Raw genomic sequence first — 144,179 nt, 5'->3', positions numbered from 1 at the left:
ATGAAATTCTCGATATCCATTTCTTTACATTTTCGTGCACATTAGGTCTTTCCTAGATATCTTGCCAAATTTCAATTTTTTACGAACATTAAAATTCGTGGTTTTTGGACCTTAATTTCCGAGAATTTACGGCCGCCATTAATTTTCCTTGTTCCAAGTCTTGGTTGAAAATTTGAGAAAATGACGTCATTTTCTCAAAAATACCGCACGGGTTGAAATTATGATAACAATTAATGTAAAATGTTGCACGAATATATGAGCCAAAGTTTTTGTTACTCTTTATGCGAATTGCTGTGCTAATTGTTATTATAATTTCAACCCGAGTGGTATTTTTGAGAAAATGACGTCATTTTCTCAAATTCTCAACCAAGACTTAAAACAAGGAAAATTAATGGCGGACGTAAATTCTCGGAAATAAAGGTCCAAACGACATGAGTTCTAATGTTCGTAATAGAATGAAATTTGGCAAAAAATCTAGCAAAGATCTATTGTGTGCGAAAATGCAAAAAAATGGGTATGGAGAATTTGATCATAGTGGCACTTTGAAAAATTGGTCATTTTCCTTAAAATTTTTTCCAGTAACATTTTAACAAACTGTACTCAACAAATGTACCCAAGATTGTAGAAATTACCTACGCAATATAAAACGGACTTCCGAAGAGACGATTTTAATAACAATAATAATAATAATAGTAATGATTATGATAATAATAATAATACATTTAGAGACACTGTATAATAAGAAAAAAAATAATAATTAACCAAGAAAATAAATTTTACGATAACTGCAGAAATTCTCGCGTGCTCATTGGCTAATTTAATAAGCGGACAGACACATCAAAATATTTATAATTTATGCGATGCGTCAACGAGCGAGAACAGACAATTTGACAATTTGTTACCGTGAAAAACAAATTGATGTCAGTTTTTCATGCGTCTGTCCTGTTATTGATAATGAATTTCGTCATACCATTGTCAAAGTAGTCTGCGGATCCCGATCCACAGCTACTTTGACGATGAAATGTCGAAATTCATTATCAATAACAGGATAGACGCATGAAAAACTGGCGTCAATTCGTTAAATCAGGAGCCATAATCGGGGACGGAGACCGTAAGTCTTGGGATCCGCGCGCACCTATGATATGGGACAATTTTTCTATTTTTAGAACAAATTGCGCCATCCTGACGTCATATATCCGCGCGGATCCACGCACATGTCGGGGGCTCTTGTGTGGATGTTGTCACGTTGCGTGATCAAATGGTGAGAGTTGCGAGAATCTCTTGCAGATTTTTCACAGCGATGGCAGGGAATAAGTGAAGGAATAAGAGCAAGGGTTCTATATGTCGTTTTATGCTCTGAGCTGATGGAAAAGGTGAAACTTCAATTTCGCGCTGTGAATGAATATTTCTACCCGCGCTAGTTGAACGCGTAAGCTTTTGCGTTTGCTCTGTGAAGAAAAGTTATGAAAGAAAACTCTTTACTCTGGTATCGAGTTAATTTGAGAGTTTCCCAAACAATGCTTAATCATAACCAAAACCTGTTTTTGATAGTTTCTTATCGTTTCTGTTTGTTTGGCGAGTTTGCAAAAGTTTTTGAGTAGCTCATTTGCATAATGCAGCGCGTGCACTTTTAAGTCCGAGTCGGTGTTTTAAATTGTCAATCTTGACAAAGATTTCTTCCGTTGTCTTTTGTGCTGAGATGCTGCAACAATTTTCACCAACGCCAAAAGGCTACTAACATCATGTGTGTTTCTTTAACACAGTAAAATTTTAAACTGCGAAAATAAAATAGACAAGGAGTTTTGATAGCTCAACCAACAAAATCAGATCGAAATCGTTGTTCGAGATGATTAAAGAAATCGTCATCGTAACTTTGCCGTTTATTTCTGCTGTATTCACATATTTTCAGCTAAGCTTTTAATATGTTCCCAAACATTTATCAACCTTAAACATATTTAAAAACTAGAGATGTTATCTGAGTTCGATGTACGTTTCCACACGAACGTGCGAGAGTCCAGTTTGCCATGTTTTACTGACTGCACAAAACACACATCGGCGGGCGCTCTTCTTCATCGACAACAGACAATTGATTGGATTTTTACATAACCGAAACTGAGCAGCATCTACAGACATAAACTTAATTGCCACTTATTGGGCCTTGATAAAATATCAAGCGTTGCTTACAATTCAGGCGAAACTCGAACTTGCAATTATTTTTTTTTTTTTTTTTTTTTACTTTTCGGTTGCGGTAGACTCTGGCGAAATCCTCGCAAGCGTGTGGCAAGAGGAGGGAAACTTTGAAGTCCTGCAACGGTGCTATATCCAAATATATCCAACTAGTTTTTTGCTGTGTTATGGAAAAGCTGTTAATCTTCAACGTATGTGAAACTTAGAGGGGAGAAATGTGGAGCTCTTGTGAAAGAAGTCAAAGAAGCAGCGGAACACAACTTAGTCAGTGATATAAAGCGGGACATAACTAAATTCGACACTGTCTTACTTCAAGGAAACTGGAGCAGCTTACGACGAAAATACTGAAGTAAAATTCCAACAGACATGAACGTATTGAGTTGTGGGCCAAAAGCGTCAAACATTTCGGGAATTTCGGAAGCCATTTCCCCACGCTACATTCGCAAATCCTCGCAGAATGTACGCGCGTGTGCCGCAGATGATGGCGCAATTTGTTTTAAAAATAGAAAAATTGTCCCATATCATAGGGACAGCCCCAATACTAGAAATGGCGCGCGCTTACGGTCTCCGTCCCTGATTATGGCTCCCGCGGAATAATCGCAGAACGAAACAGTGTACTATGAAATGTTAAACTCCTGAGAGCTGAGAGTCACTCTGCCAAAATTCTACTGTTCATCAGGTAAAATAATTAATCACAATAATACTGCAATTGAAGAAAGGGAATTCGATACACTGTTCATTAACAATTCCACAAGTTTAGATGCGGAAATTAATTTAATTAATAATAATAACAATAATAATATTAATAATAATAATAATAATAATAATAATAATAATAATAAAACAAACGGGTAGTTGGGGCTCGCTAGGCTTGGTAGCCAGCCCAACTAGGAGAAGGTCACTCTGAACAAAAACCAACACAATAAATTGTTAAAACATGACAAGTAATAATGACAATTTTTCATACCGCATCGGTCGTCGCGCGGGTAAACAAGGGCCGCGTCCCTCAGTAGGGAACCAGGCTGGGGTCGAAAAATATGCTACTGGAACAAACTCCGCCCAACAAGCAGATGAGGATTACCACGCCGAGGATATTCCTCACAGGGGCCCTCAAAATGCACCAACTGTAAATCGCCAAAGAGAAACAAGAAGTAAATGGACCAGGAAGGAGTATATGGAAGTGATGGAAGCATACTTTAAAGCTCTAGCTAAGCCCAATGCATCAGTCACAACAGATGCATACAATATCTGGCGAATTCAAAATCCAACCAAAAGACCAAACATGGATGCTAATAAACTGGCAAACACCAGACGGGACATCATGAACAAGAAAAGACTGACAGACATGGAAATTCAAGCCATCAAGGACAAAGTGACTGACAAGACAGACTGTACCGAGAACAATAGCCTTCATGAAGGCAATCCCTCTGCAGTAGCTGTGGAAGATAATGCCCCCGAGGCGAGTGATGAGGTAGCTGTCCACAATGATAAAGAACAACTAAATGATCCCAACGTGCCGGAGACCCCTCAACACACCAATGATGGAGATGAAGCTGCAATGATGGAAGAAATTTTGAGGAAGTGGGAGATTGTGAAAAAGACAAACATAACTGAACGACCACCTATACGAAAAATCAAACATACAAGACAGGCAAAGGAAGTCTTAGAAACAGCAAATAAGGCCATAAACCTAATTAAGGCCAAAAAGGGGCAGAAACTGTCTCTTACCGAAGTGAATGAACTATTCTACACTTCTGCCTCAGTAGTCTGTGACACCCTAGGCATCAAAGTAAGATCAAAAGTGCCTATGTGGAAAATACGAATCGAGAAAGACATTCAAAGAATACGTAGAGAGATCTCAATCCTAGCTGAAATCCTCCAAGGAAGACGTGTTAAAGAGAAGAAAAGAAGAGCTCTCATGAGAAAATATAAGTTCAAATCCAACGACGACATCCCACCTGTCACGGAAAAACTGAAACAACAGCTATTAGCTAATTATAAATTCCAGAGAATAAGGCGCTTTGAGAAAAGACGAAAGTTTTACTCCCAGAACAAAATGTTCAAAGAAAACACCAAAAGATTCTATCGTGAACTTGGGAAAAAGACCATCGAAATCTCCGAGCCACCCGGGAAAGAAGCTCTTGAGAGCTTCTGAACTAATATCTGGGAGAAAGAAAAGCGTCACAATGAGAGAGCAGAGTGGATAAAACAAACAGAGAATGAAAACCAACAAACGCCCACTCAGGAATGGCTGGAAATATCCATTGCTGAAACAACATCTGCTATCAAAAAATCTAGCAACTGGAAAGTTCCTGGATTGATGGAATAGCAAACTTCTGGATTAGCCTTACATGAAGATCTGACTAATGCCTACAACATCTGCATCGAAAACCCAGAGGAATGCCCAAACTGGCTAACAACTGGTATCACTTACTTCCTTCCAAAAACTGAGGACACGGCAAACCCCAAAAACTACAGGCCCATCACTTGTCTTCCTACAATGTACAAGATCTTAACATCAATCTTGTCAGCTAGATGTTATAGCCATCTTGTGAGTTACAACTTACTACCATCCGAACAAAAAGGTTGCAGAAAAGGGAGCTACGGCTGTAAGGACCAACTCCTCATCAACAAAGCTATATTGGAAGATATGGGTGGATTACAAGAAAGCTTTTGACTCCGTTCCCCACAGCTGGATATTAAAATGTCTTGAAATCTACAAGATATCACCAAAAATGAAAGATTTCATCAAAGCAAGTATGACCAAATGGAAAACAACCGTCACGCTTAATTATAATAAGGGAACAATATCTTCTCGTGAAATAAAAATAAACAGCGGTATCTTTCAAGGAGATTCCCTCTCACCTCCTCTTTTCTGCATAGCTTTAGCACCTTTATCCTCTCTCTTGAATGAGAGTAACTACGGATACAAAATAAGCAACGCAAACATCACTCACCTGTTTTACATGGACGATCTGAAAACCTATGCCAAGTCTGATGAAGATCAGAAAGGCCTACTTAAAATTGTCAAAGGCTTCAGTGATGATATAAGAATGGATCTTGGGCTTGACAAGTGCGCCAAAGCTACATTCAAACGAGGCAAACTGGCTAAAACCGAAAACATCGAAATCGATGTTGGCATGCACCACCATACAAGACCTCGAGCAGGAAGGCACCCACAAATACCTTGGTGTGAATGAAGGAGATGGGATCCAACATGCAAAGATGAAAGAGAAAATTCGGAAGGAGTATTACCGTAGAATTCGCCTGGTGCTCAAATCCGAACTTAATGCTGCCAACAGAATTGACGCAATCAACACTCTTGCCGTCCCAGTCGTCACTTATGAAGTTAGACAGAAAAACAAGGAAGTTCTTGACAATGGCAAAAATGCACCACCCAAAAGCTGACGTGGACAGGCTATATATCCCTAGAAAGGCAGGTGGAAGGGGTCTTGTACAATTAGAAATTACCTACAAAACAACTACAATTGGCCTAAACACATATCTCAACAACAAAGATGATTACCTCCTCAAAATTGCGAGGGATCATGACCGCGGCAAGAAAACAATGTCCATACACCATCAAGCCGCAAAATACGGGCGAGAGCTCAGTTTACCAGAAGCTGAAGTGGCAGAGAATGAGCCAGCCACGACCTATGCCCGAAGGGTCAAGCTGAAAGCCAAACACCAAGCTTTAGAACAACTCAAGAGCAAATGGGAAGAAAAGCCTTCGTATGGTCAGTACCCAAAAAGAACAAAAGAGAAGGATGTAGACAGAGACAAAACCCACAATTGGCTGAGTACACCTGGCCTCAAATCAGAAACAGAAGGTTTCATTATTGCTGCCCAAGATCAATGCATTAAGACCAACTATTACCGAAATAAGATCCTGAAAGATGGCACCGACCCAATGTGCAGAATCTGTGGGCAATTTCAAGAAACAATTGACCACCTTGTCTCCGGATGCCCTGAACTTGCCAAGACAGAGTACATACAAAGACACAATAAAGCTGCAGCATATCTCCACTGGACAATATGCAAACACCATAACATCAAAGCACAAGATAAACACTACGACCATGAACCAGCTACTGTGACAGAAAACCAAACAGCGACTATACTTTGGGACATGCCAATCCAAACCGACAAAGAGATAAAAGCAAACAGACCAGACATAGTGGTGAAAGACAGAAAGGAACACCTCCTTGAAAACAATGGAAAAACTCGCAAAGTACCAAGATCTTGAGATTGAAATTGAGAAAACGTGGGGAATGAAAACAACAACTGTCCCAGTGATCATTGGAGCTTTCGGACTTGTCAAGAAGGGAACAGAAAACTACATCGGCAAGATCCCAGGCAATATTAGGATAACAGAGCTACAAAGGACCGTCCTCCTTGGAACTGCTCACATACTTAGGAGGACTCTATCCATCAAGTAATCCAGCAGACTTATGACTGCCCTAGGCTCATGGATTGAACTCGGCACCATAAGTTAAAAGCAGCAAGACTTTAAGGACTTAAAATAATAGTAATAATAATACATAATAATAAAAAGAAAAAATTATTATCCTAAAAGTAAAATACATCAATGCGGAATATTCACAGAACGAAACAATAGTTATGAATAATAATAATAATAATAATAATAATAATAATATCGCTTTGATGAACCACACGGTGTTTTTGAAGTTTATTTTTTAATGAAGAATATACATGTTTCGGATGAGACATCATCCATCGTCAGTTGTACAGTGAGAAATAAAATGAAAATATGTAATAAATGGTTTAACAAGTGAGATATTAACAAGAATAATTAGGGATGAAGGCGCGAACCAAAAAAAGGTAAAACTATTTAAGCTAAGAAGGAGATTAATTAGTATGAAAGGGATAAATTAAGATGTTTGACTTGGGAATTTAAAGACGGTTGCTCCCAAAGGATGTGCACGGCTTCCTTGATTTTCAATTGGAAGCTTGCGGAAGCAGAGTCGAGAATTTTGAAGCAATCTTTTGAACAAAGGGAGCGACAATTTTCAGAACTTCTCAGGTGTTTAAAGATGTGGGAATGTTTGTCAGAGGAGAGATGTTCGCGGATGCAAGTGGCGAAGTGACTGTTGCTTTCATCAACATAACAGGCACTACAGCCTGCACATGAAAACTTATAAACAACTCGCAATCGTAAATCCGGAATAGGATCCTTGACCCCAAACCAACACCTGATTTTAAACGGGGCGAACAACAACTTAATGTCTAGGTCAGTGCTCCCGTAACACCAGTTGGGCCATGTTCGATTTACCACCCACGTACTGGATCATTATGCGATGTTTGAGTGCCGCGTTTAACGCAGAAGCCCAAAGTTAAAACAACCACAAGAAAAGGATAAGATAAGATGGCTCTATTTCTTCTCAGTTTATGACATATGAAATAAATATTTCACTGCCAAACAATTTAAACAGTCCACAGCATGTCAAGAGGGACGGCGGCCTCATGGTTAGTGCGCTCGTCTCCGGATCGAGCAGTCCGGGTTCAAGCCCTGGCTTGGGACATTGAGTTGTGTTCTTGGGCAAGAAACTTTACTCTCACAGTGCTTCTCTCCACCCAGGTGTATAAATGGCTACTGGCGAGCATAACGTTAGGGGTAACCCTGTGATGGACTAGCATCCCATCCAGGGGGGAGTAGAAATACTCCTAGTCGCTCCATGCCACAGACACCCGGATAAGCTCCGGCCTGATGGGCCACTAGGCTCGTATGCAGGCTTACAGCATGTTTAGAACATAACAATTTTTATACGATGTTGTGGAAGACAGGAAGGCGATAAATACACGCGGTGGACAAGCATGAAGACAAGGACAAATCTCCAAAGTCGCCATAAGACTCACGAGCGACAAGCATGCATGAGAGTTTTTGCATAATTCCAACAATAGACCTTTTTCGACTGGGCGGTTTGTTGCCCCATTTCAGACCATGTGATGATACTCTTGAGAATTCTTCCTTTCAAATTTTCAAATAGTTGCGTGTATATGAATAAATAATTTTTAGATGGAAAAAATAAACCTTCTCTAGAGAATATCACGTGGTCTGTAATGGGACAACAAACCGCCCAAGCGAAAAAGGTCTATCCTTTATCAAGATTAACTCTCTTCAATAAGGATTCAACGAGAATTTCAACGAGAATTTTACTTTGTAATACAAAGACTGATTCAAAAATCGTTCCTAAAATAGTAGCCCTACCCTACTGGTAATTCATTTCAGATAAATTCGCTAGGAAAGTACTGTTTGAACATTTCCTTGTCCGATTCTCCCCTAAATAAGCTCAATATATTTAATCGAAATTGCTTTAATCTTAAAAGGAAACTTGATAAAAAGTTGTGAGTTTAAAATAGAGCGTAATGCGTTTACGAGATTAATTAGGTTTGGAAAGGGCTCGAGAAGTCACATTCTTTAACATTAAGGTAGATCAAGGCTGTTCCAAATGTCAAGAAATAATTTAAAAGCGGAAAGGTAATATTGCTGGAGCACGTATATTATCAGGACGTTAATGCATATCAAGTTAGACTCGCATGGATGTTTACCTCAGTGACCTAACATTTTCAACGTTTCTGAACCGTTATCAGTTGCTTCTTAAATAGTGGCGGTCTTTTATCAGTAAACACGTGACCCTCCGATATGTTTTCACTCATCTTCCCAGCGCCGGTTCCCTAGTTACGTTAACCCAAGCGCGTGCATTCTGGAAAGGCTTATTTCCCGGATGTTCAAGATATAGAAGCGTGGTTGGGTAAAGCCTATAACTAGGACACGCTTAATATTCTCCCAAAATTATAAATGCAGGAATTGATATTAGGCCGACCCCTCTGTCGTTGAAAGTATAATCTTAGAAATCTAAACGCTTTTGTTAGATATTAAGACAGCGTCTATCTTGACAGGCTGTAGTCGATGAGTTTGCTCTTATTTACACCTCTTGAAATTGGCATTTTAAAAGCGTGTTTCCTGCTATAAAACAGAATTTTACTAGTATCAACGTTGTTAAAAACCTGTAAATTAATTCCGCGAATAACAGTAAACACTATTCAAGTAAACATTTAATTCTAAGGTGACATGTAACGAAAATAATTAAAATCTATTAGCGTGTTATTGAAGAAAATTTGGCCGCAGGGCTGGCATTAATCTTTTGAGCTGATAATATTCAATAGTCCAAGGTATAACAAAAATATCACAGAGGTGGCTATAGAACAACGAGTAACTGATGTTTTGACTGCCTGCATGTTATTGCAGCGATATAGCGAAGTTATTTTAAAAATATGAACGTGTTTGAATATGCAAACCTGGTAAATTTATGTTAGTTAGAAAATGTAGGGAAAGGATATTGCTTGGGATCTGCACTTTACGTTTCCAGCCATATTTCGCTCTTCATTAAGTCACATGCAAAACTGTTAACTCTCCACAGAGTATGATTTCAAAACGTAGCAGATGACAGGCATGTAAAAGAAGTGTAAAACGGACTTAAGATTCTCAGGATTTGTTCGATTGCAAGCCATTAACAATTAGAAATCCCTCATTTCAATAATAACAGCACAGTGCGTCATTTAATTAATCCTTTACACACGGTTGGACGAGTTGTCGCCCTTTGCGTAATTAGGCAAAATTAGTTGGTTGTAACTCAAACACAGTTTATGCTCCTTTATTTTTTATGTTCATTTCAAAAAAGCGTTTTGTTGAGTGAAAACTGTGGCAGAGTCACATTTGAGAAGAAATTGACAAATAATTTTGAACACGTCTTTGAAGTCGTTTATTCTCTTACACCTTATATTCATGTGGCGGAAACATGAGTTCAAGTGCTCAGATAAAGGATCCTTGTCATGCGCGGTAAGTGCGAACTTTACTACTTCGACTTCGCCGTCGGAGTTATCAACGGACACAAACATTGCCCCTCGAATTCGCCGTCAGAGTTATCAAAGACACAAACATTGTCCAACTTAGAAGCTGGGAACCTTGGTACTACTCTCGCAGAATGGAGCCTGAGATTAAAGATGCACCTACGTGGATAAAAGCCATTTTAACTGTGATCTATAGCCTTGTGATAATTTCCACTATTTTTGGAAATTATCTTGTGGTCAGAACATTTTATAGATTTTCAAGTCTGCAGAGTGCTTCTAACGCCATTCTGGTGAGTTTGTCAGTGGCGGACGTTTTGTTGACCGTTGGTTCCATTTTACATATTGCCTGCATCATTGTCGACAAGACACCACCGCCGCGTGTATTATGCAGCTTCGCGTCAACGGTCAGCTTTACTTTCAACGCCATCATCATTCTGCATCTCGCTTTAATCAGTGTGGAACGCTTCATCGCCATCAAGTTCGCCTTGAGGTATCACACGATAGTAACTAATCGCCGAGCAACGATTGCCTTCGTCGTAGTTTGGCTTTGGGGAATTGCTGTTGCATCGATCTTTCCCGAAGTGTTGAAGACAGATGGGCTGCAAGTTTTTAAGGAGTTTTTACAGGCGTTGTTCTCCGTGCGTCGATCGTCATCACGAGACCTTCAGTTTACAGTCAGCATCCGCCAGATCATACCTTGTTTTCTTGGTGGTATCATTACTGGTCGTTCCCATTGTGGTTATCATGACATCGTACATCGATCGTTACATTTTTATAATTGCTTGGAAACAGCGAAGAGAAATTCAGGAGGAAGACAGCTTGCATGGAAAACTCGCCATGAAGCGTGAAATAAAAGGAGCCCGGACCGTGGTCATTGTGGTAGGGGTCTGTCTTGTAAGTTTCATCCCATTGTTGGTTGTCGTGTGCCTCCGCTTTCTGACCTCAGCACAGATCACCATGCACGAGATGTACGCAGTTTATTTGGTTGCAAATTTGAACCCCTGTTGGAATCCTCTGATCTACTGTTGGAGAAATGAGAACTTTCGAAGTAGCTTTAAAAGACTTTTGAAGTGCTGTACATAAGCGATCAAAGACTGAGAATGTATTCAAGACCTCAAAGACTTAATAATAATAATAATAATAATAATAATAATAATAACAATAATAATAAATAAATATTTATACTTACTTTGAGTACCTCATAATATCATTATTATCATCTTTATTAACAGAAGGTAATTTATTAATTTCGAGCAAACATCTAAAAGGGGGGCCATCGTGAAAACGACTTCGAATTTTCGAAAGCAAATAGAAATTTTACATCAATATATAGAGATCTAAAATAGTGATCTTTTATGGTTACCAATTACTATGGTACTATACTAAAGCTATTAAAGTTGAGTGATGCATGCATGTAACAGGTTTTGATCTCAAATTGAAAACGGTGGGCAGATTTTATCAAATTCTGCCTTTTTGCCTTGGAAACGTCACTGGTTACAATTTGCTTTCCTTAAGACAACTCAGTTGACGTCTATAAGCGTATTTAGTGTATGAGAAAATGTGCTAATGTATTTAGCATCGCTTTGGCCAAAAATGCGCAAAATCTCCGTGACGGTGTAGTACCCATTTATGAATTATTTAAGCAATAGACCACTCTTTCTATGGGTTTACTGGCGCAGTAAACCACGCGGGATGTTGGCAGAACACGAGAAAAGCTTGTAAATCACGAGCCGTCAGGCGAGTGATTTACAGGCTTTTAGAGTGTTCTCCCAACATCCCAAGTGATTTATTGCGTCGGTAAACCCATAGAAAGAGTGGTCTATAGATCGTTTTCACGTGACGTCATCACTTTGTAAAATCCAAAACTAAAGAGCCACCAAAGTTTTTATCCTAATCAGGCATAAGAGGCGGTATATTTATATCTGTTTACAATTTTACAGCTCAATAGCGTGCTTCGTTTGGAATCCAGAGTATTTTGAATTTCAGGGTTATGGAGGTGCGTGACACAAGGCTACGATCGAGTTTGTCGAAAAATATATACTTATCTCATGATTTTGAGCCTTTTTAGAAGTTAGAGCATTAGGAAAAGTGCTTATGTAAATGCTTGTTTGATCACTACTGATAATCAGCCGCCTAGATAGCCAAAGTAAGTTCCAGATGTTTACACTATTTTCCGGCCGCCATATTGGTGTACCACGGAGGTACACCAACATGGCGTTTTCATACTGGTCTCTGTAAATATCTGCGAAACATTTCGACGAATATCTGAAGTTTGGGGGAACCCACAGGCCTAAAACTTGGAGAAGTGTCTTATTTAGTTATCTTCTATAACATCATAATTTCTTAGCTTTTTCCACTGGATGGTTTTTGATTTATTTTTTTATTGCGTGACAGTGAAAACGATCTATTGCTTTTATGAAATAACTATAGAAAACGTCTGTCAATGAGAGGAAAATTTATTGTACTTTCGTGATCAAGTTACTTATCCTCATCAAATTCATGAGATGACGCGACAAACCAATCATAGCGACTGAAAGAATGAAAGCACAGACTCGGCGCCGGACACGAAATCTGTAGAGCAAAGCGACGAAATAATTTCGCTTTAGTGTATCTGTAGTCTCTCGTCGTGACTGTTGTTAATTATTATTTGTAATATCGTTAGTTTATTAGTTGTCTTTAGTCATCGTTGTCAATTCTAGTCTCTTTAGTTCTCTTGTCACCTTCAGTTGTATTTAGTTGCACCTAGTTGTTGCGTTCGACGAAGTGGAACGCAAACCTAATTTTGACCTGTGGCTTTTCAGAGTTGGTTACCCTGTGCACGGTTCTAGGCTGAAAAAAACCACATTCCTGTAAGGACACCAAAATGGCCACCCTGCTTGATTTTTATAGGGGCATGTCACTGCCAGTAAACTGGTACCGTTTAATGCTAAGACATGTGATAAAACATGTGGCGAACATGTGAGTATGTGAGCAGGCCATGTGAACTCGTCTTTCCGATGGATCTTTTTTTGACTTCTTTCCATTCAGTCGCCGTACGCCTCACTATTATGTGCTCTCAGCGTTAGATTTTGGCGAATTTGAACGCTTCGACGGCAGCATTTATCGCAATCTGAGGGAATTGTCCTTGTTTATTAGCACGACTTGTCTTTGGGATGATAACCGTGGGAACAGCTACATTTTGATTGCATTTGCTGATTAGTTCCAGTCGCCACAGATAGCTCAGTTTTTATCCGGTCGAAATTTTATTGTTTGGAATCGGTGGAAAAGTACTCTGAAGGCAAGATCCATAAGACTACTTTCTTCATCAGGGGAAATACTCGAACTAGTCGCGAAACGAGCACGCGACTGCAAATGCTAGCTTAGAATAATGTACGTAATTTAAATATTCTATGAAACTTGAGAAACTACAGAAACTGGCAGCGTCACGCAACGTATCAACAAATCGTGACCGCTTGCATGGACTTTCACACTATGCATATCTGACTGTAAAACCTCGGTTGCTGCTGAAAAATGTTGATTTTAGCAATAGACAAAGGTTGAAAATCAGCTAGTGAAATCATTTATTTACGATATATAATTATATATTAAAGTGAGAGCGTCGAACGCACTCTCAAATCTCTGATTACTACTAGTATATTAATAACTCGTCCAAACATGACCCACCTAGATTAGCTCAGCTATCCGCGGGCATGTTACAATTGTAATTTTAATTTGATAACAAATAAAATGTATGTATGTATGTATGTATGTATGTATGTATGTATGTATGTATGTATGTATGTATGTATGTATGTATGAAAACATTTCACGTTAAGAAAGTTTTAAGAAAGGAAAGGAAACGGTTATCGGTGAAAGACAAGTAGTGTATTAATTAACTCAAAAGTATTCTGACGGGGAAATGCAGGTGGAATCGGTCATCAGGAAAGTAAAAGGCTGTACCAAACGTGTGCAAGTAATCCAATCTTCATGTGCTTGGCCAAGTGATTCAACGCAGTGTTTGACAGATAGATAGATAGATAGATGGATGGATGGATGGATGGATGGATGGATGGATGGATGGATGGATGGATAGATAGATAGATAGAGAGATAGATAAACTTAATTTAACCACGATAATAATTAAAGCTAAAAGCTTGTGGGGTGGTGTATTTAAATTTAACTTTGCTAAAAATTTAAAATTACGATTAAAATGTTTAGATTAAAATTCCTAGATTTACAATAAAATTAATTATTTAATTAATTGCTAACTAGAACTATTACTAAGTTAATCTATTATATGATTACAATAAACTAACTAAAACTAATTGAATATAAAGTCACTATGTCTGTGGCGGGTTGTCGAAGCCGACAGGGCGTTAAAGTTAAAATCTTTAAAATAGGCTCTATTTACAACCTGCTTTCTAAGGTCGAAAAAGCTTGAAAAACTTTTATGTTGTTCGTGGTATAAAACTATGTTCCAAAGGACAGATCCCTTATATCTAAGTGAGTCTTTCATAAATCGCGAGTTAAATCGTGGTATAGAAGAAAGTACTTTCCCTCGGAGCGAATAGCCGTGGCTGGAGTTTTCAAGTATCGATTTCATCAGGGGCTCGGGCAGGCTGTCGTTGTTTGCCTTATAATTTTCTAAAGTTTTGAGAATGGAATGAAGGTTAATTACAGAAACGCTGCTTCCGAAATTTATTCAGAATTTATTTATTTATGCTGAAGGCTATAAAGTCCATGTTTCTCTGTATTTTAATAGATGAAAACTATTGTGTCAAAGCTAAGCTTATGAAAACCAAATTCATTTATCGTGTTATGCGTGCATGCGTGGAGTTTAAACTCAAAATTTCTGATGGAAAGAAATCTTTTCCGTGCTTTTTCGACAACCCAAATTGATCAGTCAGGCCCAGCTGCCTTTGTCCTCCACAGACCGTGGAAAGCACCGAAAAAAGGGTTTAAAACTTCTTTAATTTTAACCTCAAGCGTAACCGGATCGGAGTCGGCGTAAATTTTTTGCCGTGGAAGAAAAGATAAACTTAAAGCTTTATATGACGACCAACTTCTGATCCTTTTTTTCCTTGCAAATTTCCATGTGTATGTTGAATGAAAAGATATTCGTGTTATTGATATCTCAGCCGGTGAAAGGCAAAACTGTTCATTACATTTGTTATCGCTAGAGTTCCGAGTTCTCTAGTTCCCGCGTAGAGCTGCCATAGATCGGGAACCGTGGTTTACCGGTACAATAGAACACCGGTTTAGCAACTCCATTGACCAATCAGAGCGTGCGTAGTATCTCGGTTATTTTATAAATTGGCATAGTAGTGACAACGAGGAAAAATGGAAATTGAAAAATAAAACTAAAGGGATGAAAAATTTTAGTTTCTTTTTACTTGAGCTAGCCGCAGAAAGCAGAGCCATATGCTGTGCTCTCAATTATTATCTTGAAAACTATTTGCAGACGGACGACACAAATATATTCTTGAGTTATAATGACATAGACGCTCTCTACAAAACTATGGAACTAATTGGGGACACAGATAAAATACAATTTTCATAAACAATTATTTCAAAAATTAAGTCGCAGTCCCACTAAAAGCGGTCTACTGGAATCGGGACCAAAATAAGTTTTCCTTCATTTTATTTTTGTTTTGCTACGAGCCTCTAATCAATTATATGGAACCAGGAACCATAATCGGGGACGGAGACCGTAAGTCTCGGGATTCGCGCGCACCTATGATATGGGACAATTTTTCTATTTTTAGAACAAATTGCGCCATCCTGACGTCATATATCCACGCGGATTCACGCACATGTCAGGGGCTCTCGCGTGGATGTTGTCACGTTGCGTGATCAAATGGTGAGAGTTAGAGATTCTCTTGGGTATTTTTCACAGCGATGGCAGGGAATAAGGCAGGGAATACGAACCAGGGTGCTTATATGTAGTTTAATGCTCTGAGCTAACAGAAAAGGTGGGTTTTTCAGGGTCGAAAACAAGACTTCAATCTCGCGCTGGGAATGAATAATAAGATCTGCTCTCGCTAGTTGTAAGCTCACGCGTATGCTTAAGAATATAGCAAGAAAACTCTCTACTCTGGTATCGAGTTAATTTGTGAGTTTCTCAGACATGTTTAATCATAACCAAAACCTGTTTTGATGGTTTCTTATTGTCTCTGCCTGTTTGGTGAGTTTGCAAAGGTTTTTGAAAGGAAAGTCTGACGCGTACAATTAGCTCATTTGCATAGTGCAGCTCGTACACTTTCAAGTCCGAGTCGGTGTTTTCAATTGTCAACAAATCTTGACAAAGATTTCTTTCGTTATCTTTTGTGTTGAGATGCTGCAACAAATTTCACGAATGTAAAAAAGGCTACTAACATCATGTGTGTTTCTTCAACATAAGCATAGTGAAGTTTTACACTGCGAAAATGAAAACAGACAAGGAGTTTTTATAACTCGATCAACAAAATCGAAATCGTTATTCCAAGTTGATTAAAGAAAGCGTCATCGTAACTTTGCTGATTGTTTCTGCTTTATTCACATATTTCAGCTTAGCTTTTAATATGTTCTCAAACATTTATCAATCTTAAACATATTTAAAAACTATAGAGCTATTGTTTGAGTTCGATGTACGCTTTCACACGAAAGTGCGGCGGAAGTACAATTTGTCATGTTTACTGACTGTACAAAACACGCATCGGCGGGCGCTCTCATTCATCGACAACACAGAATTTACTGGATTTTTACACGAATAAAACCGAGCAGTATCTACGGACGTAAAGTTATTAAGCCTCGATGAAACATCAAGCGTTGCTTACAATTCAAGCGAAACTCAAACTAGCAATTATTTTGTTTTACTTTTCGGTCGCGATAGACTGACAAGCGTGTGGCAAGAGGAGCTATGAAACTATGAAGTCCTGAAGCTCTGCTATATCTAAATATATCCAGCTAGTTTTTTGCTGTGTAATGGAAAAGCTGTTAATCTTCAACATATGTGAAATTTAAAGTGGAGTAATGTACAGCTCATGTAAAAGAAGCATCAGTCGGAACACAACTTGGTCAGCGATATATATAAGCTTACAGCGGAACATACCTAAATTCGACACTGTCTTACTTCACTCAAACTGGAGTAGCTTACGACGAAAATACTTAAGCAAAACTCCAACAGACGTAAACGCGTTGAGTTGTGGGGCAAAAACATGAAACATTTCGGGAATTTCGGACGCCATTTCACCCGCGCGATATCCGCAAAAATCCTCGCAGCATGCACGCGCGTGTGCCGCAGGTGATGGCGCAATCTGTTCTAAAAATAGAATTATTGTCCCATATCATGGGGACAACCCCAATACTTGAAATGGCGCGCGCTTACGGTCTCCGTCCCCGATTATGGCCCCTGATGGAACGGAGTAAAATTAGCTCTTTACTATAGACTTTGGGAGCTAGCTTGAAACTTTCCTTCCATGAGTTTGTATTCCACAGAATGTAAACAGATGTAAGCTTAATCAGAGAAACAAAAGCCACTAAAAGAGGTATCGCGCTGTAAATCACAAAACAAAATACACCAACAGGGATAGTAAGGAAGGCCAAATCACGGCAACAGAAGACCGGAAAAAGAAAAACCTGAATTTGATTTTTTTTTTTTTTTTTTTTTTTTTTTTTTTTTCTCTGATATTTCACAGCAGAAATTTATTTCGCATGCATGATTGCACCCGACCTTTTAAAACCTGACACAAATCGCATCATTCATGTAATGCTTATAGTGTTGGGAATGTCACGTTTTTGTTAATATGAAATCTTTTTTTGGTTCAAAAAGCAGTTTTCCTTTTTAAGAAAAAAGTTAATAATTATCGTCCCGGTTTGCTAGAGATTCGTGTTACAGCTTTGGTTAAATATCGATACTTTAAAAGCAATGAAGAGAACAAAAAGCCAAATAAAGAATTTCATAACGGTAGTAAGTTGTGATATAATAACTCCCTCGTCCCAAAGAGTTCCTCCTTGACTAAAGTGAGGTGCACATCATAATGGGTGCTCATGGTGTTGTGGGCTTACCATATATAGCACTCAAAAGTCAGAACGCAACCTAACCGCTAACCCGTATAGCAAGGCAAGAGCCATTCAGAAGTAGGCTCTTAAATCTCTTTGATTTTCAAATTATCAGCAGATTTGAGATACCACCGGTTTTTGGGTCCTTGTGGCTACATTTTTTTTAATTTTCTACGATTCTTACCGACATTCACTCTTAACAACATATTTTACAAAATTGAAATAACGGTACATCTCTTAATATTTAATGAATTATCTCCAGCTCATAACGATGCTCATTTTTACTTTATTCAGCCAACCAACCACAACAGTAGACAGCTCTTTGTCCATGTTACCAATGAGAATTAAGATATTATTAGCTAACTGATAATTATTGGCCAAAGTAAAACCTACGTAGGTGGAAACCTATTCACGAACGAGTTAAAAGTTGCCACTTATGTTTTACAGTTGTAAACCACAAACATATCGTTTTCTTTGAAACTTGGCAATTTACCGACCTTCCTCGTGTTAGGGATGAATCATGCCTACCGTTTCCTCTCAATGCGCTTTCATCTTGCTGTCCTCTCTGATAACAAGGGCTAATTGTTCTTCAGGTTAGATGCTAGATCTTAACTGAATAATTCTTAATTCTAATGTTTGAAGACATACATGTACAGGGTTCGAAATTACGACTCACTGGTCGCCAATGCGACCAAAAATTGAGCACTGGCGACTAAATTTTCAGAACTGGTCGCCAGCTGGCGACTCGCGATTTGTACGATAAGTAAAGATGACCACAACACAACTTTTGTTTTTAAATCTTTAGATAGGGAAATTATTCAGATCTGGTAGCTAGTAGACAATTCAACTTTCCGTCCCCACTAAAATAATGTCTGAATATTACAAGAAAATCCTAAAAATTACTTGTAATTGTAAAAATTACTTCGACACGTCGAAACTGCGTTTACCAAGCGCCATATTGTTTCAGCGGCCTCTTCAAAAACTGGGATCGCGGGCACACTACAACACAGTGCGCTCTTCAGTCGATGCGAGAACAATGGCGGCAGATGTGATCAGTTGTGTAGGAGCCTTGACCAAGCACAGTGTTGTTTATCAGCGGCGAAAGGCGACGAAAATAAAGAACTGCGTTTTGAAGAAATACGAAAGGACCCGTGTTTGTGTCATTACGAAAACCACGGACGTAAAAGTTTTTGTGCTTCGCTCCATTTAAAATAACTTAGAAGAAAACCATCACCTGCGAACCAGAGACATCATCTGAGAACAACGGTAGCTTTATAACAGTTTATAAGTCTTACTCCTGCTGTTTTTAAAAGTTTAGCTCTTCATTTGTGACTTTCTTGCATGCAAAGTAACGTACAAAATCTTGTTAGTGTTCTCATGTGAGTTATATATAAAATAAGTTGGCGACCAAAATTTACGATCTGGCGACCAAATTTTTCCCGTTAGTCGCCAGCTGGCTCCCGAACGAAAAAGTTAATTTCGAGCCCTGATGTAGGTGCTTTTTTTTAGGTGCGGTTTAGAGACAAGTTATAAAGAAATGCCAAACGATAATCCCTTACCTACAAGAGAAATGTTTTGTTTTCTGTTAATTTTGACAGGGAAATTATCAATGCTATATACTCAGACAAAAAAATCGGTAGAATCTCTCGGAGCCCCTCGGCGGGCTCTCTTAATACCTGTTTCAATGCATGACGGAGATAAAGTGAATTAGGAAGGTATTGTAAATCCCTTTTTCTAGTTCAAAGAAGCCTGCTACCCACCAACGCATGTATTCTGTATGGTTTCAACTACAAGTGTTTCGCCGTTTCGTTAGTGTGAGAGTCTCTGTGCACGGGTTAGATTCTCGCTAATTGCTTGATAACATTAATATTTAACTTTTAAAACGTCAAACAAATATTTAAAGACAGATGAAGTATTACGAAAAAATATTTCAATCTATTGCTGAAATAATACACTGAAGAAGATTCCCCTTTCGACGAGGTTTGTTTTCTTCTAAAACCTCTTCTCTTAACAAACTCTCAGACAAAAAAATCTTACTTTGTGACATGCATGACGTGCCGGACGCGTCTTTCGAAACATGCAATGCTGACGCTTGATTGAGATCTCCGATGTGTAAGCGACTGTTAATATTTTTATAAAGCGCAATGAGTATTACAGAAACTACCGAGTACCGCTGCAGTTCCGCTGGGAATGACAATATGGAATAAAGTATCCTGCCAAACGAAACAAGAAGGAGGCCACTCTCGCTCAGACTCTTGACTTTCGTTTAAGGAGATAGCCCATATTAAGTATACGCTATCTCGTCGAAAGTATAGCAATCTTATTAGAACAACATCGGTCCTGTGGTAGACCAATTCATCTTCGAACAGCCTATAATCTTTCAACATCACGTAGATACGTTTGGCAGAAGCATGCCACACTTCAATGTTTTGTTTACTCGCAGGCCAGGTGACTTGCCTGTCAACAGCTTTACTCGCAGGCTGCAAACTAACTCTCCTAGTAGAGTTACCGCGAGATAAGTCTAGGACTCATTTTTTTTTTTCTTTCTTTCATAATTCTTTTCTCAGCTTGGAATAAGTAAGTGCTGGTCTGTACTAAAATGCATCCCGGCCGTTCAAAGAAAGAACACTAGCAGAATGTCATGCTTAGAAGCAAATTCGACTATCGACGTTATCAATCGAATTGGAAGTTATCTGTATAAGAAAAAAATCCGTTTACCATTGAAAACTAAATTCAAGAAGCTAAGGATATACTCAAGACTGGAAATTACCGAAAACATTTTTGTTTGCATCTTGATAGACAATAAAATACGGTAAATTCACTTTATTATCGCCTTTGAAAAGACATTGTAAAGAATTTCGTAGAATAATAGAAGCCTTTATTGTAAACTTCTTAAATAACAATTTTGACGCGGAAAATTTTATATAAGGTGAGATGTCTTACTTAGCAGGCTCGAAAGCTAAAGACTTATATGATTACAAGCGATTAAAATACCCAGCTGTATTACACAATGTCTGGCTAAATGCGACTTCTCCGCATGGAAAATTATGAAAGTTCAACACCTTTAAGACTCACAATTGCTTCCTTTGAAAAAGAATGATAACCTGCAAGTTCAAGGTTATCCGCCCGGGCGTTTATGAAATTAATCGGGGAAACCATGAGAACTCACATCGATCGTGGGCGGCGAAACTTTTCGGAGGCTATGGAGCTCTCGCCCGAGAAGAACGTTAAATGTGAGTTGTATTCAGTCGTTGTCAGTTTCGGAGTGTTGTACAAAATCTTGTAAGTAATCTCGCTTTCCCTTTCTATTTTTTGTTACTTTTCGTATTGTTGTATTTTCGGTTTATTTAAGTTTAAGTTTGTATTTATTAATTTCTATATTTGTTATTTTGGTTTTAAGGGAATCGTTAGAATCAAAGACGAATTTCAAAACGTACAGGAGTGTTGTTTACACCATCGGTTTTTTTGTCCTTGTGGCTACATTTTTTTAATTTTCTTCGATTCTTAACGACATTCACTCTTAACAACATATTTTACAAAATTTAAATAACGGTACATCTCTTAATATTTAATGACTTACCTCCAGCTTATAACGATGCTCATTTTTGCTTCATTCAGCCAACCAATCACAACAGTAGACAGCTCTTTGTTTATGTTGCCAATGAGAATTAAGATATTATTAGCTAACTGATAATTACTGGCCAAAGTAAAACCTACGTAGGTGGAAACTAATTCACGAACGAGTTAAAAGTTGTCACTTATGTTTTACAGTTGTAAACCACAAACATATCGTTTTCTTTGAAACTTGGCAATTTACCGACCTTCCTCGTGTTAGGGATGAATCATGCCTACCGTTTCCTCTCAATGCGTTTTCATCTTGCTGTCCTCTCTGATAACAAGGGCTAATTGTTCTTCAGGTTAGATGCTAGATCTTAATTAACTGAATAATTCTTAATTCTAATGTTTGAAGACATACATGTAGGTGCTTTCTTTTAGGTGCGGTTTAGAGACAAGTTATAAAGAAATGCCAAAGGATAATCCCTTACCTACGAGGGAAATGTTTTGTTTTCTGTTAATTTTGACAGGGAAATTATCAATGCTATTTACTCAGACAAACATCGTTAGAATCTCTCGGAGTCCCTCGGCGGGCTCTCTTAATACCCGTTTCAATGCATGACGGAGATTAAGGGAATTAGGAAAGTATTGTAAATCCTTTTTCTAGTTCAAAGAAGCCTGCTACCCACCAAAGCATGTATACTGTACGGTTTCTACTACAAGTGTTTCGCCGTTTCGTTAGTGTGAGAGTCTCTGTATAAAAGAATGCACGGGTTAGATCCTCGCTAACTGCTTGATAACATTAATATTTAACTTTTAAAACGTCAAACAAATATTTAAAGGCAGTTGAACTATTACGAAAAAATATTTCAATATAATACACTGAAGAAGATTCCCTTTTCGACGAGGTTTGTTTTCTTCTAAAATCTCTTCTCTTAGCAAACTCTCAGACAAAAAAATCTTACTTTACATGGCGTGCCGGACGAGTTCTTTTGAAACATGCAATGCTGACGCTTGATTGAGACCTCCGATGTGTAAGCAACTATTAATATCTTTATAAAGCGGAATGAGTATTACAGAAGCTGCCGGGTACCGCTGCAGTTTCGCTTACAAATGATTCACAGTTATAAGGATTGACAATTGGAATAAAGTACTTCTGCCAAACGAAACAAGAAGGAGGCCACTCTCGCTCAGATTCTTGACTTTCGTTTAAGGAGATAGTCCATATTAAGTATAGACTATCTCGTCGAAAGTATAGCAATCTTATTAGAACAACCTTGGTCCTGTGGTAGACCAATTCATCTTTGAGCAGCCTATAATCTTTCAACATCACGTAGATACGTTTAGCAGAAGCATGCCACACTTCAATGTTTTGTTTACTCGCAGGCCAGGTGACTTGCCTGTCAACAGCTTTACTCGCAGGCTGCAAACTAACTCTCCTAGTAGAGTTACCGCGAGAAAAGTCTAGGATTCATTTTTTTTCTTTCTTTCTTAATTCTTTTCTCGGCTTGGAATAAGTAAGTGCTGGTCTGTACTAAAATGCATCCCGGCCGTTCAAAGAAAAAACACTGGAAGAATGTTATGCTTAGAAGCAAATTCGACTATCGACGTTATCAATCGAATTGGAAGTTATCTGTATAAGAAAAAAATCCGTTTACCATTGAAAACTAAATTCAAGAAGCTAAGGATATACTCAAGACTGGAAATTACCGAAAAACATTTTTGTTTGCATCTTGATAGACAATAAAATACGGTAAATTCACTTTATTGTCGCCTTTGAAAAGACATTATAAAGAATTTCGTAGAATAATAGAAGCCTTTATTGTAAACTTCTTAAATAATAATTTTGACGCGGAAAATTTTATATAAGGTGAGATGTCTTACTTGGCAGGCTCGAAAGCTATAGACTTATATGATTACAAGCGATTAAAATACCCAGCCGTATTATACAATGTCTGGCTAAATGCGACTTCTCCGCATGGAAAATTATCAAAGTTCAACACCTTTAAGACTCACAATTGCTTCCTTTGAAAAAGAATGATAACCTGCAAGTTTAAGGTTATCCGCCCGGGCGTTTATGAAATTAATCGGGAAAACCATAAGAACTCACATCGATCGTGGGCGGCGAAACGTTTAAGAGGCTATGGAGCTCTCGCCCGAGAAGAACTTTAAATGCGAATGTGATACTGCTTTCAGAGTTGATTATAAGTTGAGAGAAGACTAAGAACCGACTCTGAACAAATTGTTAAGTCTCACCAAGGGATAACGATAGAAAGAAGCCATACTGAACTATATCGATTTCCGAGAGTGCACTTAAAAGGGCTATAATCTGGCAAATAATGGGTGTAGTACCAGAAAACGGTTTATCGTTTTTTTTAACGCAGTGGGATTGTGAAATTCTAATCATAAGTTTCGTAGGGCCTTGGTTGCCGCTCAGCATAGAATTCAAACCTGTTTGGCCTACATTCCGGCGAAATTTAGGCGAAACACGTGCCACGGTTTGTGTGAAAGCCATCGGGACGACTGACTTTGTAATTTCCTCGAAACTATGAGAGGAACGTTGAATACAAATTTGACAGTGATGAAAGGGTTGATTATAAGTTGAGAGAAGATTAAGAACCCGACTCTGACCAAATTTTAAGGTCGGCGCTGAGGGATAACGCTGAAAATAACCATGGCGGTACATTAGTCTTCACCCCCGATGAGATAAATTGACAAAAAGAAAGTTATTAACATCACCTGTAACACTTGATATTGCTATCACATTGTACCAATTCGTTTTCATGACGTCTCTTGATATTTAATGAATTGTCACCAGTAAAAACATTCATTTTGTTTTATTTAAATTACCGGTCAGAAAACTGGACAGTTCTTTTCTAAACGAGAATTGAAACATTATCAGTGATAATGATTGGCTAAGTTTAACCTACGTAAGTGGGAAAAGTATTTACATACGAACAAGTCTAACTATATGTTTCGCAACTGTAAACCACGAATGCATTTGCTTTTTACATGTCAATTGGAAAAGTGACTATTTTCCGATTTTGCTCGTGTTGCCGGGGCATCGATCATGCCTTCGATTTTCCTATATTGTGTTTTCTTCGCTTTGTCTTCTCTGATAACAAGAGCCAATTGTTCTTCAGGTGAGATTCGAAATCTTCAGTTGGCAAATGCTTGATAATGTTTGAAGACAGTTGTTACGTTCGGCTGAAAACTTTCAGATCACGTAATATAGAAATTAGTAGCACATTTTCGTTGTTATTATTCTTGTCTGTTGAATCCGTGGGGTCTCGGAGTTCCTCTGTGGGCTCATGTAGTTTATACCTGTTTAAGAGCGTGCGGCAGATCAATTGAATTAAGACTAGCATTGTTATCGCTATTTCTAGTTCAAAGAAGTCTGCTACATACCCAAGCATGCGTATTGTATGGTTTCTGTAACACGTAATCCACCGTTTGTATGAGAAAAAAGTATCTTGTGAACCTGATAACATTCAACTTTTAAGAAGTCAAACGAATGTTTAAAGACAGGCCGGGTAAAGTGTTTTACATTGCATTTATTTATAATTCGCTAAAGAAGTCAACCTCAGGATAAGGATATCATATCCTAGCGTCAACCTCAGGATAAGGCTGGTAAGCAAACATGAGCGTGCATTGTGCAGGTTGTTGTTTTTAAATTTAGGTCTTTTTCTGACCAAGGTGATATCCAGCTCCTTTCAATATATCAGAAGTTTATACGTACGAGAACTGGGAGAACATCATAATTTTTGTGAGTAGTTTTTGTCACGGACTGGTGTCAGAAGTGAGCAACGACAAGCTTCGAGCTTGTACGTGTATTATCTAAATTATCCGTTGTTATAATTACGATTAAACAAGAAAAAGAACGATACGAATGTGTTCAGCATTGTGATCAGAACGCGGGTTGTACCACTGATTTTACCAATAGAGTTTGCTTGCAAGTCCAAGGGCGGCTTTGAGGGTGACGGATTGACGTGTGGAGGTATTCGCTGGAACCATTTCCTTCATGATCATGTGTGTTTGAAAATCGAAATGACAAAGTTTACATAATAATTTGTAATGCAGTTAAGGACTTAACATTGCAAGGACTTTGAAACGAATGCAAGCAACCAAATTAAGTAGCAAAGTGGAGCAGACTGGAAAGTTGGGTTGATTTTACTGAGGTCAGCTTCCATATATTTTTACTGTTGGGCGATTCAGCTTTACCGAGGGCCTTGTGGTAATGGGGAATATGTATATTCCATCGGGCTCCAAGCAGTTAAGAGTATGATTAAATCCAACCTGCGAATGCTAACCTTTGGTCTTTTAAGGGCAAAGTTAAAAGTACATGTGTCGTTAAAACTTTAACCGCATACAGTACTGGCGGCCGTCAAGGCTACCAAAATAACACGACGAAAAGGCTTTTTCTTTGAAGATAACAAAAATAAAGGAACTGTTAAGGTTTTTTGGCCTACTTTAATACGTATGCAAAGAATTCTTGGCTTAACTTAACGAAAGAACAAGCTATTTTGTCAAGATTGGCACCACTATCATATCCTGCTCAACGACACGCGGTAAACGTGTAACCAGAAGTAGGAAGTTTGGGCGACATATTTAAAGCTCACCAGGAAAATAAACTGTTACACATTTTTGATTTGTTACTATCTGTTATATTTTCGGCATTTCAAATGTAACCAATGGGTCAAGAGGTCCTACTAAACTGTCCCTACTGTACATAAGACGTCAAGAAAGTAAAGCCGCACAGATCGCCGAATGCTGACTAGCTTAATTAAATTTCTAAAACTCCGGCCGTATGAAATTCTATTCAGAATTTTTGTCTCCTACGTTGCTTTTAAATAGACATCAACGAATGCCAATCTCTAGCAGATGCTTGCCACAAAGATGCGTATTGCAGCAACTATCATGGCGGCTATAACTGTACTTGTGTGTCCGGATACTCTGGTAATGGCACGGTATGTATAGGTAGGTATCATGTGTGGTATAAAGTAAAACAGTAGTTGTGTGCGTTTTCGCCCCAACAATAGGCACACTCATCGTGTGTTGATCTGTAGGCCTAACTAAGCCTAACTAGGTCATTTTTTAGGGGTGAATTCTTCTTCATCCTGTGAACCTGTACATATGCTGTATTCCAATTTTTTTTTCTCAGCTCCAGAGAAATGCCAAGCTCAACTGGACCTCATCTTTTTACTCGACGCATCGGGGAGTGTTGGAGAATACAACTACGTTAAAGAAAAAGAATTCATTAAGATTGTGACAAGCAGGTATGAACTAGGGACAACCAGCCAAGCTGCTGTTATTGCATTTCGTACTAACGCTTGCAACGCAGTCCCGCTGGGCTCGAAGAACACAACGTTATCGTTTGCTTTGGCGGTGGACGATATCCCGTATGACAGAGGGGTCACCCGTATAGACCTCGCACTTCGTCTAGCCTATGATGAGTATTTTTCATCAGAAGACTGGAACGAACCTCAGAAACTAGTGATATTGTTGACTGATGGGATACAAAGTCGATGGCGCAATATGTATCCACGTTACATTCCAATAGAAAATACGGTACAGCTCCTTCGTTCCAAAGGAGTTCGTATCTATGCTGTTACTATTGGGAATAATACTGACATGACAGCGATGAGGAGTGTTACTGAGGAAGACGACGACATATTTCAAGTCACTGAATTCGACGATTTGGTAGCAAAGGCCGACTCAATATCCAAGACATCTTGTGTCGACGCTCGTGAGTTGTTTCCTTTTGTATATATCGATCATGCAAATAATTTACTTTTAAGGTTGTTCAGTTCTTGTGACACGAGAATACGCATAAGCCGAGCATAAGCATTAGAAAAGCAAGAACAGCAGCGATCTAATTATAAGTCCGGCATATGCACATAAAACGTCTGTAAACGCATTAAGTTGCTCGTTTTGTTGTCCTTACTACATCGCGACACAGGTAAGGGCAGAGATTAGAGCAAGAAGAGGATAAAGAGGAAGAAAAGAAGCAGAAGGAGGAGGAGCAGAAGAGGGAGGAGAAGTAGTATTAGCAGGATTAGCAGTAGTAGCAGCAGTAGCAAGAGGAGCAGGAGCTGGAGCACGATGAGAAGCAGTTGCCGGGAAAAGGGCGTGAACAGGAGTGGGAGAATGAGAAAGAGTGGTAGCAGGAATAGGAGAATAAGCGGAAGCTGGGAAACGAATATGAGCAGCATTAGGTGTACGAGAAAAACAGGAGGAGGAAAAAGAACAGGAGCAAGAGTAGGAGAAAGAGTATTTGAAAGGACAGAAACTTAAGCAGGAATAGGAGTGGGATTGTTAGCGGGTGCAGCTGGGAGTGTAGACGCGGTAGTAGAGCAGAAGCAGTGCAAGGAGCAGGAATAAAAGAGAAAATAGGAGCAGGAGCATGGGTAGGATAAAGAGCAGGGGCAGGAGCATACACAGCATCACAAACAGGCAAAAGCTTCTATATTTTTTTAAGTGAGCGATCGGACAACATGACCAACATGAGTGTGTACGTTCTTCTCTTGTCTGTGCTGATATTTGTACTCAGATGTGGGGCTGCTTTCCTCGCTATTCTATGCTTTTCTTTATGCCACTGGCAGCGAATGCCAAACCGTAGGCATTAATCAAATACAAATGGGTTAGGGGTTAACCGGTTTGTTTGATTTTAATAGAATATTATCAATCAATTAATTTAATCAATGAATTTTTAGCAAGCAACAGCAACCACAAAAGTACAGGTAAGTATAACCATATTCTTTTCGGGGACTTTTCCAATTAGACAAAATTATTTGTGCAGTTGTAATGAAAAAGAGAGCGTATTTTCATTAGTCTAAATGAATTATACACATGAGTTTGAGAGAATTTTAATATTGTGTATGGCTTACTTTTCGCTAGTCCAGACCCAAGGAATCGCGTTTTGTAGTATTGATCCAGAAATGACAAATTGTGAATTTCCATCGCATTGCGTCAACACGAGTACCGGTGTTTCGTGTATATGCAGCGATGGCTACGTTGGTGATCCACATCAGTGTGAAGGTGAGTGTTACTGGAATGGAATATACATGTTGTCGAAAGGACTACCAGAAAAACTATTTTGGACACCATCAGTTTGTTATTCGAGATTTCAATTGTCTTTTATGTACCTCCTCAAGCTCTTTTGTCCCCCTCAAGTTTTTGAGGTTTTGTACGAATTTGTTTCCAATTTAATGATAGTTTCAGTTTTTAGTTCCCCTGTCATCGGTTACTCTTCGCCTTATTTCAGACAAATTATATTCTTGTATTTCTTACATTAGCATGGTCTTAGTAGTTAGATTTGTACTGCAGTGAACGAGGCAATGGTGTTACTTTCTTTTGGCAGACATCTGACATTAAGTAAAGAGGGCAACATTTAATTCAGGGGGTGAAACAATATCTCCCGATGCTTTGATTCACGTACTTGAATTTTCTTGAATGGGCCATCCGGCCCCTGCAATTGCTGAATTTGGACTAAATTTTTGAACACCACCTGATGGCATACAAAACTGTTTATTTTATTTTTTTTTTTTATGATGATGAATTGGAAAATGTCGGCACCCTAAACTGAACTAGAACAAATACTTTTTTCTCAAACACTTCTTTTCAATTCCAAGACGTGAATGAATGTACCAATGGTTCACATGACTGCCCCGTCAATGCCTCCTGTGTCAACATCCCAGGCTCGTACAACTGTTCATGTAACCAGTCAGGATACAGTTATAACGGCAGCATGAGTGTAGGTATGTAAAGTCTGTATTTCCAATGCTTGAGCAGCGATACCTTTAACAGTGAAAGGTTTTCAAGGAAAGCAATTGCAAAAAAACAACATATAACTAAACGAAATAGGATAAAACAGCAAGCAGAGAGAGTCGAACTGTTTTAAATTAGTCAGACAAGCCTTGGAAAATGTACTTCTACTTCATTGCATTTCTGGTCTATATAATATGTAATTTAATCCGTCTGCTATAGTTAATAAAAATTTTCAGGTCAATTAAAATTAGTGAAATAATATTTCGGGGATCTTCGGGGTTAAAAAAGCTTATCCGTGCTTGCTGGATCTCCTACATTAATCAAGTATTATCTGATTTGTAATGTACTATAGAAGACGAATACAAAATGTCTCTGTACAAGATGTTTAAAAACCACTTTCTCGATTGCGAGTTGGGCACATCCCGCATTACAATAAGAAACGTATGGATTTGCCAACAAGATCAGCGAAATATTTTGATTCTGATAAGGCAACTTTGATTTAGTGTTGTACGTGTGATGTTGTCGCAATGGTGTGCGTGTTGCTTGGTAATTTATGACTACTTTTAATAATTGCAAACAATGCAATATTATGTCATGACAATCTCAGCAGGGCTAGAAAAAGATTTCTTCTCCTAGAAAAAAAATAAAACTTGCCGGTACATTACTAGCAGATTTAAAGTGAAAAGAAATGTTTGCCCTGACAGAATGCAAGCAATATCAACCCTCTATCCAATAACCGCGAATTCACAATATTATCTAGGTGTAGTCGTGTGGGTTTCCTTCAGATTAGCTTTATGTTCTTATGTTTGTTATGTTCATTCTTCCGCTATAACTAACAATAATTTCATTTACACGCGAATGTAGTGAAAGATCATATATTTGAATTGCGAAGAAAGAGGATCATCGCAGTTATACACACAACTTAAGCAGTTATGAAAGTAAGGCCTGAAAAAAAAAAAACTCACAAAGTCCTCAATTCCCAGTTGGCTTGATAGCTCAGTAGAGTACTGCAACGGTATCGAGAGGTCATGGGTTCGAATCCCATTCAGGCCTGAATTTTTCAGGCTTTAATTTCACAACTGCTTAAGTTGTTTGTATAACTACAATGATCAATCATGTCTTAGTAACTACATTTCTCAATATGAGTATCTCACATATCGGCAGAACTGTTCCTTGCAGTATATTGGATGTTCCTCAGTTTTAAACCTAGCTGCATCTGGTTTTATTCGCACAAGTGTCATGTAGCTCAGTGGAAGAACGTTCACCTATGTATGGAAAGATTTCATGTTGGACTGCTATTGGGAAAGTCAAGTCATTTCACAACCAGCTTGTGCTGACCCTGACTGAATAATCTCATCTCCCTTATATTTTCTACCAAGCTTTACATCCGGCATTTCTTTATGTTTAACATGTGACAGCGTGTCTGGTGGATTTTAGGGGTTTCCAATTTTTACTTAGTATACATAAAGCGCATTAAAAACACATTTACCAATATAGAAATTCCATTTAAACAGTTCCGCAATGAAAAGAGGCGAGTATTGGGGAAAAAAACTTTCGGATCATCAAGTTGTCTCATCTAACTTAACATGTTATTGCTGGTGATCAATTCTTTGAGCGTGTTTTGCATAAAGTGACTGTGATAAATTATTAATGCTAAGAAATAAATTACACGTCAGCGTATTTAACTTTGTGAAAATAGCAAGACTGTGCCTTCCGGAGGTAATCTCCGAACGAAATTCAAGGCTTACTACACCAAACTGAATTACTAAAAAGATTTTTGATAACACGCATACTGTATAACTCTATACAGAATGTAATTCCAAAACTGAGCTCAGTTAAAGCTAAAATTAAGTGATATCCAGACAAACGTCGAGATATTGGCTATTTAGTCATAAAGATAAGTCTTCAAATTAAACTTAAGGGGATTTTATTCGCTAGGTACTTCAGAAAAGCTCAAGCTGAGTTCAGTCTGAGATCTAAAATGTGGATCTTATTGTGTTAACGGAATATGTGTTTGTAACTTAACAGAATGCATGCCGACAGCAGGCACGCCACAGAAACTATTTAATGCTTTTTTTCAAAGGTTTCCTTTGCTCATTTCAAAGTAAAATTGTGTAGATGACATAATACTTTTCAAAAGACTTAGCTTTTTTGCTCACTATCGGGCTCAATATATTAACGTGTTTACAGTTTTTCGCGCCGCGTGGGTTGAGGTAATTTGGTAACCAGGTTCCATTAGGAAAATATCATTAATATTCGATGAACTGTATGACATTTAATTCCCTCGGCACACGCTGCAAAAACTCATCCTAGTTAAAGCCCTGTCCTTTACCACAATTTTATCAAATTTACCACCAAAATGTTTGTCTTCAACTTTTTGGTTCTTCTAACAAGCACAATATCAGGTATTTATTAACCCGTTCATTTTACAAATCGCATGACATCACGATGACATAAACGGAGATAACACAAATGGCAATTTTGCTTAATTTCGCTTCCAGCGTTATCATCAGAACTTTTACCAAGTAACGTTATCAGTTAGATTTACGATCCACTGTGAACTGATAACAAACAGTTTCTTTTGAAAACATTTTGTTGCTCGCATCCGATTGCATGTAGCTTCCGCAGATGTAGCACGGTAGAATTTTAGCATATGTCAAAGTTAAGTCTTAATTTTTAATATTTTTTTTTCATTTTTACAGTTTGCGGCTCTCTCGCTTACAGCCAAAACCAGGTATAATAAATGTGAACCACATACTTATAATAAGAATAGTCTATACTGTTTACAGCTCCTAAACAATATATCATGTGGAAATTCAACACACTAAAACGAAGAAAACCTAACCAGGTCATGAATATTACATTGGTAAATTATTCCGTCTTATAGAGTGATGGAAGAAAACTTGAACAGCAGTTGTTAATTTTTATACCCATTCTCAAGATCCATTCCTCTCCTCTTTGCATTAAGTGTTCTCCCATTCTTAAAAACTATTATTCGTTAAATAAGTATGAAAACAGGTTGACGACATATATCCTAATGTCGATCAAACAATGGACAGAATATTATCATTCTTTAAATCAACATTTGAAATCCTTTTATTAAAGGCGTTTATTCACGAACTTAGTTCGAACACAATTATTATTCGAATTTTAGTTTTGCCAGAAAAGTTAAGGGAAATTTTCTGCAATACGTAAAGGATCATAAGACGAAATAAACAGGGTAACGTTCAGCGAGAAAAGCAGTTTGAGTTATAAGACTTCGAATTAAAATTCTTCTTACGTAGTAGTCGCCTCTTTGTCAGCGTTTTGCAGTTGTTTAAGATGACAGTTGCAATCAGGATTGATTCCGAGTTAAGCTCGCTTTAAGTTTGGTAAGTGTAAGTTCTCGTCAGTTTTGATAGCTACCTACTTTGGTTGCAATGCACGGAACATTTAAAAATAAGACGGAACTATGCGGTCGTTGCAATTTTTCTTTCATCACTCTAATTTAAATGCAACAAATTTTTGTTTGCTATGGTGACGAGTTGTCAAGGCAGTGGTCTCGAACGCATTTTTAGATTACGAGAGTGTTCTTGTATACCATTCCATGACAGGGATCTACCCGTTTTTAGCCTGGTGCTCCTCCAATTCAAATCATGAAAAATTCCATTGAACTGGCCTGCTACATGGTTGTTGTTTTTGATTATAACCTTCGTTTCAACATAATTATTAGCAAGAGACGTAGGCTTACATCCCCAGCCAGAGATATCTGTTCGCACTTGAATTCATGAGCCATTTTTTTTTTATATAGTTCTGGTGCAACTTAACTGGAGTGGAAAGATGCGTTAGCAACGTAACTGAATGCAACTGTTCTTTACCAAACCAGATTTACTGTCCATCTAGCAACTCGTGCCAGGCCTCACAAACTTACAATGAGAGTTTGTGTCGGAGTAACGTAAGCTGCGCTGTAGGTGAGCCTAACATTCTGTTTGGTTTACTTGTCATGGATGACAAATATAACGTCAATTAAAGAATGACGGTAATTTCTACCGCCTTTTATCAGGAGCCATAATATTTATCTGATAAGGATCCCATGTTATTAAGGCAGTGCCACTTTTTCAGCCGCACCGGACTCCGAGCAGAGATTACAAGCTAAGTTGTACTGTCAATATTCCTATCATTTTAGAGCTAAGCTATGCACACCATGTTAATTTGAATGTTTTCTATCTCGTGTTCCCAGAGCCTACTACAGTGACTGTATCTTCTTCTTCATCATCATCATCATCTTCTTCTTCTTCTTCTGTACACGGTTCGACAGCTGCAGGTGGTGCAGGGTCCATAGGTAAGTATAACAACGACAAGAACTGAAGTGTATCGTGTTATATAAGGAAACCTTGATAACCTAAAGGTAGCCCGGGGCTGCGTTACACGTTAGCGCCCTGGCCTCCCCTCTCTGTCACGCAGCTGTGGCAGTCGCACGTGGCACGTTTTCTCGCTATAGGGTATTACATCAGTTGCACAGCTTGACATCAGCCACTACCATACCACACACACTTCCAATTGCCAAGCCTATCAAGGCTGACCAAAGAGGCACCATAAATGAAGAACTACACTTTACACTGTATTGGTTTTTCATCAGTAATTACAAAACAGCACTATACTCAAATAAAAATTGTATTTTCAGTGTCGACAGCTAGCTCTCTGGCGTCTGCGAGCTCGAGTAAAACAACTGATGGTCACGTGTCAATTACACCAGCTTCCACCACTTTCCATTCACTAGACACGGACTACACACCAATCATAATCAGCATTGCTGCTGGATTTGCGTGTTTTATTGTGTATGTCTGCTTTATGTGCATTGTTCATTCATGGTGGCTAAAGAGGAACAAGTTCACCGGGGTAAACAGCACACCTCTGAAGGACATAGAAAAGAGGAAGAGGAAAGAAGAGTTAAGAGAATTGAGACGGCAAAGAATAGGTAACAGTCAAGTTTCAAATTATTCTCTTTCTTGAGTATTTAATTTGCTAATTAGATATTTATCGTATTTTCGTAACAGAAAGAGAAGCAAGGGAGCCGTCAAAATTTGATATGGGATACAGAAAACCTCAAAAAGTGAACGAGCGCGCCTTGGCCAATTACGATTGGGCAAGAACTTCGTATTTACCAGGAATGCTCGAGCCCTCGAGCAGCCAGCCAAATCCCGCGGTAATCACTCCAAAACTCATCTGTGATGATGAAGACACTGATTTGGACAACCCAAATGAATTAGGCGATGAAAACAAGGGTTACGAATCAGGCCAGGAACACGAAGACGACACTCGCAAGTTAACAACACCAGCGTCTTTGTTCTCGCCAATTGAAGTGGAACCAAAAGAGCCAGTTATGGTTGAGCCAGAAATCTTTGAGAGCATGGAAGAGATCCCGCGCCCTCCCCCTGACGGGGATGTTGTAGACCGTGATTCGCATTCGCAGGATTATTTTAATATGATGGGGAGATTTTGAAAGACAATTTATCAGATCTGGTACGGGTCAATGAACCGAACCGGCTCTAAAAACATTGCCAGACAAATTAAATACTTAGAAAATAGTTATAACTTGAAATTTACAACAACTTGTTGTAAATGTGTGTTTTATCCCAGCATGTGCTAATTCAAATCAGTGTGGTTTATATGAAATATCCAAGTCTACAGAAGAGAAATTTTGTTTGAATCACTGAATTTTAATATTGCAACTGTGATTGACCTCAAGTAGACATTTCTTCGATTCAGTCTAAAGTTTTTCAAATAACGAGTATTAGCTGTAAACTAGACCCAAGACGCTCGCAAGATATTGTGAAGCTAAAATTTGGGAGGATACAACTGACAATCAAGTTAACCACGTATGTTTGAGTTTTGGAAGTAGATACAAATAGATAAACAACTGTAAACTTGATCTGTCGTGTTTTAATGAAGGCATGTTGGAAATATTTTCAGTATAGGATCATATAGTAACAGTTGAAATTATACAACTTACAATTAAGCAATACATTTCCCACTTAAGAGCAGCTTCGCCTAAATATCAACTAGACTTGGAAATAGCGAAAAAATCGAATTTCTTCAAACTCGCCCAGAATGAAGCCCTACGGGCACTAGTTACAAAAATATCGTTTTAAGTTTGATAAATCAAAAATTATTTTTTTCCGCAATTTTTTCGTTTCGATGCCCCAAATCGGCCAAAATCCATCGAAAATGAGCGGCATATTCAGACGCTCGTCAACTCAAAAGTAAAAATCTTCATTACAAACTGATTGCACGTCGTATTTGTACTTCCTTTTTTGTCTATTTAGAGCTAAATAGATCGTGATTTGATTAGAACTTAAATATTTGACGAATTTTCTAAATTAACGACCCAAGACAGCTTTACAAGAGGTCTACATTTAGCCTATTTTCAAATGCTAAAAAGGCGTTCTGGTACACGGCTTTTCCCAAAACGACTAGTTTGGTGTGAAAGAGCATTCTTTCTTCTTCAAATTAGTGAAATAAAATTTTTGGGTAAATAAAATCGCGAGCGCTGAGATAGCGAACTAAATGCAGCACTTCTTCCTGAAAACGTGACCTTTGACCCGAGCGTAACGAAACCGATTACTGCAAGAAAACCTGGAAGAAAAGCAAACGCTTCGTTATTTTGAAACAATTTCTAGTGATATCTCTCCGAAACCATGATTGCAAGAAACTATTTCCAGATATGAAATCTTACAGGGTCAAAAAAGGAGCTAAAGGGCGCATTTTGACACAATAACTTTGTTTGCTGAGAATTGAAGTCAATGACCGTTAACGAATTCCAGTGAAATTTGCAAACTTGAAGTATGTTAGCCGATACTTACCTGAATATTTATATTAATAGAAGAGTCGTCTTCTTGGATTAACTTTCAAAAGAAGCAGGATCCAGATTTGAAAACCTCTAAAAGAAGAAATGTTTAATGTTCCATGACCTGCCCGCTGCTATAAATTAGCTTAAATTCCATGCACATGCCGACCGCATGTTTGTCGTAAAACCAACTGAACTCCACTGACAGTTTCCATGGGCAACCCCAAAATAAACAATCCCCAAAAATGTAAAGTGAAATTGGCTGTCTTTATGAACAGTTAGAAGCTAGAGTCAAGTTCCATAAAAGGTTTGCTTTGCCTTTTAATCCTCGGTCGATTTGGCTACCCTGAATTAAAGAAACGATAACAAACAAGCATATTGGAAAGGGATACCCATATATCACCAGGGATTTAAGTATCCCACTTTCCCAGTGTTCAAAGGACGTAGTCTTGTCTACTTTATTTGCATTTTTTATAGAATTGTCTCCGAAGAAAAAAACTGCTTTAATGGCAAAATCTAATAGGAGGGATGGTTAAGGAAAGTGCGAGAAATAAACAAGTCTAAGACTTTCCCTGTATCCAAGGATTAGCCTTGTCTATACTTTATTTACATTTATTTTGGTTTTGTCTCCGAAGCAAAAAACTTATTTCATGGCATAGAGAACTGTTCCCCGGCAAAATCTACGTACACTAGGAGGGATGGTCAAGGAAAGAGCGACAAACAAGTCTAAGCCAGAGTTTATTTCCGACAGGCAACACATACAGAGGTCGGTCACAGCTTGGGACCTGCATATTGCGTGACGGCCGTTCGTTCGCATATTGATTTTAATCGCCGCACTATCGGAGGTTTAGAAAGCGCCTTTCTCGTTTTAAATAACGTGCATTTCAAGGGTTATCGATAGGCACCAAGCGCATGTTCATACAAGGATCTTTGGCGCGTGAATTCGGTTTTATATGTCGTTATAACTGCGGACTCGGATCAGACAGTCTGTTATGAATTGCGACTATTTTCAGAGATGTATTGTGTTTATATCAAGCTAAAGAACGCTTTAATTTATTGAGACAAAGCTTCGTAAGAAGATAAATGGGTTTTGAGCAGAATTGTGGATGATTTCACTTGCATCAGTTTTACGCTTTCAGTGTTTCGGGTACCCAAAACACTAGGGATTTGTGACAGCGTTCGGGGTAGTTCAGGGGTTGGGACGGGGAATTTTGTTGAATGACGATATTTTGAATGTCCGGGAACTTTATTGTTGAATAAAAATAATTGTGGTTGAAGTTGAACAAATATTGTTGTTGAATGAAATTATTTTTGGTTGAAGTTGAACAAATATTTTTGTTGAATGAAAATAATCTGGGTTGAAGTTGAACAAATATTGTTGTTGAATGAAATTATTTTCGGTTGAAGTTGAACAAATATTTTTGTTGAATGAAATTATTTTTGGTTGAAGTTGAACAAATATTTTTGTTGAATGAAAATAATTTGGGTTGAAGTTGAAAGAAAATGCGTATCGTTGAATATAAATATAAAATGTTGAATATAAATATATGTTGTTGAACATAAATATAAGTTGTTGAATATGAAGGTCCAAGTTGTTGAATTTTGCAGCATTTGGCTAACCATAGACGTTTGACCGCTGTGTCACTGCAGACACTTGTTTGGGCTTTTCATTGTGACTCGTTTTTTTGGGTCTAGTTAAAAAATAGTGTTAAATATATCTGAAAGTCTGTCATTTATCCACAGGCTGCACAAGCGCAGAATTGACTTTTGATTCAATAGACAAACGCGTACAAGACTTTGTATGGGAAACTTACTCAGTCTGCACGGTCTGCAGTGTTTTGGCGTGACCGATACTACGCAGTATTCGAACGGGACAGTAACTACTGAGTGAACAAAGTAGAATCAAGCACTTTCAAAAGGTAATGGAACTTGACTCTAGCTTCTAACTGTTCATGAAGACAGCCAATTTCACTTTACATTTTTGGGGATTGTTTATTTTGGGGTTGCCCATGGAAACTGTCAGTGGAGTTCAGTTGGTTTTACGACAAACATGCGGTCGGCATGTGCATGGAATTTAAGCTAATTTATAGCAGCGGGCAGGTCATGGAACATTAAACATTTCTTCTTTTAGAGGTTTTCAAATCTGGATCCTGCTTCTTTTGAAAGTTAATCCAAGAAGACGACTCTTCTATTAATATAAATATTCAGGTAAGTATCGGCTAACATACTTCAAGTTTGCAAATTTCACTGGAATTCGTTAACGGTCATTGACTTCAATTCTCAGCAAACAAAGTTATTGTGTCAAAATGCGCCCTTTAGCTCCTTTTTTGACCCTGTAAGATTTCATATCTGGAAATAGTTTCTTGCAATCATGGTTTCGGAGAGATATCACTAGAAATTGTTTCAAAATAACGAAGCGTTTGCTTTTCTTCCGGGTTTTCTTGCAGTAATCGGTTTCGTTACGCTCGGGTCAAAGGTCACGTTTTCAGGAAGAAGTGCTGCATTTAGTTCGCTATCTCAGCGCTCGCGATTTTATTTACCCAAAAATTTTATTTCACTAATTTGAAGAAGAAAGAATGCTCTTTCACACCAAACTAGTCGTTTTGGGAAAAGCCGTGTACCAGAACGCCTTTTTAGCATTTGAAAATAGGCTAAATGTAGACCTCTTGTAAAGCTGTCTTGGGTCGTTAATTTAGAAAATTCGTCAAATATTTAAGTTCTAATCAAATCACGATCTATTTAGCTCTAAATAGACAAAAAAGGAAGTACAAATACGACGTGCAATCAGTTTGTAATGAAGATTTTTACTTTTGAGTTGACGAGCGTCTGAATATGCCGCTCATTTTCGATGGATTTTGGCCGATTTGGGGCATCGAAACGAAAAAATTGCGGAAAAAAATAATTTTTGATTTATCAAACTTAAAACGATATTTTTGTAACTAGTGCCCGTAGGGCTTCATTCTGGGCGAGTTTGAAGAAATTCGATTTTTTCGCTATTTCCAAGTCTAGTTGATATTTAGGCGAAGCTGCTCTTAAGCCTCCGAGAGATATGATCCATCATTCAGATAACATGAAAAGACTTACGTTTGTAGACTTAAGGGAGTAAAGATCTTTGAAATAAGTAGTTTTCATTTCGTATGGTAAAGTTATTTTTAGGAAAGAATCATGACTAGTTGTGTAAGTAAACAACATAAATAAACTGTGCAAATAAAGTTTCAGGCTGGCAACAAAAGTTATCTCAATTCAGATAAAAATGACAAGGAGAAGCCAAGTATTTAGTGATTTACCTGATGCGTATAGTTTTCCGAGTTTATCAACGGGTAAACACGGCCATTGCTGTTATTAGGACAGGTTTCGGAAGTTCTTGCAGCCTGATTCTCAATGGGGAAAGTTCTAAGACCGGCCTTAACCGTTAATAGCATTTTCAATAAATAAATAAAAGCTGCAAAACTTTTGGAGCATTTATCTGAGATTCGTCTGGGACCAATTGGTTTGATATGATGGTACTTGATATATCACTGATCCCGGAACTTGATGCTTTCTTGTTTTATTGATGGCGTACCCAAGATGGCGGCTGTTCAGACGACGTGATACGGCGTCGCCATCCATGTTGCTTACGTCCATCGATGCATTTTGGGCGTACGAAATACCCTTTGATTGAGTTTAATGTTAATGGATTTAATATGGGCTGAATTGGCCTCCCCCGCCCTGCCCGGTCATAGAAGACCTCCAAAAAGTCCAATCAAAACATGGTTAGACGACTCTTTTAAGTGACGCATAAGAAAAGTTTACGTCTCAGACCACTCCTAGCCTCAGATCACTCCATATTCAAAAATCTCAGGGGGTCTAGAAATAGCTAATCGTGTAAAGTCCTCCACGAAAACATCCACGCACCTTAAAATAGATTACGGAAATTTCTTGAAGTTTCAGGAAAATCTCAAAAAGTGCAAATTTTCGCATTGCGAACCATTCAACGAAACAATCTATAAATTTCGCGATGGAGTGAAAAAGAGGAACAGAAACTCATGGTTAGACGTTTTCTGAAAATTGGGTTTAGCTCGCGAGGTTGTTCTCTTCAGCTATTTCTTGGAAATTGTAGGAAATGCTGTCCATTCGCCACTGGAAATGTCCGAAAAAGAAAACCTTTTTCAGTCTATCAAGAGGAATTATCTTTCCCCGGAGGATTACTGACCTGAAGGGGATTACTTGTATTCTTTTGTATGCTTTACTCGATTACTTTGTTACACATACACTGTGTAAATGTTCGTAAGGCGTAAAACAAAACACAGTTGGCGTTATGACTGACTTTAATAGTTCAAGTATCTTTTCACAGTAACTTGTGATTGTATCACAGAAGAAATAAAACATCTACGACAGAAGCTCGTGTAAGTGTATAAGATAAAGGAGATGGGTCACACTACTCAAGGAAATTCTATTACGTCTATTGCGAATAGACCTATATCATAATTACGTGTGCACATATATCTTAATCACATATCATAATTGACCACTTTCCCAATGGCGGTTTTCAGGGCCAATGGAAACAAACAATGAAACTGTAAATGAACATAACGTGGTTAAAAAACCAACTGGCAGGAACCAGACATATGTTATTTTCCGGCTGGGAGGTCCGTATAGTGAAAAACTGTGACCGAGGACACAGTTTTTCTCTATACGGACCGACCCTAAGCCGGCAAATAACATGTTTATTTTTTTTTTCCTGCGGTAAAGTTGGTTTTACAGATTACAAATGGGTTTGTTTACGCAACTTTGTCATTGAATCGACTTCTGCACCGTCTACTGACGATTTGTAAAAAAACTCTTCGCAACGAGCGAGCAACTCAGATAGTAGACAAAGACAGATGTATTAAAGAACAGATTTTTTTTCGAACTACTTTAAGTTAGTTGCATTTATTTCACCAGTTAAGATCTCCAAAATTGTTTTTGCGTGTGAAATTTCGTGCGAAGTTTGAAGTTTTACTACAAAAACAATTTCTGTCAGTCATTACTTTTAAAATCACTTGAAATCAGACTTTTCTACAGTAAATTGAATAGCAGAAAGCGAGGAAATTCGTTAAGTGTATTCCACAGAAATTCTCCTAAATACAGCAACGATCAGAGAGGCAAACTCGACTGAAATTGACTCAAATTTTACGGCGAGAGAAACCAAGGATTACGCGCCATTACAGCGCCACGCTACAAACAACCAAGCAAACTCTCGCAACTTCAAAACACTCAATTGAATTTACTTACAGTGACTTTCCTTGCCATTTTAAAGTGAACAGAGATAAAATGGCGTTGACTAATCGTCGATGGATGCGTAAAAAAGGCAAAAGATTGACGATTACCCCTAACTTTTAGGAGCGAAATTTAGGCAGCGGGGAAAAAAATCCGGCCCGTGGGCCGTATCGTAAAAAGCTGGACCCGTCACGTGCGTATGATTAGCCAATCAAATTCGAGGATTTAGGATTCCGGCCCGCTCAGTTGCTTGAGAAAAAAAATAAAAGTTGGTTATTTACAAGTGTGGTCGAGGAGTTAAACTCGGGACAATCGAGATCAACACCAGCTAGTAATCAGTACATTAACCGCAAAGTCGGTATTTCACATCCGGCGCCCTAACCACTCGGCCACGCTGCTTTCTTCAAATATTACAGCGAATCAAGATCTATAACATCAAACCCTTATAACTACATTAAAAATCCGTGAAAACGCTTACAATTTAACCAGATCAATCAGATTTATATTCTTTAATTTCTGTCTGCGTAAAAACAGAAATAAATTTTACTGATCAGTAATGATTTTTTTTTTCTCTTTTATATTAATAACTTAAGTTTTTATCGATTAATGAGTTTTTGGTATTTTATGAAAACCCTGCGCCTCGTAAAGGAGGTAGACACTAAGAAAACTCAATCACCGAAGCAAAGATAGCCAACCTCGAGACTTATTATCTATGAAAAAGGTACGAAAACAGAAGCAAATATCATTCTTAAGAGGACCCTAGAACAAAATATTTGCAAATCTACTTCTTAAATAAACATGTAAACCAATGCAATCATGTGCTGACTTTTGTTTATACTGTTAATTAATTATGCGTGATAATAGGTAATGAAATGATCCAATCAGTGTACAGAATCTGCAGGCTGATCCTCCCTCTTCTCTTCACTTCACACTGGCGGGCAGTGTGGAGTCCCTGGCAATGTTACGTCGGCTTGATATGGAGAAATAAAAACGCAACATTACTGATATCGTTAGAACAATTTAGTTCTATCTTTTTTCTCTTTAGTCAGCTGAAATCAGGGAAATAGATACATTTTGGGAGTCATACATCAATTAATTGAGCAAGACCAAGAGTCTATCAAGACCTTTCTCGGAGGAAGTGTCATACAATGTTTTGTTGGGACAAGAAGCGTCGAGCACTCCTATTCTGGCCTTGAAGGACAGTCAGTAACCCAGAGCAGGAGCTGTTAGCTCAATGAATTTTCTTTCTTCCGTGTGCCTAACTTTTAAAACCTAGCTGGTCCTTGCTAAAGCTCTGAACAAATTCGTGGACCTTACGCCCACTGCCAAGTTTTGCTTATGAAAAACAGCTTTAACTCTTGTAACACTAGATGATTTCTACCTGTTCACACCGATTTTGAAAGATCACAATTCTCATTCGATCTACCCGCGCGCGCAGTTTGTAGCGATAGACACGTTGCCCTATACGCTGCAATGAATAATTGTAACTTTACCCTTTTATGTCAAATTCAACTGGACAGGTTGTGAGAATAAAGGACCAGGTCATGTTAATACTAAATTCTCCCAAACAATTACAATAAAAACATACGATCTGTACAGGAGCAATACAAGAGTTTGGATCGTGGACACAATTCAAGAAGCTGTACTCAGATTAAATACCTTTTGCTCTAAAGTTGACCATAGCGTACTGGTTTCTCTGGTGAACTCAACATTGGTCTAGCTCCCAGAAACGTCATACTCAATTTAATCTGCCTTACGTAATTTTAGGATCCATCTTTCTTTCAATAAATCTGATAATTTGTTCAATTTTCGCGGGTGTTCTCAAGACTAAAAGTTGCTATATTTAAACTTACCTTTTTCTTTCTTCACACTTTTATCATGAGCTTACAAGGTAAAGAAGAACGCGCGATTAATGAATGAAAAATTTACAATTTTTGCCTGTTGAGATCAAAAATTGTCGTCGTATCTTACTTTGTTTTAATTTAGCGCGTTAGAAGCCAGAAAAGGGTCCTCTGACTACTTCACAAAACGTTAAGACTTGAAAAGAGATATCATTTTAATGCTTTTTATTTTCAAGTATGGTGTTGGCATCACCATTTCTCGTGGCTCGGTGATGCCAACAATCACATTGCTGTACATCATCAACTGACAAACCACAGCATTGACTGGGACTCTGCTCAGTGCTTAACCTACAGTACAAACTATTTTCAACGACTGACTATGGAAAGTTGGTACACTAACCTAGAACAAACGCCTCTTAACAGATGTCAATAACTACCAGCGCCTTACAAACGACTTCTCCATAACGGAAACGAAACCGACAAACGGACTTCTAACAGACCGACTTAACAATACACGGACCAAAAACCGACCTATTTGACTAACAATAGACGGATCGAACCCACCAATGACTGACGTCAAACTTTACACGAGTCTTTCAGCCAATACCATCATGGCTATACTGAACAATCACGTTCAACGGACCAGACTTATAACATCATCGACTGACAAACACTATTCACTTGACTCTGAAGATGACTTCCGCTCAGGTTGTCGAAACGTCAGTCACCAACAACAGTTCTTTTCAGAACTACACTAACCCGGACGATCACACTATACGAACTACTGATACTCCTGGGTTCAAACCATTCACTATATTAAAAAAAATCCGCATAAATTGAACTTTTCTACGAAATCGTTGACGTTTTCGTACTTGATATGTGCTCTAAACCTATATTTTGCTCAAAAGTTGCTCAGAAAGGCAAACCTTGCTCGAGGTTGCCAGAAAAAAAACTTCGTCAAATGTCAAAATAACAGAGAGAACGACGTCTGAGTCTCCATGACGATAGAATTCAGTGCGCAATATCCTGACGTCCTCTGATGTGAGCAGTCCCAGGCTTTTACTCTGATAAAGGTGGAATCAATAGAGGTAGCCTTTGACCAGAAAGAACCTTTGTTAGGCCTAAAGGAAATACAGTCCTGCGGTTTTAACAGAAGCACCATGCCTTAAGTCAGGTTTATCTCATATCGTGTTCCGCCATTGATCTCAAACTGCCATTTGCCAAAGTTCTGCTTCAGTACCATCACCACAGCTAGCCCAACCTCTGAGTTATCGGGATCTACTACAACAGTCTGTGGAATCAAATCTTCAACTAAGGGATTTTCAGTTGTAATCTTCTTGACTTCTTTGTTTTGTTTTATTAGTTTGTTGATTGCTAAGTTCATTTTAGTTAACTTGCTAACTTGAACGCATTTTGAGTGTGTGTAACTAGCATTCTCTGGAACTGGTGGAAACAGTGGAAACCATGTGTCACGTCACAGTGCAAATGTTGGCCGGTCACTCTCGGGCTTGATCCTCACGTTCAGTTTAGCCACTCCTCGTCCCAGGCTACACTCGCTGTTAAGCGGTCCCACACATATTTTCTTAAAGAAAACAAATCGACGATTATAAACTGGAAGCAGTTCCTTCTCACCTACATATCTGCCAGTGCCATACAGAATCCTTTGATAACCGCAAGGACGTTTTTGTTTCTCGAAAGTATGTCAGTGGAATAGAAACTCTGACCCAGAATAGGACCCAGCAATTTGGTTTAACATCAGTTAGAGCGGAGTAGAAATCAAATGTAAACGGCAGAAAAAATGGCGGACAGTAGAAATATCACAACTGTCTCGTCCCTCCACACATTAGTTGATTTTTATGCGTTCGTTTTCTGGTTCTTTTCTGGTTCTTTTTGGTATTGCTTATCGCTGCGTATTAATTGTTACCTTGTTTTTTTATTAACTGTCTGCCTTCAAGTTCGTCCAACGTAGTTAGATTACCTTTTTATCCGGTACAATGAAAGATCTAGCAAAATTTCTAATTCTTCTCTTCAACTTCAAATCGCCCTCAACGCCCATCCATTCAACAATTTTTCTTATGATATCATCAGTCTTGTCCTTCTTTATCTTAAGCAGGAGTCTCTTGTAGTCTTTAGGAGAAATTCGCAGCCATTTTGGTTTTTCCTAGGATATACAAAAACACAAATAAGCCACCGACTGTGCGGGTCCGTCCCTTGAATAATAATGAACTTATTTTGCAGTTGCTTTAAATTGACTGAAACAACGGTTCATCCGTAGGGGCCGTATGAAATCCATCGCTATGAAGAATGAGAAAATGTCTTTTTTTTTGTTTTCTTTTTAACACCCCTTTAAAACCCGCTCATGAATGGTGAACACAAGTCAAGTTTTGGTAGAAGTTCTGTTTTTGCGGAATGTGTACTTGTCAATTGAACGTGGTGTAAGAAGATGCTCTCATATCCACAACGTCTCCACGTTTAGAGAAAAATTCCCATAGAGAGACTACTACCATTAATAGTTATCAGCAGGAGCCAGTGAAAACTTTTGAACTTACTGCATCCAAGCTGAATGAAGGAGGGGCCGGAATTTTGCAAGCTGGAGCCAACGTAACGGTTACCAAATACATTCTTGGCGGGTTGTACGACACATTTCGCGTTTGAAGTGAAGAACACATTTGGAAATATCTCCTCAGGTCGTTTAGATTTTTCAGAAGAACATTTAAGTTGGACTGTGGAAAAAACGAAATACGTCATAAAAATACCTCATAAAGAAATTTCCATGTCCCGTGTTACCGCTAGATGGAGCGGTGTTGTCTTCACTTACCCTCTCTAATAGGATGAATTTTGGTCATGACTATCCCAGAGAGCTTTTCTTCCATCTGCTTCACTGCTTGATGGTATCGCGAAACAAACTTCTTAGACAATCGGCAGGTCAGTGATTCTTTTAATTTCAACTCACTGCAGCTCATAGGCTGACTTGTAACGTTCACGTAGCTCGAAAACTGAGGGAAAGAAAACCGGAGATCAAGTTTGCTTAAGCCGAGCCAATGTCTACAAAGCTCAAACATAGTGACGTAAGGCTTGGAAATATAATTCACCCTACTGTTACATATATGTATAGGTTTTAGTAAAATGATGCATCTCTTCGGACATGCCGTAAATACATGTACAACTTAATCTAGTACTAAACAAACTTGTACCAGTTGTTTATTCGACGGTCGGTCCTCCATCAGAGGAATGTTTGGACGAATGACCGCGATGTTCGGACCAGCAGCACAATTTGGCAGCAAAAAAACCATGGCCATTGTGTCCCTGTGCCGGAGAGAGTCAGCAGTGTTCACGCACTGTCCATGCGCAGAATTATCCGGTGCAGATAAAATTTCAAACGACAAGAAACCATGTGCACAAGAGGCAAACCTTCACATGAAAACAAAAATTAAAAAACCTTAAATGAAGAACTCGTGAATTAGCAAAAAATACTTCCAGTGACTGATCTACGGGAGCGGCTCGGAGGACCCACCCCCCGCCCCTTATTTTGGACAAAAAAAAGAAAAAAGAAGGAAGGAAGAAAAGCTGATGGGTAAGCAAACAGTTACCCACCCGCCCCATCATTTGTCTATTTTCTTTTTCAGTAGTTACGGAATAATATCACGTTGATGAGTGTCTCATTAAAGACCATAATTATTAGTTTAAATTTGCTTCTACGCCTAATACGGTACACCGTACACTTATCCGAGAAATTCAATTCTCGGATATTCAAGCATAGTATTAGTATCACAGATCTGGACACTTAAGACGAGTGTGGCGATGATTCATAGAAGAAGAAACAACGCAGAAGTATATAGACGTATCTACATTCAGTTGTAAAGGAGAGAAAAAGAATTTAATTATTGATAAGTTTTGCTTAGTTTAAGTATAAACGTAATTTTTTTTCTACGGAAGGTTGTTGGTAATTGTTTTGATAACCGCGTGTGATAATTTCTGCAGCGCAAATCTACTTGGAACAAAAATGCACAAAAGGTGAAAAAAGCGCAAAGGCAACTTTGAAAATTTCTCTAAATTAGATTCATAACTTGAGAACTCAGTCCAAACTGCTTTGAAGCCCTAAACTGATTTCTAATTGTCTCCAAAATTGCAAGTAATATTTGTAATAAAACTGTGCACCTTATCCGTTTCACATTCGGTGATCGGCCTGTCTCTCTTACTGGCAACTCCATCGCAGAATAACAGCACAAATAAACTGATAAATACTGCAAAAGACAAAGAGGACTCGAAATTAGCAACAGGAGCAGGTAACAACATTACGTTACAGTTTCACTGAAAAACGTCTTATGGATCTGTAAGCTGCATTTGTTCGTTCGCCGAAGTCTTCAAGCCGTGGAAACTCGAGGAGTCTAACACATTAAACTTACGAAGTCAACTGACATGTCAACAAAAGCATCCCAAATGTTGTAATCAGAATCAATTTCATCTGCCTTTCGGCCTTTTTTGTATTCGAGTTTAATAATTTAAGACGATATTTGGCTTAATTGTGTAGATTATTTACTGGTTGTCCGGTGAATAATCTTAACACCACTCCTAATCACCTATTGAAAAACTTCTCAGGAAGTTTTAATTAAAATAAAGATTTAAAAGAGAGGCTGCCAAAACGGTTTTCTTAACAACCATAAAGCAATTATTTTCGACTATTATAAATTCAGAAAGTTAACCGGTGCCAATAGAGTAATATTGACAATCCTATTATTTTCGTAAACCTCCATTTCACGCTCATTAGAGTAACGGGTGATGTAAGTAAACTAAAAAAAGTAGCACAGTACAAAATAAATACGAAAACACCTGGGAAAATCTACATGATCTTTAATTTGATTGGTTCGTAAAAATAACACGAGCTGAGAACAGGGGTAGCTTTTTGTTTGCGGAATTGCTCAAAACATCACCTTTCTCAGGATGTCCTACCAGCCAAGCCTCCCTCTATTTGTCAAGAGTAAATAAAAAACAGAAAATTCACAAGCAACGAAGTTTTCATCCACTGTTCTGCAGAGATTGATGCTGCTTTATATCGGCCTCTGTAATTGCTAAAGTTTGTACAGTGTCCATCTATTACCATGGAATTCATATACTTGAGCCGAATATTACGTCCACTGAACATATAGGGCCGAACCCACACACGACCGCTCTCATGTGGCTTTGATAGCTCAGTTGGTAGAGCATTGCACCGGTAACGCAAAGGTCGTGGGTTCGAATCCCGTTCAGAGCCTGGAATTTTTTCAGGTCATTTTTCCAGTAGTGTTATGGCTGCATTCGCATCACTCATTCTTTCAGTGTCCACTGTGTATGTACGTAATACAGTAGCAAGGCCTTGTCAGCCTCGCATGTAATATTATGCTATATGGAGTTGCTATCAATCACATCTTGTTCCTACGTGCATTGGGAACCAAAAGTAATACAGTCGAACCTCTCTACAACGGCCACCTTGGCGACAGAGGAAAGCGGCCTTTGTAGATAGGTGGCGGTCATAGGGAGGTAGTGGTGTACATGCATTATACATTATATTACGTTATTTACCCTCGGATTTCAGAGTAGCTTATGCAGCTAATATCTCCGAGCATTTAACTATCAGATGAGAGATAGACCACCACACCGGGAACTACGTCCCCAACTCTTTTCGATCAGTGTGTGGGTTCTATTACGTCCCACAGAATTAATTATGTAGAGATGTGAGACAGGGCCTACGGTTTATCGTCCTTATCGGAGAAGACCAGAAAGTCTAATCATTTGCAGATGTCATTACAAAGGCAGCACTTTCTCCTCAATTATTTAAAGACCCTGAGTGTTGGCCCGGCCGGGGTTTGAAGCCGCGATCTCCCGCACGGTAGTCCGGTGCTCTACCACGGAGCTAACCGGTCGGCGGTCGGTTTAATATGACAACTGTCATAATTCGGGGTTGCAACACTATTGCTTTCAAAAAAAATCTTTATTGTAGCATATAAGTATGTAACACAATCGAAATTTATCAATTAAACAGAAACAGAGACAAGCGACAGGTGGTAACTGGCTCAAGTTTCATGATCTTTTACAATAAATAGTTGGGTTTTGTATACACCGTTTGTCAGTCGTTGATTAACTGGCAGTTGTTGAGAGGTTATATTGGCAGTTGGCAGGCGTTTTAGTGGCTGTTGTCGTTGCGGAGAGGTGGCCGTTGTAGAGAGAGTAAAATAAGAGTGAATGTAAGGACCGTCCGCCGGGACGAAAAAACAGTGGCCGTTATACATAGGTGGCCGTTATACATAGGTGGCCGTTATACATAGGTGGCCGTTATAGAGAGGTGGCCTTTAGTAAAGGTTCGACTGTAATTCCCAGTACAATAAAGCAATGAAGACTTTTCATGCATCACTGGTGTTTGATTTTGATTTGGCGTTTGTGTGTCACGTGGTACATTCAACTGGCTTCAGACAAATCACTATCCAGTGGCAACACTTACATCTGGCGCTTGGCGTCATCCGCTCTTCAATTTGGGCAACTGCTCCCTGTGCAGGCCAATACAATGCAATGATTTGAAGTAACCATAGTCTTTTCATCCGATATCATATTCTGTTCCAGTACTTCATAAAACTGTCAGTGTCACTGGACAAGACCTGGTTTGTCTCGTATTGGATACTCTGTGTAGTCAGTGTTCAGCCATGACTCCCTTCGGTTACCACCAGTTTACACAGGTAGATAAGGTTTATCAACCTATCTAATATAACCAGACCAACGAGAACGCAGAAAGACTGTATTTCCGTGTTATCATTCCAAAATAATAGACCAGTTTAGTAGTTACTTTCCTTAAGTGAAAATAAAAACTGCAATGCTTCTGTAAATTCCAGTCAGGAATGGGAACGAATTTCCCAGTGAAGATTTTAAGAAAAGAAATTTCAACGCAGAGAAAGGTCTGTGACTTATTCCTGTCATTAGCCACTCGTAGCCGCTACAGGTATAAGCTAGTAAAGCTCCATTTAAATACTGCCAACTCCCGAGAACTCGAACTTTCAAGGGAAATTTCTTGAGAAATAGCTCCAATGAATCCAGTGTTTTGGACTACAGAACTGATTGTTTTGAGTTCTCACGTACGGACAAACATGGTTCGAGTTAAAGAGGTTAAAACCATATATAAAATGACTTGACGGGAAACGAAAATTGGCTCCAGTAAACGGAAGGTTCGTATGACGGTAATTCTGGGAAAATCGATTTCGTGGTTCGAGTTAAGACAATGTACGAGTTAGCAGGGATTCGAGTTATCGGGAGTCGAGGGTAACTTATTGATTGACTGATTTAACAGTCAGAACCACTCGGACCTGTGCAGTGCTACATATACGTGGTAAGAATGGTTTCATTTGAATTTGAGCTCGTTTATCCAGACTCACTGAAAAGCTTCTAGAAGATTGCATTTCTCTGCATTGTGGAAACCATGAAGACAAGAGAACCACAGCCCAGGGTGATAAATAAGTCAACATTAGGGTTTAGATAATACATAGGGCACTACTGTTGTTTACACCTCTGTTGAGTGCAAAATCTTATCCATGAATAATGTAATAATAAAAATATCTTGAGCCAGGAGTCAACCTCACCCTCAGGTGGTTTTCAGGCTGGTCCTGAGTAAAAATTATAAATATACAGTAGCTACAGTGTAAATACCAATGCCATGCACCAATACCAATGCTAAATATCAATGCTATGCACAATTTTATTTCAAGTATGACAAGAATTTGGCACAAAATTTACACTTAATAGCACACCACCTGTACCCCAAGAAAAGTTGACAACATTGCTATTGTATATTGTAGACTTACATTTACATAATTTGTTTTCAAAGAAAAAAAGCCTGAAATGATAATTAGATGATTTTCATTGTTATCTCCCATCACACATTCTAAGATCGGCGTCAAGCAACTGAGTTGACCACCCATAAAGCTAGAGTGGTTCATGACTGAATTTTTAAGTACTCAGAATCCAGTTTTTGTTATTGTTCCACCATTCCTAGCCAATCTGCCCCCAATAATCCTTCCACTCACCCATATTTTGGCGTTTTACACACTATCTGGGAGCGTGTAACAGGATGCAGTATGGTTAGACTTACTGTAACTGAACACCATTGGGTTAAGAAAAAGTTTCGACCTAGGAGAACTATCAACTTAAGAGAGGTTAAAAGATAGAGTTTGTTTATTTGCAGCTACTTTAGACGATTTAACTGTGACCCATCAGTACACAAGAGTTTTTGGCCTGCTCATTAAATGATTAACCTATCTCTGAACATAGATCATGTCACCCGAGGTTTCATCCTTCCATGATCTTTCTCAAAGTCTGTCACAACTGATTCCCAAACTTGATCATTGTACAAGACATCTAAAGCCATCATGGCCAAAACTTTAGCTTGAATAACTGCCCTTGAGTGGGCTTCCTTTGTCGCTGATGCCAAAGTGAATTCATGAGTATGATTAGCAGCAGATGTTTCAATGTCAAAGAAAGGATGAATGGATGGTTTTACATGTGACACATTGCCCATGTCTGTGGACCCAACAGCTGCTTTGGCCTGTTCCTCTCGTGATGGGAAAGTCAAGCCAAGTTCCTCTGCATTCTGTTGGTACAGCTTTGCTAAATGCTCATTAGTTGCCACATTAGAATAAAACACAGAATTCCAGTCTATGTCCACAGTGCAACCTGTAGTTTTGAGGAGATAAAAAAATTGGGCATTAGTAAATGTGGTTTCTTTTGCCGTGATGTGTACATTTTATCTCCAATTTTAATCATTAAAATGATTCCACAGAGCTCCCAGAACATGAATCTCTCGGAAATTAATCTGAATAGTACATTAATTTGTGTTTTTTTTTTTTTGTTTTTTTTTTTTTGTGGCATTCAAAATAATTACATTTATTATATGTACTGTAGCTTCAACTGTTTCAGTTCAACTGTTTCTGTTTTCATTATTCTAGATATTCCAAAACAAAACCTTATCCTGAAATTGCTCATTGTGTAGTTGCAGAAAATATCCATACCTTTCCCACAGAGGGGATTTTTTTTCAAGACCCCCCCCCCCCCCCACTCAACCTCACTGGAAATTCCAATATTAAGCTTGATACATTTCTTTAAATGTTTTAATCTTAGAGAACCCCCACCCCCCAGGATATTCCAATAGATAGATAGAAAACTTTATATACATGTAAACATGGTAACTTTGCCCAATCCCCTCTGTAGGGGGAGTATGGATATTTTCTGGGACTAGCTACACGTAAGACACTGGTGCTTTGTAGTTCTTTAAAATAAGAGTTACCGGTTGCCTGGGCTGCAGACTCAAAACATCTGTGCACTTTCCCACGAAGACTGCCTAGTTCTTTCTCAGTTGGAGCTCTCACATAATATGCTAATGAAGCCTTTTCAGGAATTATGTTAGGCTTTGCTCCTCCATCTGTTATAACACCATGAAGACGCCAGGATGGTTTCAGCTGTTGTCGCAGTACACTCAGAGCATTGTATGCCATAACCGCAGCATCTAATGCATTGACTCCCTCCCATGGAAAGGCACTAGCATGAGATGATACTCCATGGAACAATACTCGAACATCTTGCATCGCTAAGCATGTTGGATAGACACAGTTGAAAGGTTTTGGGTGGGCCATCAAGCAAAAATCCACCTCATCAAAGCAACCATTCTCAATCATTTTAATTTTTCCACCCCCACCTTCTTCTGCTGGAGTGCCCAGAACCACTACTTTACCCAAGTCCTGGTTTGATCCCTCAAGTGCTGCCTTTAAACCTAAAATTCAATTTTAAAAAAATTCAACAAATTGTACCAGATAATGTCACAAAACCTAATATGTACTTGAGCCTCTTTAAGGGGATAAACCCCTAAGAGTGTCACACATGTATGCATAAAGTAAAAAAAAAAAGAATAAAGCCTTCTGTGGAAACGTCAAATATATTTTCAGGAATTGGCCAGACTTCATCTTCGAATTTCTGAAAGAACAAACCCCATCTAGTGACTCAGGGTAAAATGTTGTAACTCTTTCTTCCTGTTGATTATAAACCATCTGCTACATGTAGATACCATTTCGCTGTTGTCCGTATAACAAAATAAGAAACTAAATCATTACTCTTGATTGGGGAGGTCTCTTCGATGGTTCTTTCATTTGCAAGGGGGGCATTGGGGTCTATTAAAAACCATAAAACCATAGAAAAAGATCATCCCAAGCTGCAAAGGCGCAAAAAAATTCGATGAAAAACGAAAACCCCATACAAAACCATCAAAACCAGCAAATTTTCACATCCCAATTATCAAAACACTAATTGATCTGATATATGCAATGGTGACAGGTGGATGTGACTTGGCTGAAGCCTCTCTTGAGCCCGGTCTTTGCATGCTCATTTTTTAAAAGTAGCTGGTAGTGGATCCTAATTAAATTAGGAAAATTCACACAAAAGTGCTGTGTAGAATTGCAATTTTGCAGTTGCAAAAAGCTATAGTTCTGGAAAATTACATTGAAAATCCCTAATCTAACCTTTCCATTTGTGAACTATGAGCTAAAAGTTTGGAGAGGATTGGATTGGAAGGTTGAATCAATCAGTCACATGTGACCTGTACCTTGGTCTAAAATGCGATTGTTCAGAGGAAGCTAAGGGACTGATCAAAAAGTATGCGGGGGGGGGGGGGGGGGGGCCAGAGCATTTGGAAATGTGGTGGATATAAAACACATGGCCCACCCCTTCCTTTTGGCACAAAACTAATTGACCCACCCCTAAATGAAGGTTGAAAATTACATGACCCACCCCCCATATAAAACATAAAAATTCTTTAAAACCTGAAGCCAGCCACCAAGAGAGCAGCAACCGAGACCACTGAAAATGAGGATGCCAGCTCCAGTGAAGATGAAGAGGACAATAAGGAAGAAAGCAACAAGGAAGAGAGTGGGAAGGGAGAGAGTGCAGGTGATCAAAGTAGCAGTGATCAAGACAGCCGAGAAGGGAGCATTGATGAAGTTGAAGAGCAAGAGGAACTGATGACGGTTGAGCAGGCAGAGTTTATGGAACAGTACTGAAATGTCTTTTTTCGGCAATTTTAATAATTATGAAAAGTTCACGACGAGAAATACATAATTTAAGTTGCTTTTACTTGTAGTCTCATAGAAGGAACAATATAGCAGTGAAATGCAAACAAAAAGCAATCCTTTCACATTGTATACAATTTGTACATTTTATATGCTAAAAAATGGCACAAAAGAGACATTTTTATCATTTTAATTTTGGTCAGATGTAAATTTAATACATACAAAAATGAATTACACATCGGCAACGCTGCAACGCTTTACATGTGTGGCCAGCTTTTGCAGCAGAATCAAGCTTTCCATTCTTAAAAACAGTACTTTTAAGTAAGTGCCTATTCCTGTTTTAAAATAGGATGACCCACCCCCATGTGTCGCTGAAAATTGAATGACCCACCCCTTTCTGAGGGCTCAAAAACTGATGACCCACCCCTCTCAGCTATTAGAGTGTTTTATTATTATTATTTATTACTCTCTGCTCCGGCCCACCCACCTCTGCCCCGATACTTTTTGGCCAGTCCCTAGCTGGTTCATCTTTTGCGTTTCATGGCTATTCAAGATCAGTTAAGGCGCAGATAATTGCCACCCAGATCAAAGAAAACCCAGAACCCAAAATAAAGGAAAAACTGAAAACCGCATCAGAAACCAAATCAGAAAACCCACTAGTGCTTTTGAGGAAAACTGAAAACCACATGCTAACACACTGAAATTCCACAAACAGCACAGAACACCAAAACCGAAAAGCCAATCTAAAAAATAGTCAAAACTGCAAAACCAAAAATCCCAGCAACCCCCATTTACATTTTTCTCTGGAAAGGGTTGGGGTAGGCTCAATTTCCAGCTGTTTCGGGAGTCCAGTTGTCTATCCTCCTCCCAACTGGTGTGGGGCAAGGGAGACTGGATCACAAAACGGCTGGAAATCGAGCCTAGGGTTGGGGTAGATCTGATCGCAAAATCATTAGAAGCCTGGCTTGAATCTGTTTAGTTGTTGGACCTTCTCTGATCTGACGGGTGGATCGTTTCACGAAAACGCCCCAGTGTACCCCAGACAGTTGAATTCCTAAGGGCGCCTCTTCTCAATATTCAATATGTCGACCGTGATTTCCGCAAATTTTTGTTCTGGTAATAATTCCTTTTTAACTACACATGTATTTAATGACATTCATTCCTGTCTGTAATCTTACTCGTGATTTTTGCAACAGTCCTGTGAGCTTGCTGTAACAAGCTTCTGATCTATGTTACGGTTTTCATCATAGTTGGGTTTACCACTTACCCAAGGCAGCCCCCACTCCAACCTCAGATATAAGGTTATGTCCACAGGCATGTCCTATACCCGGTAACGCATCATACTCACAAATAAGCCCGACAACTCGCCTTTTACAAAGACCACTCGAGGCGCGGAACGCGGTGTCGAGTGTGTGATGCTTTGTCACCTCGAAGCCTTTTTCACTGAAGAATGTGGTCAGCAGCTCATGCGCGTACTTTTCCTCGTAACCAAGTTCTGGATTTCTCCAAATCTTTTGGTTGAGCTGAAAAAGTTCGGGCGCAAAGTTGTCTATTGCGCGCAGTGCGATTTCTTTTACACTTCTCAGTACAGTCGCCATTCTTTTTAGTCTCTCAAACTTAGCCTCGATTCCACGATTCAGCCGCACGACCTTCCAAGGCGTAGGAGAGGGCTTCCCAATTGGGATGTATTGCATTTTTTTCCCTCCCTTCCCCATTAAAACACTCCGTTGTTCCCTAACATTTATCGCCAAAGTTCCCGTTATTAGTAGAGATATCCCTTGTAACGATTTCTTTCAAGGAAAGCTGATTGATCATATGTTTAGTCCATTGACATCGCCGGCGAGCAGTTGAGTACAGTTAGGATTTTCTTGAAGTATACCCTCGCACCCTCAAGTCCAGAAGGAAGTCCCTCAAATCGTCCTCGCCAAAAACAGGATTTGGGAGGTGGTATACATTAAATTCTGAATTTTTTATCATGTAGTCTTAATTTTACGCAGTGCCCCTTTTGATACCAGTCCATGGCTGATGGGGCTACCCTGCCTAAATAAAGATGACTTGACTTGACTTGACTTGAGGGAAATATGTTTCTACTCAAGAACGGTTTTCTTTTGAGCAATCTGTTAGAAAAGCGATTTGCCGAAAATATTTCCGAGTGGTCCATCTTAGCGGTCCGTAATGCAAAATAATTCGGATAAAAACCTCCACAATCGGGCCATAATCCCCTACCCCCAGAGCGTACAAAGAAATAAAACACAATTCGCAATCGATCACCCGCTTTGAACTTCCGCTGGGATAAAATACGATATTAAACGACTAAATCCGTTTACATTTACCTTCGAACAAACCTTTCAAAGGCCCTGTTCTTCGAACCACAGCATTACATACAAAGAACGTGTGGTCTCTTGACGTCTTCTAACATCACCATGACTGCGAGGCCCACTTATTGAAATCCCCTCACCCCTCTTAAAAGGTTTCAAATGGTCAACCAGAGGCCAAGTTCCTTCCCCACCGGGAACATCAACTAGTCAAATGCCTGGGGTATGCCCGTAAACACGCTCAAAGACACTAGAATGTTGTGTGCCTTAGGTAAGGGAAATAGACGGACTTCGGAGATACAAGGAAGAGTTCACACTTGCCTTCTTTCGTTCTCCTTTTTGTCATTCTTAACTTGGCCCGTGATTGATATAGAGGATCAAGTCTCCGAGGGGGTGCTCCTTATGTGGGCTATATAGGTATGTGCGGCCCCAAAGGTTAGGGTTTTTCAGCCATTTTGGTCATAAATAGGGTATCGAGTTTGGTCATTTTAGTCTTAAATAGGATATGGTTTTAGCATTTTACAAAAAGCTACTTTTTCATCACTACCAATAAGACCGTCAACAAAAGCCCTTAATAACTAATGCTTAGGGCAACTGTGCCAACCGCAACGGTCATAAATAGGGTATCGAAATTTTGGCCAGGTCATAAATAGGGTACAAAAATCGCAGATTTTAGTCGTAAAAAGGGTAAGGGTTTTGGGAAGTGGGCCGCACACCCCCACCCAACTTTTCTGGGAGTAACCCTCCGGGAGTCAAGTCTCTGGTACAATTCATCATCATGCTCGTTCAGGCATGTTACGTAATAATGTCTCCCAGTATATCAGCTGATTATCACAAACATCTTGCATGAAGGGCGATAACGTCACAAGTGGACAATAAACACCGTGTTTTGAAGGGATCACTAAAGAAGGGTCGATTCAAACGCGACACTTTATTATCCACAGGTAATCAGTTTGTTAGTAGCTGATGTTTCTTGCAGCAAATAAACTTAAAAACGCTTTCATTTTGTTATACCTACTCTCTTTAACAATTAAAAAAGTTACGATAAGTTAGGTGCGTTTTAACTGCACCATTCTCCCTTCAGTAATGTACATCTTGACAGTAATTTGAGGTAATTTTGAATCAAAGGGCATTCACCACAATTATTTATATCGGCAATATCATAGAGTATATTAAACTTAACAAGGTTTATTATTACAAGGGCAAGATGTTTGCACAACTAAGTCTAATCTTTTTTTAATGTTCTTGATGCAAAATGCTAGACACCATCCATCTCCTTGTGTGATGAAACAATGATTTCTTGCACTGATTCAAAATTAGCTCACCTGCTATAACATAAAAAAATTCCACAATCATTTTATGCACCTGCATGTACTGCAGTATTTCATTACTGTTTTCAGAAAGGAAGAGTGGTGTGAAACAACTTAAAGCACTGAAATACGACAGAAAAAACACTTCTAATTCTGACATTTCTGCTTAAAAGTATGGACATGTTACTGTACATAATTTAATAAATGTTCTGAGAGGTTGGAGACATTAATTACTATGTCAAGGAATGCTGGCTATGAACAATGCATAACCAACATTACTCGACACATATGCACAAAATAATAATGGTATCAACTGACTACATCTAACTGTCACAACATGTTATATGCCTGCAATGCCCACTAAACAGGTCCATTTGATGTGATACATGCTGTACATTCTAGCTAAACAAAACTGAAAAACTCAGAATAGTGTATCAGAGTTCAGTTGAATGGTGTGGGCAACCTCATAAATGTCTCTCTAATCAGTCAGAAAAATGATCCTGTACAAAGATTTGAGAATGCTTGAATAACTTGCCTCTAACCCAGCCAAAGAGCTCAGAGGAACAAGTTTAAAATGCCACTTAACAAGATGGCTGCTAAAAGAGTTTTTATTCACTGATGCGCACACTGAACACGAGGTCCATGCCCTGCTTCATCGTCACTGCCATCCTCATATGCTTCTCTTCTCTTCTGGTGGTACCTGGGGTCAAGCTCTGTAAGATCCACCTCCTCTGCATCCTCACCCGGTGAAGGCTGCTTAGGCCGACTTGGAAGTAATGACTCAAGTAACTGCAACATAAACAAACATACAGGATTCTCATTGTGATAACAAATGTACAGAACTTTGATCAGATTGAAAATGAAGGATAAATAAATAAACAAATAAATAAATATATAAATAAATAAATAAATAAATACAAAAAGCTAGGGAACATTAAAACATATCACATTTCTAATTATCATATTACACAACACTGGTTCCCAAGGAGGACATCAAAATTTAGCATTCATTAACTGAAATATCTTGACTTCACTGTTAATCACCCAGGATAACTTTTCATGTACTGCTATAGCCCTCAACATTGAGATTTATGCAAGTATTTGTGATTTCATAGTCAGATATTGACTTGTGAATTTGTCCCTGGCAAACAAATATACACAAACATGTGCAATTAATACACTACTTCTCATCACTTTATTGTTAATGCTGACAAAATGTTGTCTGAAAGTTTATCTGCTGTTGTATAAATCATTAATTAAAATGCTGAGTGTAATCAATCTAAATACACAGTCCACAACAAAAATACTCACCGACATTTTGTCGCAGGGGATGAAATTATTGGGTGGAAATTCAATTTCAAATTTGATATAGAGGTTTCCTTTGTCATAAGGTCTTCTGTAACCTGGCATGCCTTCTCCAACCACACCTCTTATACAACCTGGCCAGAATTAAATAATTCATCATTATTATAAAACACAGTCTAAATCCAGCTCTAAAAATACATGTTCCCAGGGTTCTCCATAACCCCTGAAAACATGCAAAAAACACCACTTGATAGCAATGGACTGCCAACCTTGAAATTTCCCACGATGCAAAATGTACTTAAAAAACAACCTTTTCATTACCTCCAAGCTGATGACAATGAAAAACTCTAACAAGGAAGGAGAATATTACGAAGGTAATCTCAATAACGGTCTCTGAGTGAGTGTCAAGAATCTTTGCTCATCAATAATGAATGGTTTATACCTTGTGTAACAATATTAATTTTGATGCCAGTCATTAAAGGGCATCTGACAGCCTTCTGCACATGTGCAGCAATTTCATTTCTTATCCAACCCCACAGTTTTCAAAGTTGATACTTACTAGAAGAATCCCTCTCCATTGACCTTGTGGTGTGTGAAAATAGTAATACTAATATTGAAGAACTGTTTAGTTTTCCATGAAAGATTAAAATGCCAAGTTTGTGTTTTAAATTCAATACTGTCTAGAAATACAATGTCCTCGAGAGGGGTTTTCAAAGCATCTAGAGATGAAAGCTACTTTCAACCCATATCCATCTTGTTTTGAAAGAAAAAGGGAAAAAAAGAGATGGGAGGATGAACTTCAGAAAATTCATATAGCTGCAGATGTACATGCAAGTTGGAAGAAGGTATAGCATGTGTGCTTGTATACAACGGACATAGCCCTCACACAACATAAACACGATAAATATTCTTTATGAACGAAAGATCCAAAGCCAACAGATAAAAGAGATTTTTGAAAGGCAGGTGAAACTCCAAGCTGACACGATTTCTATTGCACAGGTATGCACTTTATTGTGCCAATGGCCCTTTATGTTCTTATTATTCCCTGTAGGGATTACTGCACTAACCTGGCTCTATAACCTGTCCAGCTGGATATTTTACAATTAAATCTCTCTTATCAAGGTGTTTGATCACCATATGAAAGCCACACAGTGCTTCTGCTAGATGAATTTTCTTTGTCATGAACAGATCGTCTCCCTGACGGCTGAACAAATCATGATCCTTCTGCTGCAGGACCAGAATAACATCACCAGGTTCCACACCAGGCTACAAAAACATAACAACATCTAAATGGGAATTGTCCAGTTTGTATGTTTAATTTCACATGATATCCACAAGAAAACAGACAAGCAAAATTTCCTTATGAATAAATATTGAAAACATTTATTAATAAACATTCAAGAAAATGTAATTATTATGTGTTCATTTCAAGACCATGACACTATTTATGCTAGTCAAGATACATGAATGTTATCTTATGCAGGCTTTTAGCCAAATGGGTGTCCAGGCATCCTGTGGACAGTCACTTTGTTAGGAATATTGTTTTATTTTCCATGTTGCCTTACTGTTTATTTGGGCAGACCCTGAAGCACATTTTGGATGCCCTTTTTTCCATTTACTGTCTCTCTCCTCCACAGAGGCTCCCTAGGGGAAGGGGAAGTGAATTGAGAGTGAGAAGGCATGCGGGGGACGATGGCAGAGGCCTCTCTTTTCCCAGTGTTCCCAGCACTTTTCCGTTCTTCCCTCTCCCCAGCCTCCAAACTACCAGCTTACATGGTCAAGGCAGCATGAAAAAGGCCTCTGCAGAGGAGAGAGATTAGCAGTTGTTTCCCATGATTGCTGGACATGAAACCAAAAATTTAGTTTCCATGAAATATAAAATCCTTGGGCTTGTGGATACAAACTATACATTTTTTTTTTTTTTTGGGGGGGGGGGGGGGGGGGAGGAATTTTTTAAGGTTACTCAGCTAGATGGTTAATACTGCCAAAGTTAAGTTGTAATTCCTGTAACAAATTATTGTATAACAGTTGTAGATCTACAACCTCCCTCGCTGTGTGCCACAAGGTTTGGCTTACCTCCTGGTCTCCCTCCCCTCTGAACGTTATCTTTTGACCATCATTCATACCCTTGTCTACATGAACCTGCAGAGAACAATCACAAGAATTACTATACATGTAGCTCTTGTTTCCGTCTGTTCAGAGAAGCACTTGACACCATGTAAGGTATCTGTGTGACTCGCATGTCCTATGGCTTACAGATTTTCATCTACTTTACTTTTCAATGCATGTAGTGGCATATGCTTGTACTTTACCTCTAATATCTTGCTTTCTTTGACAACTTTTTTACCCTGGCATTTCTTACACCTGTCTTTAGGATTGAGTACCTCACCTGAAAAATCACAAAGCACAATAAGTGATATGGCTTGGAATACAAACAATCCTCCTGGTGAAAGAATCTCCCTTTCTATAAGCTTACTTGCAATGATTCACTCAGTTCAACAACTGTTGATTATCTGACATTGTACATGGACCTTGTCTTTCATACAATGTTGACAATACAGTATTTATTTAGTAATTTTCATTTTTATGAAATAACTTTATTTCAAGAGGGTTATACTACCTGGTGCTTAGCACTAATAATCTGCAGCCCTCAATACTAATTAATATAATAATTATCTACAAATTATAATATAAAAACAATAAAAATAATTATGAAACAAACAACTACATAATTAAGCTAAGAATAAAACAAGCCAATTAAAATGAATTATAAATGCTGCATAATTTAACATGACTGCAAACAGCTGACATTAACTAAAGGAGGCAGCTATAATCAGCAAAAGCTACATGTAACACAAAGTGCAGAAAGTTTCAGGAAGGCAACATGTATTCTTTGATATCGAGTTAGTTGATTTTATTGATCATGATTGAAGTGCAATCAGTAGGAAGGCAGCATGGACATTTCGTCAAACAAAATTGTCAGACTACTTCAATCGACCATGGTTCTTCATCATTATGCACATCCTACATGAATGTTCTCTGTACTTGCAGAGAGTGTTTGCATCAATGAACAACTCATAATATATAAAAAAAAATTATTACCTTCACCACTGCATTCATTGCAAGACGTCTGCATTTGCTGCACCATTCCAGGACCAATCGGACGAATGGTCACCTTGATGCCACGCCCTTTACACCCTGGGCAAGTCCGAACAGCTCCAGCTTTTCCACCAGCCCTGCCAAAAATATGCTCATGTTTGTTTTGTTTTTCACAGGACCATCAAGAAAGTTAAATCCAAGCCAAGAAAATGTAATGTACTGTAACAAAACATGCTACAAACAAACTGATTTCCTTGTTTTGTAAAATAGCTAACACTTGCAGCCTGATAACCAGTATGCTCAACTGGAGCACAGAGTCATTGCATTTATTATTTCATAAACAAACATATATGTATTCTGTAAGTTTCACTCAAACGAGGATAAAAAAAACAATCTTTTATTAACTTCTTACAGGTCAACCACCTGAACTATAAGAACTGAAAGCTCTGGGCCTCTTGGAAAGAAGAGTTAATCAATCAGATTGTTACTTTTGAACAAAGGATAGCTACCTTTTTCTTAAATAAACCAATAACATTGAAGAATACAAACTTACAATAGTTCCATAACAAAATTGGAAACCTGATGAAAGTGTGGATTGCCACAGTTTCAATCCTAAGTTTTGTGTGTTTTCCAATGGTTTCAGTTTGGTTGTCGCCAACTAAATTTTCCAAGCGAAATTTATAATTATGATACAAGTAATTCATCATCAAAGACTGAAGCTGTAGTGTGTATATACATGTACAAACTGTAACACAAACGAGTGTGTGTGGATCGTAATCATGCATTCATGTCAAACAGACCCTTATTTACCTTCACAAAAAAAAGCACTCCATTGTTCTCAATTTGATTGGTTACTTTTCTTTCTGGTGGCCTGGTTCAAGTACAATGTAGTCACACTGCAATTATCGCCTTTGTTTAAGACCTGCACCTTTCTTCTGATTAGAGTTTCACTATTATCCTCAATATAAGGCACAAATGTCTTCTTTGTCTTACCCTTTACACACTGTGCAGATCACATTCTTACTGAGTTGCAATTTGGTTGACTTTCCATTGTAAAGATCTTCTAATGTAACTCTGCAAAAACAATAATGATTAAGCTTGCACAAATATGCCACAAATTACATGCACATGCACAATAAATATGCAGGATTTATTCTATTGTACAGGACTGCATGCAGGGTTTCACTAATGACCGGGCACAGGGCAAATTGACTGGCAGATTCATCAACTGTCAAATAATTTGGCTCTTATTCCTGACAGTTTTCATATAATATTATCTTACAAGTACATTTTGACTTCTTTCATTTGAACATCACTTATACAGTACTGTGGCAGTCTTGTGTTATTTTCATGTGTCTAACAGTCTTCTGAAAAATCCAGCTTATTTCAAGCTAAAGAAACAACCTGTAGTTGTGCTGGTTACAGTACATTTTATTTCCCTTCTATCTTCAATTTTTGAAGCAAATTCGCCCAATGATGTAAATAGAGACTGTTCATAAAACTCATATTACAGTAAGCCACCACCTGATTTAGGCAGCAAGAGGTGTTTTTACCCCTATCAAACGGCTACCATGAATACACATAGTTTGACATTGTTTTTAGAAAAACTGATGACAGATAAGACTCCAGAATAGAAGGGGATGGCTGATAAAAACATCTCTCATTGTCCAAAGGCATTTCTTTTATCACCAACATGGTCTTTTGATTTTCCAAGTGTTTGCTTTTTGTGCCCAAAGATGATCATTGAGACCATCCCTATTATATGGAACAGTTGTCACAAGCCACCAAATGAGTTTGTATTCAAAGGAAATTATGTCTGTTCATACACGTACATGTAGTTATATCACACTTTATACTACTTTCTGTCTAACCCCTGTTAAGGAGCCATTTGCCATTACTGAACTGGCCACTTAAAAAGGGTTTGACAGTTCAAGTGTTTGTGTAGCAACAAGTGAATCACATGGAAATAAACATTACTTTAAAGGGTGAAATAGATCTTCTCCTCGCCTTCTTCTCTGTCTGAACCCTCCACCACCTAAAAAATGAGTAAATTGCATTGGATTCACTGTAATGAACAATCTGATGCTTATTATTCCTAAAGTTCACAACATTCAATTTAGACATCTTTTACACTTTAATTAAATTACAGATGTAAGATGTCATCTTCTCATTAGTGATAATGTTTGTCACATGAATGTAAAAAGGGTGAACTTGACATGTCAACTGCACTTGAACCAATCAGATGGTAGATCAAACCACACATTACTAGACTGACAATAGTTATTACTAATTTAATTTCTAATTTAATTTAATCCATTTTCACTGCACAAATTATGAGCCATATGAAAACACAAAAGCAATAAATCATATATCACAAAATAGAAAGAAGAAAAGCAGCAGGGAAGGACTAGAAGGGAACATTATTAACTAAGTGAGAATCTCATAGGATATCTGTCTTTCTGATATATTAAGGCTGGTTTTCATAAGCGGCAGAGTCGAAATCAGAGGCACAGAGTGAAACAATCTAATGAAAATCAAGCTGACAGAGTCAGAAGCAGAATACCAATTGCGCTCATAACTCCCTCGCTTATGATCTATTGAAAACTAAGAATAAAGAAATCATAATACTTGTTTCAGGGCCTTGTGATTAGTTGGTGTTTCTTCTTCTGGTTTCTATTCCTACAATCTAGTTTGCATTGGATCACAAGCAAAGGAGTCGTAAATGAAATCAGAAGAAATGGAAACATTCTGATTCTTCCAATTCCAATTCTGTTGAGTTTATGACTCTGCTATTAATGACTCCAATTTTTTATCTCAATAGGTCATAAGTCCTCCACAAACTCCGCTAGTGAAAACCAGCCTTTATGATGAATCTATTCCAAATCACAGTGTAACAAATAGATGTGACTTAATCATTACATTAAAGCTGTATGTATCATTCTTTTGGCCAAATTAAAACAACGATGTTGTAACATCATTCCTTTACTTTTTAAGGTGGCTCAACGCAGTTTTTGATGCCTGTGTTTCATTCACCTTTTTCTCTAAAACCCTTGATCCCTCGGTCGCCAAAAATGGCAACAAGCAAGTTAACAACACAAACTTTGTTTTTTTGATAATTAAGCTGACGTATGTGCTGTTGCCATGGCAACATGAATAAATATAAACGGGCCTTTAAAATCGCTTTTGTCGATTAGTAGAAAATCTAGTCATTAGGTTTTCTTTATAATTTGCATTCAGCAAGCCTGTAACAATACTCGCAAGTTAACACCATTTTGATAATAATTTAGCAAAGAGATCTTTAATTATCCCTTGTTGAAGGTTCAAAGGAATATCTAGAATTTCCTCTGTTAAAGTTCACTTTTTTTCAATGCTCTAGTTACGTATTTCCTAAAGTATTTTCATGCCAAATTTCATGAAATTCTAATGAGTGGTTCTGGAGAAAAAGGCATATTTTCGAGAAAGCAATTTTTCATTCAGTCACAATTCTTTTACTTACTACGCATGTGCTGCATTTAACTGGGTTCTTTCGGTAACAATGCAAAAGCTAAGAATTGCTGGGTTCTTTGCAACGTTACCTTTTCTAACATATCTTTCATTGTCAATCTCTCTTGAAATTATGTGACGAGTCTCTTCAATGGTTCAATAATTTACAGCCTAAACCGGCTACAATGCTTTCTCAATTTACCAACACCAAATACCAATCTTTCTGATAACCAAACAAAGGATTTGCGTCTTCTTCTGTTATATACAAAGCAATACCACTATGCTTGCAAAACAATGCAAAAGAAACAAGATACTTCTGAATTCATATCTAAATTTATTATCCAGCTTGAAATAGACAGATGACTTGACGTGACCATGTTGCCCTTTCCCCCGGCTATATACATTTGTACAAAGCTAGAGAAACATATTGTTTGTAATATTTACTATCATATACATTATCGACTACTTGTATTTTTCATTAGTATGTTATCAGTTGTAACAACCCTCTTTTTTGTACTACTTTTGTAATTTGTTGCAATATTGTAATATGTTTTTATCAATAACATAAACTATAAAAAAAAATCTTTGTAATAAAAGATTAAAACCATCAATACACTGTGTTCAATTCTAGAGAAAAATAGCACAGATAATGCGGGCATTGGGCAAATAAAGTGATCGCTCTATTGATGGCATGTTTGTTTTTTACAATCCTTGTGCGCACGCTGAATCGCATCGGCAAAAGCGTGTGCGAAAACTGTGTTCGGCCACCTTAAATTCATGGGTATGAAAACCTCTGTTTAAATTTCATTATAAACTGACAATCACAGTGCATCACTTCACATTATTGAATTGCTGAGAGATCAATGTAATTACAGCTAGTCTTAAATTTGAACACCTTTCATACACTTCCATGATTTTTTTTGCCTTTAAATTTTGCCTTCAAAGCATACCTAGAAACTAGTTACTATGTACTATGTCAATAGCTTTTGTTTGCTGTCATTAAACAGTGAATTCGTGATGGATTACAATATTTCAACTGCTTCCTGCAGATCTTCATCAGCTAACAGGGCAAACCAGTTATGTATTACGATTTGTAAGACCATTTATCACAAATGCTAATACACAAATTTATCAGAGAATTTATCTCCTGATGGAGACCAGAATTAAGTAAATGTTGCAGTCCACATTCAAGTATGTAGTGTAATGAAACAAAACACAAGCCACAAAAAAAGGTCACCCTCATAGAAAGTAATGTAAATATAATGACCAGGTGCAAATATAGAATTGATAAACATGATCATCAAATTGAAGTTCTTCACATGATATCAGAAGGTTGGTTTTCCAAGGATGTAGCAAAAACTATCTATTAGTCTGCTGACACTTGTCAAGCTATAACTGTAGAAAAAAATTACAATCAACTTTGCACTTTTTCATCGCAGGTTATGACCTGTATATATACCTAGTATGAAAACACTGTGAAATGACATGTTAGCCAAACACCATTAGTTAAAATGAACCAAGTGGAAAGTCGGACTTCAATACATGACTGACAAAACAACACAGCTATTATATATAACCTTTTTTATATTGTAATATTCCAAATGGTTTATTTTAATGAAGAACTTCTAAACCATTGAATTAAAATGATGTTCTTATGAGAAATTATGACTTCAATATTACTAGAAATTACAGTTTTTTGGTCCAAGATAGTAATAATCAAGAGTTACTTGATTTTATGATCTTGAGCATCTCTCACATCAAGTTAGCACTAGAATAGTTTTAGGTGTGACAGTACAATCAAATAATTTGTGTTTTTGTTTAGCTATAACTTAGCCATAGCATAGCTGAATTGAATAGAAGTACACAATTGTAAAACAAACACAGCAAGAAACCAGCATTCTTTGTAAACTTCACTTTTTTATTGGATGGAAAAGATCTCCTTCTGCATGAACTCTGTACGCTATCTAAATCAAAGGTTAAACATGTTAAAAATCTTTCAGTATTACAATTGCTTTCTGAAACCAAAAAAAGGCAGAAATGTTACTCACAAGTAAAACAAAGGCTGTTAGTTTTCTGTTTCTGGTTTATTTTTTTTACTTAAAGATTGACTCTTCACTAACTGAAGGAAAATGTAATTTCCGCATGCTTAATATTTGCGTGTGAAGGTGATACATGTACATGTATAATAAACGTCATGCTAAATTGTAGTAGGATTTTTTTTTTTTTTTTCATCATGTGTGATCACACTGTACATGTCAAAGGGTGAATGAATATAGCACAAGATAATTGGTTAAAAAAATTGTTGCTAAAAATAAAGCACTTTTTAGATATCACAACAGTTAACCAATTACACTCAAGAAGCGATCATCAGAACACGTTTTATGAAAAAACACAAACTTAATTACAGATCAGCAGTCATTCCTTCTGTTGGTGAAACAATCAATTACAAAGGATAAATTATTTTTTCATCAAAAACAAATATAATTATGGCATGTTAGATTGCATAAGTAAGACTTGAAATTAACATACAGTATATTTCCTGGAATGTACATGTTCCACGTAGAACATGCACTATAAGGTCTATAATATTCCCTCACTGTTCTAAAATATTCCCGTCCTGTTCTATAATATTCTTTTGCTGTTCTTTAATATTAACTTGCTGCTCAAGTTGCGAATGATGTGAAGTACGAATGTCCCCAATTTGCCACTGGTTTCCTTGGTGACAAGATATTTGTAACGCTATGCAAAGAGTTCTATTTTCAGCGAAAATTACCCCGAGATCGAGGGTCATCAATTTTCCACAGTTCGACAACATAATAAAAGTCTAGATTTCTACATGAATTCATTACCAATGGTGACACTTACAGTAATATTACGATTCCACAAAATAGCCACTTATCATGTTATAGTTTAGAGGAAAACGGTTGCACAACGAATTCATCGCATGCCAAAATTTGAATTTCGTGTACATATCTACGCGTAGAATTCAGATGTTAGCTAATGTCAGAGATTTCTGCCTCGCAAAAGGGGTTGAAATTTCCCAAGAACGGGGCATTATAGAAATTCCCCCAGCTAAACAAGATAAAAGGATTATTTTATGACGTAGCTAACCCAAAGGAGCCGCAAATGTGGATGGAATGTTCTTAATACATCACCGATTTTCAGAAGCTGGGCTGATATCGAAGTCTCGACACCAATATCTTCACAAAAGACGACTTACTGTTCCTTTCAGGGCTTTGGCAAGGCATGGTCGCAGTGGAACTCAATAAATACGTTCGTCACTTAAGCATGTTGCCAAATTGTTGCCAATTTGATATTTGCGACTTACCAGAGTCGTGAAAAGACTAAATGATTTGTCAGTTTCTTTGCTTCTTAGCTTAATCCACTTCCGGTTAAGATTCGTTTTTTGGCATTTTCCTCCATTCTAAACATGCTTAGGACAGTAAATGTTCAGGCGCCAACACGATCAAAATATCGACTTACCGAACATTCCACCGCCAAAACCACCAAAAATATGCGACAAGAGATCGTCCATACCTCCACCTGAACAAAAGTATAAGTAAAAAAGGTAAAACTATGAGGAGAAAGTGACAAGATGAAACGTAAACGAAAGAGCAAATCAACTCAACTAAAGCTTCCTTTGAGTCAAACATGGAGGATAATACGTCACATTTAAAGCGGAAAGCAAATTATGGTCAATTTGTAAAGTCTAGGCATAAAAAGGTCGGTACAAATGAAGTTAAAAAGAAGGATTTAAACGGTTTCCAAATGACTTACCCATACCAGCACCTTCGCGAAGTCCTTTCTCTCCATATTTGTCATAAAGTTCTCGTTTTTCAGGGTTCGAAAGAACTTCGTGAGCAAAGCTTATTTCCTTAAACTGAAGACAAAAGGTTAAATTCCAATTTTAGAACCTTACATACCTAAATTATCGGTTTTAAAAATGAATAACTGCAAAGCAACTGACTCACTCTGTCGCCAGCGTCCGGATTTTTGTCGGGATGATACTCTTTCGCGAGCTTCCTGTAAGCCTGACGAATTTGATGATTTTAAAGCAGTGAAAATCACAACAGTCGACAAAGAAACCTCAAAAGATTATTCTACACTTTAAAAATCCACCCAGTTTACCTTTTTTATCTCTACATCACTCGCATTTGGCGTAACACCGAGAATTTCATAGAGCCGCGTGTCCGCCATATTGGGCAATAGAAGGCAACTGTTGTGTGACCGGCGACCGTCAGATGACGTAATAGTGCACGTGCTCGTGTCCAGTCAGTCGCAGACGACAATTAAACATGATGTCTCGTCGGATAAATAAGGAGGAAGTCACGAAAACTAAAATTGCGTTTAACAATGCACAAAAACAAAATAGCAGACACCAAAGACCTTTGCTTTAAGTTTGATACATCGTCGGACTGTTCCGTTTGTTGATTTTTTTACCGTTAATCTTAGTTTTTATTTCGTGCTCATTGCACAGCTTTTAGCGCCATGTTGTCAATTCTGAATACATCATCAGATCTCAATACTACTAAATGTCGGTTTGACCGGAGAAAGCCCATTAAGTGAGGCGCATTCCGTGCCTTGCTCTTATTCTGTTTTACGATAGCTCCGCAAAATACTACATTTTTGCGTTTCTAGTTCAGTCTGTTTGACGCGTGACTTTAATGTACCGCGGCGAAGGGCAGCGAGTCGGTGTAAAAGTGAAATGGTATGAAATGAAGTGGATTTGTCAAAATATTTGCTTATTTAAGTGCTAGAAAAAAGTTTAAAAAAAACCTTAAGCGCGCAGAGTAAATAATGACGACCTATTGTTAGTTTTTTCCTTTAATCGTTGTGGCTTAGGGCAGCTGTGAATAATTCATAGGCGATAGGACTTCTTCCTGAACTGTTCTGCACGCAATGTGGTTGTTTCCTCGCGGATGTCAATGATTTTTCTGAGCTTGAGTTGTCATTTACTACATACATGTATTTGACTTAATACACGAACAGTGATTAAAATCCATTTCAAATAAAACAGTACGGAGCATCTCATTTCGCCCACACAAGCACAGTTCCTACACGAAAGCCGTTACGAGGGAACAGACTGGGCCGGAACGACTGACTAGCTCATGTCGAACGATCGAATAATGAGATGGTTTCCAAGCTGGACAAACCTGGCTGTTGTTAATCTTAATGCATTTATGAGCTCAGTATTTGATCGCTTTTGAAGGGACTGAGAATTCATACGTGCTCGTGAGAATCGCCAGGGTTATTCTAGGGTTATGTACTGGAGCCTAAACCCATTTGTCTATTCCCTATCAAGCCAGAATCTCGTTAGCACAAAGTTCGTGGCATTTGAAAAGAAAATCTGAGGCTTACACAGACAGCCCTGAATCGATGAATGGGCCCTTGAATATATAATTCAGCCACCGCTTAAAATTATCGCTATAGAAAGTCGGAACAATATGTAGCTGTTGCACGAAAAAGAAAACCATTAAGCGACGATTCACGCTAAAATGAAAGAACAAAATAATAGAATAATTAATATCTGATGCAAATCGAAGAAATAGCGCAGACAGTTTTACTCAAAATAGAAAGCATCTGATAACCCGTCAAAATTGGGCCAAGAAATTGAGTGAACCAGTACAAGAATCTATAACAGTGTGTCATTTATGACGTAATGGTTTTGGGGGCGAACCAGCCCTTTAATAGCCAACCCAACGCTAATAGGGCCACTATGGTTTCACCTTGAACTCTCAGCTGAAACAACAACTCAATGCTTGAAGAGATTAATATTTTACTTTACTCAGTTCGGTTCTTGACAGGAGGATTTTACGGCAAATTATTTTGTCGCTTATTCTTCAACGCGTCCTCCTGACTCAGCTTGACATGACAACCATGTGATACTGATATGGAGCAAATTGTTTCCTCTGAACACGCATTTAAATTTCAACTGCTCAAAAGAAATGTGAATATGCCAATAGGCTATCACAGTAATTTTGCGGTCACAGAGAATAATAATCCGGCTTTCAGGGCAGGAAGGAAGAACACCCAACTATCCACCGGCTTATCCAATACCTTTAATATGTACATACAATTAACAATCGATAGTTATATTTCGCATCAGTCACTACTCAAATGCAAACGCTTCGGAATTAGCGTGACACGTTATCATTAAGGTAATATGATACCACTGTGTTTAAGTACACTTTTCCCCAAACTAATTTCCACATGTTGCGCCAAAAGTTGGGAGAATTCCAGTGTATAAAAATACAGCTTCAATCAGTTGACGTGACACTGTATTGAGGGAGGAGTGACATCGTGATTGCTGTACTATTCGCGTTTCCATGCAGAAACCTGAACGAAGCTTGAAAGAATTTTAACAGGTTAGCTTTGGTTGCTGAGTGGGCAGAATTGAATGAATAAAAGTAATTTAGTACGCAAGCGAGATCCAGAGATAAATACTGACAAGACATATTTAATTTCAAAAACCATATAGATAGAAGTTTCGCTTTGAAACCCGTGAAGCATACTTGCTATTGTAGCACGAAAATCATGAGAACATTGTGTTCGGTACGGCTCGTGACTAGTGCTTTGGTTTCTTCCGCCTGTTCATACACACGCACTCTGTAGCCTTATGCGTGATAATAAAAGAATTTTAGCGAAAGTTCTCGACCACTTGTCAACTGAAACGAACAGGGCTGTCAAATTGATTAGAAATGACATGTTTACTTAACAACAGCTGAACAATTTCCTTCCGAGCCAAGTAACAGGTATGTCCAAGGTACGCCAGATATCTGAAACTCAAGTGAAACTGTGGATTACCAGTCGCGACGCTTCTCCTCTCCCCTTTCCACGTTCCACCCCTCTCTTCTCGGAGAGGAACAGAGACCGGACTCGAATGAGCGGTGGAAATCGAGCCTAGAGAAACTGTTTTGCACATATTCTTAGCTCTGATTAAATTCATCAAATTGATAGAGTTATCATAGTGCTCCAAACGAAAACAATTCATGCTCTACCTTAAAAGTACCTTACCTTATTTATTACTCTTTGCCTTTGTTTTATCTAGCCCTCTTCCGCCCCACCCAAGGAGAGACTGAAGTACAGCACAAATCATTAAATAGACTGAATTTGGTCGTTTAATTCTCACTTTGTGATCAGAGATATTTTGGCACTTGGCACACAGTCTTGAGGTGCGACCATATTTCTCCGCCGCTGAGAAAATGGCAAGGGCAAAGTTACTCAAATCCGGGAGACTTAACAAGAAAGAGAAGTGTTTCTGGTGTCGCTGCTAATACTTCATCCATAATGTTTATTGTCATCACTTCAGCAATTTACATAAGATTTGGTTGCTTAGATAATGTAGATCTCAGACAGAGTTTTTGTGGTTCAAACATGATATATAGTTAGTCATAGTTTCTGAAAATACTGTGTGTGGATCCTCATAAACAAAATAGTGTAAATAATATTGTAACACGCAGCCACTGATTGATCAAAGTTTTGGCTTATTTTCTTATCTAAGTGAAAACCGCTACTGAAGTGTTCAGTCGGCTTTACCATCATGATGCATCATAAAGTACCGTAAAAAAAGCACAAAGTAGCCCTTTCTGGTTCATTCTCCGGTTGGTATAATCGAAACGTAAAAGAAATCCTTACATTAGTTCCAGTGAATGGGCTAATATTCCATCATTAAAAACTGTGAGGTTTTCTTGACTTTTTGAAAATTCAAGACGCTTGCAAATCGAATTATTTTGTCGATTAATTCAAAATGGATGTGAGGTAGCCAGGAAAAATTCAAGATAAAAAATAAGTGCTTACTATAAAAAAATACTCTTTGGTTTTATTGTGTTATGAGCTCACCCGCCGTCCAGCCGGTCACTGGGGGTCCTGAACCAAGCCTGAACCTTTTCATGAGAACAGATATGGATTTCTGATTTCAAGACTGTTTTTTTTTTTCCTTGATTAATATATGGCTCTTCCATCTGGCCACTTGAGTTTATTTACCTTAGTAAATAATTCAGATATATTGTTAATGTTCTTAAAAATGTATGCGTTTATGATAAATTATATCAGGAAAGCACATTTCCTCTTGCTGGGTTTTGGTAAGATTTATCGTCAAGATTAGTAAAGTTTGGATTAATTCTACATAGGTTAAAAAGGGGCCTTTTCCGGGCGACCACTGCAAAATTGCCGGACACATGGGCCCGATTGCTCAATATATCAAGTACGATCTGTTATTACGAACAAATTTCACGCAAGTCAAAGCACGGGTCCTACATTTGCTTGTATGAGTAACAATAGTAATTGTTCGGATATTTAAAAGCATGGTCAAAACTTTATGGTCCTTGCGCGTGTAAAATAAAGACACCTTTTCTTATTACAAGAAAATTCCCGTCACCGATGGGAATAAAGAAGCTGGAAATAAAGTTGCGAGTAGTTTCGTGCAATCCGGCTTAAACTCATGTCATTTACACGATTCAGAGTTACTGATCGACTTACAAAAGCACTCAAGGTTGAAAGAGTAATTAAAATTAGGTGGTTTCCGTGGCATCCTTCTCCCAACAGGAACGAAAAACTTTGCTTCAATGCACAACACGCAATCAGAGCAAAACACAAATTAAAACATGCACTATTGTGTGGCAACTAAAGTGTGACTTGATGTGTTCACATTTTCATGATAATAAGACGAGGAAAGACCAGCGATGCCGTACGGAACTACTGAACTGAATTAAAGATGAATGTAATGAAAACTGAAAAAACATTGCGCTTTCAGTGGTTTTATGCAGCGTTAGTTGCATTCTAAAGACGGAAGGTAACGGACGTTCAAGGCAGACAAATTGCTTCACGTACTTAGTAACCAAGTGTCGACAATTATGAAATGTTTAAGCAAGCAACCGGAACGATGATCCTGCTGGTATACGTTGGATCAATAGTGATCTAATCGGCTTCACGTATAAAATGAAGAATACAAAAGCAGAAACCGACACAACGTAGGATGATTATAAACCCTCTCACGGTCAGTCCCACCCCCCACCCCCTCTCACTTTTACCCTGATAACACCTGCACCACTCTCTATGTAAAAATGAACAACCGCTGACAGCGCGTACCCTCCTCCACTGAGTATTTGAGCCGTACATCAACTAGCTAATTTCAGGCTAACTTCTACAGCTGAGTTGCCAATTACCAGGACGACAAAAAGCACCTTTCATCCCCTTTTTTTTCGCGTCAAAGTGAGCCTCCAACGTAATAGCTCTTTGGGCTCGTGTCAATCTCACTGTCGAATTGTCCCTGAGAAAAAAAACTGTGATGAATTTTCATTCAACAGCGATAACTTCATTGCCACTTGGACTGGGTTTACGCTAGAAGAGATTTTTCCTAGACTACGAGTAGTCCCTCTTTCGCTTAGTCCGTCGTGCGTGACGCGAAAGGAAACCGCGAGAAAAAAATGGCCGCGCGAAATCCTGGGGGCGAGAAGAACGGCTGCGCGAGATCCTTCGGGTGAGAAGAACGCGAAAGGAGGATTTCGCGCGGCCATTTTTTTCTCGCGGTTTTCTTTCGCGTCACGCACGACGGACTAAGCGAAAGAGGGACTACTCGTAGTCTAGATTTTTCCGGATTCGTAAATGATTCCGTATTCATCACTTAAGGTCCTTTAGAGTATTGCTGGTTTTCAGTGTCACGCAATTCAAAATAGATCAAAATAAAAATCAAAACCGGTCAATAGATAAAGTCCAGAATCTGGGAAATGAAAGAAGGTAAATATGCAAAGACTCTCGCCAAAATTCTGGACATAGCAATTTTTCTTAAGCGGGATATGCGGAGAAATTTTTTACCCAAATTTATAGAGATTTGTATGGAGACGCCATGCCCGGGACGCCATGCTGGTGCCCATCCGTATGGGCTCCAAAATGGCGGCCGGAAACCAACAGAAACATCTGTCACTGAGTTTTGCTACAAAAGCGTGAATTTATCCCTCGAGGAACTCTAAAACATTAAAATAATACTTTTTCTAGGACATGAACTGTTCAGGTAGCCAAGTTCCCCGAAATAAGTCACTTTTTTAACCATCATGACAGGTCTCTAGGCCGTCATGTAAATGCCGCGTCACGCAAAAGCTTAGAAATTCAAGCGTAGTGTATCACAAAACCAAGAACCCATTCGGAGCGAAGATTTGTATGAATATTAGTTTTCAGCTGCTCTTATACATCATTTAAGTAAAATCTCAGGAAGATCAATAGTTTAGTAGTTCGAATTTTGGTGACGTCATGTGAAAACCAGCTTTAATCTTTAATCTTTAATAAGTATACTCCTTAAACAGTGGAACTATACTAGGAGTTTAAAATAACATAATAAAAGCACGTAATAAATAATTACAATATGTATATATACAATAAAAATTATAAGTTAGTAAAAGATAAGATAAAATAGATTAAGTATAATCTCGTCGAGACAAGTTAGGAGGTCTGGATATACATTATACAAAAAGATTTAATGGCTGCAAGAGCAATAGTCTTAAAATTATTTATATCAACATCTTCATAAATAGGTAAATTGTTCCATGCTACTATTGTCCTTGGATAAAAGGAAAACTTATAGACATCATTTGATACACGGATTTGTTGGAAAGGACGACTGTTCAGTAATCTGGTGGCCCTTGTTATTTCGCGGACTTCAGGAGGAAAGCTAATACCAACATGTCCCATCAAGATCTTGTAGAACATAGTAGTTTGAAAGAGGAGTCGACGATCTTCAAGGGAGTCCCAACCAAGATGTTCGATCATTGGAGTAACATGACTAAATCTTGAATAGTCATTTAATACAAATCTTGCTGCTCGGCGTTGAACCATCTCTATTTGAGTGATGTTCTGTTTGGTGAAAGGATTCCAAGCGCAAAACGCATATTCGAGTTTTGGGCGGTTTTATTCTTACTCCTGGGCGTTTACACTGTAAGGGTATTCGGATTCCTAACCGTTTACACACGACGATTCACGCTGAAATAGTTACCGAACTGATTGTTACCTCGACAACGTACTCAGGGTGAAAAATAATGCCGCCAAAAAAGAAGGCTGGGAGTAGGGGGGGGGACAGTCTGAAGTTGTTGTATTGTCCAACCAGGCATTTGTTCTACGTGGTCTCATCCAAAACCGTTGTGGTCTTCGTCATCATCGTCGTCCGTCCCGTCCGACAAAATGTAGAGAACGTCAACAATTGGCTTGCGTCATTAATTTCGTCTTCTCTCGAATATGGCATTTCCCATTATAAAATTGAGTGCCTGTTCCTGCAACAGAATGAAGCAAACAGCGATCGCCATCGGCAATGGAACTACTGGGTCCATCACTTCGGTTCTACTACAACCTCAAAAGTGGGCAGAAAAAGTAGCAGACGGGAAAAAATGTTCCCACTTTAAAATACGGATTCAAAATCTCCGGGACACGATCGAACCCAGGAGTTTATATTTCTTCGGCCGACTTGTGTGTAAACGACAAAATCAATCCGGTACTAAAACAATCTGGATTCGTCTCGAATCCGAAACAATTTCCGTTTAGTGTAAACCTAGTGTCATTTCACACGATAGCGACTATCATGTAAAAGTAAACTTTCGCTGCGGTTTAACGGACTACAGTCGCAGCTCATTGTAGACAATTTTTTTTTTATAATTTCTATAAGTTATTATATTACGGAATGCTGGTATCAAATATACAAATAAATTGGGTAGAAAATTCTACAGCGAAAAAAAATTAAAGGGTATTTTGAAGAAGCGCAAAATTACAAGTATTGATAGAAGTGTTAAGTTCATCAAATGTGATTTTATGAGAGGATATCAAGAAATCAGAACTTCACACACGTTTTGAATCTTTTGGTTGATTACTTCTTTCTTTTTAGTTTTTAGTCTTTTGGCATTTTTTCCCTCTACTGCAAGATGATGAAGCTAGTTCCCTTGACATAAAGCACTTGGGCTCTGTAACAAACTAATCACAACTAGAATAGAAAACTGAATGATTTAATGAAGGCGACTTTTCTCACGCATCATCAATTCCACACACACCAAAAAAATACACAAAACGGAAAACCGACAATTTAGCCAAAGGCTTTCATGACGATTGACTTAACTCGTGTATTGAAGCAGACATTTTATCAAGACATTAACTGGTGACGAACCTGGATAGAAATGAATAAATTCCATGCAGGGGGGATGGGCGCAGGCAGTATTGGTGACGCGGGCGACATGAAACAGAATGAAAATAAATATAAATAAATAATTAAAAAAAGGTATATTGAGCGATAGACAATTTAAAACTACGCAAACGAAGTAAAATCAAAATAAACAGTAGCTGAGTCTGACAAGCAATAGCAACTTCAAGCAATTTTAGATTGTTGTAAACAGACCAACACAGTCTGTTGTCTCGGTAGTGATTTGCCTAAAAATAAACTTCACGACAGTATAGTGGTTTCTTATACACTTCAACTGATATAGCGCTGATAGGAATAGCGGCTTTCGATGAAAAGTCGCCCAATATCTCTCTGTTCAGTCACGTAGAGTACATAACAGTGCATGTATCTGATGTATTTTGCCTTTGCTTTGCCCCAGTACAGCGACATCATCACTCGGCACAGAAGTGCCATGTCATCAGTTTAGTTTAGCCTTTGCTCTCACTTACTCTCTCCCTAGTATCTTTCCGAACTCAATCGAACACAGCCTAATGGACTGAGTTCGATTGGGTTAGATTTGTTCGCTTTAGCCTGGGAGCATGCTCTCATCATTCGTGGCACGAGAAAAGCCGTCGGCGAGTATCGTTGGTGGCACGAACAAAGCCGTCGACGAACGAAGCGTGAGTCCCCTCACCGGCTTGCTTCGCTCGGTTACTCTTTGCTTATCGCCTTTGTTCTTGCTGCAACGCATAAGAGCCTGCTCGCTGGCTATGTTTGGTTAGGTTCGACTGGTTCGGAAATCGAACTCATACAAAGTTCGGTGTTCGATTTCGTTCTATTGCAGAACTACAATCGTACTCAATCGAACTCAATCCATTGATTGAGTTCGATTTCCGAACGTTCGATTGACCATGCCGAGATGAACATGAAAGCACCCGGAACTTCTTGAGTATCACTGATTGCCCGCTATGCTGTAAAAGGTAATCCGGTTTGAAATGAAATGAGCATTGTCGACTTATTGTGTTGGAAAATTCATTATGCGAAAAACCAAGCTTGAATGGAGCGGAAATGAAAAGATCTGACTCGTGCTGTGAGCGCATCACGAGAAAGTCAATAAGCTAATGGAAGCTCGGAAACTAAAAAAGGATCAAAGTTCTGTGGCCTCGAGAACTGTTCAAGGGTCGTACAAGTTATCAGTTACGTTTGGATGAAGACAAAATGCTGATGATAAGCATTGAAGCTCTCAAAGCTCGAAGGGAAGAGAAGTACTTACTAACTTAACTTGTTCGAGCCATACTGACGGGAATATTATTGGCCCAGCTCGGACGTCGTTTTTGTACGAACCTCGCTGCGCTCGCTCCATACTACGTGTACTGCTGCGACGTACCTCGGGCCAATATTCCCCAGTACAGAGGTTGGTATCAGGTTCATGCACAAGTTATTGTATTTTTCAAGTGTGAACACTTTTGCTAACGACAACAATATTCTCAAGTTTAATAAGTGAGCCTAAACTTGTTGAGATTAAGTCGAGATCGAGATATTCAGGTCTTCGATCCTCGGAAATCTCTGGCTACCTTCAGAAAATCTTCCCTGCAGATGTTTATTATTGTCCACAGAACCACGAGAGGACGGAGCATCTTGACAAAACCAAGCAATGTATAGAGAACTAATTAGCTGTTATATTGTTAATCATGATCATTTTATGGTCGAGAGCTCGTAAAAATAGCCAGTTATGCATCTTGTGCTCTGTAAAGTATTATTAACTTCCATTTCGGCTTGACATCAAAACGAATCCCTTCTTTGTATGAGGGCCTTCCGGAAGACAGAGTTCCAAACTGACTGTAAATCTTTTGCTGATACAAAATTACACCCTTGCCTTTTGCGAACTTGAGCATTATCGTGTAGCGGCGTGATAAAAGTGCATGACTAGAAGGGGTGGCGAATGGTAAATGCGAGACTTTGCGAGACGACGAGATTAGCGTTTTTCCTTGCGATCCCGAGACATTTTAATTTCTTCAATTGCGAGACCGAGACTTTAAAGCTCTTTAAAGTGTTTTAAATGCGAGCTCGAGACGTTCAGGTTCTAAGATGTTGTGATGTCTTTTAACTTTACCAACAAAAATAATTTAAACAAATCGGTACTAAACGACTTTCTTAACCTTGAAAAAAATCGAGACTGCGAGACAGCTTTGTGAGAAAAATCGAGACTGTGAGATGCACATAACCGCTAAAAAACTAGACTGCGAGACCCGTGAAATTCGACGAAAATTTTGCGAGACCATGGGTTTTTAAAGGACCATTCGCCACCCCTACTAGACAAGGATTTCATCTCGGGATAAACCGTCAATCAGGCCAAATCCTGAACTGAACGGCTTCCCAGGGTAATAAAACTGTGGAACGTTGGTGGCGTGCTGGTTATTGAGCATTTTATTTCACCGGGGATTATATATATATATAAGAAATAAGACAAATAAGATGAGTTGGTCGAAGATCATACTCCCTTTGCACTTTGAATCTTTATAAAACTGGGCGGGAAGGATCAGGGTGTTTCTCTAATTTTAGAATTTTTCAAAATGGTACTTTTAATTTTTAAATTGTCGTTAGCTCATATTAACCAAGCTGGAGAATCTTGACCGAGGCCGTGAATAGAGATCGGACGAAAAATTCTTCACGTGAGACACTCGAGTCAGTCGAGTGTGAATCTTCGTCCCCCATTTTGAATTTTCTTTAAAAAATCGCTTATCTAGCAGCCCGGCTGTCTGGAGCTGGAATCAATGATCTGCTCCAAGGAGGAGGGGGATCTGGCTCGTTTTCCACAGAAAATGCATAAATTGTCTACTAAGACGTTGTTAAATATGGAAGCAAGGCCAATTTGAGCATCAAGCTGCTCCGATTTCTCAGAATTGGTAGAAAACTAGAAATTGCTCAGAATGCAAAAGGTTGCTCGAAAGGAAAAACGTTGCTCGAAATACGAGAAGTTGCTAAAAAGTTGCCGAGCAACTTGTGGAAAGCCCTAGCTCCTATGGATACCACCCTAGTTGCTGAATGGGCTACCCTGGTAAAATAAAGTTGCTTACTTACTTACTCGTCCCGCCGAATTCCGATTCCCCCGGGGGCATCATGTTTCTTGGTGACTGTTCTAAGCCTTTTTCTAATGCCAACTATCTCGATCTCTATCGTTTTTTCTCTTTCTTCCGGCATACCCCGGCAATGGGAATCCCACCTCCCGTCTTCTCTTTTCTTTTCCCCCTTTTCCCATCTTCCGTAGGGTTCTAGCAACCTCCCTATCTGCCTACCTAATCAGATCAATTGGATCTACACATCGTCATAACGTTCATTTTAAATTAGAAAATTAGTTCACTTTCATATCCATCATTTTCTCTTGTATCCATACATTGTAATAGTTTTAGTAAACGTATTTTAGTATTTTGATATTTTAGTATCTAGATTAGTTTGAGTAGATAGGTGTCCCCAATTAGCTTACTGTATAGCTAAATACATCATGGACATGGAAATGAATGTTTATTATTATTAATAAGCCCAATAAAATTACTATTATTTTTATTGATTGTTTTATTAATATTTTATTTTTATCGAAACTGTAGTATATGAATAGTGTTTTTTCCCTCATTATTTTTATTATTATCATCATCATCATCATTAAACGCTAACCGGGCGTGTGTCCACTAATTTTAGAAAGTCGATAATGGCATGAGCTTGTCAATTAGTATTTTAGGATCTCATGATATTTTTATTTTCATCAAAATTTTAGTCTACGTTAGTGGAATGTGCGAAGATTTGTTAAATAGGTTTTCTGAGGAGATTTTCACAAAGTTTTTATTATTATTTTTATTACAACTATTATTATTATTATTATTGTTGTTGTTAGTATGGAAAAGTGCTCAATAAAGTTTGCTATTATTAAATGTTGTTATTATTATTATTATTATTATTATTATTATAAATGAGGTCAAATGAGTTTTTCATACTTGAGGGACAAAGGAAAAGAAGGGCTGCTCGTAGTCCGTATGCCTTCTATAGTTGCGTCTGTATGACGTCTTTACCTTAATTACCTTGAAATTGCCGAATAAAATTTCAATGCTACATTGACTGGCAAGGTGCGGAAAATCAGTTGTAATAAACGGGCGGTTTAATCCCGGGAAGGGTATTCCCAGAACCCGGGGATTTATTTCAGAAATACTGATCGACTCCTGATCGTGTAAAGAAAACAGTGCTTCTCATAAACTAAGCAGAGGTCTATTTTTTACAATTTTCACTTCTAGTCACAGACAACATAACCGAAGAAGAGGCCAGACACTTCTCACGCATCCGGTTTTGTGGAAACACCGTTTGAAGCGTTTGCCCGATTCCAAACGAAAAAGGAAAATTGGAAGCTACCGTAACATGGTGCATAATTTTTTCGTGATAACGTACGAGACAAGTTTACTAGCGGTACAACATGTTTGCCATGCCTGCGCTGAGGCTCATGCCGGGGGCTCATGTAAGGATACGAAGTAAATCTCCAAAACGCACCACGACAATTTGATTTATATTTTATAATTTGTTTTGTTAAGGCTGGGCGTGGTCGGGTGTAGTTTCCTGTAGAGTGACCAGACACTTCTCACGCATCCGGTTTTGTGGACACACCGTTTGGACCGTTTACCCGGAACGATTCCAAACGAAAAAGGAAAATTGGAAGCTGCCGTAACATGGTGCATAATTTTTTCGTGATAATGTACGAGACAAGTTTACTAGAGGTACAAGAATTCTTTTTCCCGGATTTGAACCATGTGTTAAAAGCAATCACGGGACAGCAATACGATCTGCTGTTGGTATTGTTATTGACAAAAGCTTGACAGCCAAAATAATTTGCATTCTTTCAACCCATATATTCTCCAACGAATGGTATCACTTTTCATATCATGTACATGGGTCGTCTCAGGGCAAAGAATTGATCTCAGGTTCTCTTTTATTTTGGACCTTGCGTGAGATATAAACTGAATAATATTTCTATGGCGACTTCAACAGTCGAGGCGGTTTATGTACCAAACAACATCGATGGAAAGGACTACTTGGATAACCAACGTTGGCGTCTTCGAATTTGGATTTGTTCTGGCATATCCACGTTGATTGTGTTATCAACAGCCCTAGCACTCATTATTCTCATTTTGAACTTCTCAACGTTTCTCTCACAGACTTATGATCTTGCTGAAGGCGACATGAGGCTGATTTCGGTATCAACAGCTTTCTGTGAAGAAATTTCTCTCGGCAAGGACTCTTCCAAACGAAAGCTCTGGATTGTACCGTCTTCCCACGTAAGTCCCCAACCGCGACAAACAAATATGTCGACCGAAGTGTTTGTATCTAAATTTAAATATTGGTACAAGGGTTTCTATTTACTTGAGGGATCTTCTGTTATCATAGATGCCAAGTCTGAGAGCTCTTTAAAGCTCTTTATTTTCAAAGACAGAAAGCGTTTGGACGAATGGCTTGATCGCAACAGTGATTCAACTGAGACCATCAGTAGCGATACAGAGTATTCCTCGCAGCCTTCGAAAATATCTTACACTCTCAACGTTCATGAAACAGGCAACTACTTCATTCTCTTTAGTTACGCCGGAGGAAAGAAAGACTTCACAAGGATGAAACTAGATTTGATTTTGAACCGTAAGGTGTACGATCTAGAATCTTCAATTTTCAGTTGTAACGCGGCATCCAGAGAAACGTGTTCGGCGCGGTTATTGTTTGGGTCATCTGAAGTTGGCGTGCTCGAGGTCACGAACGAGCCTTCTTATCTCAGTAATGAGCTTATTTCCACTTGGCGATGTGAGCCACGCATCTGGTTTTACGTGGCGGTCTTTGTAGGGCCCATCTTGTTAGCTATCGTCGCCAGCTTCGTGTTCTATTTTGTTTTCGTCAACCGCACGAGAGACAGACATTTACAGAGGCTTGCGATCCAAAGGCAACAAGTGCTAAGACGCACAAGTAGCACTTGTTGTGAACGAAGTAACCCCTTTGGTAATAATAGGAGTTTGAACGGTTCATTGAGGAGACCTCCCAGTCGAACACCAAGCACACGTAGCTTTGGTAACCAGAACGACATGTCACACGCCACGTGTCTGCAGCCTTTCGTGACAACCATGTATACGGGAAACTCAATAAGCGAAGACAGCGGGCACGACACAGACGAGGATGATAAAAGAACGAGCAACTCGGTCCGCCCTCAAAAGCGAACATCCTCTGTTGATGGAGCCTCTTTGGCCTCAGGAGACAGTGTCTCTAGAAGACCAAGTTTCAGTACATTCCAAGGGAGCGAGGATGAAAATTCGAGTGTCACAAAGATTGAAGCTGTTTCGTCACACAACAGAAGTGGACGAGTCCGTGACAAAAGCCGCGAAAGACGGTCTGCTGATGAAAGAGCAAACAAAGCTTCATTTAAGATAAGATCTGATCGCGATGAAATGCGTGATAAAATTCCCAATGGTAGTCTTTCCAGAAACTATCCTACTAGGAGATATTCCAGTGATGAGTTACATGACCGAAGAATTAAAACACTGCCTCGAAATCGTGGCAACACAGCACCTGCTATCCATCCCAGCAGTCAACGTGCCCCCAAAGCGCAGCTTCTGCCCAGTAGACCAGCCTCTCTTCCATGTTTGCAGCAACCTGACGGGGCATGGGGACTACCTTCAGATTTAGTACTCGACTGCCGACCGAAAGTCAGTGGTTCTATAAGTAAAGACGATTTTCGCCCAGCTCGAGAGGAAAGCACAATTGAACCTCAGGAAATTAAATTACGGACGCATTCCGGGAGACGGCGAGAGATGGGCTGGTCTCCAAGACTTTCTATGGTATCCGAGGTGTAAAAAAGTTTTGATCAAATTACGACTTTCTTAAAAAGCAAATATTTGTGTCGTCTAAGTCAAACATAAAGCTATTCAAGTTTTGTTAACACCTTGCGCTTGTCTGCACGTGATCCAAGTCTTGTTGTTGGCATGTTGCAGGTGACAGTAATGTTAGTTGTTCATGTTATTGCATTTATTGTAATTTCCTTCGCACCCGTGATTGAGTGATCGAGAGGAAAGCGTTGCTTGAAAAGATTAAGTCAGTTTCCCGATAAAAGTAAAACTAGTACAGCCTATTCAAGCCGAATTCGCGTCCGTGGCTACAAGTGGCCGGTTCACATACAGCGAAAATGCTAGCCTCTTCCTGGCGTTCAGTTAGTTGGGACGCAGTGCGAAAAAGAGGTGAGAAGGGGCTTGGTACGAGAAGCGAACGAACGCTTCCTCTCGCATTCCCGCGCCGCGTTTCTCCACTTTTCTTTCGCGCGCCATTTGTCCCGCTGCACACCAAGTAACTCCACGCCTGCTGGAAGAGACTACGAGAATGTGAATTCTCGTGGTGCTAAAAGCACTGCTTTGACTGAACATTAATTGACAATTCTAACTCTACCTATCGTTTTCATTCGGCGTTCATCTATGTATATTTCTTTGATTGTATTTTGTTACTGTCCTAACCGGTCTCGCCAAGTTCAAGTTAAAATAAACATTTTGTTCACTCTGGAAAATATTTTTAAGTGAGCAATTGTAAGCTCAAAGTTTCGCGCAAATGACCTACTAAACTAAGAAAAGCATAATTTAGTGGCTGTTCAATTAAACTGGAATAAGGCATTTTTTATGTTTTTGTTCAATAGTGAGTTTTTTCTGGCAATAATTTAGTAACAAGCACGCACAAGTTGGCAGAGGCAAATACTATAACCACCTGTTCTGGTCATTTGCCAGTAATTAGATTGCTAACCAGTCTTTTTCCCTGTCGTAATTGTTCGGTTTTTCCCATCACACGGTCTCTTATAATGTAAACGTTCCCCATCCTCCCCTCCTTTGTGCTTGCTTGACACTTGGCCATATTTGGGAAGGAAATATCTTTTTATTTATCAGTACCCCTGCCGGGTTGTTCAAAGCCCGATTAAGCTAACCCAGGATTAACCAGAATTTTGATTTTAGTTCTATAACTATTCGGCGAGGTTTTCTGTTGATAGTGTACGTCCTCTAGCGTAATAACATAAGCAGTAACAAGCATTTAAAAGAAAAAGAGAATACTTTGGTTAACTTTTAATCCTGGTTTAGCGTTAATGAACAACCCGGCACAGTTAATTGTGGTTGTCACAAGAATATGATCAGAAGATGTCAGACTGAAATGGGGAAACAAGATGCGTTGTTTAGACTTCGGCCGTAATCTCAATAAACCATTGTACGGGAACGCTTGATTTCGTTTGGGGCAATCAGGTACCCACTACCCCACTCGTTTTATGGAGCCTTTATGACAGTCACTCCATGGAAAAAAAAAAATGGATATTGATCGAACCAAGCTTGTTACTACGGATCGAATGAACAAGTGACAAGTTAATTCATTCACTACACGCTTTATTTAACAAAAAACGTTTGTGCCACTCACAACGGAGAAAAATAAGAAAAGATAAAAATTGCACCTCAAACATACAATCCATCGAGCACTTTAAAAACACACCAATATTATACAAGAATACTAGTGTACTGGCATACACGGTATGTGATTGTTACAGATGTTCCACGAATCATGCAATCAATTTTTTAGTGATTAACATACAATTCATGTGTATTATCATCAACTCCAACAGCCGTTGGGGACAGGGAGTGACTTCTTTTGTCACACGGGGCTAACTCGTGTTTTTAGCCTCGTCCATAGAATACGAACATTATGCATTAGATACTCACAGATAATATCATTTATTTGACCAAGAAGAATACTCGAGGGGCAAACCATTTGTCTAAAGAACACAGTTGGTATGGGACTGAATGATGGTATTTTTCTCGCGAACCTTAGCATTCTGGAGAACCAAGAAGTTTTCCAGATCTTCTGTTGTTCTGTTTCTTTGTAAAATGATTTTTTTTTTAATTTGAACTTCCGCATTCTTCCCTATTCAAGTGCGAGTCTTGCCTATTGTAAGCCCTCTGCCTCTAGTCGGACCAGCCTTTAGTTCAAAAAGCAGCGTTCGGCGGATTCTTAGTAGATTACACTGAAGAAATCGTTTTCATGCAACGAACTGTTCTGAGATTCTAGAGTAGACCACTTGTCAGTGACTGATGACAACATCTACGCGTCAGGATCTACAGCCATGTTGTTATTGGCACCTGCAACAAAAGAGACCCGTTAAATATTTGGACATTAGCAAACAATAAAGTTAGTTGCATGTAGCACAGGGACGCCTTACATCAGTGTTGCAATCAAGATACTAAGTTTTAGCTTCTTAAGCTTATCATAAAATCTAGCTGTCTGCGGAAAGCGAAAAACATTGCTCGAAAAATGAGCCATTGAGGCTGGAAGCTGAGTTCAACGGGCTTTACTCCTCTTAAATAGGAAAGTCGGATTTAGCAACTTAACGACCCTTATAAAAAGAGCCGAAGTGAACGTTGACTAAAAAAAACTCGAGTTGAATGTACGCATGTAAATTATTTCAGTTGATAATTCAATGTTTATAATATTAAGCTAATTTAAAATAACGGGATGAATAACTACTTACTACGATGATCCTTGCTGGGCTTAGTAACGAAACGCCCGCGTTCATTCATTTCCAGGTCTTCCTGTGCTTCAGGTGTGGCTGCTGGTGAGATCTTTCCCTCGCCTGTCTTTTTCTTGAAGCAATACACAGCGACGGCGATGATGACGATCAATGCCACTCCGCCACACACACAGGCAATGATGATTACATTTGTTTCACTCAAGCCGCTTGATTCAGTTGCAGTGCCCGCTACAGTGGGGGCAGCAGTAGTAGTAGCAGTGGCCACAGTTGATGGCGTGAACGCTACAGACGCGAACGATGATGGGTCCGCAGAGAGAACTATCCCTCCCGGTACGGTCACGTTTAAGTCACCAGACTTGATTTTGGTCTCGAGTTGGGAGACCGCAGTTTCAAGGCTGGCAGTACTCTGATCTTTTGCGGGAACCACAACAAATGACACCACGATGCTGCCTTCTTTTAGGTCCAAGTCCTGTACGCTGCATTCGTCCATACCAAGTGCGCTTGATATCTCTTGTAGAAGAGACTTTGTGACGGCAGCCTTTTGGCTGTCGTTTGAAATAACGCTGCTGTAGGACTGATTGAAGGTAAAGGTAACATTAATGCCTTTGCTTATTGGTTCAAGGTCGCAGGCTTGGGTTGGAGCTTCAGTTGCCGCAGTAGTAGGAGGAGGTTCGGTGGTAGCTGGACCAATAAACACGGTGAGATATCCCAGCTGCGCACAGTTACATTCCACATAAGTCACATTACCAGACTCCAACGCGCTTTGAGTTGATACACATCCGGTATTCGTCCAGTTTGCTTCACCTGAGCTCCATAGTTTGCACTGGAGAGAAGCACAAAAAAATATCCTTTTAGGTTTTTCTTTAATATGCACACCTCGAGAGGTTGAGCAGTTGAAACCGTCAATAGATCTATGCATTTAGGATCATGAGATCTTTAGTTAGCTCTGAGAAATCTCATGCATTCAGTGATCAATTAGAAGGTAGATCTTTTAATCAGATAGGTGATTTGATTCCCACCACATTTCCCGAGGGTTTTCCAGCTCTGACTAGTTAATCAAACCGTATGTAGCAGGAGTGATAAGTCGTGAGAACGTGGTACACATTGGGAACACGCACAAGCAGTTCAATAAAATGCGCCCTCTCAATTTGGAATCACCGTTCTTCGCGCTCGTTTGTCTGGAGAAGCTCGTGAAAGAGGATGTCGGTTCAAAACCCACCTCAACGTAACTCTCATTCGGGAATGTCTTGCCTGACTTCAGCGGTATCAAGAAGTTGACGGGACTTTCCAAGGTTCCTGTGTTAATCAGTCGCTTGGTTACCGGGTTATACAGCTTGATATCCACGATGTCAGTCAGACGGCTGGAGTCACTCTCGTTCAGTAACAGGTCGTTAGGGAACTGACAGAGAAAAACAACAGATGTAATTGTCTAAGATGTAAGATTTTGTAAAATGGGACGAGGAAGGAAACACTTTGGCCAGATTATCGATGACTGCCCTACATTTTTCTTTGAAAAGATAGCTTCGGCGCGTTAGCTTTCGCGAACCTTAAACGGCTCGGTAAAATACACAAAATATAATCTTCGCGAAAATAAGGCCATTGAACAATACTTGTTCGTGACTGTAGCGAAATCAGCGGATTTTCTGCCATTAGCAGAAGCTCACAACACTGATCAGCAAATTATTCACCTGAGTTGATAGAAGGCAGGCTCCACTACAAGTTTCTCCTGTCGCGCAGAGCCACTCTTTGTAATCATCCTGCAGAGACTCTCCTAGCGTCATCTTAGCAGTATGAGCCACGACTGAAGGGCAATCGGAACATGCCATATCGATTGTAGTACTAGCTATGCCATCAAAGTTCGTTGTAACTGCACGCATCGCCATCTGGGATGCCACGGCGAACACAGCAGGGGCGCCAACGCCTCGGCCAGCGCACACCTGAAGTCCGATTGAGTCGACAAGATATAAGAAGTCTTTCTTGCGGGTAGATTCTGATTCAGTGTAGACAGCTGGGGATATCAGATTTGACACAGGTATCAAACTTTTTTCAGCCTGTAAAGAAACGAGACGGTAAGGAAAATCAGTTAAGAAAGGATGGAGATAAAACTCATTATATTACTGTTTGAAGTAAAAGCCATCTATGGTCTTACATCCTGAAATCGGAACCTGGTTGATCCGTGAATGATCAGCCTTGCACAGTTACAAAGTGGTGTATTTGTTGTGGTTCACATTTGTTATTAGTGAAAATACTTTCATATCAGTTTTGACTTTGTTTAGAACACAATTTGCAACAAAGACAAATAACCAAAAACCTGGTTTGAAGATTTTCACCCAAAACATGAATACACACGAACACTACGGACACCTCTACACCTAATCAACAATTAAATATGATCCTTACATCAGTAGCAAGTAATGGCTCGACGACTAAAATTTCAGGTTCAACAGCTCTACGCCTCCTGCGAGGTTGTCGGGGAAGCTTTCGAAGCTTGAGAACAGCCTTAATTATGTTGTTTTTGGTTCCGTCTTCGAACGAATCGGCGCCGCCATTTGTAGTTGTACCCATTGTAATCAAGGCATTCCTTTCACCATCTCTATTACCTTCCACTGCCTCCAGTAAGCTGACCGCCTGGCAAGAGAAATCACTAGATATCAGTTCTAAACTGCTACAAAGAGGAAGGAAAGCTTCAGATCTAGACCTTAAGCTGGCTACATACTGCAACCAAACACTAAGCACGTGACCGACTGACACGATATTAGCTTTATTGGGTTGGTTCAAGAAAGCTGCAGAAGTTTCCTACGTTGGCAAAAAGCGTGTCTTTTTTTCTTCTGTCTCATTCTTTGTTTAGGGTCAAAGTATGAAAGCCAACAGAGTTTTGAAGGAGGAATATTTCTAGTCATTAGCAGGGAACTGGCATGATAGAGCTTCTAGCTAAACAAAGAAAACATGGAAACTTTTTGTAATTCGTCAAAAATATAATGTAGTTTTCAGTCCTTAGTTTTAGCGAAGCTCCGGAGCCCCATACTCATATAGGAAAGAAAAGGAAACCCACGAGTTGATTTTCTCATGGTTATCATGGCTAGCGGTATTGCTCGTGGGCGCGTACGCACGACGGCGACGACGGAGTCGCACAACATGGCGGCCATACTTCAAATAATCATAACAATTACAATTTCCTCAAATGTGATTGGTGCATAAACTGGTGTATTTTGCTTTAATTAGTCTGCAAAGCTGTAATCGGACAGTGTAATCGGACAGTTGGCTGTAATCGGACACCTGTAAGCGGACAGTTACATGAGCCAATCATTTTAAGTCCTCTCCACTAAATCCATCAATAACAACATTGATTACAATCACTATAGTAACCAATTCAAGAGACTGACTTTGTGAAGGTTTAGTTTCCAGTGACTGTTTTGAAAGAAACTTAACAGCCATTTTCCAAGCCATTCCCATATTCTTAATTATGATATTTAAAAATGACTATTAAACGCTATTTTTTCAAATAGTGGGAAATTGTAATATTTATGATTAATTGGTAACAGGAGATCGGGTCTTTCAATTCAGTCTGTAATCATACTCATGATTAACAAATCGGACTCCCGCTTCGCGGTCGTCCGATTTTGTTCATCACTCGTATGATTACAGACTGAATTGGACTGTACTCAGTCCTATGACCATTATTAATGGGATTGACAGAGACATGCAGCCTTGGTTTACCGTGTACTTCTTTGATATTACCGCAAAGTTACAAAACTCAAATCAAAATTCTACCTTTTCCTGGGTTAGCTTACAACCCGGCCCAGGAGCTACGCTTTTAGGCTAGCCTGAATCTATTTATTATGTCAATATACTGTAATCTGGGACGTTTTGGGGAACTGTACATATGGTAGTTTTTAGTCTTAGTTGTAATGCAAATATATTGTAATCCTAATAGTAAAGAAGAGTAATTCTAGTTACTGTTAAGTGTTACCCTGGGGTGGGGGTATGCGGTTCACTTCCCAAAACTCTTACCCTACCTTATTTATGGCCTAACCAAAAATTCGATACACTATGTATGACCTGACCCTTAAATCGATACCCTGTTTCAGACCTGCCTTACAATTAGTTCCCTAGTTCAGACCAATGTTAAATTGCCGCAAACATAATTTGTGAAGGGCTTTTGTTGATGGTCTTATATCGATATTGATGAAAAGTAGCTTGAAAAACATACCTAATTCAAGACTAGAGTGCAAAAACATACCCTATTAATGACCACTAAGGCCAAAATCGCTACCCTATTTCTAATCAAAACGTCTGAAAACCATACCCTTTGGGGCCACATACCTATATAGCCCATTAAGGGAGCACCCCCCAGCAAGTGTTACCCACTGTAAATAGTGTTTACCTTACTTTACGTCAATGATCAGACACAGTAGCAAATAAGAGACAGTGCTCTTTTTGCAGACGACACGAGGTCTACGTAAAAGCTTACCATGGAAGCAAGGGACTCTTTAAGTTGGTTGACGGCTTCTTTCTCATCATCCCTTCCACCGGTTTCCCTGACAGCTTCCCAGATGATGTTTATTTGGCCTACAACAAAAACGTCACCGCTCACCATTTTTTGTCATTCCCGTTTTAATTCTGCATAACTTGGCTGCCTTAGGATTCATAACTTTTATGTTCGTTATAAAATTTCAGATTCACAGCCCAAGCTGCAAACTAGCTGTAAACAAATTGTACATTTTCCAACTCCCAAGATTTCATCACAACTGTCGAGGGGGACGGACACCTGTCTATTTCCGACAATGAACCAAGCGCGCAGTTTATGCCACCAAAGTTGCTAAGCAACACGGCTTATCCTCAATGTATTCCATCGTGCTCAGTTGACATGAGGATATTCGGAAGACTAAGAGTTCGTTTTAGTTTTTGATTGGATGACAAGAATCGGGAACTCTTCGAGGAATTTACGACGATTTGCCAAACATGGCACCGGTGCCTAGCGATTGAATCAATGACTGCGAAATTATTCATACTGCATGATGATGCGAAATCTCATTGTTTTATTGTAAGTTGTGGTCCTGGAAGTACGTGTAATTATCTTTAGTAGTTTCACAGTGATATCCTTTGTTTTGACATTGCTCCGAATAAAATATAATAGCCAAACTCTCGCATGTAAACAAAAACAACGGTGTGGCTGACTAGGACCCTTTAAGACTGACAGAAACCGTGATGTAGCACTAGACTGAAGTGATATCACAGAGAAGCCACATACCTAACTGCTCATCCACGTCCCCGCCCTCTTGAAGTGCCTCTACGGACGCTTTTAAGTCTTGCAGATCGGACAGACTGAACACTTTAGGGTTAACAGTCACGGTCTCCTCCACCGTTACGAAAGCACCCCACTTATCGAAAGCTTCTACAAAAACGCGAATTGTGTTGTTCTTTGCACTATCGCCTGTCGTCCCAAACAGATACAAAAACAATGTTAGAACTTGAAAAAATTATCTGAGCTTTAATAAATGCAGGATTAGCCGTCAATTTGATTTTTCCCAAGTCATCAAAAAAATTCAGATATTAGATTCATCCCTAAGCCACAAAGTCTTCAGCCTTCCTTTACACTGAACATTAAATCTTGGCAACCAGTATTTGGTCTTCACCCAATGCTCTCATCCTCCACATAAGCGTTACGTGACGATCCAGGTAACAGAACTTAAGGCGGGGGTCTACCTGAATTCAAGTGAAATTTTAGGAAGTTCAAAGAGGGATTAAAAGGGAAAAAAAGGTTATGGAACACCACCAGGCAGTTGAACGCCCCTAAAGGGCACCCTAGGTTGGTGGACAACTGTTTGGTGTACGTCTGCCAATTTTTAACTTCAAATTCTAATTCAAAAACAACACCAAATCTTCAAAATTTCCTATTTCCATAAATTTTACTAATCCTTTGAGAAAAACTGTTTATCTCCAAATACACCTGAAAATCACCCAAAAATTTACAAAGCAGCCCAAAGTGTAGATGAGCACAGAGATTCTTGACTGTTTGAAACGTGAACCAGATATTTGCGTTAAAACCATAATACCCAGCCAAAATACGGCCTTCATGTAGAACCCCGTCTTAAGGTAAACACAGAAAGGTTGGATTGCGTGATTGTCGGTCAAACAAACCTTGTGCCAATTTTACGCGTTTACGCTGCCGCGCAGTCTCGAAGCCCAAGTATCTTTTAACTTCTTTACCATCCTCTATCGCATAAAAACCAAACTTGTACTTCAAGGGATCATCAGCTAAATCGTCGTTAAAAAGATCTGCTCTTAGTGTGAACTGGGTGTCAACAGCAATACCACTCGAGGGCCTCACTTTTAAAGTACCTGACAAAAACACAAACAAAAACACATTAAAACAGCTTATCTCTCTTTAGCAAATCGGTTCACTACATCAGTCACACAGGAAAAGGATCGTCAGCTTGAAAACTGGAACCAAAATTTGTCAAGTTCTCCTCTGAGTCTCTCTCAGCCATCCTTTGTTCTTTTCATTTGTTAATTAGTTTGATGTTTTTCTACTTCTATCGTTCGATTTGAAGGTGAGTAATTTATTAACCAGGTCTGAGGAGACCCCTTACCTGGAAATGGAGCACCATTAATGGTGAATGTCGTCTCGGAGGACGAAGAGCACGCGGTTGTCTTAGCTGAAACTTTGAACCTGTAATCTCCCGGCTGCAACTTGTTTCTTTTAAAAGAAAATCCAAAACGTTTCATCAGTGGAACATTTTTACTTTCAAAACTTTCTCCAGTTACCAGCTTACTGTTTGCAGCAACTGACGACAGATCGGCGACATACTTCAAACCTACAAAAAGGGTAAAAAACAGCTTAAGTTTGTGCTCACCTCAAAACCTGTGTACTTCACCTCATTTCTAAACTAAGAAAACAGTTGTCACTGTGTATGGAGGCACAGAAAATTACTTCGTGAACCGTATGCCACTGCTTAATCAGTAGATGTGTATTCCATTGATTCACTACCTGCCTATAACATGGTTTGTCTCTTCAAACAGTAATCAACCGTCAACGACCCACGTTCGCAATCTTGATTCAAAGAGATGCTTGTGACGCAATCCTTGGATAAGGGAGGCTATGTGACATGTGAGGTGCACGGTTTGTAACAGAGCCTTGATCACGATACATACCATCCCCTGACACAAATGAATATTCAAGATTCACTTTGAGTGCCACCGCTGCCACTTGACCCGTGATCATTATTTCGTCTGCAGTGTTGAACATGACAGACTTTAAAGCATCGATGGTGACCTTTGGAGGGGTGCAGGCTAGAACTTGAACTTTGACTTCCGCTTCGGATAAACGGAAACCTTTCCGGTACTTCAAACGAAAGTCATAGCTGTAAGTTTTCAAAAAAAAATAAATAAATAAACATAGAGATCAGAGACAACCAACCTTGGTCCCTTATAGCCAAGGATTGGTGATGTTTTATCGACGTTTTATGATGTTTTGATGTTTTGCTAGCGAAGTGAACTATTACGTGGAAGTAGAGTAACATCTCTCCTTCACAAGTCACATTGTTAGAGGGAGTGGGGAGGAAACGCTGATCATACATTACTTTCCACGTGAAGGCTTTCGGGAGTATGATTATTTACCTTCTTGATAATTCATTGCCATTTTAAGGACGGGTTCAATGCTATAGCGATTAACCTTGTAAATAAAGAAAAGAACTCCAAGACCTCGTTCAAGTCTCTTCTTCCCCCAGGGAGGGGGCCGGAAGAAGAGAGATCCTCGAAACCAGGTTATCGGTTCAGCTCCGTGAATGTCATTTGCCACAACTTAGGAGTAATCGAGAGATTTTCATTTGATTGGGTAATGTAAAGGAGCCGTCGCCAATAAAAGCGCTGATTAACATTGATTGTAACAGAGTACAACACAGTCACAAGGTTAAACCAACACTTACGTTTGGCCACTTTTAAAAAATGTTGCAACACTTTTGTTGATTTTCGCAGTCTTTTCGAAGAGTACACGGTCATCGTCAACGAAGCAATCAAACCCAGAGCTGTCAAAACAAGTCCACAGATACACGGCATCATCAGAGCTTTCATCTGGGTCTTCCGAGCCGCTTGCATCCAGCACTAAGTAATCTCCGTAACCAACATCAAAGGAGACCCCACCTGGCAGAAAAACAATGGGAATCACTCAGGGTTTGTGGAAGTCAATGACTGGTATTTACAATAACACCTGGTATAATTATACCTTATTAACTCTACATTCAAGTGAATTAAAGCCTAAAGTAACACTTGTCTCACGCCCTAGGCCTAACCCCCCGGCAAGAAAAACTCAGGGGTAAGACTGGCGGCGGGAGACAGCTGACATTTCAAGCTTAGTGACAAAATAACTCGCAATGACATTCTTCAAGATTGTTCTCATACCTTTAATACGAGCAATCAATTCACTGGACTGCACATCAATTTCGATGCTTTCCGAGGCTCGAATAGAAGGACGCATTGCATCAAACACTTTCACAGACAGGGTATACCTCTAAAACAAACCAACAACCAAAGCAACGAATTAAATTTGTAAAGGCAATGACTAATTTCACTTTATATTTATTGACAGTTTAAAGAAATTTTACTTTGATTTTGAGGAATCAATCGTGACTGAGTTTATAAATTAATGAATATCAACGCTAAAAAAAACGACGTTTCCAAGTAATCTTGACGCAATATATCAAACACGAAAGACCGTGTTTGACCACATTACTAAACACGGAGAAGAGAGTTGAAAATACGAGTATTTTTGACGAACTTCGAGGTGTTTGGAAATGTGTCACTTCGACGGCATCTCCGCTTTTGATCAGTTCATTTTGGAAATTTTGTTTTAGTAAATTTCCGTGCTTTTGTTTGCTACGTTTATTGTGTTAATAATTATCCCAGGGCAATTTATGTCTGATCAATAAACGAGATGCTCCTCCCACCCCCCACCCCCCTATATGACTGGTGTTTTCTTACTTATACTAAGTTAGAAATTATTTTGTTTTCGTTTCGCCGCAGAGTGATTAGACAACAAAAGTAAGTGTATTTACGTGTTGTTTCCGGGTTTAACAGTCATTACATGTTTCCACGCGCTTGGCTCAGGTGGCATGTTGTGGTTTCGAGCTCTGAATGTGTTATCGTTATTTTTCTTCTTCTGTTTTTCCGTTTTCTGTTCTTTTTTGAGTCGGGAAGGGAGGGTTGGCAGATCAAGTGATAGTAAGTACATTTAATCTGCGGGTTTTGAGTTTAAGCACCTGTCTTGAGGGGACTGCTCTTATCAATAATCTCTTTCATTGCTTTCATTTCAGTAACGGTAATTAAAAAATCATAATTTCTGGTGTTTACGCCCAAAACTGTGGAAGACTCCACATGCGACAATGTCACATCTGGTTTTCGCGCAGGAATATTTTAGACACCTTAACAAAACACTGAGGGATTGGATAATAGACGAGAGGTAGCTTTCCTTTAGTGGAAGCAGTGCGGCTAAATGTTTGCTATTTTATAATTGGAAGGTTTACCAACCTCGCCGCCATTCAAGTTACTTCCATCTAAGTGAAGATAAGGTCTTGTCAAGTCAGTGTCGTTACCAAGGTCGACTTTTTCATCAGACGAGTCCTTCATCTCCCACACATACATGAAATTGAGCTCTGAATCTGATCCATTACACCCAGGCAACGTAACTTTGGCTGTTAAGAACAAAAGTAGATCAAACTAAATTAATCAAACAATCAAACAAAGCGCATACAAGACTGCCTTGTCTCTAAGAACTCCCAGTATGTTCCAGACACACTCTTTACCATCAATTTTTGCCATTGTTTACCTTTGTATGACCGATTGTCATTTACCACATTTATTTAGACGCGAATTGTATTATATGTAAGTAACAAAAACAGGATGCAAAGCAACCATTTAGTTCAAGCAGTCGCCTAATGTTTATTGTGGTCGCCCTTGCTTCTCAGCACACTGAAGGACTCTCTTACCACAGGTCACCCAATTAAACAAATCATAAAAGGATAAAGTAAACTTACCGCGGGGAAAGAGTCTCTGGGAGCGCAGGATACTTTCACCTGTTGAACTTAACTCCAGTTCTGGGACTGCTTCTGCCTTTCGCGTTACGGCTAAAGTGGCTTCTGTGCTCTCGCCAAGGAAGTTACTAACTTCAACCACAATTTCATATTCAACATCCCTGACTATGCGATCACTTCCAATAGTAGTGTAAGGTGAAAATGATTGAAGAGCAGTCAGAGTTGAATTGAGGGCTTCCATGTCAGTTGCAGTCGCGTTTGACACGCCGACTTTCTCTTTTACATACCACTTAAATCTCATTTCACGGCCTCCACCATTTTTCGAGATTGTACTGATTTCCAAACTAGCACATGGTCCTGAATAAAAAACAATGTTGGAGTGATTTCATTTGAAATTTACATTGCTTGATTCTTTACAAATACCAAATACGTTCTTTCTGATTACGGGTAACCAATAAATCTCTCCTACGTCAGGGATACGTTTAAGGAAACCTATCAAATGTAAGCCCCATCACAGGTCGGAAAGTTACTACTCACCTATTATAGTTGGTGCAAGAATTTTGATGACTGGCACTGGGGGGTTCGGAGGGGATCCTACTGTGAGTGTGGTGTTCCCAGACTCAAACTTGGTGTTTTTTTCTCCTCGAGCAGCTAAACTGCCATTTTTGAAGTTTATTGTGTCGCCAGGTGCAATGGTGGCACCAGAGCCAATTAATTTAATAATCATTTTTTTGCTTGTGAGCAGGGCACATTTGGTGTCGCTTGCGAACTTGCCCAGCGTTGCTTGGTCAAAAAAGTCAGAACAATCCAAATCAGGGTCAGGGTCTTCTGTTGTATATGCTGCTGGCTTGTCGAAAGTTAACAACAGTTTGCTGGGATTGTCTTCAAATCGTACGGACAGAGCCTGCGGCTGGATAGCATAGAATGAGAACTCCACGCTGGAGTCAACGGCAGGATCGTTCTCTCCAAAGACCAATGAAACGTTGAACAAAGCAGAATTGGCAGTGGTACGGAATAGGCAGGTTGCTTCAGTAGCATTCACAAAAGAACCACGTCCAAGCTTGGCGGAAGATCCAGCCTTCACACATGCAATATAACCAGTGTCAACAAATCCAGTCCCAGTGATGGTAACATTGAAGCTTGCACTTTTTATCTCAGCTTCGCTTGGTGAAATGCTTGACAGAGAAATGGTTGATCTGTTGTAAACTGTAAAGACAGCTTCCTCAGTTTCAACGACGAGACTGTTAGAGAACGTACACAGAATGCTGTACGTTCCTGCAGGCAAGTCTGTTGGTGCAGTCACTCTGATAATATTTGAAGTATGATCGTTGGATGAGGAACTATGTCTGCAAAAACAAAAAAACATACAATGTATTTTTATTTCTTAAGTCCTTTCTCGCAAGGAATTAATGCCCAAGCCATTAATAATTGTCTCTCCTGTGCTTCAGTGCCGCGCAATCACTTTCGTTTGTACTAGGAAAACAAATTACTTTCAGCCAGACAAAGTCGCTCAGTTCTATATGCACTGTTACCTCCCTAGGGCTATTCACCAACAATATTCGAAGTAACTGCTTCACGAGTATTTCTCTTTGAACTCTGACAGTGAATGTCCTGTTTCAACTTGTCTGACTTATCCTGAGACTTAATCACAAATTTTCATGTATTTGTTTAACAAAAGGGATATTGGACGAGCTCCACCAAATCAGCACAGCGTCAAAGTAACACGAGGAGGTAGCACTAGATAACAGTAACATGCAGATCGCATTCAACAATATATCAAACAAACATAAAATCTTAAAACGTATGTGAATATATCAATGACAAGTTCTTACTTTTCAGTTGAGACGGAATTGTTAAACTGACAGCCGCGCAAAGCTAATTTCTGGTAGCCAGCGCCCTTCAGCGTTACGACAGTCGCCGCACCAGCCTCCCCGCTAACGGGCTTTAACTCTCCAAATGATGAACAACCAGTGTTGAATGCAGCATCAGTTTCTAAACGGCAAACGTCGCAGAAGTCTGGTATTGATTTTCCGTTAGGAACACCAGCACAGTCTTCACAGGTAGTGTTGTCTCCATTACACAGACCACAAAGATCTTTTCCAAGGTTCTTTGGTATTCCTGATTTGCCACCGGCGCAGTTACCGCATCTAAATCACATCAAATAATGACAATGTAATGACTCGCTGTGATATGTTCATTCCTGTGTTTCTAATATTGTCCTTTTTTAAATTCATTCGTCGCAGGTTCGATTGAATTTGCGTGGAAAGATAAAAGGAGTTATTGTCGTGTGCGATATCAGCGTTTACTGGGGGGTGGGAAGAATGCGGGAAACATAAGAGTTGTTTGATCAGGTATCGGGTATTGTAAGCTGGATTAATGGCAAAATGTCCCGACCAACCACATAAGACGACGACTGAAACAAGATGGCTAGAATACAGAGGTTTATGACCTCAAATGAAAGCCATTTAAGAAAAAAGGGCCTTACTCCATGACAATGTCGCTTGTTCTAAATTCACCACATGCCTCGCTTATGGAAATTCGTTTTAAACCTCTAGCATATGTGTGACAGAGTGTGGGTATTCTTTACATACATCTTTGCTGCTGTAACAAATGGTTATTATTTTTTTAAAAAGAAAAAAATCGCAAATCTGACCTTCGCAAGCGTTAAGGTTGAAATAAGTTACACTCTTTCTTTTTTATACGAACATATTTTATAACTAGAATATCGAAGCTGAAATTTGCGAAATTTTAAGAATATTTTAGGAATAAACTCGAGGCTAAGATTTTGAAAAGAAATTACATAATTTTGTGTATTGAAAGTTTAGAAATACAATAAAATTATTCCTTTCTCTAGACGGCAAAACTAGCCAAAAATGAACAAAAACAGCATTGTCTAGTAAATTTCTGCAAGAGGTTATGTGTGTGGCATCAGGCTTTAATGCCCGCAGGCTGGCTCCAAAATTAATTTAACACCATCCAGACACCAAATACATTTGAAAACAGAAATGTAATACGCTATAATCTAAGAATATTCGCAATAAACACAAAAATAAGAATATTCACCCTCGGCCAAAAAAAAACAACAATATTCTTGTAGAAAAAAATTCGTGCAGTTTCATAACTATTATAAATAATAAATCTAATGAAAATGTCTGCGTAGGAGCCTAATAAGAGAACTATCTTTCAAAAAAATTTCGAAGTAATATATCAAACATGAGAGACAGTGTTTCATCGGGATATCCAAGCACCGAGAAGAGAGTTGAAAATACGACGCGCAGCGGAGTATTTTTGACGAAATTCGTGGTGTGTGGATAGCCGATGAAACACTGTCTCGAGTGTTTGATATATCTTCTCAATCGAAACAAAAACTAAGGAGTAAACGGAGAATAAAATCGTCAAAATCTAAACCTTCTTCACGGTTTTGATTTTCTTTGTTCTGACTTGATGAATTATTAATGAGTTTGAGAACTACTGAAGAAAACCCTCTTAATTCCTGTCTCCTAAGATATTAGTGGCTGAGAGACTCATCATATTTCATGCGTTGGGTCTAGAGATATTTGAGTAGCTCTTTATTCCTACTTACGTGTTTATTTTTGCTCCTCCAAAACACGTGCCAGTACAGTCAGTAAAATTCTGAATTTTGTGTTTATTCATGCATCTTCCGCAAGTCAAGACCGAGTCATTAATGTTCTTGTCACAATCTCCTGCACAGTCAACGTCGTGTGTCAGAGTTAAATTGGTAGTTCCACCAACACAATAACCACATTGATCTGTAGACACAGTAAAAAAGCAACACATTTACATTGTGCTTTTGGTCACTAATCGTATCTTTTTTAATCGCAACTTTACCTTATGATAATAGGCAAGTATCATTTTGTTAACAATTGTAGCACAGCAAACCGTTTGGTTTACGATATCTTCTCAGGAATACACGTTTTCAGTTAATACGAGCAAACACAGCAGACCTATAAGAATGTGTATAGGTAAAAACAACTTACTTATTGTAGCATTTGAATAAGGCACACTGTCGCATGCGACACATTCATCCTTTCCTCTGCAAACACCACATCGATCATTCCTTGCAGGAAAGTCTGTTCTATTGTCACAACCTCGGCGCAGAAGCAGGAAATTGACAAATTTCTTACTAATTGACGTGCCATTATCCTCAATACTTTTATCGTGCACCCCCGGATTCCTGTTGTCTGTCATATCCCAGGCTTTGATTGCAATATAAGCTCCCTTCTCAAATGCTTCTGCAGTGCTCCAGAAGACATCCTGGTTGTAGAGTTGCATGGTAATCCTACAGTATAAAATGGTGATCTCATAAATCGTTGACTGATTAGCTACCTTGGGATTGAGTGCAAATAGCGCTTAAAACCAAGTATGTTCCTATTTAGTCCTCCTGCTAAAGGGTGTGACAACAAACCCAGTACGGGAAGGAAGATAAATACTTTCAGAGGTTCGTTGTTTTTGCCATGGATTATTAATACCAAGAATTACCGTAGTCTCAGGTTGCTAAACATCTTGTTAGTTTTATCAAAGTGTAAGATGTGTTACGTTGTTTGTCGTCATACGACACCAAAATCTCTGAGAGCTACAAGTATCATTAAAACAAAGAAAGATAATTCATGATGTGATTTTTTATATACCTAGCTTCAGGAGGGAGAAGCAGAACTTCAGAATCACTGGAAAAATTGAAGTCTGTATAAGCCAAGGAGTCATTCATCTTGTACTGCCACTTTCCAAAGGAGCTATTCCCTAGAGAAATAACGGCAGCTCCAAAATCCATATTTTCGTCATCAACGTCTTCTGCCAGTTCAGCAAGGATATCCTTGACCACAGAACCAGTGTATGCTGTTGCATTTAGGTCATACGGAAGCGGGACAAGATTGCCTCTGTTCCTTTTAACCTTTGGCTTGTCATTCACTGCTGTAACCGATATTCGTACCCTGATAACATTTCCAATGTACATAATGTCTCCCCTTTCACTGACTTCAACACGCTTTAGGTTGGAATTGATCTGTGCGAAAAGCACATTAAAATGTTGACCAACACATAGAATCCACTTCACACTCTAATCGTTAATCATAATTTGGCCCTTCATTAGTTTTCAAATCTGAGCTTTGCTTAATGATCAGGCAGAGTTTCTGTAATGCTACAGGCATAGCAGGAAGTCACAAGTATTGAAATGCATTGAGTAACTTACCTGTGGGAAAGGGTCATCATCACCCAAATCTACAGGATAACCTGAGGAAGTTTAAGTACAGTTCAATGAGATACCTCAATGTCACATAACCATGGCCAGAAAAAATGTAAAAAAGAAAACAGTCAGCTATAACATAGCGTATTTAATTACAACATTAATTATGATATCAGGAAAGTTCTTCACCTATCTTTTGCTGAATTTTGAAAGGTTGTTATACAGTGGAACAATGCTTGATGGGCACAGCTTACTTTGACAGTTTATCAGTGAAAAACTCAAATAGAGACAATGAAAGCTCTCCTTTAAGCTCTCATACAAAGTTAACCGTGATTTACAGGCACTAGTTCACTGTATATTGAGTTCACTTGTTTTACATGTAGTTTGCGCTCCTCAAACTGTTCCACTGGAGCAAAATATAAGACCGTAAGACTAGTCCAATTTAACATTTTTTCAACCTTTCCTCATCTCCACCCAAGTGTACAAATGGGTTCTAGTCACTTAATGTTAAAGAAACTGCGATTTACTCCAGCTGTATGGTGTGTGAAGTCTTGGCTGGATGTAGACTTTACCATGCTCATCTCTTGGTTAATTATGCAATGCCATAGAACCTTACATTTTGTCTGGATTGAATCATAGTTGGCAGCTGTTTCTACAGCAGAAATTGCTGGGGAGTACACAATAAATAAAAACATTGAGAGAGGAAGCAACATCAGCCTTAGTTAGTTTTCATGCAGGTCCTCTATCCTGGTCGAATTGGAATTTGTAGATGTTGCCTTTTGTGGAGAGAGGAAAACTCCAGGAGTACCTGGAGAAAAACCCTCAGAGTGACAACCAACAACAAACTCAATGCACTTATGACACCAGGCCAGAATCAATCCCAGGCCACATTGGTGTTAGAGGGCACTACCATCACTGGGCCATGATCTCTGTTCCTCCAGGGAGGTCAGGTTGGTAACTAAATCAAACTTACTTGTATTTATGACCTCTTCAGTATCCTTGACAAGCTGTGCAACTTTTTGGCTTGATAGCACTGGATTTTTAAGTTTGCTAGCAACGTCCCGGATGTTACTGACAGCAGGCTTTAAGTTATCTGTCAAGATCCCATAAAGGACTTCCTTGACCAAACGTAATTTTTCTGGATCATCTCCCTTTGAAAAAACAGTGGAAAATCATGATATGTAAGTGTGTACATGTAAGTAAATTTTCACAAACATAAGATCAAGTGACCAAGCAAGCAAGGATTTGCTTAGAAAGGAAGCAGGCAGGCAGGTATTAAATAGGTAGGTAGGCAGGCTGACAGGAAGGTAGGTTGCTAGGTACAGTAGGTAGGTAAGTTGGTACGCAAGAGGGTAGGTGAGTGGTTGGGTGGGTAGTTGGGTGGATGGTCAGGTAGGTCGGCAGACAAGCAGGCAGTGGACAGGTATGTAGGTACACGTGTACAATCTGTAGGTGTTCAATCTAAACCTCATGTCATTTGTCTGTCTCAGGGAAGGGGGAATAAGGTAAGGCAATATTACTGGCATCACCAACATGCACTCAGGATAAACTGCAGTAACAAATGGGGGAAACTGGCATTTTGAACATAAGCTCTATGAAATCAAAGCAAAATGGAGGATCATAGAATGCTTGGTGTGGGCAGGTTTCAATAGTGGACTCCAAATTAAAGTTGTATCAGTTTGTCGTAGCTCCCAGTTCAAACAGTACAAACCTTTATGACTGTTTTAAGAGCTTGTGCCACTTCAGGGGAGAAAAAGTATGCAATACCCAGGTATGACATGTTTGGAGTAGCCAGGTAGCTCTCCACAGAGAAGTGCACATCACCATTGAAGTCTGCCCTTGGAATAAATTGAAGCTCTGTCTTCGCTGCAGAAGAATCCTTACGTGCTCCTCCCTTGAATTTTATTTTCTCTGTAAAATATAATCAAGTAGAAAAATACATTCATTAGACACTTAGATGAACTTAATTACATCCAAAACAAATTATCTTTGGCTAATTGTAATGCTGCCCCAGTGACTTTCATACCTGATGTATCCTTTATTCGCAGCCCAAGTTTCAGAGTGCTGATCTCTTCCAGTAAATCAACGTAAAGTTCATACATTTGCCGATTGACATTTCCCAAGATAGAATCAGGAATGTGATTATCTGAATCCACTTTTGGGGAACTATCGTACAGCTGATCCCAAACCTAAAAGAAATTCACCAATGAAAATGATTAAACTACTGGCAGGAATTCCTTAACTAAAAAATCCCTGATCAATATACTTAGTCAACAGTAGAATTTGATCATTTAATAAAAGGATATATATTTTAATTTTCATTTCCTAGTTAAAAAATATTGGTTCAAAACAGAAGCACCAAATGTTCAAATTAAGTTTGAAGAAACATCCAGTTTTTGGTGCAAGTTACATGTGTTTTGTAAACTGAATAATAATACATATCATCTCATTTTGTATAAAATTAAAAAATTACTTGTCACCCATTGAAAATTAAAATATCTTAATTATCTGCTAATTAGTCATCAGTTTAGTTTCTGACCAGTGTATGTGTGACATACAGTGTGTGTCTGAAAGTAGAAAATGTCCCCGTTACAATGTGGTTTTATTTAGGGTCTGTTAATTTCATACCGGTACTCTGCAAACGAGTATGACCTTTCAAAAAGTAGCTCTTGGGCTGTACAACAATGCAATTCTTATTCAAATTACTTTAAAACCATTTTTTTCACACTAACTGGATAGAAGGTCATTATGTATGGAACAGATTAAACTTACCTCAAAATACTCATCACCCTTACTATCCTCAGCCACCGAAAAAGTGGAGCCATTGTAAACAATTTTAGGTGGTATTAGTGATGGCAGTTCAAAAATAGCAATTGTCTGGCCATAATTCCAAGTAAGAGAAGATGCATCTACATATTTTCCAATTTTGCTTTCATCACTATAGGTTGTGAAATTCACTAACACAATGCCATGTGATCCATTCTTGGAAGATGCAAATCTAGCAATGAAAAAAAGTTAGTTAAGTTCCAACATTTCTAAAAAAAATTCCTTTTGGGATTTCTTTTCCTTTTAGAATATTTTGATCAGTTAAGAATTCTCTATTTTTTGTCTTGAAGTCCAGGAAACTACAGGCAGTCAACACAAAACTTGAAATTGTACCCCACTTAATCAACTCAATACATGTAAACACCTTATTATCATAGTATCACACTACATTGAATCCAGCGGAATACCAATTTTAAACACAATAAAGTAAGGTTTGTACAGTCATTTTTTTGAATTTAGGCAAACTTGCACGGTATGTCTTTTCAAGCTGTGGAAAAACTGGGTCAGAAAGATTTCCCTGAAAAACTAACTCCAACTTAAATAAAATACTTATTGCTAGTCTGACAAATTTCATGGAATTTCACTGAAGGCAATGAGGAAAATTCACTGTCAGTTTTGCTTTTGGCAGTCATGTTAACGTCTTAAAATATGGAAAAACACTGACGTTTTCCTTTGAGTGCATGCAGATTACTAAAGCTTTCATCCCTCGTGTGCATGCATTCGTAAAACTATAGTGAGCCACTTTAATAAGGAAAACATTATACTCAAAGTCAGACCATGTACATGTACCTCCTGTATCATGTTACCTTAGGTAGCTTGATAGACCTAACACCAATGCATTAGATCGAGAGAGACCTTGAACAGTTGTCCACTTTGAACTTCCATAAAACTCTAATGATCCATCAACCCCATGCATCTCAACACTCTGAAGTGCTACAGCAACATCACCATCTTTAAAAATTCCCTTGCTTAAATTGGCACCAAGGGGAAGATACTTCCATACAGTGGGAAATGTCACATTAGCAACAGGAGGTAGACAATCTGATGGTTTACTACAGTCACCAGTATGTTTGCAATGTTCTTCTCCTAACATAAGACAACAAAATGATTAGGGGTTGTTTGCATCATTGTGGAGGTGCAGTGGCCTCATGGTTAGTGGGTTTGACTCTAGATTTGAGCAGTCTGGGTTTGAGCCTTGCCTCGGGACAATGTGTTGTGTTCTCAGGCAAGACACTTCACTCTCACAGTGCCTCTCTCCACCCAGGTGTATTTAAATGGATAATGGTGAATTTAATTCTGGGGGTGATCCTGCAATGATCTAATATCCCATCCAGGGATCCCAGTCAGATCTCCACATGGGATTCGACTAGTCGTATTCATGCTACTAGTCACTAAATGCTAATGAAACGGAGATAAGCACAGGCCTGATGGGTCACTTGACTTGCATGCAGACTTTATCTTTCATGGCAATTTGCCTACAATATTGCCATTTTAATGCATAATTGTTCCACTGTTATCTTAAAATTCAGCATCATTGGCCTCAGATTGACAAGTCTGCTTTTTATCACCACCATAAAATCCTGTTATCTAGAATGGCTTACTGGGAAATAGGTCATGTAGCCTCTCAATGCAGAGGATTAAATCAGTTGTACATCTCGTGTAACATACCTGTTGGACAACACATCGTTCCATTTGGTAAGCACTCTCCAGTTTTATTACAAAGGACTTTTCCTAAGGGACAGCACGTCTCATCTACAGATATACAGAACTTATCATTGCAGAGTTTTTCCCCTTCAGGACAGCTCCTGCAAGAATTTGAGATTTTCAATAAACAGTACATTGTGGCAATGCAATAAAAAAATGTATCATGGTGACCATAGATAGACTTATGTCTGATAAACTAATTTTTACAAATTTTAAAACTACTGACAGACAAATCTTTAAATAACATCATTCTCCATAATATATGATATCATGTCAATTGGCCCAAAGCTGTTCTCAATTTTCACCAACTTTATAGTTTGCTCAGGGCTTGACCACTTTGCCAACTACTGGGTGAAAGAAGCTCATGGTCTACAATGATATTACTGTTAAATAGACATTTAGAAACAAGATGAAATGAATGTACTTTGAAAAGATAGCAAGAGAAAATTGACTGCAGTAGCCTACGACCAGCATACTGTGTCTGTCTGTATTTGTTCCAGTAACAATGGTGTTTGTAAAACCTTTGACTAATAAATTAGGTATAAAAGACTGCTTTTCAAAAGGACTTGATCACATGCTTTTCTTATTGTTTAAAACAGAGAATGTCAAATGAGTTAAAAAGTAAAATTTTGCTTGCCAGACAGTACATGTACATCTAGAACTTTTTTTCTTTTACTTAACCAAAAGAGGGTCAGTAGGGAAACTGAAAACAAAACAATATAATAGGAACGGCCTGACACAGTAAGATGTTTTTCCATTTCTGGTGTACAAAACTCTACCTCAGCAATTGATCAAAAAGGTAATAATTATATCATGTAGAGAGAACCTTTGATTGATTAGTACATTTGTTACTTACGAGTTACACTTGTGCATGTCATGTTCACACTGAATCACTGCACGGGCAACATTTGGACAAACTAGATTTCTGATCTGGCACATATGCGCCCAGCCTAAAGGCAAATTAAGAAATCATGGGTCTTGAATCATTGATAACAAAAGAATGTCATTTACCACCTCTAAACAGAGTTCCTACTATTGTGAACAGCTTATGTAATCACTACCAACAGAATCCTCTTTGCAAACTGTTTCTGGGATTCTAAAATAGTTACATAGTAAATTCACTTCATAATTACTGCTAATTCCAACTTTGTAAATGCTACTTAAAAAAACACTCTTTTCAATTGATAGGGGCCATCCAAAACCTCCCTATGCACTTTGGTTTGTGAATGCAAGATGACCTACACAGCACTTATTAATAACATTTCAGGTTTCGACTTGAGCTATTTTCACTTTTCCAAAATCATTTCCAGAAACAAAACAAGCGCTTCCAAAGACAGATTCCTTTTCTTAATAATAGTAACTTTTACACCATGTAAAAAGGCCCTTCCTAAATATAGTGCTGTCATAGAAAACAATTCTTCAATGCACAGGAGTAGCATCAAATGGAGGGTGAGTCATTTCAACCTCAATGTTCCTGTCAGTGGTACAGTGCCATTTGATTTGCAACTTAAAATCACGTAAGCCTGCAAAATCCAAATTTTGCTCAATATTTACCGACATTCGCTCTTTTTAAGTTAATTCTGGAGGTTCAAAACTCTCACAAGTAAACCAATGTATCATTCTTACCAAAGGTGGCGTCATCCAATGCCTTGCTGAAGTTCAATGCTGGGAAGGGATCACAGTCTGTCTTATTCCTACATGATGCACTGTATGGACAGAAAGCCTGATGATGAGTACATACGTGTTCCTTGCCACCTAGTGAAGGACCTTTAGATTCACATGTCATAGTTTCAAATGAGAAGGTCTCATTTAAGCCACAAGCCATATCAAAATCCAGCTCATCACTTGTATTGCCAGAATTAATCCACTGGTGTACACGGTGGTAGGAGCAATTTTCAGTGACACTTATGCATTGCATGAATAATGGACAGAAGTACTCGTTGGAAGAGCAATTGACACACCAGGCAGTATTGCTTAAGTTGCGCATCATGTCATTCGTAAGATGTATGGTGCAATCCTCGTCATCTGGAATACATTTAAGCTTCAAGCCACAGAACTTTTCGCCATGCTTGCAATCAGTGTTGTTCTTTATATAATGTAACCACCATTCCATCCTTTCACTGATGTTATAAGATGACCACCATGGTTGACCACTGTGAGCAAAACTACTCATAAGAACATGGCTATGGGCACTAGGGCTGATTGTGGCTATCATGCTGCCGAATGCTGAAGTTACTATAGAAGGCCATGTCATAGACACGACACCAGCAGAAGCAGAGGCAACGACACCAGAAACAGAGCCAACAGACCCAGCAGAAGATGAGCCCACAACACCAGAAACAGAGCCAAGGGATCCTGCAGAGGCTGACCCCACAACACCAGAAACAGAGCCAACAGACCCGGCAGACGCTGAACCCACAACACCAGAAACAGAGCCAATAGACCCAGCAGAAGCTGAGCCTGCGACACCAGAAACAGAGCCAACAGACCCAGCAGAAGCTGAACCTGGGACACCAGAAACAGAGCCAACAGACCCAGCAGAAGCTGAACCTGGGACACCAGAAACAGAACCAACCGAACCAGCAGAAGCTGAGCCTGCAACACCAGAAACAGAGCCAACAGACCCAGCAGAAGCTGAGCCTGAGACAACAGACACAGAGCCAACAGACCCAGCAGAAGCTGAGCCCGAGATGCCCGAAACAGAGCCAATGGACCCAGCAGAAGCTGAGCCTGCGACACCAGAAACAGAGCCAACCGAACCAGCAGAAGCTGAGCCTGCGACACCAGAAACAGAGCCAACGGACCCGGCAGAAGCCGAGCCTGCGACACCAGAAACAGAGCCAACCGAACCAGCAGAAGCTGAGCCTGCGACACCAGAAACAGAGCCAACAGACCCGGCAGAAGCTGAGCCTGTGACACCAGAAACAGAGCTAACCAAACCAGCAGAAGCTGAGCCTGCAACACCAGAAACAGAGCCAACAGACCCAGCAGAAGCTGAGCCTGAGACATCAGAAACAGAGCCAACAGACCCAGCAGAAGCTGAGCCTGAGACACCAGAAACAGAGCCAATGGACCCAGCAGAAGCCGAGCCTGCGACACCAGAAACAGAGCCACCAGAAGTGATGATAACTCCACTTTGTGTCATACTAATGGCGATAGTGTTGGTGAGGGGTGCTGTCATCATGTGACTGGAAAACGGTGTTCCAATGCTCATAATATTTTCTTTAATTTCATGCCCTAAAGCGGGACAGATGCGTGAAAATCCCTTGCAAATCTTTTGAAATAAGTCCACGCTTTCACAGAACGTCTGCACATGGGAACAACAGTCGAAACTGAAATAAATTTAAAATATTAATTGTTGGACATGAAACAAATTTTTTTTCTTCCCTTTTGGTGGTCTGTTTCTATATGGGGTTTTGACTCCTTTGACTCCCCTGGAATTAAAGAGTAAGTTTATACGACAGTTTGAATTTTAGGAAAATTTAGAAGATTTGTATGGAAAATGTTGCTGGAGAGCAAGGCCTTGCTCTCCAACAACTTTTTCCATACAAATCTTCTTATTCTTTTAAAAATTCAGACCATCATAAAATCTCATTCTTTAATGATGGGGGTCTCAAACTTGGCCATTTTTATATTTCCGACATGCTTTTTCCATTTCTGGCATTCGTTAAGTTATAGCCCATAATTTTATGAAAAATAGGTCACGTGATGGCTTAGCTGCAAAGGGCCTATTATAAATTCATGTGTCTGTCCGCTTATTGACAATGAAAATTAGCCAATGAGCGTGCGAGAATTTTCTGCAGTTATCGTAAAATTTCACAAATAAATAATTAAATAGCTAAACTTACTAACATTACACTCCAGTTTTAGAAACTACGAGAAAACAACGTACCAAGTTTCATTCTTCGGTTGACAAGAACTTGTTGCATCACAGTAAGTCTGCAAGTAAGAGAAATTCCAGTCAGCCGACAAAAACCGCAAAATTAAAATCTTGAGTAAGAGTGAAAAATGTGTGCTCCTTATCTCGCGTTCTTCTATCTCCTCCCATTTCAGCGAACGTGAATTGCGATCTCAACCGACATTTTATCCCATTTGGGTGAAAGTTTGCGACTATGCCACATTTCAAAGAAAGTTTGCGAATATGAAATAAATGTAAGCAGAAGCATATCACCTTTAGGTGATGTGCTTCTGATGTAAGTGATAAGATTTTTCCTATCTACTATCCTCGACGTGTCCGCCATCTTAATTTTCAGCGCCTGAAAGGCCCTGGAGACGATTTCGCCCCATTTTGCTCGCTACCAACTCGTGACGGCGCGCGAATTGGAAGAAGCAGCATTCCTCAAATATTAAATATTGCAAAGTGCGTGATTGTGGACAGGGTGTCCATGAAGGGAAAAAAAGGAAAATAGTCACATACAAAACGCAGAAACATCCATACTTGATGGACTGCTTGACTATGACCGCCCCAAAGTCGAATTAGCCTGTATTCAGACACCCACTCTCCTCGAAAACAAGTTGAGGGCGGCTGTACACCGGGCTAAAGATCCCGATTTAGACGTTGAACTGATGTCTCGCTGGTATTTAAGATGCATAAATATTGTACTCATAGAACTGTCTTGTCGTTTTAATACATCGAAGATACGTTTGAGTGAGCAGGATTGCAAGGCTCTTTGAGGGCCAGACGGCCAACTAATGACGCAATAGACCGATTTCGATATATTAAAATTCAGCCTAAAACAATAGACCTCAGTACGAGGCTCTGAGGAATAAATCCCACAAACTCTGTAGTTATTCCCCAGAGCCTCGTGCTGAGGTCTATTGTTTTAGGCTGAGTTTTGATATACCGAAATTGGTCTATTAGCGCGTAATCCTTTATTTACGCTTACATCAGGCCCATAACAAAACCCAGCCAGATGGTGCAGTAACTTCAATCTCGTAATTTTTTGAGTTCCCTGTTTGTCGGAGACTCGTTTTTCGTCTTCCGACCAGACACAACTTTCACTCTGATACAGTATCAGAGTTACAAAAGAATCAGTGGGTTACTAAAACTTTAATAAGAAGAAATACAGTAATAGCCCACGTATAAGAACCTGGGTTTTAAGAACCTGTTAGGCTAAAATTTTTATTTTAAGCCCCCTCCACATAAGAACCTATTAACGCTAACATTTTAAGTTAGGTTCTTATCAGTGGGGTTGCTGTAAAAGTGTATAGGTAGAAACTACTGAATTAAGATGATCATCTATTTTAAAGTAACTTGACATAACTTTTTTTTTCTTTCAAGCTTAAGTACCATGTTGTATGTCTATTGTGTTTGCCATCCAAATAATTCCCCAAGTATTTGCAAGTACTGTACTCTACTACGGTATCAAAGAAAGCTTTCTGACCATCTCCAACTCTGTGAGAATCACAAAATATTAAATGTAAAATATCAAATATATCCCAATGAAATAAAAAAACTGCAAAACATCAAAACAACGTAAGCTCCCAATGGGCAATGCCTCAGCTTCTCAACATGAGTTTCTTTGTTATGTTTTGTTAACGACATATACTTTACCTGCACTGAACTGATTTATACTGTATTATGAGATGATATTTCTAATATATATAGTGTATTCAGATGAAATTCATATGAAAATATAAGAACCTATTTTAAGAACCTTGGTAGTCTAAATATGCTTTAAGTACCATTTATATAAGAACCTATTTAGGCTAAACTGAAAAATTCAGGTTCTTATACGTGGGCTATTACTGTAATAAATAGCACGTTAAAATAATACTGTATTAAGCTGATATTTTGGGCAGTACGTTTAAAATCTCGTTTTGAAGAATTGAAAATCTTGTTATTCAACCCAGGTCGAATAAGCCGATTACTCGGCACCAGTTATCACAGAGAAGCTTTTTGTTTTCTTTGCGGCTCCGCTCAGTTCTTAGTTCGATCGAGTTCAGGTCTCAGTGTTCCGTGAATCGACTGGCCAAACTCGTAAGCTGCCTTCGTGGACTTATGTTCATGTAAACCATGTTCTCTAAATTTAACTACTCATGTCCCAACTAACTGAATTCCTTATTTCACGAAAAATTCTCCATTAAATTTGAGTTAAAACCAGTTTACCCTGGCAATATGAAAAGTGGACACTAAGCAAGTTCACGGCTTTTAAACTGAAATCTAATCTATATTGATTACTTGCATTTCTGATTTAAACCTGGAAAATCGTGTTTACTCGCGAAATCGTACTTGTTTTCCTTTAATTCAATTGGCATCCACGGTCAAATGCTACAGAGGTGCTTTCACAAGAGTGTTTGAAGCAAACGTATGAAATAGGCATGTAAATAGGACTGTTTGCCGGTCTTAGAGCAAAAGTAACTAAGCGAATTACCAACTAAGCCTGACTCGTAAGTACACAATAAAATAAAACCTACGACAGTTAACGTGTCAACAACCAAACAAGACGAGTCGTAAGAAATTAAAGTAAGCTCGAAGGTTTGTCTTATCATGTTAGACTTAAAGTGGTCCTACAGAACCGAGCAGATAAGTCAAAAATTCGATTTAGCCAAAACATCATACTACATGTCCAGGCGAACTATTCCTTGACTGACTGACTGATTCATGCTGCAAGTCTTTCAGGTAGATTATTCGAAATTACGAAACCATGTTTTACCTACGTAAAGAGAATCGAGAACAACTACTAGAACTCCGCGACTCTTCCTTGATCTGAGTCAAGCCAAACTCAACTACATAGCTTCCGTAGACTGTTATGCAACTGAGAAGCTTTTATGCAGGTACCCGGCGTACAAGAAAGAAAGTAATACAGACTCCATCCTTGTAATGCATAGCTGCTGTTTGCTGATTTAAGAAGGAGGAGGTACAAAGTAAAGTACCGAGTTTTGGTTAAGGTTTGAGTTTGTAGAAGCGGCGCACAACAGTCGGTGCTTAATACCATACAAGTGAAGCCGAGTTGGGTACCATCTGCCACTAAGAGTTTCATCTTCGCCGCTGTTTGGGCGGATCTCAGAAAAAGATTTTAGACGCACCTCTTGCACTCAGAAAAGTAATGAACAAAATATGCTTATGGTTAAAGAAACTGTATATCTCAAAAAAGCACTTGCCTGGTTTGCTGCGGGGCATGAATCGGCGCTAACAATTGTCATGGCCACGCTTGTTACGATCACCGTCAGCACTAAAGCACAAAGAAAAACACGGTTACTGGAAAATGAGGGAAGAAACCATAACAGTAAGGCGGGAGCAAACACACAGAAGGTTGTTCTAACCTATCTTCTCCCAAAATCGTGTCATGTTTCTTAATGTATCTATTTTTCGTGTATTTTTTCTGCGATTTCGACCGCACTTTACATTGACACTTCTTGATGCCAAGAAGAATCGTCTATTTTAATCAAAAGCAAGATTCCGAACTAACGATCAAGGCTTTCATGTGTAAATGAAGTGGGCAGGTAAAACAAAAGCTGCATTACTCTTCTGTTTTGGCCACCAATGGAAGATCTCTGTTGTTGGACCGATAAAACACCTCCAAGCTGATTACTCTGCAGTAACCATGAAAACAGTCCTCGAGGGAAAAAAACAAACTTAGTTGTTAAGCAATCTTTTTATCCCAGCTATTCGTGGTATTTATCGCTTCAGATCCTTGTTTGGACGTTGATTGTGTTCCAAATAAAGGTTACTACGAAGCCGCCAAGATACCTTGATGTGTTTAACAATCAGATGGCACGATAAATAAGCGCCGGGCAAAATTGTTTTCGTTATACTCCAGACTTCCTGGATTGATAAAACAGAGAAAGTTACGATTCAATAAACTGGATCGAAAAAATGGTCAAAATGTAATCCTGGACAATAGGTACACACAGGTTAAACAATAGTTGCATGTTTAATTTATTTACTCGGCAAGGTTTAAAAGCAAACATAGGAAAACCTTACATTTAATGGTCAGTAGAGCTGAAGCAAATTCATCCCACACCGTGGCCAGAATATGGGTTTAAAGTTGCTCTGCCACCTTGAAAACGCTCAGTCCCGAAATTCAAATATGGTTGCTTTCATTACTTCTTTGCAAGCTTCTTTGTTGTAAGCAGAACTTGTTTATTCTCATCCTGATGTTGTGGGGTGAGAGTTAGTAGTTGTTGATAATGCACTATGTTGAATGATATTTGTGTACAGAGTCTTTCATGATCAAGTTTTGCTCATTAGGAGTTAACTTTATAGCAGAATAGGTGACACATGTCGACTATCATTTAAATATATTGGTAAAGACAATCAGTTTTACAGTGGGAGTGTCTTTTCTCTACTCTGCGGCACCGAGAAAAAAGAATCTCTTACTGGCATAATATTTTTTTTCTCTCGCAGGCTGTTAAATTATTGACTGGGTTCGTTCACACTCAACTTACTTCGTAAATAACACCAAGAAATCGATATTTATATTTTCATTGTGGAGGAAAGGAAGGCTTAATAACATAATGCGTTGTTTGCTTGAGGTTACCGTATACCTTCAGATCGGCAATTTTCTTCAAATTTGGATTTTTGGGTCAAAGTAATGGTCGAAGAGTAATCTCTAGTTTCTGAAAAAAAAATTGAAAAAAACTAAATATTGGCGGAGAAATGGAGGTTTTACGTTATGGCCGGAAGTAAAAGTTCCCTCTTGATTGAGAGCCTTATAACGCGTATGCAATCAATCGAGACGACTTTCGCGGGAATATTACCTATATGGATACCACGAATTGGCTGGCTACTCACCTCTACTCAGTTGATCAGCATTGTTAATCCAAGCATTTTTCGTATTAGGTGTAATTTTATTGAGTTATAAGTAAACATGGACCACGGAAAACTCCATGGACCAGTTCGAAAAAGCGAAACAGCGAAGAACGAATGAAAATACATCTCGGAGTGAAGAAGTGAAAATTGGCCTCGAGGATGAAGCTAAGGCTATCGTATCAAGCGGGCAAAAAGATCGATTCAAGAGAAGAGAAAGATTCTGTAAAAATTTGGGAACTTGACAGCGATAACAGCGATTTTTACAGTGACTCTTCTGTTGAGTCCGATACCGATGAATCGTCTGACTCATGGAGAGCCATTGGAATATTGTCCAAGCACATTTGCTCCGCCGCGCTTTCTTTTGTTTGTTTTCTTCGCCCAGCCACTCTAGAGTTCCTATCCTTTTTCGTCTTCCCCATTTTGCCAAACCAGCTTCAAGAAAAACCGAGCTACAGAAAAATGATCTCTCCGCCTTGGGCACATTGCGAAACACAAGGGTGTTTTGGAGATTCACGCGTAAATTTCACCGCGAGAAAAAACTTTCCAAACGCTGATTGGCTTAGTGATCTGAGAACCATGTTGAAGGCGTTTGTTTGTTTGCGAAGTAAGAGTTTTTCCTGTTTTCTCGAATAAATTTTTTCGCTTGAAGCAGACACTTTAAAGAGTTACAACTCAAAGGGAATTTCTTCGATTGCCCTCAAATTTGGACAGTAGCTAGACTAACATATAATAAACAAAAACTGGTATGCGAATTGTTTGTTTCGAAATCTTTTTTCTCCGAGAGCGATTTTTACACGATCACTTCACATTTTTTAAATCCTATTTCGAAAATGTTCTGTAACTTTTTACTGCAATTGAATATGGCAAAACGCAGACATGCTTTTTTTAGCGCTTTTTGTCCTTAAACCGGGGAAAAAACTAAATTGGCGAAAAACAAAATTCGCTTTGACTTGTAGCTTCCAAAAGGTGACTAGGGCGCTCGCATTTAGAGGTCCTGGACAAAAATCGGCAATTCATTTCATTTCAAAATTCTTGGTCTAGTTTGATAGCCAGCTCTATAAGCTTTAATTTGATATTGGGATTTAGTTATCTACCGCTTAAACCGGAAGCGCTACATCGCTTGGACGCGAGACACCCCTGAAGGTATACGGTAATCTTAAATAATCAGTTCAATCGCGTTCTTCATCAGTTGGCTATTTATTTATTTATTTATTTATTTATTCATTTATTTATTTATTTATTTATTATTTATTTATTTATTTATTTATTATTAATTTATTTATTTTCTAACTTTAGTGCGTGATTGATTAACAGCAATTGTCAGGGGCTCCCAACAACCGAATCTTATCGAATACGTCAAAAATGTCTAAAATTGATTTCTCTGTGTTCTAGAAGCCTGGTTAGTTAATTTGGAGCTGCCCCAAAAATTATTTACGTGTTCAGATATTTACGGGGAACTTCGTTCGTTTCCAAAGTTAAAGCTATCCTGATGGGTCATATTTTCACAGGAAATTTTAGGTGAAGATTTTTCTTTATAGGTGTGCCTATTTAAATTTTGCAATAATGTTAGGCAATGATCATCCGAATATTGTAGGCGTGAAACCAAGAGTTTATCAAGGTAAGTTACCTTGATGAATCTATTGCATGAAACATATTCATTCGAAAACGCTAGGAGGTGTAAATTACACGGTCGTATATAGACACAAAGACAGACAGGAGTGCTGGTTAATCAGGTTCATGTACGTTCCTGAAGACCTCTGATGCTCACCGAAATTTTTAGCAGCTTTTAGAATAATTAAATTATGGGACATTATAAAAAGTGAGCTCATCAATTCCGAAAATTCTAGGGAGACAGTTACTATGGTTTCCCTAAGAAAATCGAAAAGTCTAGAGCATCGCTTAGCAAAAAATTTCGAGATTTTTAGGCAACCTTCCATCCGACCAGATATTTTACCGAAATATTCCGTTGGGTACCCCTGAATGGTATGTGATAGCCAGCCTTTACTTTCATCCATACCAGATACAACGGCATCAACTTTTATCTATCGTCATAGTGACGATGAAAAAAATTCTTATGTTAATGTGATGTGTAACTGACGCAGTCATCATCAGAAAATAAGGTGACATTGTGTTCAGTGATTTATGCAAGTAGTTCACAATTTACATTCACAGACTGGAGGATGCAATGGCGTATTGCAGGGTGATATTATTGATTCAACGTTAACATCACCAAGACTGGTGCTGCAGTACCTTCACGCTGCACTCCCTGGTAAACTGGCCACCCTGTGGTGCCAAACTACACTAGATCTCAACGTAGTAAGGACCCCAGAGACGTGGTGCACAGCGCCCATTATCCTTGCCCCAGTCATGGAGAAATGGTCAGGGAGGAACCCTGTAAAAAATCCTCCCAAATTGTCCAGAGCTGCAGGCTATGCCTCAGGAGCGAATGATGAAAATTTGTTCCACAACGGCCAAGAAAGAGACAATATTCCATCGGTCAAACATCCAAAGCCGAGATAGCCTTCTACCACCCGGTAACCAAGTATGGCGGAGGTTGTGCACTGGATTAGCAACCCGATTACGGAAAAACTTCGTTGTAACAGAAACCATGACTACAGATGCAACTGAACTTTTCATGCTCTTATGTCCCAGCCGGGACGATGAGGACGAGTGAGTAATTCACAGACTACAAAATCACCTGTGTTTCTCGACACATGAGCAATAAGCATGGGTATAGCAAATGTCCAATTTTGCCCAAGGATAAGCTCCTTCTCTACATGTTTGGGAGCGCAAGTACGACTCCACGTAGAAATTTAGCTCAGTAAGGAAAAAAAGTAGCATTTGAGGATCAGAAGCTCGTTATGAGTTTGAGAGACAAAAATAGCACTTTGTGTGTTTAAGGTGATGGACAAGTCGTGCATCTAAATATACGAAAAAGAAAATAAGTGGAAGGTGTGGAAAGAAAGACCACTGAACTATCGCTTGAAAAGCAAAATAAGCACCCCATACATAGCGATAGATCGAGATGGACAAACTTTACTATTAGGTAAACGCCAATAAAAATAAGCGGGAAAAAATCATATGGGAAAGAAACATAGTGTGATTTGAAAAATAATCGACCTCCAAGGGGGCGAGGGACTGTTTGGACCTGATGTAAAACAACTGACAAGTCTTTCACGATCTGACTTCCTGATGTCTTCGTCAGACGGATGGCTGCCGTCTGAGTTAGATCGACTCCTCATTACGCACCCAAACAAGAACAAACGAAAATTCTTTAAACAAAGCAATTTGAAACAACAGGAATTATAGGCTCGATTTCTGTTGCTCTCTTGAGTCCGGTCTGGATTCCTCCCCGAGAAGCTTTTTGGGGGAGAAGTGCGGGCTCATTTCCCGAACAGCGGCTGGTAATCGAGCCTACAAGAACTATTCTCTTTCAATAAGACGCAAATATGTTGTCGGGCATTGTAATTGAATTTAGCCCATTTCCTAATTTTCTCGGACTCTAGCCACGATTTCAACCGTTTCTGTTCTCTCTCTCTCTCTCTCTCTCTCTCTCTCTCTCTCTCTCTCTCTCTCTCTCTCTCTCTCTCTCTCTCCGTTGTTATTTTGCTCTCTAGGAATCTAGTGATGTGACTTCGGGTGAGACGGGTCGAGGTCTGTCGTGATTTGACTTCTGGAGAGACGGGTCGGAGCCAATGTGCGTGCAGACATCTACTATTTACTTTCAGGTCCGCACGCAGACATCTATGCTAATATTTACTTGCAGACATCTAATATTTACTTGCAGACATCTACTATTTTCGTTCAGACATCTACTTTTTACTTTACAGGTCCGCCGCAACTTCGTTTCCAGGCTCTCTCTCCTCTTCCTCCCTCGTTCGTTTGAAGAAAGACCCTTGATTTCGCCTGGTCACGTGACCACCTGTGAAACAAACTTTTCCACTAGGGTAGCGTCAACGAATCATTTTTGTCGATCTCAACTGAAGCGAAAGATGGCTAAATTAACCACACACGGGCAAATACACCATAACTTTGAAATTCTCCAGTCCTGTTTTACGCTTCACAAAGCTCAAACGAAATATATTTATGTATATCCACCGCATTGAAGTATCACTCTGATGATTTCAATTCCAGCCAGTCGTATTCAAGAAGTAAAAGTGTTTCGTTGTTTCATGTCGTCTGAATTAACCTCACGGTACATTGTTCGCTATATAAAGCGGTGTTTTATCTACTAGTTTACTTTGCAAAATATAATTCTTGACTATGCCAAGCATCTGTCTAAATATAAACTTACATAAACCTGATGCAGTTTAAATATAAGCACGGGCTTATGTCAACAAAACTGTAGATCATTTTGCACTGCTGTAAACCAAATGCAAGTCAAAATACTCGGCCAATCGGCCGTGTGACAGAAATACTTTTCAACATAAAATATACCGCACAAAAAAGGAAATAAATTTCCTCCGAATTCAAAGATTCAAGAGACTGATCCACTGGTTTCACTTCCATTCGGTACATGACGTTTTACATGTGCTAACCGTTGAAAAGTTTGTGCTCCATTTGGCTGCCGAATTTCTTTGTGAACGAAAGTCTTCTATATTTTGGAGACGGCAGAAATAATATGGCATTCTTCATCGGCAAAATTCAAATCCGAATCCCAATAAAGCTGGTAGTTTTTAGCGACTGCTCGAGGTTTTGAAACCTACAAAGTTTGTCACAGCAACAATCAACCCCTACTGCCCAACAGATTTTTTTACCACCCAGATTCTGGGTGGTCACGTGACCAGCCGCAAACAGCAACGAGGGAGGCAGAGGAGAGAGAGCCTGGGAACGAGGTCGGTCCGCACGCAGGTTCAGGGTCGACGCTTGGCTATAAAGAAACTATTAGATTGTGTCGTCGGGCAACTAAAACAATGAGATGTTTATCAACTTGAAGTTTCGCCGGAGCGAGTTTTTGTGGCCCGAAGCTGGAAATCGAGTAAAATAAATTCTGAAAATTTCCGTCTGTGACCTGAAACAATTCACTGGTGGCAACTGACTTCTGCCGCGAGCAGGAGGAAATGATACTTACAGTTTTTTATATGGCGTTGCGTGTCAATTGAACACAACTGAACAACTAAAAATTCAATATTGTTTGTAAGACTGTATGCGTTTTTATTCAGCAATCTCACCAGGCATTTTGACTTGTTATAGTTGGATTGCCATAATACATTGCTTGCTTGAATGATCAGTTTAATCGCGTTCTTAATTGCTTATCGTATTATTTATTATTTACTCTTTTACTTTTTTAACTTCATTGCGTAATTGATTGGCAGCAATATTTTGTGGAGACAAGCCTTTGCTTTCATTCGTACCAGCTACAATGGCCACAACGTTTATGGTCATAGTCATGTTGAAAAATTCTTATGTTAACGTGATGAGTACTGAAAAGCCAGCATGGGGAGTGCTAATAAATTTTGTATTGTATTGTATTGTATTGTATTGTATTGTATTGTATTGTATTGTATTGTGTTGTATTGTATTGTATTTGTATTGTATTGTATCACGAGCCATAATTGATTATGGCTCCTGATTGTATGAGTTACTGACCCAGTTACCGTCAAAAAATAAGGCGACGTCGTGTTCAGTGATTTATGCAAGTAGTTAACAATTCACATTCACGGATTGAGGTCAGCAATGGCGTATTGCAGGGTGATATTAACGTTAACATCGCCAAAACTGGTGCAGTACCTTCACGCGGTACCCCCTGGTAAACTGGCAACCATGTGGTGCCAAACTACACTGGATGGGACCCAGAGCTATGGTGTGCAGGTCATCCTGGACATGCCCCGGCGCCCAGTATCGGCTTCTCCTAGTCGTGGAGACATGGCCAGGGAGGAACCCTGACAAAAACTGTATGGGGCTGCAGGCTGCGGGCGGATGGTGCGGGTGGATGGTGGAAATGTGTTCCACAACGGCCAAGACAGAGACGATATTCTAGCATTCAAGCAGCCAAAGCCGGGGAAGCTCTCTACCATCACTTCTAACACCACCAAGTACGGTTGAGGTTGTGCGCTGGGTCAGCAGCTCTAAGATGGAAAAACTTCTTTGCTACAGAAACCATGACTACAGATGCAACTGAATATTTCATGACCTTACGTCCCAGCCGGGACGATGAGGACGAGTGAGTGATTCACAGATTCACAGACTAAGAAAATAACACTTCAGTGCAAATAAAAAATTATTGATATATTGGCCTGCTCTCAGCCAATCACGATGGAGTAATTTTCTCAATCAAAAAGTAAACGGGGTGATTTTATAAAGAAAATAACGACAGGATTTTCTGAAGAGGCTCTCAATATACAATAGGGTTATTAAAAAAAACTGTTAGCCGTAAAACGGGTCAAATGGACACTTGCGCCATGCATGTTTATTGGATTTGTCGGTTTTCGAAAACATAAAATACAAAGCTTTAGACATGGAAACAGTCCCTGTGGCAAAATGCCGACCAAGAAAGAACCAATTAGAATGTTCGGATTTACCTCAAGACTACCCTGCCACGTAGATCAAGGATTTGCTTTGGCGCAGGGCTGCTGCGAGCCTGGAAGCTGACACTTTGAGCCTGTTAGCATGTAGTCGAAAAGTATGCGCGCGCAAGAACAAATTTTACGGACCTAGTGACGTTCTCTCTGATCCATGAAAAATCATTTTGGCATTAGGAGGCGACCACTTTCTTTTTGTCATGAAGGTTTCGTCATGGAGAACCTTGCTCTTTCTTCTAGTTGTCATTGTCAACGGTTCGTTGTGTGGGAGCGACAATCTTGCAGCGAATCCAGCGACAAACAGTTCTTCTGGGTGAGTAGCTAGGGTTAGTTATAACCTCAGGAAAATACCAGTTCCCAGTTGTGTTTACACGGGTCAGTTATTCCTTTTAAGCATTTAAATTGTAGGAGCATTTGTCAACAATTAACTGTTTATATCGATTTTAAGCACGAGAAATACAACGGAGCCAGCAATGGTAAATGGTACAACTCCTTCGCCAGTTACGACACAGCTTCCGACAACTACAGTCGCACCAGCAGAGGAAGTTCCCGAGCCACCAGAAGTGGAACAACACAGCTCGATGACGATATTTTTTATTCTTCTTGTCGTAGGTATGATATTAAACGTTTTTAAGACTTCTTTGAGTTATTTGTGACTTAATTTGTACATGAAAATATATAAGTTTACACTCAAGTCACTGGATGATTTTGCAAGAATCCAATTTAGATACTGTTAATCGAGGTGCCTAATATTCAAAGGTGTTTTAATTCACCGACGTGTGGATGTTTATTTAGCAAATATTGAATGCTTCCCTGCTCGAAAGTTCCTAGCAATGAATTGCAATGTTAATTTGATAATAAGAATAAAACGAGGACGAAGAGGAAGAATCCGGAAATCGAATATATACGTTTTGCAAAATATTCTATGTAAGGAATAATCCTTTGTTTACAAGTAGAACCATATTTTATCTTTTGTGATGTTCAGGCTGGTAACAGGTGACTAAGTCATTCCTCGCATTGGTATGATCACTGGTTACTGATCATACATATCAACCCTCTTATTCTGACTTGTTACCCTATTTGTTCACATAAGAGTAATGTGAGCCTAACGTGAGTTACCAAATAGTGTTTTTTTTTTTTTTTGGAGAGATATAGGTCTTAAACATGATTAGGTTACATGTTTCACATGCTCAAAACTCTCCCCCAAACTCTATAATTTGCACAAAATTTTCCTGTACCTCTTGCACCTCTGTGTTGTTTTTACATGGGTATAATTTTTTTCGTCTTGCTGCATACAGATTTTGTACATTATGAAATTTACAATTTGAATTCTTAAACTGAGGCTGGGTGGTTGAAATTTACTTGTCTGAATTTCATGAAAACAACCAAGCCTTAAGGTATTCACATTGGTGTGTTGTGCTTGTCCAATCCTTCAAAGTAAATGCACAAAAAATTTGCAGTTCTCCCCATGCCCTCATATGCCATCCTTAAGTGTGTTTCTATTTTTTGTATGAAATATCTTTAGTGTCTTGTTTCAAAGATCATAGTTTACATGGGAAAAAAGCATGGCTTTTTAAGTGTAGCAAATCTTTTTCTCCATTGATGACCTGCATTTTGTTTCCTTTACAGCCCTTTGCATCCTACTAATCCATTTTTTGCTGAAGACAAAATTTCACTACCTTCCTGAAAGTGTCGCCGTGGTATTTTTGGGTAAGTTTCTGTTCCTTTGATGAACGTCATTTTGTAACCTAACCAGTAAACATCATGACCATCAATTTAAGATGTGTCATTTTTTAACGACTTCTGTCATAGCATGGCTTGAATATTCAAAATCCTGTGTTATATTTTTTTCGTGTATGAATTAATAAGTAAAATGCAAATTATTACCTAACACTGTGCTTGGATTTCAACCAGACATTATAAAAAATCAACTACAACTCAGTCTTTGAATAGCATTTTTATACACAACTAAGCATTACATTGATATCTGTGTTTTATAAATGATAACGAACGTGGTATACTAGTTGTGCACCTTCGAAGTAAAAACTCAATCCTTTTGACTTGAAGTGCTGATGCCATTGTGTGCATGCATGCAAATTGTTGTGCAATTAGTTATTAATACATTGGATGAAGAATGGTTGACTGGGTGACCATCTCAGCCTTGCTACTCAGGCTTACACTGTGTTTAAATGCTATATATTGCATTCGGCAGTTGTAGGACCTCATGGCAAGATGTAAGCTAGTTTAACCAAATAGTGAACTCTACTGTATAGGCAAAATGGATTGTGGGTCGTACATTTATTCAAGGAAAGTATTGTTTCTTAAAGCCCTCAATTTATTTCAGGTGCATTGGTTGGTATGGTTATAAAAGCTTTAAGCCATTTTGCTCTTGGAGACTGGCGGGTTTGTATTAATGTTATTCTTGCAACATGTTGTGAGTCACTTACATGTTAAAAGAACAGCTTGAAAAAATGGTAGCAAGAACTTGGTACTGTAGTATTATGTTGTGTTGTCTAATACAGTGTTTTCAAAACAAGCCAGCAACTGCCAAAGTTCCGCCGCCTACTTGAGTATATGTCGCCAGCTGCTCTGGTTATAGTAATCAGGTTGCAACAAACAAGCTCAGCTTTGTGTCTTACCAATAAATCTTTAATATGGCAGAGTAACATCACACTCAATTTTGCGGCAATATTTTTTTTTGCAATAGCAAGCTTGTTAAAAAGAAAGCTCAAAGCATCAGCTGTATTTTGTGCCCTTCTCATTATAGGATGAGGGGCCTTGCAGCCCCAAACTTGTCATAGCCACTTACTCTTTCATCTGCAGTTGCGTACTTCAAAACATTTTGAAACCCCTGTTAATACATGTAGAAGAGATTAAACATCAACATGTTAAATTCTCAAAGGCTAGATGGCCTTCAGTTCCAGAGATCTTAATTAAGATGTTGCTTAGAGCATTTTGTTCATAATTTAATATGAAGATTATGACATTTTCTACTTTCCTCCACATTGTTACCTTAAAGTTTCAATTTAGTCTACAGTTTTTGGGTAATTACATGTAGTTATTAATTTATTGGGAAATAAATGGGGGCTAATCTTCTTTGAGAGGTTAAGACACCAATCCTTCAGTTGCTCGAGTTATTTTTTTCTTGTTTCTTTCCTTACAGAAAGAGGAACACTTTAATCCTACTGCATTTTTTCTAATTTTGCTGCCACCAATAATTTTTGAATCTGGTTATTCACTTCATAAGGTGAGATTGTAACTTGTTGAAGAATAAATAATTTACCAAGTATAAAAATTACTATTATTAACTATACAGGGTGGACTTACCCAACAAAATGGTTGAATATACACTGTATACCATTAGAATACCCAAACCCAAACATAAGAATGTCATATGTTCTGTGTTGTAACACCATTACTGTGATTTACATCAATACTAAAAAGAGTTCTGTTAACGCAAACTTATATAATCAAAATAAGTTTACTAACAACTTTGTTTTACAGGGTAAATACTTATTTGTCAACTTGAATTTGCAAAAAATGAATTGCTGTACATAGTGAGTTTGTGAAGCTGACTTTTTGAGCATTATCTCTTGACAAATAGCTTAAGTGTTTGACTTGCCTGCTGACACAGCCAAACAGTTTCCTTAGAAACTGATAACTTTGCTACATATAAATACACCAGTAAGCTTTTGTTTTATTTTCAGGGGTCTCGTATTGGAAGGACTTTTGTTTGCATCTAAGATTTTGGGGGTATTTTTATTGGAAAGGGGTCTTATCAGAATTGAATAATTTACTGTTTTACAGTATTGCCTGGCGTGTATGTGGTAAATTCTCATGAGTGCTTTTCTCTTTCTTTAGGGAAATTTCTTTGCAAATATAGGCTCTATTATAGTTTTTGCCATATTTGGAACAGCTGTGTCTGCAATTGTCATTGGAGGTGGTATCTATTTATTGGGGAAGGTAACTAACAGTTTAAATTCACTACATGTAGATTTTAAAATAAGATATCTAGCAAGTAACAGACAGCATTAAGAAAATATCATCTCACAGTGTTGATATCAAAGCAATTTGAACTTTTTCTACCTTTTTAGGGTGGTGTTGCATTTCAACTTGATTTAAGAGAGAGGTAGGCTTTGTTCAGAAGTGCTTCAATATTACTTTACATGTACCTGTAATGTACAAAGTCACATATTTGTGCTCCGTTAAAGGAGTGATGCCACAATGCATCAAGTCATATTTTCTCAATGTACCAGAGTCCTAAAAATCAAATGAAGCATTCAAACAATGTTGTGTGTGATAACTTAGGGATGTTGCAGTAAGACTAGTGGGTTCTATTCTTCACTTGCCTGATTGGCAAAAGAAGTGTATTGGTGTAAAATGTGAGGAATTTCGTATTATGGAAGTATTGATTGGAGATCAAATCAGATCAGATCAAATTGTTGTTTTAACTTTAGCTTTTAACTGAGTAATTTTGCTAATGGGAAGACTGTTTGGGGCTAGTAAAAATGAATTTCAGGTTGGTACATGTGCATCTTAGTAATAGCTTTCTCCCTGGCAAGTTGGAAAAATGATTTTATTTTTAGCCTGAAATGAGTACAGCAATAAAATATCACCACAGAAATAAGTATCTTTAGTTACTGTTACTTTATATGTTTTTGGGACTTAATTTTGGTGAGCATCACATTAGTAATAAGATGCAAAATTAGGGCATGCAAAAAGGTGACTGGGAAAATTAATGACAGCAGAAAATTAACTTCATTTTCCAAAGTTCCATGTTGATGCTCTCTTCCACTGAATCATAAATAATGTTGTGCTTTGTCAAAAACAAACTTATATGATATAGTCATAAACTGAAGATATTCATACAGCATGTGAGCGAATTACTGAATCTCTCTGATTTTTATTTTCAGCTTTGCATTTGGATCACTGATCTCAGCTGTAGATCCTGTAGCAACACTGGCCATCTTCCATGCCTTGGATGTTGATCCAACATTAAACATGTTGGTGTTTGGCGAGAGTATTCTTAATGATGCAGTCTCTATTGTCATGACCAAGTAAGCTTGTGGTAATAGGTCATATATTCATAATCTCATGATTAAACTGAAACAATCGTGCAATGGAGGCTTGCTTGGAATAATCTTTCAAATGCAAATGATGTGAAAACATGTTGTATGATAATTATCCACAGTTATAGTTTTCATTGCAAGGTAGTTGCATTTTAATCCTCAGAATAAGAATATTATCTATTACATAACTTTCATGTTGTGAGAATCATTGTTTATATATTTTAAAGTCGCCACCACCACCACCACCGTATGGCACTCTAACTTTGTTATTAATGATTTCTCTTTTGCAGTACCATTCTTGAAATGGGGGCTGCAAAATATGCAGAGAGCAGTTCTTTTGAGACCTTCTTTTCAGCTGTGGGGAATTTTCTAGTCATGTTCTGTGGATCAGCAGGCATTGGAATATTGTTTGCGCTGATAAGTGCTTTGATATCCTTCAAAACTAACCTCACCTTAGCAAAGTTGTAGTTGCCTTTGATTGTTTTCATCTTAACTGATTTAAAGTAAAGAACATCCTGATCATTTAGCGAGGTTATAGTCAGATTATTTCCTTGACGATGTCACCTTTTGAAGCATGTTGATTTACGCAGCACTCCATCTTTAGAACTTGGTACCATGCTGATATTCTCTTATGCACCTTATGGCTTAGCAGAAGGTCTTAAACTATCAGGTAAGCTCAACTGCTTAAGATGACCAGGTGTTGGGAATTTGCCTTCCATGTCTATAGCTACATGTCACAGATTTACTTGCGTTCACTTGCATTTGTCGTTGATAAGGATAGCAAATCTTAATGTATAGGAGCACTTTGCTTAACCTTTCTCTGCCTTGTGGTAGAGATTATCGATAAAGTATTAGTCAGAGAAATGAACAAAAACCTGACTTGTATGGAATAATAGATCTCAACTTTTGTCCATGTGCACAAGCAAGCAGGTTCTCTTTCAAGTTACTTGTGATGCAACAGCTGAAAGATCACCATGAAAATCTCTAGAAAAATTTAGTAATTGTCACATTTGCTGCATTGTGTGACCCTTGTGTGTGTAAGGCATATCTTGGCTTCATCCTTAGCTATAATGGTGCATCGCACTTCAATTTGATTTATTATGAAGCAACAATTTATTCACATGCCTGCAGTGGATTTTCATCAAGCTTTATCTCACTTCACCTTCATGTAATCTTACCTTTTTTTCTTTTTGTTCAACTGCAGGCATTATGGCTATTTTGTTCTGTGGCATTGTCATGTCACACTACACCCATTTTAATTTGTCTCCCATGACACAGATTACAGTGCAACAGATTTTCCGCACAACAGCCTTCATGGCAGGTATATACATGTTATTTCACTTCTTTTCTAAACCTCAAAAAGTCACTTTGTTCTTGACGACTGCTCAAGGCTCGACAAAAGTGCTGTCCAGTTGTCCAGGACAAGTAGATTTTCATTCTGGGCATTTTGGGCAACTTTTCATTCTCACTTGCCCGATGGGCAAGGGATCAGGTAAGTCATCTGTCAACTATATCATTAAAAGGGCAAACTATGGCTTGCCCGGAGCAAGTAAAATTTGAGAGTTACTCGTCCCAAGGGCAAGCTGGAATTCAAGTTTTTTTTTAGCCCTGTAGATGTACAGTTTTTAGGATATTTAACAACAGTCAGTTTCCTCTATGAGATGCACTCGCAAGGAATCATACTAGTTGTATTCACTAAAGCAAATATCCAGTCCAAGATGATGAATACAACAACCATGATTCCCTGTGGGCACATTGATTCATGCTTTAGTGTGCATCATCAGATTATTATGGACAAGGGAATTTTTTAAAGAGGCATAAAAGTAGCTCTAGATGCAGCTCAGGGCAACTCTTTGCCACTCATTAGCTGTTAGATATGCTGCCTAGTTTTTTTGTTGTGTTTTGGAGAAAGACAGCTGGCAGCGCATTATTTCTTATGAAGCATCATAGGTATATGATAGGTTCCCAATAGGCCTATGTTCACTAACAGGCTTCCTGGAATTGTAGCAGGGCAGTCTTACAATTTTTTTGTGGTGACAAGGGGGGTTAACTAGTGATCAACTGTTCTTACATCCAGGAGAGTGGCTATATTTTTAGTCACTTGATGCTTTGGCTCAGAAACAATTTAGTGTGATAGGTTTTGCTATTACTGACTATTTGTGCTCCTTTTTATTTCAGAGACATGTGTATTTGCTTATCTAGGAATGGCAATTTTTAGCTTCAAACATCAGTTTAGACCAGCATTTGTCATATGGACTATAGTAAGTAACATAGTATGTCTACTTGTTGTTTATAATGCAGTTATTACATTTACTTTGTTCTTTGAATTTTATTTCACTTTTTAAGTAATAGAGAAGACTTAAAATAACTTAGTTTTAGTTCACTCTTAGGAATTCACTGAATTCACAACCAAAATGTTTCCTTTGTAGAAATTGTCATGTTTTGGACTTAGGGAAGTATTTTCCTTTACAGTTGTAATAAGGGAGAGTTGGCAGGGCTAAAACTCTGCATTCAAGTCTACAAGTCTAATGGCTTTCATAGCATGAAACCACAAGGAGTATTTCTACTCCTCCCTAGATGGCATGCTAGGTTTCCACAGGGGTTACCACAGCATTTCATTTGCTTGTACCAATAATTTTTTACTTAGGTGGAGGGAGGCACTGTCAGATTAAACTCACCTCCCCAAGAGCTTGACACAGCAATTTCTGACCAGGGATCAAACCCATACCATTCGAGTTGCATAATGCACAGAGATTCCAGACTGACTTTTATTTCACAGTCTATAACTATTTGTCCGGCCCTATACCCCACTCGGGAGCAAGGAACTAAGCTAAACTATAACTATTTGTACTTGACAACACAAGAGTGGTTCATGTGATTACATAGTCAATTACACTTCTTTGCAGAGAGATGAGATGTTATTAACTATTATTTCTACTTTGCACCATCATCGCATTTTTGCGAAGTCTTGATGACCAGCTCCTTAGAAATACAAACTGAACTTCTTTATGTGTCCTCTTAATCTTTAGATTCTTTGTTTAAGTGGACGAGCAGTGAACATTTTCCCGCTGTCCTCTCTTGTAAATCAGTTTAGAGATGTCAGAATTCCAAGGAAGACACAATTTATCATGTGGTTTAGTGGTATGTTTGAACTGTTTGACGTATAAAACCAAACCTGGAGGTTTGTTCCTTCCATTAACCAGTTGTTAAAGTAAAACAACTCATATTACATCCCGGGGGAGGAGGGGCACTACCTATAATGGCCTTCACAGGGGGTGGGGGGGGGGGGGGGGCTCCGCCAAAAGGTGTGCCTTTTTCAGGCTTCAGGTGTATAAAAGGGTTAGGATTTCACAAGTTGAGGTGTATAAAAGGTTAGGGAAATCTGTCATTTAGTTATTTTAAAGGGCCTTTAATTAATATATTTTGAACAGATGCACCTTATGGTTGTATCATTTCATTTATTAGGCACTACATGAAAATGACAAGAAGGCTTACTTTGATTAATCTCTCACTTTCTCCTGTCTCGGAGACCCATTACTGAATACTTGTGTTATTTTACACCATTATTATTATTAGATGGAAGTGTTTCCACGAAGTTTACAGATCACAGAAGAACATAAGCAATGTAACTGTACATTATATTCAGTAATTTGTTGTGTTAATATATTTCTAGGTTTGCGTGGTGCTGTGGCGTTTGCTCTTGTTCTTCACCTTCAGTTGGATGATGAAAAGCGCCATGTTCTTATCACATCTACACTCATTATTATTATGTTCACAATTCTCTGTTTAGGAGGATCAACTCTTCCCTTATTAAAGGTGTGCAGAGTTTTAGATGCTGGTAGTGTTTTAACGTTTGTTCGTAGCTAGATCAAGTAGTGTCGGATGTAGTGTTTTTCTTAAATTGTTTGCAGGAATTTCTGACAGTATCTATGCTTTTTACTGGGGTTGTCAATGTCAATAGGACTAATATGGCTGATGTATGCCAGTAGTATGGAAATGGTGCATTGTTGGTGCTGAGCTAATTAAATATGGACTTTTCTATTTTCCTTTTTTTTAAATCTACTTTTGCAGTTTTTAAAGGCCGATCAAGGGTTGGAAAAAGGTTTAACACTCAGTAAAACACAAACAGAGGTGTGTCATCAACAATCTCATTAAACAGTAATGCAGTCAGTACGTTTGTTTCATCGTTTCTACAGTGTTATGAAAGACAAAAAGCAGGCTGTTTTGGATTTGAAATTAAGTAACCTGGTGATGTTGTTGATTGACAGGGTAAAGCAGTAGATGCTGACCAACTAACAGATGATGAGTGGAGAATAAGCAGCAGAAAAGCCCTCAAAGGCTTTACACGGCTCGACGCTAAATATTTTATTCCATTCTTTACTAGAAAGTTCACAAGAAAGGTGCGTGATGTGATTGCAGTGCGGTTTAGTTCTTGCAACAGATTGCTTGTGAGCTTACAATGGGTTTGTCCCTGTTCTTTCAGGAGGTCCGCGATGCGCACGAAGAGATGCAGCGGCTAACAAGTCAGTTATACAGCGAGGTACACAGCGACCTGGCCTCTGAGGACGACGAGGCAGAGAGCAGACTGTAAGAACAGAAGAATGAGGAGACGTTTGTCCTTGTAAAGTCTTTGGTCATAGACTTGAGAAAGGCGCGAATTCCAAAGAGTCACCGTCGACTTTTTTGAGGGTTTCCCTTGGAAAAGAACACGTAGTGTCTCAAAAGAGAATTGGAAAATTCTCGTGTGAAGGTGACGCTGGTAAATGGTTGGGCACAACTTGAAGCACAAACCTTAGCCTTACAGCTGACAGCGTTCCTGTTTTATTGCTGTAGCCATTTCGAAGTAAACAAACTCAATATTTGGTAGATTTTTCGGCCAGTTTATGGGAGACGTGACTTAGTTTGCCAGGCTGGCTAAGTGGCGTACTAAGCTGTGGCCGGTAAATCTGGTAAAAACCGTTCTCACAGGACAGGATTGTGCTCCGCGCCATGTTAAGATAGCGAACCCACAATACTTTCACAATTGAGCCCAACAAGAGAGAAAAATTGAATAGAATTTTCACAGCCTACATCAAGTTTGTAGGTTTTGCTATCAGTAGAGTTTTAATATATCAGAATCTATCTGTTGGCCAGGGAGTGTATTTTGATCATTTTATAAGCCTGGTTCACACTAGTGCAATAATGACAGATGAAGCAGTATAAAAAACAGATCAAGTTTTTCTCATGTTTTTCCTTGGCGCGGGAACGTGAAGTTGGCTTGACTTTTCTTTTATGTTATGCTTATGTCATTACATTCCTGCTTTGTTGTTACGTTGTGTTGTTCGTACCGGCGGAAAATGCCAGACGTTGCCGCTATTTCGCTAGTGAAAACAAGGCTTTAGAAACATGGTTTTACGTAACTTAAAATAGTCAACATGGCTGTTATTTATCGTGAAGGAAAGTGAAGTTATTTCAGAACTAAATTATCGCTAATGGCTGGTTCATTAGCTGATCCAGTAAAGAAACGGCCTGTCAGTGCAGGGCCGGGTTGTTGGAAAGCCGGTTAACGCTAACCCAGGATTAAAAGTTAACCGAAGTATTAATTTTTCTTGTATAAAAATGTTTTTTACTGGTAACGTTTTGTGTATTTTGAGCTTAGTGAAGCTCAAAACTGAAGGACAAACATGATAAACAGAAAACGTCACCGAAAAGTTACAAAACTAAAATCAAAATTCTTGTTAATACAGGGTTAGCTTAATCGAGTTTTGAATATCCGGGCCCAGAAGAATAAGGATTGAAACTCCTTTCTCTATTATTTCACAAGACAAGCATGTCTAAAGGTCTGGATAGTAGCAGACATATTAAAATTTTGAGAAACAACACAACTTTTGTTAAAAACATGTTTCATTATCATGTTTCCTTTTGTTCTTATAGTCAATTAGCATTTTGCGTACACTATATATTCAACTCTGTACTTTGTAATTTAAACTGAAGATGACAAGATTTTGTTGAAACATGTTTTTAAAAAACGTTGTGTTGTTTCTCAAAATTTTAACAACCATGTCTAAAAAAAAGATAAAAATATTATTTAAGCGCCAATTTAAGGTTGAATTGTACATACAATAGTTATTACTACGTTCTTTTTTCCCTGGCGATGATGTCTTTTCTTGGAAATTTACTTACACTTTCACTCCGCGTTATTGAAAGTTTTAACGCTAAATTAGGTTTGTTATATATGTACATAAAGGTTTGTGTTATCCTTTATAAAACTCGTCAATGCACTTGTTTTATATTTATTTGTTAGAACTTTGTAAATTGTAATGTTATAAAGTTAGCTTAATGTTTCGTTTAGAGTAGCTTGACTAAAGGTCTGCACACAGTTTTCCTGGCATGACCGTTTTAGCGAACAAGTTCTGTTGCGGGGAAAAATTTTGCCCCTGCAACATGTTGCATGAAATTCAGCTGGTTTGAATTCATGCTTCTTGAAGCATGGACAAAAATGACTGTAATTTTCAATGTCGCATTGTGTGCTAGAAATAAACCAAGACCCGCTTGCTGTGCAGGTCCCGTGTGCATCAACTTGCGTACTGTGCCTGCAACATGCGTCCTATGCACAAACGAAGGGGATGGTCCCGCTACACGTCCCGCAACACGTCCCCATGTGTTTGGCCGGCAACTAACTTCTCAAACTATAATGGTGTAAATTTTGATGTCTGTCACGCCGATGGTGGGTTTCTGCTTCGAGTCGCCAGGTTTACGTTCGTTTTGATACACATCTAAAATCGATTCGCTGAAAGCCTCCGCAAACAGAGCACGCAAACGAGACCAGGGCAACCTTCATAACTACAAAGTTCATTAATCGACAATAAAGAACTGTTACTAAGTCAACCCTTGTCGGACCGCAGTTTGGCAGCGCGGTGATCAGTTCCAATGCGGCAACTATGTCCATAACCACCAGGCACAAGTGGAGGAACTGAATGACGGCACTAATTACCTCCCATGCTAAGGCGAAGGCAGGATAGGATATCTTCCAACCAGGCCATTGTTGACGCGGTAACTATATACAGTTATAACTTAGGTTGATGACGGATTACTCACTTAATGGCACAACAACAACAAATAGCTTTATTTACATGACCTTAACTACATACGGCACAGTGTTGCAAAACCTTTGTAAACTAAAACTAAAGCAGTAACGGCTATCAGGAACATCTAGTGTTCACGATGGTCGTTACTGTTTTTAGAGATTGTTTAAAATTTCGAACGATAGTTTCTATTTTTCTATAAAATTCACCTCTTAGAGTAGAGTATTTTAATGCAACACACCTGCAATACGTAAGAGATTGAGATTCGTCTTCAGTTTGATTAGATTCACAAATAGGGCATAGTCTGTTAATCCTTTGTTGTTGATCATATCGACCAGTTGCAATCCATTAAAGTAAACAACAGCTTGACCACTATGTTGAAGCTCAAAAAAGTGGAGTTATAACCCAAAATAAGTCCTTGCCTATATAATAATACTAATAATAATACTTAATCCTCTTAATTAATTAAAATATATTAATTGTAAAGGTTCAAGAATTAGGAATTGCCACGCGAAGAGTCTTCTTGCAGGCTAGACTTCGATGTGATTACACTAACGACCAGGGAACGTATGCCATCGTCCGAAAGGTCATGGCCTTGCCGTTCCTGCCAGCAGAGGAAATTCCAGGCATGTACGCACGCCTAGAGGGAATTGCAGAGTCACCAAAGATTCAGGACTTCATGCAGTACGCCGGCAGAACCGGGATCACGAGCGGAACATGGCCACCGTCATCGTGGACTGTCTTCATGAAGTCAACGACATCGAGGGCTGGCCTTCGAGCAGGCTCTCATGCGTTGCGTCGCTAGAGATGGGTCAGCGAGCGAAGCGAGCTGGTGAGAATCTCGTGCCAGGCCCCTCACCAGCTCGCATAACTCGCTGACGCATCTCTCGCGAGTTTGCTCCTGCCGCAGCGCATGAGAGGCTGCTCACAGACTACCTTGGGCTAGTCTGCGAACGCAGAAGTATTACCGCAACCAGTTGACAGCCAGAAATACGTCTGCGTTCGCAGGCTAACCTTGGGCTGAATCGCCGCGCATCCCGCAAGTCGCAGCTTTCGCTGTACCTCCTGATCGGTTTGTTCCTCCTTGAGGTTCGTTTGACCATAGTTGACTATGGTTTGACTTCGCTTCAGTCAGGCTCGTTTGTGAAATAGTTACGGCGTATTTAGTGGAAGAAGTTCCGGGACCTCCAGACAAGGGTCTTCGCCTTATCGGATGAGTTTAACTCTGGAGACCGCAGTGCAAGAAAGTTCGTTAAGGCGTGCTCCTACCTTGACGACCCAACAGCTTCCCAAGTCGACATTGACCTCAGTCGACTTCCTGTCATCACGTCAACATTGCATTACGTTTGAGATTGCACGATACAGGCCAAAAACGGGTCTTTAGGAGCCACCACCACATCTTTAAAAGTTATGACCTTTAAAAGCAATGTCTTCACAATGCCTATAAAGTTTTTTGTTATTTGTCCGCGGGAAACTGGATAATACATTACTTCGATTGCTGTCGGATGTGATGCGAAGATTAAGGTGCTTTCCTTTGGGGTGATCTGGATCAGGATCAGTGATCCAGGGTCACCGGCTCCGGATCATGGTGCATCAAAGGAACTGATGAATCCATGACCAGAGTGGATTCATAGGTTCCTTTGATGCACCATGATCTGAGCCTGATCCAGATCACCCCAAAGGAACAAAGGAACGCACCCTAACACACTTTCATGGAATATGGAATATTTCTTCTAGTTTACTTTTGCTACGAAACAGTGGAAGTTTGTATTGAATTGACTTTAGAATGATGTGTATCGAATCGACTTTATATGTGTATCGATTCGACTTCGATTTGCATTGAAACGACCAGATACCACGGTCGCCATGAAACGCTTTCAAATTAGAGTGACGATCGATAAAGTAAAAGAGAGTCGGCTTAAGTAGTTCACTTTTACCAAACCCCACTAACATTACAAGGAACAAACGTTTTAGGTATAATTAACTAAATAAAGATACAATTCAGGTTTGTTTTTAGTGAGAATCAGTTGGAACTTTGAGGCTCGTAGCGTTCGTCTCTATCTAACTGTACATTGTACTTGTTGTAACATATTGGCACGTGAGAATTAGCACCTATTGTATATTATATTTTGTGTACGCATATTTAAGTAGGATAGCACATTATGTAAATGTAGAAAAGCACACACATCCACGCGGTGTGTATGAACAAGCAGAATAAACCTATTCGACAACACACTACACTTGTATTTGCTGTTGAGTAGATTTTTTTGCCAATTTGATGTTGGATTGATTTAAAGTTAAAAGAAAACAAATCACAGGCAATTTGTGCCGTTTTTCGTAAATGTCAATCTTGAAGTGTCTCTGATTTTGGCTCGGTATGACGGCTATACAAGCTACCAAATACATAGATCTCAAGTTGCCGTGCGTCGGTTCAGAGATCACAGATGACGTCAAAATAAGGTAAAAAAAAAAGTGACATGAGGCGGTAGCCGAATGTTTCAGCAATGTTCTGAGCACGGCGTGTCTAAAATACTGGTAGCTAGTAACTGGTAGCAGGTAACTGGTAACTGGTGGCTGGTAACTGGTAACTGGCGACTGGTCACTGGTCACTGGTCACTGGTGACTGGTAGCTGGTCACTGGTCACTGGTCACTGGTCACAGGAATTTGGTTAGGTAGGACCAAAACGCATTATTTCCAATCAATTTACAAAAACTTTAATTCCAACAAAAAATAACATAACAATAGAGCCCAACCAACCGTTGACAGTAAGTAATACATGTATCTAAAACGACTTACAATATATTTTCACATTAACCAGACTATGACCCACGGCGTTTGACATTTGGACGTTACTCATCCGACAAGCAGATATCCTCTAAATGAGAACACAGCTGGTAAAAATAACGAACCTGTTTCAATGGCAATGTGTTTATAAAACTTACCTCGTGTCGAAACTCATTTCTTAGAGGGCACAGTCAGCGACAATCGTTCCAATCTTGACGTGCACAGAATCCACACAGAAATACTCAGCGCCGTGCGATCTTATTACAACCCTGGTGAAATATGACCAGCCACTACCCGCCACCCACTACCATTTACCTTTGTATATTAAAATTTGTTGTTGAATGAATAACTTGAAAGAGTGACGAAAGAAGGAATCATGAATGAAAACTTTACTTTACTTCACTTCGTATTAAATATAGCAAAATTTACGGTAAAAAAAAAAAAAAAAACGCGTGTGTGGACAAATAATCTTTTTTATAAGTGTACTAAGGTACATTTAGTTTACTGCATCGGTAGTAAGGGACTTTCACGGTATCAAATCTATCAGACACCAGTCACCAGTCACCAGTTACCAGTCAACAATTACCGGTGACCAGCGACCAGTGACCAGTGACCAGTGACCAGTGACCATTTACCATTTACCAGTTACCAGTCACCAGCTACCAGTATTTTAGACACGCCGTTCTGAGCACATTTTGAAGTCTTCTGTGATCTATTTCTGAACAGACGAACGGCAACATGGAACCTATTTGTTTTATGTCAAAAAAGTCTGCATGCGAGCCATAGGGTCCATCAGGCCGGAGCTTATCCCGGTTTCTATAGCGTGAACCAACTAGGAATATTCTACTCCACCCTGGATGGGATGCTAGTCCATCGCAAGGTTACCCTCAGCATTAACAATACAGTACTGTAATGCGGCGAGACAAACATTACAGCCATAATAACATGTGTTTTTGAAAGATAGAATATCAAATTCGCTGAACGATTTATCCTTCAATTGCCTCACTATTGAGGCATCGTGGCAAATACGTTTGCATGAAACGAAACCACTGTCCACATTTAGCTGCCGTAATGGTACCAATACATATTTCGTTGTAGAGCTTGCTGCAACAGCTGCGTGCGATAATTTCACAGAGCAATTCCCTGGCGTCTTGCTTCGTCTCTTTTGACATCTTCAAAGGCCCTGACTATCCTTTCGCGGTGTTCAAATGAGATTCTACAGTATTTCTTCGTGGCATTTCTGGAGAAATCTAACTGTCACTATGACACACGTATACTGTAGTGCGCCCTCTGAGTTGCACGCAAAAAGTTTCATAAGTGGCCGAATTTACATATATCTGGAAGGGGAGGATTGTGACAATATGTCTTAAAAAAAAGTACATATGGTCCCTTGTTCTATAATCAAAATTTCGAGGAAAATTGGGCGAGATATCTCTGTTGAAAAGAACTGCGCGAATGAGCGATTGTTTTCTCTTAACGTTTGGTGAAAACACGGTAATGTTTGTCTTACCGCACTAAAGATTGTTACCTTCATGGATATAGTTGCATAATAATGCAATTGATTGTGAGTTCTCATGCAAATTGTGTTATTGAAAGTCTTTTGTTGAAAACTGATTGTCCTAAAGTGTAAATGATTGTCGTTTCGAGATAACGAATTTTATTTCAACCAAAATGAAAGTACATTTACAGTCAATGAATGTCAAATGAAGGTATTGTTTATCTTTTGATGATTTTGAATGTTACTACATATGTAAATGTTATTCTTGAACGTTCCTTACGCTCAAATGAAGGTCATATTGGTGTTAATGAGAGTTTATTCACCATAATGAAATAAATTTGGACACAAATGAATGTTTATTTTCTGTAAATGAACAGCAAAAGGTGTAGTGTTCCCGGCCAGGGTTCGAACCCAGATCGTTCTATCCGGAGTTGAGCGTACTAACCATGAGGCCACCGCGCCTCCACTTTATGTCAAAGAAACCAAAAAAGGTTAATGTCGTCATCTATGCGTCTGTCCGCCAATAGATCGTAAGTAAGAACTAATCAAAATGCGAGGGTAGACTTACTATATAACAAGTTATCCATCAAGCTCGGCGCAGCCTCACTGAAGACATCTACCATTGCCTTGAATAATAGATGTCTACACGCAGGGTAGCTCCTCACGGAATAGTAGAATCTCGGTTTCTGGTTTTGCCTCGGTAACTAAGTGTCGATAGAATCCTCAAACGCGCAGTCGAACTGTTACAGCCTAAACACCTTAAAATTTAGAATGCTGCTGTGTTATGGTTTGAATATGGATTCTGGGCATGTTCCAGGGAGCATGTTGATAACTGGAGTAGCGCCACACCAGGGCATGCGCAAACAAGCAAACTACAACAAACAGTCTAGTTTCCATTTTCTTTTTTCTTTTCTTTCCTTTTCTTTTTAAGTAGATAGTGGCTTTTTTACTGATTCCTTTTTCAAAAGTTCTGATGGATCTTCAAATCTGAGAGAGAGCTCTGAAATAGCAGTCTTTATAGCCGAGCAAAAGTTCAATTTTTGTCGCAAGCATGCCAAGGAGCGTTTACCCTAGGGTTATATAATGTGCCGGTATAGACAATGAGATTGCTGCTAGGTTAGGCCTCAGAAAAATATTTACATAGGAACTCTGTACTATTTAGTGGTAAGTAAAATGTTTCGTTTGGACTATGGCCAGTTGTATGACAACTTCATTCCCAGTGTCCTATCTCTTCCTGCTTCGAGAAGGACGGACCGGGAGGACTCTGGGAACGAAGTTGACTTAATGCGGTATACTACACTTTGCCATATATGAGGTAGCTGTTTATAAAGCTAAAGACAGCTGATGTATTGCGCTTCGCGATGCAATAGTTGGTGTTGGTGCAATATACATGTGGTTGGTGATTTCGTTCAGTTTTGGAACACGTTTCGTATTTTAAAGTTGCTTCTGTCGAGAAACGGATCTCAGTTCCATAAATCAGTTGTTGCACAGATGGCAGTGAGGGCACAATTTGAAAACAGTAATGAAGTGGGAGTTTTCTCGAAGCTGACAAATGCATATTGCCTGGTTGGAATCGGTGCATCCGAGAATTTTTACAGGCAAGAATTTAGTTCAAGTTAAGCCTGAGCCTATTAGCTTGAGTTTTTTCTCACATAACTTAGTATTTGTAACGCTATTTAGGCAGATAGCCATTTTGTTATAAGGAGAGCATAATGCTGTAGAAATCACTACAAAGGAGATGGTCGGGAATTTATCTCCGAAGGGAATCATTTAAATTGCTCACAGGACTTTCGTTTCGTTTCTTTTGGAAATGTTCGAGATGCTGGCTGATTATGGAAACTTGGTTTGTATATCATAATGATCATAGTCTCGTGTTTTGGGGCAGACAGAACCTGAGCCGTAAGAGTTCCCTCAACAGAGGAAGTAAAATGAGTGCTAATATGCTTATCCTAATATCAGACGGTGTCCTGTACTTTTAAAGTGTATATGACAGATATTTTTTATTTGCTTGACTTAGTACAATCTGCATGAGATCGTGACATGGAAATGAAAATAAATGGTTAATGTTTTTCTGCACCACATTTTAGACAGCTGAAAACATGGCATTTCCCCTCCAAAACCATTGGGGTTCAGACCTAAGACGAGTCAGGCTTTGACATCAAAACAAGAGTGTAGGTCTACATATCTTTCGTAAATGTTTACAATTTTGAACCAAAATTGGAATTATGCTTGATTGCCTAACTCTTGGTGTATTTCATAAACTTTGTTTGTTTCTAATTGTCCGGTTTGAAAAATATGTCATAACAAATATTCTTGTTTTGATGTCACTGCCTGACGAGTCCCAGATCCTAACCCCCTGTGGTTTCTGACCCTACCAGAAGTGAAATTTCGTGTTTTCAGATGGCTGAAATGTGGTGAAAAGACAGCAATATCCTTTTTTTGGTTTCCAATCTACAGTCTTATGTAGATTCCATAAAACAAATAAAGAAATATCTGTCATTCAGCATATACACTTTATAAAGATTAAAATAAATTCTCCTTTTTAGAGGTAAATGAACTGTAAAAAATGTTCTACACTCTATCTAAGGTTGATCTGCAGAGAAATTACCAAGTTAATTAAATTAATGCTGAAAGAAGAATCTGAACAAGAAAGCCAGGTGAAAATTGTGGAACACGTTAACTAATATGCTTAGGTGAACCTGGCGTGATCTAACATTTGGTTTATACCCTGGACAAAGAATAGAAGCCTCATTTGAAGTACAAGTTCACTGGTACTTTAACTAGTTTACCACATCAGCCTTTTCTTGTCAAGCTTCATTTATCTTGGTGTGCTTATGTGCATGTCTCTGCAGCAAAGCCATGAGCCCTTACATCTAGTCACCAATTTGTTATTTCCTAAGGTAGCAAAATTCATATTTTCTGTTCATTTTTTAGTGTGTTTGAAGGTGAACTCGCTGATGTAATTCCTGTGATTCGTACATCAGTAGCAGGATGCAGAATTATTGGGAGACTTTGTGTTGGTACGTTTATGTAACCAAGATTTACTTTTATCTAAAGTATATCATTATACAGTAATTGGAATAACTGCTATTCCTAAAAGACAGAAGAACACAGGTTGATTTCCCATGAAAACATTTACACACCGTAACTTAATTGTGCTGTCTGTCAAGCTGCATGTTCCCAAAGTCAAGTTGGGATCAACTTGTTGAGAGTGTTAGATTATATATATTACATAAAGTTGGAGCTACAATCCTGGACCAAAAAACTTGGGACACGAAACAAGTTCTCCCCTCCCACCACTTACAATGTTGAAAATCAAGTGATTGTTTCCCTTTTTGTTGAAAAAAAATGCGACATTATTTTTCCAACATTGATCCAGGGGGATGGAGGATACGTGATCCAGCTCAAGGGTCCCAACTACTTTTGTCTGGGATTGTAGTATCTCAAAAATAGAGCACGTTATTGTAGATTGGTACTGAGCAGATAACAATTAGGTCCCCACAGATTCTTTTTTGTAGTCTCTTGTGATGCCCTCCCTGATGCATGCACCCTTGTTTTAATGCTTTAAGATTCAGATATAAGTTACCATATTACAAGAAACCTTACTCATCCATTTTAATTGTTATCCTTTACATCAGGTAACAGAAATGGGCTTATTGTACCAAACACAACAACAGACCAGGTAGGTCACCAAAATGATTAATCTTTTCAGTGCCAAAACTAAAACTATTTCAAGTTGATGCATGATGTGTTTTTGTCTAAAAATTAGGGTGATAAACTTAAAAATTTTACAAACAAGTTTTTGTGCATATATTTTAATATCACTTCAGGCATTATTTAGATACCATCTTACACTGCACCTGAATCAAACAATTACAACTTCATGTAATTGTATTTTGTTGTCTTCATGTTAGGCACAGTCAATCACAATCACAATCACAATCATCTACAACTTACTTCAGGATAAACTACAAGTTCTAAGGAGTTAACAGAGAAAATTATCTTTAAGCCATGTTTTAAAACCAGATGTTTCTCAGATTTCCCATTAGGGGTGTATTTTAATAAATGCTGGTCGCCCTACCACTTTTTCTCCCCAGTTGTTTTGGGTGATCAGTTACTGTTTTTTTTAAATATAAGTATTATTGCAGTTGAAATAAATGGTCCTGTCTTGTTGTTTTATCATCAATCTGTCTTCTAATTGGATTTAAATGAAAGCTTTAACATTATCCACCTTCCTATTTCTAAGTTTCTATTTGCTGGCATGAAAATAATGATGTGAATTATAATGACTGCAAGTCTTTTTACATTCCCAAGGAGCTTCAACACATTCGAAATTCCTTACCTGACACAGTGAAAATACAAAGAGTGGAGGAGAGGCTGTCAGCATTAGGGAATGTAGTTGCTTGCAATGACTATGTTGCACTTGTCAACCCCGACCTGGACAGGGTAATGTTTGCTACTGAGTTATGTAGTGTGAACTTTAATTTGGTAAAGATAAAAAAGAAGACATAATGGAAAGTGTATTCTTTTTATTAACAAGCATTGGTAAAGCGTGATGATATGTGAGGGATTTTGTGAAGCAGCCATTATTTAAATTTATGAGAATTTGATTATTGGTTTTCAGGAAACTGAAGAAATTTTGGCAGATGTTCTTAAGGTGGAGGTATTTCGTCAAACTGTTGCTGGCAATGTTTTAGTGGGGAGTTACTGTGCTCTCAGCAATCGAGGTGGCCTTGTAAGTGTTGGTTTGTTATAATTAAGAAGCCTTAAAAAGTATATTAAAATACATGCAGATTGTTGAAACCATGTATTGAATGAAATTTTGTTACATATTTGTTATTTTTCTTTTAAAAGGGACATTTTTTAAATAAATTGTTTTGGCCTGGACACAAAATAATGTTTTATCAAACCAAACACTGAATAAAATTTAAATGCATTATTTCTGCTATTTGGAGTCACTCTTTGCAAAAAGAAAAAAATTAAGGTTGGGGAAATAACTCTTTGCAGTTAAACTCACAGCTGTGTTTGTTGACAAAAAACAAGGCTTGGACTCTTTGCGTGTGCAGTAAGGATGTGCAGAAACAATTTGCATGAACGTCCTTAAGGTGGAAAAACTTTACATTGTGTGTCTCTCAAGCTTTGAATGTTGGA

General features: G+C 38.8%; 9 protein-coding genes, 1 long non-coding RNA gene and 1 pseudogene across 10 annotated transcripts in view; 8 read left to right on the top strand and 3 right to left on the bottom strand.

Moving 5' to 3' along the window:
• The first annotated feature begins 2,985 nt into the window (after window positions 1-2,985).
• LOC149106909 (uncharacterized) lies at window positions 2,986-4,408 on the top strand. Its single transcript, XM_089298222.1, has one exon. It carries the CDS (start codon window positions 3,125-3,127, stop codon window positions 4,340-4,342), a length of 1,218 nt encoding a protein of 405 aa, XP_089154348.1. The 5' UTR covers window positions 2,986-3,124; the 3' UTR covers window positions 4,343-4,408.
• Window positions 4,409-4,922: 514 nt separating this feature from the next.
• Window positions 4,923-6,894, top strand: LOC149106908 (uncharacterized). Its single transcript, XM_089297397.1, has 2 exons — window positions 4,923-5,286; window positions 5,490-6,894. The coding sequence occupies exons 1-2, from the start codon at window positions 4,923-4,925 to the stop codon at window positions 6,431-6,433; spliced, it is 1,308 nt and encodes a 435-aa protein (XP_089153523.1). The 3' UTR covers window positions 6,434-6,894.
• A 3,111-nt stretch (window positions 6,895-10,005) lies between these two features.
• Window positions 10,006-11,171, top strand: LOC149106907 (adenosine receptor A2b-like; annotated as a pseudogene).
• Window positions 11,172-21,820: 10,649 nt separating this feature from the next.
• On the top strand, window positions 21,821-35,593 carry LOC110053056 (uncharacterized). Its single transcript, XM_089298116.1, has 10 exons — window positions 21,821-21,995; window positions 26,488-26,610; window positions 26,795-27,379; window positions 28,531-28,671; window positions 29,265-29,390; window positions 32,103-32,134; window positions 33,191-33,350; window positions 33,620-33,721; window positions 34,064-34,357; window positions 34,437-35,593. Exons 1-10 carry the CDS (start codon window positions 21,923-21,925, stop codon window positions 34,880-34,882), a joined length of 2,082 nt encoding a protein of 693 aa, XP_089154242.1. The 5' UTR covers window positions 21,821-21,922; the 3' UTR covers window positions 34,883-35,593.
• A 15,887-nt stretch (window positions 35,594-51,480) lies between these two features.
• LOC110053055 (peptidase M20 domain-containing protein 2-like) lies at window positions 51,481-56,143 on the bottom strand. Its single transcript, XM_020759240.2, has 3 exons — window positions 55,645-56,143; window positions 52,607-53,089; window positions 51,481-51,996 (listed from the first exon to the last, which is right to left on the bottom strand). Exons 1-3 carry the CDS (start codon window positions 56,090-56,092, stop codon window positions 51,596-51,598), a joined length of 1,332 nt encoding a protein of 443 aa, XP_020614899.1. The 5' UTR covers window positions 56,093-56,143; the 3' UTR covers window positions 51,481-51,595.
• A 1,721-nt stretch (window positions 56,144-57,864) lies between these two features.
• LOC110053009 (dnaJ homolog subfamily A member 2-like) lies at window positions 57,865-70,130 on the bottom strand. The gene is made up of 12 exons (XM_020759195.2): window positions 70,018-70,130; window positions 69,861-69,920; window positions 69,667-69,769; window positions 69,373-69,432; window positions 64,384-64,441; window positions 63,400-63,480; window positions 62,410-62,543; window positions 61,620-61,696; window positions 61,384-61,449; window positions 60,375-60,573; window positions 59,314-59,441; window positions 57,865-58,791 (listed from the first exon to the last, which is right to left on the bottom strand). Exons 1-12 carry the CDS (start codon window positions 70,084-70,086, stop codon window positions 58,615-58,617), a joined length of 1,212 nt encoding a protein of 403 aa, XP_020614854.2. The 5' UTR covers window positions 70,087-70,130; the 3' UTR covers window positions 57,865-58,614.
• Window positions 70,131-71,881: 1,751 nt separating this feature from the next.
• LOC149106906 (uncharacterized) lies at window positions 71,882-73,294 on the top strand. The gene is made up of 2 exons (XR_016209565.1): window positions 71,882-72,254; window positions 72,938-73,294. It is a non-coding gene; the product is annotated as an uncharacterized LOC149106906 (long non-coding RNA).
• A 9,273-nt stretch (window positions 73,295-82,567) lies between these two features.
• On the top strand, window positions 82,568-86,278 carry LOC110053002 (uncharacterized). Its single transcript, XM_020759188.2, has one exon. It carries the CDS (start codon window positions 83,032-83,034, stop codon window positions 84,883-84,885), a length of 1,854 nt encoding a protein of 617 aa, XP_020614847.2. The 5' UTR covers window positions 82,568-83,031; the 3' UTR covers window positions 84,886-86,278.
• Window positions 86,279-86,425: 147 nt separating this feature from the next.
• Window positions 86,426-111,652, bottom strand: LOC110053001 (uncharacterized). Its single transcript, XM_020759187.2, has 30 exons — window positions 111,508-111,652; window positions 111,229-111,275; window positions 108,963-110,668; window positions 108,193-108,286; window positions 107,301-107,437; window positions 106,439-106,718; window positions 105,579-105,804; window positions 104,833-104,995; window positions 104,518-104,717; window positions 103,780-103,957; window positions 102,813-102,853; window positions 102,256-102,626; window positions 101,605-101,906; window positions 101,190-101,376; window positions 99,439-99,753; window positions 98,144-98,952; window positions 97,610-97,963; window positions 97,104-97,267; window positions 95,979-96,087; window positions 95,507-95,720; window positions 94,734-94,942; window positions 94,172-94,396; window positions 93,720-93,920; window positions 92,830-93,012; window positions 92,050-92,147; window positions 89,979-90,206; window positions 89,267-89,629; window positions 88,798-88,977; window positions 87,579-88,401; window positions 86,426-87,189 (listed from the first exon to the last, which is right to left on the bottom strand). The coding sequence occupies exons 3-30, from the start codon at window positions 110,548-110,550 to the stop codon at window positions 87,152-87,154; spliced, it is 8,280 nt and encodes a 2,759-aa protein (XP_020614846.2). The 5' UTR covers window positions 110,551-110,668; window positions 111,229-111,275; window positions 111,508-111,652; the 3' UTR covers window positions 86,426-87,151.
• Window positions 111,653-122,736: 11,084 nt separating this feature from the next.
• On the top strand, window positions 122,737-136,980 carry LOC110053042 (sodium/hydrogen exchanger 8-like). The gene is made up of 17 exons (XM_020759229.2): window positions 122,737-122,925; window positions 123,061-123,224; window positions 124,242-124,322; window positions 124,957-125,015; window positions 125,776-125,859; window positions 126,474-126,575; window positions 126,707-126,741; window positions 127,526-127,669; window positions 127,972-128,110; window positions 128,246-128,351; window positions 128,886-129,002; window positions 129,860-129,942; window positions 130,711-130,822; window positions 131,355-131,497; window positions 131,753-131,812; window positions 131,950-132,081; window positions 132,165-136,980. Exons 1-17 carry the CDS (start codon window positions 122,813-122,815, stop codon window positions 132,270-132,272), a joined length of 1,782 nt encoding a protein of 593 aa, XP_020614888.2. The 5' UTR covers window positions 122,737-122,812; the 3' UTR covers window positions 132,273-136,980.
• Window positions 136,981-140,357: 3,377 nt separating this feature from the next.
• LOC110053050 (eukaryotic translation initiation factor 6-like) overlaps window positions 140,358-144,179 on the top strand; it is a 6,097-nt gene continuing 2,275 nt past the window's right edge. The window contains exons 1-5 of the mRNA XM_020759236.2: window positions 140,358-140,626; window positions 141,963-142,048; window positions 142,667-142,710; window positions 143,343-143,474; window positions 143,653-143,763. Coding sequence (XP_020614895.2) covers window positions 140,373-140,626; window positions 141,963-142,048; window positions 142,667-142,710; window positions 143,343-143,474; window positions 143,653-143,763 — 627 coding nt within the window. The 5' untranslated portion in view covers window positions 140,358-140,372. The remainder of the gene's footprint in view (window positions 140,627-141,962; window positions 142,049-142,666; window positions 142,711-143,342; window positions 143,475-143,652; window positions 143,764-144,179) is intronic.

Source organism: Orbicella faveolata, unplaced genomic scaffold, assembly GCF_042242905.1.
Source record: "Orbicella faveolata isolate gen_17 unplaced genomic scaffold, um_ofav_v1 contig_3, whole genome shotgun sequence".
Lineage (NCBI taxonomy): Eukaryota > Metazoa > Cnidaria > Anthozoa > Scleractinia > Merulinidae > Orbicella > Orbicella faveolata.
Note: the sequence above shows the minus strand (reverse complement) of the source record. Positions and strands in the feature narration are given on the sequence as shown.

Coding starts and splice junctions, on each gene's coding strand:
- LOC149106909 (XM_089298222.1), top strand. CDS start 3,125: ATGACAAGTAATAATGACAATTTTTCATACCGCATCGGTCGTCGCGCG.
- LOC149106908 (XM_089297397.1), top strand. CDS start 4,923: ATGAAAGATTTCATCAAAGCAAGTATGACCAAATGGAAAACAACCGTC. Junction 5,287..5,489: donor CAAAGCTACATTCAAACGAG/GCAAACTGGCTA, acceptor TGCTGCCAACAG/AATTGACGCAATCAACACTC.
- LOC110053056 (XM_089298116.1), top strand. CDS start 21,923: ATGCCTACCGTTTCCTCTCAATGCGTTTTCATCTTGCTGTCCTCTCTG. Junction 27,380..28,530: donor GACATCTTGTGTCGACGCTC/GTGAGTTGTTTC, acceptor ACTTTTCGCTAG/TCCAGACCCAAGGAATCGCG. Junction 33,351..33,619: donor TAACGTAAGCTGCGCTGTAG/GTGAGCCTAACA, acceptor TCGTGTTCCCAG/AGCCTACTACAGTGACTGTA.
- LOC110053055 (XM_020759240.2), bottom strand. CDS start 56,092: ATGGGGAAGGGAGGGAAAAAAATGCAATACATCCCAATTGGGAAGCCC. Junction 53,090..55,644: donor TGGAGTGGGGGCTGCCTTGG/GTAAGTGGTAAA, acceptor ATTGAATTTTAG/GTTTAAAGGCAGCACTTGAG. Junction 51,997..52,606: donor GTCTGCAGCCCAGGCAACCG/GTAACTCTTATT, acceptor TCAAAACTACAG/GTTGCACTGTGGACATAGAC.
- LOC110053009 (XM_020759195.2), bottom strand. CDS start 70,086: ATGGCGGACACGCGGCTCTATGAAATTCTCGGTGTTACGCCAAATGCG. Junction 62,544..63,399: donor ATCTGCACAGTGTGTAAAGG/GTAAGACAAAGA, acceptor TATTTTTGGCAG/GGCTGGTGGAAAAGCTGGAG. Junction 61,450..61,619: donor AAGAAAGCAAGATATTAGAG/GTAAAGTACAAG, acceptor TGTTCTCTGCAG/GTTCATGTAGACAAGGGTAT.
- LOC110053002 (XM_020759188.2), top strand. CDS start 83,032: ATGGCGACTTCAACAGTCGAGGCGGTTTATGTACCAAACAACATCGAT.
- LOC110053001 (XM_020759187.2), bottom strand. CDS start 110,550: ATGAGCATTGGAACACCGTTTTCCAGTCACATGATGACAGCACCCCTC. Junction 106,719..107,300: donor AACGATGTGTTGTCCAACAG/GTATGTTACACG, acceptor GTCTTATGTTAG/GAGAAGAACATTGCAAACAT. Junction 101,377..101,604: donor TTATTCAAATGCTACAATAA/GTAAGTTGTTTT, acceptor CTGTGTCTACAG/ATCAATGTGGTTATTGTGTT.
- LOC110053042 (XM_020759229.2), top strand. CDS start 122,813: ATGAAGGTTTCGTCATGGAGAACCTTGCTCTTTCTTCTAGTTGTCATT. Junction 125,016..125,775: donor TTGCTCTTGGAGACTGGCGG/GTTTGTATTAAT, acceptor CTTTCCTTACAG/AAAGAGGAACACTTTAATCC. Junction 129,943..130,710: donor CATTTGTCATATGGACTATA/GTAAGTAACATA, acceptor CTTAATCTTTAG/ATTCTTTGTTTAAGTGGACG.